This window comes from Drosophila bipectinata, chromosome 4 (assembly GCF_030179905.1).
Source record: "Drosophila bipectinata strain 14024-0381.07 chromosome 4, DbipHiC1v2, whole genome shotgun sequence".
In the NCBI taxonomy this organism is placed as follows: Eukaryota; Metazoa; Arthropoda; class Insecta; order Diptera; family Drosophilidae; genus Drosophila; species Drosophila bipectinata.
Window position 1 is genome coordinate 17,346,924 of NC_091740.1, and position 144,179 is coordinate 17,491,102.

A 144,179-nucleotide genomic window follows, 5' to 3' on the forward strand; every position below is an offset into this window, starting at 1 on the left:
CTCCTCAGAGGAAGGAAGTAGTCCGAAACAAATACTACAAATCCAATCAGCAAATCGAACAACTTGTGCGAGAAAAAAGGCGCACTTGTCGTGATTGACAAAACATAAGATCAGCAGATTAAGGAAGCAACCCGATCACTCGACCAGGCTCTTGCACAGAAACTCTTCGGGATGCTGTGCAGCGACGAAGAAAGGCAAACCCTGCCTCGAATTTATTCCTCCTGGAACTAATTCAGCTAGACGCTACCCCTCTGCAAACCACACCTTTATTCCGGCCAAACGAAATTGAAAAAGTCATAAAAGGGCTAAAACCAAAAACGGCGCCCGGAGATGACTTACTGACGCCAAAGATGTTCATTGAATTCCAAAATGCGCTATAGAGGTAGTTTGTAAACTATTTAATAGGATGATTAATCTTGGATGGCGTTTAAGTCCAGTGGGAAATTTTCTTGGTGGGTTTCCGCATTCTTGACTCGAACAAAGTGCGCTATGAACGGCGCGCAGCTAATCCCAAAAGTCATTTGGGATCATTTGGAATCTGTCGCATAGCTCTTTCATATTGACTATCTGTCTCGGTAATGCTAGGTTCTGAACAGTCTGGACGTTTTTCAACCAGTAAACCTTGTCGGAGTTCATTCAACTCTCGAATCGAGTTTGGCCTTTGGAATACGGAGGCGTCTGCTAAGGTCACGAATGATCCTTCATTTAGAAAGGCGTAGATTTCGGTCTGCCTGCTGCCGTAATGCAGCTTGACTGGAATGATGCGAAAGAACTGACTTCCGTTGTTGACGTCTCGATGCGTACTCACGTGACTTTGTGGTCTGTCTTGGACGATTGCTATTAATTCCACAGTTCCCGGTTCGGCATCTGTTCCGGTGTAACTTGAGGTAGCAGAAACAGGCTTTACCCGCTCTGAGTGCCTCCCCCTGAGCTCCGCGTCAAGGTTCAAGAATACCTGGCGTTGAGCTGGTCTGTGACTCGTGTCGCCGCAAGCTACGCACCTCAATTGAACTTGCTGTTTGCTCGTGTTTGTCCTCATGATGGTCCAGGCTCATCTGCCTCTCCCTTGTCCGGGCGGCGACTGTTGTGGGAGTTAACTCGCCCGTTTGGGGCAGCCAATCACTGAATGCTTTGACTGCCACCCTATCGTCGCGGAGATGCATTGCCAAGTTTAGCTTGTGTTCTTAAAAGCTTATCAACCAGCTCCTTGACCAGCATTGGATTGTTGAGATGGGCCTTCAGATTGCACGCCTCCATCCGAACTGCAAGCGCGTACTCTATTAACGCGTCAAACTGACTTTGTGTGGTGCCAGTGGTGCAGCCTGTCGAAGAACATCTTCAAAGTGCTGATGACTTCTGGCACTAGGTTAGGAAGTAGGAGTTTACCTCAAACCAGGTTTCCCTTTAAGCGACTTTTGCAGACGTAGCATATTTTCCATGTTTTTATATCCCGCTGCTGTCGTGCTGCATATTTTCAACAAATTTCAACTTCTGTAGAGGAAAACTTTATGAAGGTCGCCTCGGCCCGCAAATAGCGTATATTTGTGGTAAACTATGTATAAATTATCCATGTTCAGCTGCCCCAACGTACCCCTGTTAAATTTAACGATATTTTCAGCAATAATGTCTGCCTGTAAACAAGCACTTTCAGCAGTATGGCATGGGGAAGCAGATGCCACAAAGAAGAGTTGCATTGTTTGATCACATTTTTAGTTGATAAATCCAAATGTTCCGAGACGGACTTGACATCTATAGAATGTACCATTAAAAATTTATGCAAAACTCTTTCTAAAAGAAGGACAAAATAGAATAGATGTAAGGTGCGTTTCATGAGGAAGAACTCGGGCTAACCGAACATTTGGTTCCTTTGGATGAGCATGGCGTATTATAGATATATATATAAAAAGTACCACTTCCGATCGGAATGATGTCAGAAGAAGCCTTAGAAGCCAAAACAAAGATTTAAGAAATTTTCGCTTAAGCCATACGCGTAAAAACACTCGCCAAAATACAATGGAGGATCTTTTGCATTTATTCTTAGAATCGTCAGATCCATTAACTACAAGCTTTTCCAAAAGTTCGGCCAATAACTCTAGCAAGGCAGTTTCCTTTGAGATTGAAGGTCAGAATCTTCTGGACTACAATGCTCAAAACGAAGATTCGGATTCTGACTCAGAAAAAAATTTAGATTCAGACTAGAACAACTAAAACTAGTTTATTTTGTAAAACTGCATTTAAAAAAAAATAATTTAAAAAATGTTTATTTAAAAAAATAAATAATAATAAATGTTACCTAATTAAAATTACTAAACTTTCATTTCTTATTGGGTTAACATTCTATAAAAATTTCAAACTTTTTAAAATTATCATTATTTTTAAAGATGTTCAACTTCTCTGAAGCTAAATTATCCAAATCGGCCACTGTGCGTTGATCGGGATCGGTGACAACTTTCATGTTGTCCCGCTTATCAAAGGGTACATCCATGAAAGTAAGATGCAAACAAAGACTGAAGAGCACTTCCGAATCAAGGTCGAGCTCGAGCCAAAAAGCAGGCCGCTGAAGAAGGACAAGTTGACAAGTTGAAATATCTTTTGCATCGGAGAGTCACTGTGGAAGAGCCATATAAACGAAACAGTCCAGTGCAATGCACTAATTGATAAAAGTATGGACAAACTAGGTCATACTGAACCTTTTGGGCCGATGGTGTAGTCTGCGAGGACGCAGACGCAGAGGATGTATGGTGTACATGGATTTGAAAAGTAGCATGCGACAAGCGACTGCAACGCGCAATCAAAATCCATAGAATTCGTACATTGCAGTTTCACATATTGACCAACATCCCCTTGCAACCTCCCAGACATTATTGATTTTGCGGTGACAAAAAACATACCTGGCAATCTAATAAGTGACAAAGAAGTCTCGGACTTTTCATCAGATTACTCGCCTGTGCTTTTAACGCTTCTTCAAAGTCCAGATATAACCAAACACCCCTTCAGCCTGACGTCGCCAAAAACGAACTGGCTTAAATACAAAAACTACGCCCACATCGAACTCGCCGTAATATCGAAGCGTAATATGGAAGCGTAATATGGAATCGGACATCGACCACACAACGAGCGTCCTGGAAGAAGTACTCGTTGCGGCAGCTAAAATCACTACTCCTCAAAGGAAGGAAGTAGTCCGAAACAAATACTACAAATCCAATCAGCAAATCGAACAACTTGTGCGAGAAAAAAGGCGCACTTGTCGTGATTGACAAAACATAAGATCAGCAGATTAAGGAAGCAACCCGATCACTCGACCAGGCTCTTGCACAGAAACTCTTCGGGATGCTGTGCAGCGACGAAGAAAGGCAAACCCTGCCTCGAATTTATTCCTCCTGGAACTAATTCAGCTAGACGCTACCCCTCTGCAAACCACACCTTTATTCCGGCCAAACGAAATTGAAAAAGTCATAAAAGGGCTAAAACCAAAAACGGCGCCCGGAGATGACTTACTGACGCCAAAGATGTTCATTGAATTCCAAAATGCGCTATAGAGGTAGTTTGTAAACTATTTAATAGGATGATTAATCTTGGATGGCGTTTAAGTCCAGTGGGAAATTTTCTTGGTGGGTTTCCGCATTCTTGACTCGAACAAAGTGCGCTATGAACGGCGCGCAGCTAATCCCAAAAGTCATTTGGGATCATTTGGAATCTGTCGCATAGCTCTTTCATATTGACTATCTGTCTCGGTAATGCTAGGTTCTGAACAGTCTGGACGTTTTTCAACCAGTAAACCTTGTCGGAGTTCATTCAACTCTCGAATCGAGTTTGGCCTTTGGAATACGGATGCGTCTGCTAAGGTCACGAATGATCCTTCATTTAGAAAGGCGTAGATTTCGGTCTGCCTGCTGCCGTAATGCAGCTTGACTGGAATGATGCGAAAGAACTGACTTCCGTTGTTGACGTCTCGATGCGTACTCACGTGACTTTGTGGTCTGTCTTGGACGATTGCTATTAATTCCACAGTTCCCGGTTCGGCATCTGTTCCGGTGTAACTTGAGGTAGCAGAAACAGGCTTTACCCGCTCTGAGTGCCTTCCCCTGAGCTCCGCGTCAAGGTTCAAGAATACCTGGCATAGAGTTGGGCTGTGACTCGTGTCGCCGCAAGCTACGCACCTCAAATGAACTTGCTGCTGAGCTGCTTCAGTATGAATCGCGTTCGATCGTGTTTGTCCTCATGATGGTCCAGGCTCATCTGCCTCTCCCTTGTCCGGGCGGCGACTGTTGTGGGAGTTAACTCGCCCGTTTTGGCGCTGGCGCCACCACTAATAACGCAGCCTCTGCGATTTTATTCAGCCAATCACTGAATGCTTTGACTGCCACCCTATCGTCGCGGAGATGCATTGCCAAGTTTAACTTGTGTTCTTAAAAGCTTATCAACCAGCTCCTTGACCAGCATTGGATTGTTGAGATGGGCCTTCAGATTGCACGCCTCCATCCGAACTGCAAGCGCGTACTCTATTAACGCGTCGAACTGACTTTGTGTGGTGCCAGTGGTGCAGCCTGTCGAAGAACATCTTCAAAGTGCTGATGACTTCTGGCACTAGGTTAGGAAGTAGGAGTTTACCTCAAACCAGGTTTCCCTTTAAGCGACTTTTGCAGACGTAGCATATTTTCCATGTTTTTATATCCCGCTGCTGTCGTGCTGCATATTTTCAACAAATTTCAACTTCTGTAGAGGAAAACTTTATGAAGGTCGCCTCGGCCCGCAAATAGCGTATATTTGTGGTAAACTATGCTTCGTTTAGTGTATAAATTATCCATGTTCAGCTGCCCCAACGTACCCCTGTTAAATTTAACGATATTTTCAGCAATAATGTCTGCCTGTAAACAAGCACTTTCAGCAGTATGGCATGGGGAAGCAGATGCCACAAAGAAGAGTTGCATTGTTTGATCACATTTTTAGCGGTAAAGTTGATAAATCCAAATGTTCCGAGACGGACTTGACATCTATAGAATGTACCATTACAAATTTTTGCAAAACTCTTTCTAAACGAAGGAAAAAATAGAATAGATGTAAGGTGCGTTTCATGAGGAAGAACTCGGGCTAACCGAACATTTGGTTCCTTTGGATGAGCATGGCGTATTATAGATATATATATAAAAAGTACCACTTCCGATCGGAACGATGTCAGAAGAAGCCTTAGAAGCCAAAACAAAGATTTAAGAAATTTTCGCTTAAGCCATACGCGTAAAAACACTCGCCAAAATACAATGGAGGATCTTTTGCATTTATTCTTAGAATCGTCAGATCCATTAACTACAAGCTTTTCCAAAAGTTCGGCCAATAACTCTAGCAAGGCAGTTTCCTTTGAGATTGAAGGTCAGAATCTTCTGGACTACAATGCTCAAAACGAAGATTCGGATTCTGACTCAGAAAAAAATTTAGATTCAGACTAGAACAACTAAAACTAGTTTATTTTGTAAAACTGCATTTAAAAAAAAAATAATTTAAAAAAAGTTTATTTAAAAAAAATAAATAATAAAAAATGTTACCTAATTAAAATTACTAAATTTTCATTTCTTATTGGGTTAACATTCCATAAAAATTTCAAACTTTTTAAAATTATCATTATTTTTAAAGATATTCAACTTCTCTGAAGCTAAATTATCCAAATCGGCCACTGTGCGTTGATCGGGATCGGTGACAACTTTTATGTTGTCCCGCTTATCAAAGGGTACATCCATGAAAGTAAGATGCAAACAAAGACTGAAGAGCACTTCCGAATCAAGGTCGAGCTCGAGCCAAAAAGCAGGCCGCTGAAGAAGGACAAGTTGACAAGTTGAAATATCTTTTGCATCGGAGAGTCACTGTGGAAGAGCCATATAAACGAAACAGTCCAGTGCAATGCACTAATTGATAAGAGTATGGACAAACTAGGTCATACTGAACCTTTTGGGCCGATGGTGTAGTCTGCGAGGACGCAGACGCAGAGGATGTATGGTGTACATGGATTTGAAAAGTAGCATGCGACAAGCGACTGCAACGCGCAATCAAAATCCATAGAATTCGTACATTGCAGTTTCACATATTGACCAACATCCCCTTGCAACCTCCCAGACATTATTGATTTTGCGGTGACAAAAAACATACCTGGCAATCTAATAAGTGACAAAGAAGTCTCGGACTTTTCATCAGATTACTCGCCTGTGCTTTTAACGCTTCTTCAAAGTCCAGATATAACCGAACACCCCTTCAGCCTGACGTCGCCAAAAACGAACTGGCTTAAATACAAAAACTACGCCCACATCGAACTCGCCGTAATATCGAAGCGTAATATGGAAGCGTAATATGGAATCGGACATCGACCACACAACGAGCGTCCTGGAAGAAGTACTCGTTGCGGCAGCTAAAATCACTACTCCTCAAAGGAAGGAAGTAGTCCGAAACAAATACTACAAATCCAATCAGCAAATCGAACAACTTGTGCGAGAAAAAAGGCGCACTTGTCGTGATTGACAAAACATAAGATCAGCAGATTAAGGAAGCAACCCGATCACTCGACCAGGCTCTTGCACAGAAACTCTTCGGGATGCTGTGCAGCGACGAAGAAAGGCAAACCCTGCCTCGAATTTATTCCTCCTGGAACTAATTCAGCTAGACGCTACCCCTCTGCAAACCACACCTTTATTCCGGCCAAACGAAATTGAAAAAGTCATAAAAGGGCTAAAACCAAAAACGGCGCCCGGAGATGACTTACTGACGCCAAAGATGTTCATTGAATTCCAAAATGCGCTATAGAGGTAGTTTGTAAACTATTTAATAGGATGATTAATCTTGGATGGCGTTTAAGTCCAGTGGGAAATTTTCTTGGTGGGTTTCCGCATTCTTGACTCGAACAAAGTGCGCTATGAACGGCGCGCAGCTAATCCCAAAAGTCATTTGGGATCATTTGGAATCTGTCGCATAGCTCTTTCATATTGACTATCTGTCTCGGTAATGCTAGGTTCTGAACAGTCTGGACGTTTTTCAACCAGTAAACCTTGTCGGAGTTCATTCAACTCTCGAATCGAGTTTGGCCTTTGGAATACGGATGCGTCTGCTAAGGTCACGAATGATCCTTCATTTAGAAAGGCGTAGATTTCGGTCTGCCTGCTGCCGTAATGCAGCTTGACTGGAATGATGCGAAAGAACTGACTTCCGTTGTTGACGTCTCGATGCGTACTCACGTGACTTTGTGGTCTGTCTTGGACGATTGCTATTAATTCCACAGTTCCCGGTTCGGCATCTGTTCCGGTGTAACTTGAGGTAGCAGAAACAGGCTTTACTCGCTCTGAGTGCCTCCCCCTGAGCTCCGCGTCAAGGTTCAAGAATACCTGGCGTTGAGCTGGTCTGTGACTCGTGTCGCCGCAAGCTACGCACCTCAATTGAACTTGCTGTTTGCTCGTGTTTGTCCTCATGATGGTCCAGGCTCATCTGCCTCTCCCTTGTCCGGGCGGCGACTGTTGTGGGAGTTAACTCGCCCGTTTGGGGCAGCCAATCACTGAATGCTTTGACTGCCACCCTATCGTCGCGGAGATGCATTGCCAAGTTTAACTTGTGTTCTTAAAAGCTTATCAACCAGCTCCTTGACCAGCATTGGATTGTTGAGATGGGCCTTCAGATTGCACGCCTCCATCCGAACTGCAAGCGCGTACTCTATTAACGCGTCAAACTGACTTTGTGTGGTGCCAGTGGTGCAGCCTGTCGAAGAACATCTTCAAAGTGCTGATGACTTCTGGCACTAGGTTAGGAAGTAGGAGTTTACCTCAAACCAGGTCACGAGTTTTCCCTTTAAGCGACTTTTGCAGACGTAGCATATTTTCCATGTTTTTATATCCCGCTGCTGTCGTGCTGCATATTTTCAACAAATTTCAACTTCTGTAGAGGAAAACTTTATGAAGGTCGCCTCGGCCCGCAAATAGCGTATATTTGTGGTAAACTATGCTTCGTTTAGTGTATAAATTATCCATGTTCAGCTGCCCCAACGTACCCCTGTTAAATTTAACGATATTTTCAGCAATAATGTCTGCCTGTAAACAAGCACTTTCAGCAGTATGGCATGGGGAAGCAGATGCCACAAAGAAGAGTTGCATTGTTTGATCACATTTTTAGTTGATAAATCCAAATGTTCCGAGACGGACTTGACATCTATAGAATGTACCATTAAAAATTTATGCAAAACTCTTTCTAAAAGAAGGACAAAATAGAATAGATGTAAGGTGCGTTTCATGAGGAAGAACTCGGGCTAACCGAACATTTGGTTCCTTTGGATGAGCATGGCGTATTATAGATATATATATAAAAAGTACCACTTCCGATCGGAATGATGTCAGAAGAAGCCTTAGAAGCCAAAACAAAGATTTAAGAAATTTTCGCTTAAGCCATACGCGTAAAAACACTCGCCAAAATACAATGGAGGATCTTTTGCATTTATTCTTAGAATCGTCAGATCCATTAACTACAAGCTTTTCCAAAAGTTCGGCCAATAACTCTAGCAAGGCAGTTTCCTTTGAGATTGAAGGTCAGAATCTTCTGGACTACAATGCTCAAAACGAAGATTCGGATTCTGACTCAGAAAAAAATTTAGATTCAGACTAGAACAACTAAAACTAGTTTATTTTGTAAAACTGCATTTAAAAAAAAATAATTTAAAAAATGTTTATTTAAAAAAATAAATAATAATAAATGTTACCTAATTAAAATTACTAAACTTTCATTTCTTATTGGGTTAACATTCTATAAAAATTTCAAACTTTTTAAAATTATCATTATTTTTAAAGATGTTCAACTTCTCTGAAGCTAAATTATCCAAATCGGCCACTGTGCGTTGATCGGGATCGGTGACAACTTTCATGTTGTCCCGCTTATCAAAGGGTACATCCATGAAAGTAAGATGCAAACAAAGACTGAAGAGCACTTCCGAATCAAGGTCGAGCTCGAGCCAAAAAGCAGGCCGCTGAAGAAGGACAAGTTGACAAGTTGAAATATCTTTTTTGCCGTCTGTGTAGTGTGCGAGGACGCAGACGCAGAGGATGTATGGTGTACATGGATTTGAAAAGTAGCATGCGACAAGCGACTGCAACGCGCAATCAAAATCCATAGAATTCGTACATTGCAGTTTCACATATTGACCAACATCCCCTTGCAACCTCCCAGACATTATTGATTTTGCGGTGACAAAAAACATACCTGGCAATCTAATAAGTGACAAAGAAGTCTCGAACTTTTCATCAGATTACTCGCCTGTGCTTTTAACGCTTCTTCAAAGTCCAGATATAACCGAACACCCCTTCAGCCTGACGTCGCCAAAAACGAACTGGCTTAAATACAAAAACTACGCCCACATCGAACTCGCCGTAATATCGAAGCGTAATATGGAAGCGTAATATGGAATCGGACATCGACCACACAACGAGCGTCCTGGAAGAAGTACTCGTTGCGGCAGCTAAAATCACTACTCCTCAAAGGAAGGAAGTAGTACAAATCCGAAACAAATACTACAAATCCAATCAGCAAATCAAACAACTCGTGCGAGAAAAAAGGCGCACTTGTCGTGATTGACAAAACATAAGATCAGCAGATTAAGGAAGCAACCCGATCACTCGACCAGGCTCTTGCACAGAAACTCTTCGGGATGCTGTGCAGCGACGAAGAAAGGCAAACCCTGCCTCGAATTCATTCCTCCTGGAACTAATTCAGCTAGACGCTACCCCTCTGCAAACTACACCTTTATTCCGGCCAAACGAAATTGAAAAAGTCATATAAGGGATAAAACCAAAAAACGCTCCCGGAGATGACTTACTGACGCCAAAGATGTTTATTGAACTTCCAAAATGCGCTATAGAGATAGTTTGTAATCTGTTTAATAGGATGATTAATCTTGGATGGCGTTTAAGGCCAGTGGGAAATTTTCTTGGTGGGTTTCCGCATTCTTGACTCGAACAAAGTGCGCTATGAACGGCGCGCAGTTAATCCCAAAAGTCATTTGGGATCATTTGGAATCTGTCGCATAGCTCTTTCATATTGACTGTCTGTCTCGGTAATGCTAGGTTCTGAACAGTCTGGACGTTTTTCAACCAGTAAACCTTGTCGGAGTTCATTCAACTCTCGAATCGAGTTTGGCCTGGCCTTGTCTTTCCAGTCTTTGGAATACGGATGCGTCTGCTAAGGTCACGAATGATCCTTCATTTAGAAAGGCGTAGATTTCGGTCTGCCTGCTGCCGTAATGCAGCTTGACTGGAATGATGCGAAAGAACTGACTTCCGTTGTTGACGTCTCGATGCGTACTCACGTGACTTTGTGGTCTGTCTTGGACGATTGCTATTAATTCCACAGTTCCCGGTTCGGCATCTGTTCCGGTGTAACTTGAGGTAGCAGAAACAGGCTTTACCCGCTCTGAGTGCCTCCCCCTGAGCTCCGCGTCAAGGTTCAAGAATACCTGGCGTTGAGCTGGTCTGTGACTCGTGTCGCCGCAAGCTACGCACCTCAATTGAATTTGCTGTTTGCTCGTGTTTGTCCTCATGATGGTCCAGGCTCATCTGCCTCTCCCTTGTCCGGGCGGCGACTGTTGTGGGAGTTAACTCGCCCGTTTGGGGCAGCCAATCACTGAATGCTTTGACTGCCACCCTATCGTCGCGGAGATGCATTGCCAAGTTTAACTTGTGTTCTTAAAAGCTTATCAACCAGCTCCTTGACCAGCATTGGATTGTTGAGATGGGCCTTCAGATTGCACGCCTCCATCCGAACTGCAAGCGCGTACTCTATTAACGCGTCAAACTGACTTTGTGTGGTGCCAGTGGTGCAGCCTGTCGAAGAACATCTTCAAAGTGCTGATGACTTCTGGCACTAGGTTAGGAAGTAGGAGTTTACCTCAAACCAGGTCACGAGTTTTCCCTTTAAGCGACTTTTGCAGACGTAGCATATTTTCCATGCTTTTATATTCCATGCTTATTCCATGCTTCCATGCTTATAACGATCAGTCCTCAGGATCCTCGCTGAATGTTGGAAAATCTTTGGGTCCTGCTAGGGAAGCGACACATTCGCCTTTTTAAATTTTTCGCCTCCAGCCGGTCTAGCTGTGATTGCTAGCGACGCGACGCTGTTTCTCCGCTTTAATCAGCAGGTAACGAAGTTCTTGGAGGAAGTATTTTTTAGAAATGTTGGGATCGGGGCGAGGTTGCTACTCGATTTTTTAAACCAACATGGATTTGGTTAGTTTTTCGTTTATTCTTACTCAAATCAATGATGTGTGGCGCGCGCTAAAAAACTTCGTCCGTTTCCTACGCCGCGCTAGCTTCACCTAGCCATGGCAGACGCCTCGTTTTTCCATTTTACAAATATCGAATAGCTTAACATCTAGCATTTTTCAAAACTAATTCTGAACATTATTCAACACTAATTCTAACGTTTTTATTATTCAAATATAAACTTTAATCTATGAAGCGGTAAAAACACGGTTTTGTGCTATTCGGCCTGATAAACAATTAAACTCTTGCACTGTGTATTTATTTTTCGAATATAAACAAAAATCTAAAAGGGCCCCCTCCTAATAGTTAATGCATTGTAATTTTACAGTACAAGTTTTTAATATATTGTATTGTTTCTATGTCATCCGCTTTGTCAAAACTTGAACCCTCTGGGCGTTGCAACTTTTACATAAAATGTGATCATCCAAAGGATAGCATCCGCGACCTTCAGCTTCAGACGATAACAGAAGACCGCAATCCTATTAAAATATAAAAATTTATATTAAAATATAAAAATTTTAATTTAATAACATATTTTACCATTTATTGAATTTTTATTTTGTTTAAGATAATCCTTTATATTTACCTCACATTTATAGCATCCAAGGTGAAAACTACGATCAAGAGCTACAACTCTAACCGTTTCTTCCTGCCCCGACTCTGGCATTATTGGGTGTTTGCAGACACAACAACGGGGAGCAAATTTTCTTAAATTTTTGAAAATAAGCTCAATTTACATGAAAAATTAAATTTTTTACTTACTTGTGGAAGTCCGTAATGCAATAATTTTGATTAGTAGCGTCAACAGTAAACAATAACCCATCTAAACTTTTTCCACAAATAATGCAAGTGAAGCATTGGGGATGGTACGGCTTTCCTGTAGCTCTTAAAATCCTTTCAAGAATTGGTTCCATACAGACCGAACACTTTTCTAGCGTTTGCAAATAATCATATTCACAATATGGTTTGCCATCTAAAGCATAAAATGGCTTTCCTTGCAAGTTAATTTGGCAATCTGTACACGTGAAACAAGATACATGAAAGATTTGACTCATTGCCGTACAGCCACTCGTTTCTCCTAACACGCGCGAGTTGCATTTTACACAAATACCTGAAAATATAATTTTCTTAATTCTTACATTGTTTTATTTTTGTTTTTATCATTTGACGAACCATAATTATCTAGTTCATTTGTTCCATCAATTGTGTTTAATATATTAGGCGCACCGTCAAATTTTTCTCGATACACAGAGCTTTCTTCATTGTCCTTAGTAAACCCAGCCCCCTGGGTATAAAATAAAGCAGTCTCGCCAACCCGATTTGTTTTGTTCATAACACTACTAGTAGCATAAGGTAAGTAAAAATTTAAACTTTCTGGAGGTATCGCTTCACTAGATAGACGTGGATTTATGGGCTCATATGTAGAATCATAAGAATAATAAGACGCCTGAAAGAAAATAAAATAAGTATAAATCCAAGCACTGCACAGTGGTTAGTTCTATAGACTTTTGAATTTTTAGTTAAGAAAATTGGTTTTTCACCACGTTTGCGAAGAAAATTGTATAGAGAGCCAAAGCCAATCACGTAACGCGTCACGGTTCGAATCGTTCTGTCAAAGTTTTCAAAATATACAAAAAATTCAAAGCTCATATCTTCAAAAGTACAAAAGTCAGGTCATTTCCGATCGCTCAGTTATACTGCAGATATAGGACATAGGTAGCCGATCCTTAAAAAATTGGGTAGATCCAATCAGTTGTCCAAAAATAAAATATTTACGAAGTATTTTCTATCTTTCAAAATACCAATGATCAATTATACATGTTTCAGCAATCTGATAGAATCTGTACAAAGTTCTAACCTACTATATTTAAAAACACGACAGTTGTGACATTTATGATTGTTTAGTTATATGGCAGCTATAGGATGTAGTCGGCCGAGCCTTATGAAATTTCAATCAATCAGACGGACATGCTTATCTACTCATGAGGTTATCCTGATCAAGAATATATATACATTATAGAGTTGGAGATCTATCATGCATTGCATTGCACACTTTTGAACAAAATTATGAAGCCCTGTGGAAGGGTATAGAAATAGTTCGGGACCAAACACATAAATTTATATTGCTTCTTGGCTTGCATTGTGGGAAATTAAAATTTACTGTGGTAAATCGTATTCAAATCCAAATTGATACTTTAATCCGATTTAGATATCTTTTAAAAATGGTGTTTAGCAATTTACCTATCTCAGGTCTTCTTAATCGTCTAGTCCACACATGCTACATTCTCTATGGGTCTTAGATATATTAACCCATCTTAACGATCTGGGTGTTCTATTAGATTTGAAACTCAAATTTTCCGACCATTACATCGAATCTGTACAAAAAAAACTTCCTAATTTGTTCTCGCAGGACTAAATTGGGATGCAAATCTTCACATGTTTTCCTACCTTTCCTAGACTTTTATCAACTTGCCTTCCCCAAAAAAAAACCGTACCGCCGAACCAGTGTAGCTCGCAGTGTAAAACTCCCCTCCAATGCACAGTGGCCGGATTGACCGATTTTTTTGCAAAAAATCCAAAAATGACCCAACAGTGCTGTAACTTGGCGCAATTGATGATAAGATCACCACAGGATTATAGCCAAAATTTGAATTCGATCTGACCAAGCCCACACCTACCGCCCCCCATTCCATTAATTTGAACAAAACACATGTACTTATGTTATCCAACTCATAAATTGCCTCACCAAAAAGGCAATGTAAACATTATTTGCAAAACGCAGTAGCCCCTGCTGAATGCGTCATGCCGTTTCTTATCTTGTCTCCTAATTTCCCCTCACTCGTTTCTGATGATCCCCAAAAGATTATCCAGACAAAACATCAAGCTCCACTTGTAAACATTCCCACAAAATTTTCCATGGCCCAAGCCAGACATAAACATTAGAGCCGACTCGCCGTCACCAGCCCGAATTGGTTCGATCTTCCGATCTTATCACTCTTCACGAATGACTCAACTACTGCATCAGCAAATTGTCCCTTTCTCTTAGAATCTCTTAGGGCAATTGTTTATTCTCTCCAAGTACCCTTTTGGGTTATTTTTCTTAAGCCGAGGTTTGTTGGTTATCTGGCAATTAAAAATTGGCAGTCTTATTCCGGGAGCAAGCCTTTCACATACAATCGGTCTAGCCTAAGCGTTTAAATAAAGTTTGTGAACCAAATAAGAAATAATGAATAAAGTTTTTAAAAATAAAAAATTAAAAATTTTTTTTTATAAAAGTGAACTTCGGGATTAATTTAATTGGCGCCCAACGTGGGACCATGCAAATAAAGGTGATTCTAATAAATAATTAATTAAAATAAAAACAAATTAATTATAAGGAAAGCACCAGCGTGGCTCAAAAAAAAACTCATATAAATCCCAATTTAATCGCGTTTAACGGGCAAACCGAAGACTAGTGATTGGCAAAGACTCCGATAAAAAAATAAAAAAATATATACAAAACATTAAAAAACACATTAAAATTCAGTGTTCAAAATTAAAAAACCGTGGTCACTGAAAAATAAATTAACAAATCAGTGATTTGGAGCTTTTCAAGAGACCTGAATAAGCAAAAAAAACAATAAAGCAAAAACGTTTTATAAACAGAAAAGTTTAACAAAAAACTATATACAAAAAATAATACAAAAAAACAATATACAAAGAAATACAAAAGAAATAATTTTAAAAAAGGAACAAATACAAAAGAAATAAATAAATTCAATTATATACAAAAGCTGATTAACTGATCCAACGAAAGAAAGAAGGAAGAAATCCAACAGAACATCTAACCAAGGAGAAAAGGATACAGATAGCAGGAAGGAAGAAACCAAACAGGACATCTAACTAAGGAGGAAAGGATACAACATCATCGTGAGAAATTAAAGAAAAGCTTATCCTTAGTTACACATTACATTACATATAAAAAATACTAACAAAAAATTTTATAAAATTAAGTCAAATCTCTTGAAAAATTAAATACTTAACGATTAAACAATCTGGAAGATATAATAAATAATTTTCAAAAATTAAACATGGCAACCGATGGTGGATCAAGCACGTTAGGTAGTGGAATTGGAACCAGTTCTATTACAACAGAATCAATAAATAGATTGATAAACGTCCAGTTAAATGAATTGACTACAAAAATTAATGAATTATCGGCAAAAGTAGAAAGTAAGGAAAAAACGGTTGTAGATTATAAAATTCAGACAATTGATCCAAATATAAGTTGTGATACAACATTGGAAGTTATTAAAGCTCTGCCAAAATTTAACGGGGAGCAAGCTCAGTATGTAGGCTGGAGGAAGGCTGCAGAGACAGCAATGAGTTTATATAAAATAAACAGTGAGCAATATTTTATAGCGTTAACCATACTTCGTAACAAAATAATGGGAGCGGCCCTGACCAACCATGGAACAGTTCTTAATTTAAATACAATTTTGTCTAGATTGGATTTTATCTATAGTGATAGAAGACCAATCCACGCTCTAAAAGCTGAACTAAGTATTCTTAGACAGGGTAAATTGTCTATTACGGAGTTCTATAACGAGGTAAATAAAAAGATGACCCTACTGATCAATAAGACCATAATGACATATGGTAAAGAAACGGAGAGTAAAGAATCTAAACGGAGAAACGGCCAAAACCAAAGTTGGCCCCAACAGACTAATTTCGACCAGAATAAACCCCAGAACCAATGGAAGTCGATCCTTCCATACAGTTCGTAAGCCGACCAAGAGGGCAATCTAATAATTATCTTCAGGGATATACCCAAAGTTTAGCACAAACCAAAACCAAGATCGTCCGTATTCAGGTTGACCAAACTACTATCAACATAATTATAGCCGTCCTTCAGCTAGCCCAAGTCATTTTCCAGTAAAGCGAGAGCTTGAGAGTACAGAAAATCAACCACAAAATAAAACCATGAAAATTAATAATATTCAGGAGGACCATTTTTTAGGGGAAGAGCTAGAGTAAGATTACCTTACTTAATACGATTTGACAAAAAAGAAAATACAAATTTTAAAGTACTAATTGATACAGTCGCAACCACTTGTTACATTAAAAATATTTAAATAAAAATTTTTTTTTTTTTTTTTTTTTTTGTAATAGCAGGGTAATGTTTATTTAAAACTGTCCATTAGGGACAACCATTAAATTTTATCACGTAAACTTCACGTATAGATATTTTTAAATATTAATATGGTAGAGAAAAAAAAAAATTAGAGTAGTAAGGGGAGGTCCAGCGGGTGTGTCCTTTTAAGTCTTCTGGGTTGCTCGCTGCTGTCCAGCAGGGAGCTGGCCAACCGGTTCGGGTGATTATGAAGCCTCTGCATGTAACGTGCGCTGCTTCTTTGTATCTCGTCCTTGACCCAAGGGAAATTGAGAACCTCGTGGATAGTGCGATTGTCATGATAGACGTGGGCCCCAGTGGCGATTCGAAGGACTCTATTTTCAAAAGCTTGCATAGTTCGGACATTCGTCTTGCTCGCAGTTCCCCAGAGCTGTATGCCGTACGTCCAGATAGGGCGTATTATTGCCTTGTAAATGAGGAGTTTAGTGGAAGTTCTCAGCTTCGATCTCCTACCCATAAGCCAGTTGAAGGATCGAAGTCTTTGAATAGCCTGTTTCCTCTTCTTAATCAGATGGGGCTTCCAGGTGAGCCTCCTGTCTAGGGTGAATCCCAGGTACCTGGGATTGTCTACCTGTGGGATTGGAGAGCCGTTAAGGTTAACTGGAGGGCAGTTGCCTTTGCAGAGAGAAAATGTGGAGGCAGTGGACTTCTCGTTATTGACGGCAATGTTCCATCGCTTTTGCCAGTCGCTGAGCAAGTCAAGTTGCAATTGCATCGTATCGGCTGCCCCCAATGCGCTATCGGCGGTGGTAAGGAAGGCGGTGTCGTCTGCATAGGTTGCTGCGAGCAGGTCAGGCCTCTGAAGAACAGGGAGGTCGGCCGTGTAAGCATTGTACATCAACGGGCCAAGAACGCTGCCTTGGGGTACACCAGCGTGAGCTTCTCTAATACCGGAGATGGCCTCGCCACATCTAACAGCAAATTTACGGTCTTCCAAGAACGACTTTAGGAACTGGAAGTATGGTCGGGGTAGGCCAGTCTTTAATTTATATAGAAGACCGGGATGCCAGACTCGGTCAAACGCCTGCTTCACGTCCAGCATGACGGCCATGCAGTACTTCTTGGTTTCAAACGCGTCCAGGATGCACTGCACTACCCGATGGCACTGCTCTGGCGTACCGTGTCGCCGCCTGAAGCCAAACTGGTGGTCAGGGATCAGTCCAGCCTCGTCAAATACTGGCAGTGCTCTGCTTAAAAACACTCGTTCAAGTATTTTGGAGAGCGTTGGTAACAAACTTATTGGTCGGTAGGACGAAAGGTTTGCTTCGGGTTTCCCGGGCTTAGGTATCATAGTTACCTGGGCACGTTTCCATGTGGACGGGAAGTACCCTATCTCCAAGCATCTATTATAGATCCTCGTAATTAGCTGAATGCTTGGAGGTGGTAACATTTTTAATGCAATTGCATTGATACCATCATCGCCCGGGGCCTTGTTGTTGCTCATGATGGTTATAAGCTCAGCTGTTTCCTCCTCAGTCACTGGTGGTATTGGATCGGCGTCCCTAGAAGGCTCGGCTAGCAGACGGGCAGTTTCAGCAGCATCCTCCGGTGAGCAGCGATCGAAAGGCGTAAAGACACCTTCGAGGTGTTCGGCGAAAGCGTTGGCCCTGTCCATCTCCGATCTGCACCAGCTGCCGTCGGTTCTTTGTACAGGTGGGATCCTTTTCAGCGGCTGTCTGATAGATTTGGTGACTCGCCATAAGTTATGTTGAGGGTCGCCTGGCTCGAATTGTTCGACGAACCCGTCAAAGGTCTGCTTCCTTAGTCTTGCCAGAGTTTCTGTCAGACATTTGGTCGCTCTATTGAAGGCGGTTTTGTCCAAAGGATTCCTTGAGAGCATCCACACTCTTCGGAGTCGTCGCTTTTCAAGTTTGAGTTCTTCGACTTCTGGGCTCCAAAAATGGATGTCCCTGTCAGTGGCTCTTGGGCGGTTGGAGGGCCTTGGTGCTGCTTCAGAAGCTGCCGCCTGAATATGGGCTGTTAACTCTTCTACAACGGTGTCGATGTCAACCGGGGAGTCAAGTGTCGGGCTGGGGTCGGTAACGTTGTTCAGGTAGGATTGGTACTTGTCAACGTCTGTTATCTTGTAGATCAGCTTTTTGCGGGCTGACCTGAGCAAGGCTGGGGTGAAAAGTGACACGGCAAAGGCGCTGTGGTCCGAGAAGAGGTCTTCTACTTCTCTCGCTTGAATTCCGGCAGAATCCAGTCCTCCGGAGATGGCGAAGTCTAGCACATCAGGGATTTTGTGGGGATCCGTAGGCCAGTATGTGGGTGCACCGGTTGCGTGACAGCTCAAGATTCGGGACTGAATCTGCCTGTATAGGGCCGAGCCCTTTGGGTTTGTAATCCTGGAGCCCCACCAGGGGTGTTTAGCATTAAAGTCCCCTCCGATTATGAACTTGGGGCCGAGGCAATCCAGTAGCAAGCCGAATTCCTGTTCGTGGATGTTGTGCCTGGGGGGGCAATATGCTGCGGCGATTGTTATGTCACCGTTGGTAGTGGAGATTTTAATTTGGGCACATTGTACCCAGTCTTCGCACATGGCTGGAAGTGCCTCATACTTGATGCAGCTGCGAATAAGGATGGCCGCGCCCCCGCGACCTCTACCGTTCGGGTGGTTAGCGGCAATGAGGTCGTATCCTCTAATAGTCAAGTATGATCTGTTGGTAAAATGCGTTTCTGATATGAGGAGAACGTCTGCTTGGAGGGTCTTGCAATATAGCTCGACCTCTGGCCTTCTTTTTACCAGGCCGTTAGCATTCCATATGGTTATATTTAATTGCGTATGCACAAGGATTTGCAAACGGTGGCCATCATTTGGGCTATTTGGCTCAAGACCTTCTCCATCATGCGCTCAAACATAGATTCCATCCTAGCCGTTAGGGCGTCCATTGGATTACTTGAAAGACTGGGATCGGGATTGGGGTTGGAGTCAAACTGTGGTGCTCCGTTTTTGACTGCGCTAGCATAGCTGATGTTAGGGTTAATTTTGCTGAATTGAGGTTGCTGGCGTCTTGGGGCAGCCTGTTTGGGGGCGAACGTGCTCTTTGCCTTTTTGTAGGCTGGACAGCCCTTGTAAGAGGCCGCATGTGATCCGTCGCAGTGGAGGCAGACTGCTGGTTCACTGGCAATTTTGGTGCATTCGGACGATGGGTGCCTATCTCCACACTTTACGCATCTGTACTCCAGATGGCAGTACCGTTTCGTGTGACCGAAGCCCTGGCAGCGATGGCATTGGGGCACATCGTCGAATTTTTTTGGTGGCTCAACCGTAACCACCGTGCTGCATAGCCGCTTGACTTGAAAGGCCTCCTTGTTGTTTTTGGCTGGCTCGAGGTTAATAAAGAAAATGTTTAGTGGCTTCTTTGTACCTTTTTGCATAGGATTGTGTATATCCCTGACTTTGTGTCCATGGCTGCTGAAACCCACCTTAATATCCTCCGGGTCGGTGGAGAAGTGGAGGCCTTTAACGACGATCCGATAAGCGCGCTCGTCTCGGGGCTGGAATGTGTGGTATCGATGGTTATTTTCGCTCAGGAACTTTTTCAGAGTTGAGTAAGTATCCTTATCTGGAGTCATGACGCGAATTGTGTTGTTAGTGCTTGCTTTGTAGGTCACTTCAACATCCCCGCCTAAGAGGTGGGAAATGTCTTTGGAAAGGCCCTTGATGCTGGATACGTCCGGGATAAAAATTGGGGGCGGTTTGATGATTTTCGCCGTTTTTACCGCAGATTGCTTGGTTTTCTTATCATCTTTTTTCTTCATAACGTCAACCTCCATGTCGCTGACACGATCTTCATCGTCTAAATCAGAAAGAATTGCATAATAATTTTTTTCAATATTAGCTTTAAGTGCAGCTCTGGCTGCTTCGCTGGTGGTAGGTTCGTCTTCCATAATGGGTTTTTTAGCAGACTTCCGCTTCATTTCTCCATGCTCGGAGTCGCTGGAATCGACATCTTGAAAATTAGAATAGGCTTTCTTTTTCGAAGGCGGCTTGATTTTGATGGAACTGGGAGGGTTTTGCCAGCCCATTAAGTTGGTTTTGCCCGAGAATGGCCGCAAGATTAGGTAAATAAGAGTGGTTTTATATTTTTTTGGTGGTTGGAAAAAAAAAAAATTTAAATTTTTCTTTTTATTTTTTTAACAAACAATAAAACGATGCTTTCAGTTCAAAGCCTACCTCTCGAATAGGAAAGGAAAGAAGGGCAAAGTTTCAAGTGGATAGCTTTAAAACTGAGAGACTAGTTCGCGTAGAAACAGACAGACAGACGGACATGCTCATATCAACTCAGGAGGTGATCTTGATCAAGAATATATATACTTCATTGGGTCGGAGATGTCTCCTTCACTGCGTTGCACACTTTTGGACAAAATTATAATACCCTCTGCAAGGGTATAAAAATAGATGCGATACTTATTACGCAACAGCTATTTCTCATAATGATGGAAAATTACTGTTATGTAATCAGGTAGCAAAATGCGACAACATTTATTATGAAATAAATAATTTCAAAAAAAAACTATTTAATAATTATTGTGTTCTTAGCACAGAAAAATCATGTTTCACTCGCTTATTGAACGGTGAAAAATCAATATGTAATAAAATAAGAGAAAAAAATAAACAAGTAGATATAATTCAGGAAGGTGCTATTTTAGTAAATGGAAATAATATTGTAAATGACTCTTGCCTAATAGGGTCTTATTTAATAACATTCAATGGCACCACAATAATTAATAATATATCATATTCAAACGTAGATAATAAAATATTAGAATACATTACAGCCCACAATTATAATAATTTTGAAATATCCGAATATATATTATCCAACAATTCGGAACTATCATTTGATAACATAAATACCCTATATCCTTTTATTCAAATTAAACAAACCAGAATACCACTAACATTAATTGTAATCACATTAATTTCAACATATATAATTTGGTTATGTATTTATAATTTAAGAAAATATTGTAAAACCATTAAACTACGGCTTAGCAATATTTTAAAAACAAATATGGTAATTTGTCCGATCAAGAAATCCCGCATGAAGAAATAATAGAATTTACAGAAATTATTCTGTTTATTCGTAGCAGAATTAACAGCTCAAATAAACTCCATGGCTGCACCATCGTTTGAATCGGGACGCTTCAATTTAGAAGGGGGTGTGTCTACCAACTCATAAATTTCCTCACCAAAAAGGCAATGTAAACGTTATTTGCAAAACGCAGTAGCCCCTGCTGAATGCGTCATGCCATTTCTTATCTTGTCTCCTTATTTCCCCTCACTCGTTTGTGATGATCCCCAAAAGATTATCCAGACTAAACATCAATCTCCACATGTAAACATTCCCACAAAATTTTCGTCATGCCATTTCTTATCTTGTCTCCTCATTTCCCCCCACTCGTTTCTGATGATCCCCAAAAGATTATCCAGACTAAACATCAAGCTCCACTTGTAAACATTCCCACAAAATTTTCCATGGCCCAAGCCAGACATAAACATTAGAGCCGACTCGCCGTCACCAGTCCGAATCACTCTTCACGAATGACTCAACTGCTGCATCAGCAAATTGTCCCTTTCTCTTATAATCTCTTAGGCCAATTTTTTATTCTCTCCAAGTACCCTTTTGGGTTATTTCTCTTAAGCCGAGGTTTGTTGGTTATCTGGCAATTAAAAATTGGCAGTCTTATTCCGGGAGCAAGCCTTTCACATACAATCCGTCTAGCCTAAGCGTTTAAATAAAGTTTGTGAACCAAATAAGAAATAATAAATAAAGTTTTTTAAAAATAAAAAATTAAAAATTATTTTTTTAAAAAGTGAACTTCGGGATTAATTTAATTGGCGCCCAACGTGGGGCCATGCAAATAAAGGTGATTCTCAAAAATAATTAATTAAAACAAGAAGGGAAAGCTAACTTCGGACGGAGCCGAAGTTTATGTACCCTTGCAGTTAAATCCGGATATATATCACAAACATCGGATATAGTTGGCCGATCCTTATGATTACATCATAATAAAACCAATTAACTAAAATACAAAATCTAAAAAAAGTCCCAAACTTCTATCTTCAAAAATAAGAAAGTTGATATTTCTACCAAATACCATTTCCGATCGTTCAGTTATATGGCAGCTATAGGATATAGTCGGCCGATCCTAATGAAATTTGGTAGGTTGGATCAACTGACCAAAAATAGAATCTGTATTTCAGCTTTCTATCTTCAAAAACACGAAAGTTGGGTCATTTCCGATCGTTCAGTTATATGGCAGCTATAGGATATAGTCGGCCGATCCTTATGAAATTTGGCATGTCGTATTATTTTGCCAAAAATAGCTCTCATGTCAAATCTCATGTCAAATCTCTAACTCTAGAAACACCAAAGTTATACCTTTTCCGATCAATCAGTTATATGGCAGCTATAGGATATAGTCTGCCGATCCGGGCCGTTCCGACTTATATACTGCGTGCAAAGGAAAGAAGGGTGTGTGCAAAGTTTCAAGACGATAGCTTTAAAACTGAGAGACTAGTTTGCGTAGAAACAGACAGACGGACAGACAGACGGACAGACGGACAGACGGACATGCTCATATCAACTCAGGAGGTGATCCTGATCAAGAATATATATACTTTATAGGGTCGGATATGTCTCCTTCACTGCGTTGCACACTTTTGACCAAAATTATAATACCCTCTGCAAGGGTATAAAAAAATAAGTAAATTCAATTAAATACAAAAGCTGATTAATTAATCCAATGAAAGAAAGAAGGAAGAAATCCAACAGAACATCTTACCAAGGAGAAAAGGATACAGATAGCAGGAAGGAAGAAACCAAACAGGACATCTAACTAAGGAGGAAAGGATACAACATCATCGTGAGAAATTAAAGAAAAGCTTATCGTTAGTTACACATTAAATTTACATTACATTTAAAAAATACTAACAAAAAATTTTATAAAATTAAGTCAAATCTTTAAAAAAATTAATTACTTAACGATTAAACAATCTGGAAGATATAATAAATAATTTTCAAAAATTAAACATGGCAACCGGTGGTGGACCAAACATGTTAGGTAGTGGAATTGGATACAGTTCAATTACAACAGAATTAATAAATAGATTCATAAACGTCCAGATAAATGAATTGACTACAAAAATTAATGAATTATCGGCAAAAGTAGAAAGTAAGGAAAAAACGGTAGAAGATTATAAAGTTCAGACAATTAATCCAAATATAAGTTGTGATACAACATTAGAAGTGATTAAAGCTCTGCCAAAATTTAATGGGGAGCAAACTCAGTATGTATGCTGGAGGGAGGCTGCAGAGACAGCAATGAGTTTATATAAAATAAACAGTGAGCAATATTTTATAGCGTTAACCATACTTCGTAACAAAATCATGGGAGCGGCACATGATGCCCTGACCAACCATGGAACAGTTCTTAATTTCAATGCTATTTTGTCTAGATTGGATTTTATCTATAATGATAGAAGACCAATCCACGTTCTAGAAGCTAAACTAAGTATTCTTAGACAAGGTAAATTGTCTATTACGGAGTTCTATAATGAGGTAAATAAAAAGATGACCCTACTGATCAATAAGACCATAATGACATAAGGTAAAGAAAGCGAAATTACAAAAGAAACTAATAAAGTAATTAGGAGCAATGCTCTAAGAATCTTTATTTCTGGTCTAAACGGATCAATATCAGAGACACTTTTCTCGCTAAATCCACCCGACCTTCCAAACGCCTTAGCAAAAGTGCAAGAACTAGAATCAAATAATTTTAGAGCCCAATTCGCCAATAGATATTATGGCTTTCAAAATGAAAACCGAAGGCAAAATAATTACCTAAGGTTTAACTCGGTCCAACCAAAACAAAATTTTAATAAACGAAAATGGGGAAACAGCCAAAACCAAAGTTGGCCCCAACAGACTTATTTCGACTAGAACAACGTTCAGGGACAAACCCCAGAACCAATGGAAGTCGATCCTTCCATACAGTTCGTAAACCGACCAAAAGGGCAATCTAATAATTATCGTCAGGGATTTACCCAAAATTTTGGCACAAACCAAAACCAAGATCGTCCGTATTCAAATCGACCACACTATTATCAACATAATTATAGCCGTCCTTCTATTAATAATCCACAAAACTTTGCAAATCAAGCAGCTGGCCCAAGTCATTTTCCAGTAAAGCGAGAGCTTGAGAGTACAGTAAATCAACCACAAAATAAAACAATGAAAATTAATAATATTCAGGAGGACCATTTTTTAGGGGAAGGGCAAGAGTAAGACTACCTTACTTAATACGATTTGACAGAAAAGAAAATACAAATTTTAAAGTACTAATTGATACAGGCGCAACCGCTTGTTACATTAAAATAAAATAATATAATTAAATAAAAATGAACTCCCTATTTATAAAAGGGTCAACAGTTAACGGATATTCGATAATAGAATATTATCACATGATAAAAATTTTCAATATTAAACATATCTTTTGTGAAATCGAGGATTTAGAAACTGACTTGTTAGTCGTTGGTGCTATAATCGACACCAAAAAGGGAGTTATACAATATCACGGGAAAGAGGAAAAATTACTTTTTCACAATAAAGTGTGTAAAGAAAATCTATGCCACACCGAGGAAAAATGTAATCACCCTCTGAACAAATTCTTAATAAACAAATGTTTTAAGCAGTTAAAACAAGTTAAATCAAATTAATCCTGTGTCGAAACAAGCGACTAGGACTACAGCTCCGAATCAGAGCATTCAAAGGATTTTAGTTCAATAAAATCCTTCCAATCCAAAAATGAGGATCTAAGGTCAATAACCTCACAATCTACTTCAGGAAACTAAAAAAGTAAAAAACATTGCCTAAACAACATAAAATTGAAATCAGAAAATGATATGGAAGAATTAAGAAATATCATAATAAACCATATCAAAGATGATCACTCTAAAATAAATATGCAAATTCCTTTCCGCACTGATATTATATATGGAGACCCATATTTGGAAAATAATACCCATATGCCCAATCCGTAGCAAAATTTGTTAATAAAGAAATTAAAAGAATGTTGTCCGAAAAAATCATACAACCTAGCAGGAGTCCGTATAATTCTCCAGTTCTTGTAGTTCCGAAAAAAGGATACAATGAAGATGGCAGTCCAAAACTAAGACTTGTCATTGATTTTAAAAAATTAAATGAAAACACAATTCCCGATAGATACCTTATGCAGGATCCATCTGTTATATTAGCTAATCTGGGAAAAGCAAAATCTACAAATCTAGCAAAATTTTCTACAATTGACTTGGAATCCGGTTTTCATCAAATATTAATGAGTGAATCCGACATTCAAAAAACATCTTTTTCTATAAATAACGGTAAATACGAATTTTTGAGAACGCCTTTTGGCTTGACAAACGCTCCAAGAATCTTCCAACGAGCAATGGATGACATTTTACGAGATCAAGTTGGAAAAACTTGCCACGTCTATATGGACGATATAATAATTTTCTTAAATTCAGTAGAGGAACATTTTAATGATTTAATTAGAATAATAAATATCCTTTTAGAAGAAAATATAAAAATTTCTTTAGAAAAATCCAAATTCTTTTCGCAAGAAACCAACATGCTTGGATACGTAATCTCTTATAATGCAATCAAAACAGACCCAGTTAAAATCGAAGCCATACAAAATGAGCACTGCCAGTATTTGACGAAGCCGGACTGATCCCTGACCACCAGTTTGGCTTCGCCACCTGAAGGTACCACACGGTACGCCAGAGCAGTGCCATCGGGTAGTGCAGTGCATCCTGGACGCGTTTGAAACCAAGAAGTACTGCATGGCCGTCATGCTGGACGTGAAGCAGGCGTTTGACCGAGTCTGGCATCCCGGTCTTCTATATAAATTAAAGACTGGCCTACCCCGACCATACTTCCAGATCCTAAAGTCGTTCTTGGAAAACCGTAAATTTGCTATTAGATGTGGCGATGTCCGAGCTCCGGGAAAACTGCACCATACAGCTAATCAAAAAAAACAAGAAAGGAAAGCTAACTTCGGGCGGAGCCGAAGTGTATATACCCTTGCAGCTAAAACCGGATATGTATCGCAAACATCGGATATAGTTGGCCGCTCCTTATGGGAATATGAATATATAATCCAACTTATTACAATACAAACTCTAAAAAAAACTCCCAAACTTCTATCTTCAAACATACCAAAGTTGGTATTTCTACCAAAAACCATTTCCAATCGTTCAGTTATATGACAGCTATAGGATATAGTCGGCCGATCCTTACGAAATTTGGCATGTTGTATTGTATTATTTTGCCAAAAATAGCGCTCATGTAAAATTTGAACTCTCTAACTCTAAAAACACCGAAGTTATACCATTTCCGATCAATCAGTTATATGGCAGCTATAGGATATAGTCGGCCGATCCGGGCCGTTCCGACATATATACTGCGTGCAAAGGAAAGAAGGGTGTGTGCAAAGTTTCAAGTCGATAGCTTTAAAACTGAGAGACTAGTTTGCGTAGAAACAGACAGACGGACAGACAGACAGACGGACAGACGGACATGCTCATATCAACTCAGGAGGTGATCCTGACTAAGAATATATATACTTTATAGGGTCGGAGATGTCTCCTTCACTGCGTTGCACACTTTTGACCAAAATTATAATACCCTCTGCAAGGGTATAAAAACTGGGATAACCCAATATAAGCGAAAAGACGCTGAACTACAATTTACTAAAAGCGACAGACAAGCTTTTTATAACAGTTGCGATGTGCTAAACCAAAACTAGCGCATTGTTCAAAAAAAAATAAGAGCCACGCAATGAGCTCATTGAGCAACGATCAAAAGAACGAGCGTAGAAGTTCAGTGAACCAAAGAAACGGCTTCTACTCTTACTTTTCAACCCGCGATACCGAAGTGGAAAAATCGGCGATTATAAGCAACCCGGCTTTACTGACCGTTGAAACCCAAAGGGCACGGTCTTGCTCACCCGCACTGCTCACTCCGACTCCCGCGTCATGGAGTTCGCAGTGTAAAACCCCCCCTCCAATATCGGAAACAAATTTCGCACCAACAACTAGCAGCGCTACAACTTCTGCAACAACAGAGAAAACCTCTGCAACTCAAAGTACCGCGACGTCAACGACTACAGCGAGTACAAAAACAACAACCTCGGAAAGTGCCAAAGCGGTAACGGCCACACAGACTGGAATGGATCGCTACATCCAAATTAAGCGCAAGCTTAGCCCGCAGAGTAATCCGGCAGGCAACAAAACAAAAATTAACCGTGTCCTGAATATCGATAAAGAACCGGACAGATCCACTACTAACAGATTTGCCCTACTGGCGGAGCCTGAGGAAAACCAACCAGCCCAAGACACCGCAAAAAAACCCAAGCCCCCTCCAATCTATATTATGGGAAAAAGCTCGAGTGCCCTGGTCAACAAAATTGCGTCGTTGATCGGGAACGGTGACAACTTCATGTTGTTCCGCTTATCAAAGGGAACATCCATGAAACAAAGGTGCAAACAAAGACTGAAGAGCACTTCCGAATCGTGTCGAAATATCTGGACACTGTACAGAAAAACTATTACACGTACCAGCTGAAAAGCAGTAAGGGCCTACAAGTGGTAGTAAAGGGAATAGAACCTGATGTTACCGCGGCGAAAATAAAAACCGCCCTTAAAGAAAAGGGCTTCGCCGCCAAGAATGTTATTAACATTCTAAACAAAGATAAAAAGCCACAACCCCTCTTAAAGGTCGAGCTCGAGCCAGATAGCAGGTCGCTGAAGAAGAACGAAGTCCACCCAATTTACAACCTGCAATATCTTTTGCATCGGAAAATCACTATTGAAGAGCCACATAAACGCAACGGTCCAGTGCAATGCACTAACTGTCAAGAGTATGGACACACAAGGTCTTACTGCACACTTCGGGCTGTTTGTGTAGTCTTCGGGGACGCCCACAAGTCCGCTTGCTGCACTACAAACAAGGACAGAACCGTGAAGAAATGTGGAAACTGCGGAGGCAGCCATACAGCAAACTATAAAGGATATATGGTGTATAAGGAGTTAAAGAGTCGCATGCGTCAAGCGACCGCAACGCGCAACCAAAATCCACAGAATGCGAACATTGCGTCAAAAACTACGCCAGACGTCTTCTTCGCCAAAGCTGCGAGATCCTCATTTGGTCCACTAAACACCACCAACGGCTTCTCCTATGCCGATGCTCTACGATCTGGAAGGGAAATTCCAATTAAGCCTAACTCTCAAAGCGCTCAACAGGCCCCAGAACAGCCACACAGCAATATGGAAACTATGATGCTTACCCTCCAACAAAGTATGATGGAGCTTATGTCATTCATGAAAACAACCATGCAAACGCTTGTTCAAAACCAGAACATGGTGATACAGCTGCTCGTAGCACAACAGTCTAAATAATCTATGCAGGCTTTACGAATATCAATGTGGAACGCCAATGGTGTCTCATGGCATAAACTAGAATTATCACAATTCTTAACCGAAAACCATATTGACGTTATGCTACTGGTGGAAACGCATCTTACAAGCAAATACAACTTTCTTATAAGAGGCTACACAATCTACCGCACAGATCATCCAGATGGGAAAGCCCACGGCGGAACTGGAGTTCTAATCAGAGAACGCATTAAACACCAATTTCACAAAAGGTTTGCAACAAACTTCTTGCAGGCCACATCCATACAAATTCAGTCAAGCAACGGAATCCTTTCAATCGCTGCCGTTTACTGCCCTCCTCGTTTCTCAATCTCGGAAGGACAATTTATGGACTTCTACAATTCACTTGGGGACCGATTTATAGCCGCAGGAGACTACAACGCCAAACATACGCACTGGGGATCACGTCTAGTGACTCCCAAAGGAAGACAATTGTACAATGCAATTATAAATGTGAAAAATAAACTGGACTACGTTTCCCCTGGAAGTCCCGCAAACTGGCCAACAGACTCACGAAAGCTACCAGACCTTATTGATTTTGCAGTGACAAAAAACATACCTCGCAATCTAATAAGTGCCAAAGCAGTCTCGGACTTATCATCAGACCACTCGCCTGTGCTTCTAACGCTTCTTCAAAGCCCAGAAATAACCGAATACCCCTTCAGCCTGACGACGCCAAAAACGAACTTGCTAAAATACAAAAAGTACGTGAGTGCCCACATAGAACTCGCCCCGGAATTTAACATGGAATCGGACATCGACTACACTACGAGCGCCCTGGAAGAAGTACTCGTTGCGGCAGCTAAAATCTCTACTCCTCATAGAAAAGATGTAGACCGAAACAAACACTTCAAATCTAATCAGCAAATCGAACAGCTCGTGCGAGAAAAGAGGCGCACGCGTCGTGATTGGCAAAACAGCAGATCACCAGCTTCAAAACAACGCCTTAAGGAAGCAACCCGATCACTCGACCAGGCTCTTCACCAACAGGAAGAAAACGCACAGCTAAGGTACATCCAGAATCTCTCGCCAACAAGCACAAAGTACCCCCTGTGGAGGGCCCATCCAAATCTTAGCGCCCCAATTGAAACGACCACCCCAATAAGAAACTCTTCGGGATGCTGGGCTCGCAGCGACGAAGACCGAGCTGAAACATTCGCCACACATCTCCAAAGTGTCTTCCAGCCAAACCCAGCCTCAAATTCATTCCTCCTGCCAGAAATTCAGCCAGAGTCCTCCCCTCAGCCAGCCGCACCTTCATTCCGGCCGAACAAAATCAAAAAAGTCATAAGAGGGCTAAAACCAAAAAAGGCTCCCTATTGACCCCCCTATTGGTGACCTATTGACCCCAAAGATGCTGATCAAACTTCCAAAATGCGCTATAGAGGTCGTCTGCATACTATTTAATGGAATCATTAATCTTGGCTATTTCCCAAAAAAGTGGAAGAAATCCATCATTATAATGATACCGAAGCCAGTAAAAGACCACACAATTCCGTCATCATACAGACCAATAAGCCTTCTATCTTGTTTGTCTAAATTGTTTGAAAAATGCTTGTTAACTCGCATAATACCACATCTGGAAGCTTGCAATATTATCCCGGCACACCAATTTGGCTTTCGAAGAAACCATGGAACCATCGAACAACCATCCGAAATACGCTCAGCCTTCGAACAGCGAGAATACTGCAGCGCTATTTTCCTCGACGTATCTCAAGCTTTCGACCGAGTTTGGCTCATCGGACTCATGCACAAAATTAAGACGTATTTACCAACATACACCCACAAGCTACTGGAATCATACCTCTACAATAGGGTATTCTCAGTGAGATGCAACGCAGCTACTTCGGGCGACTACACCATCGACACGTCGCTCCAGATGCCCAACAGATCCCTCAAGCTAACGACGTAACGTACCTTGGCGTTCACCTTGATAGACGACTTACCTGGCGCAAGCACATCGAATGCAAAAAGATGCACCTAAAACTGAAAGCCAGCAGCCTCCACTGGATCATAAACTCACGATCGCCACTGTGCCTGGACTACAAGTTACTACTGTACAATTCAGTCCTAAAGACAATCTGGACGTATGGCTCCCAGCTGTGGGGTACGCGAGCAGCAGCAACATAGACATCATAGAGCGCGCACAATCAAAAATCTTGAGAACTATCACAGGGGCACCTTGGTATGTTCGCAACGAAAACATCCACCGGGATCAGGGCATCCTCGCAGTGAAAGACGAAATCCAGAAGCAAAAAGAGTCATACGAAGAAAAACTGTCTTCGCACCCAAATTTTCTCGCTCGGGGATTGACTCGGGTTTCTAGCGTATCCCGCCTTAGACGCAACGACCTCCCAACCCAGCCATCGATTTTTAGGGCCGTCTTACCCCGTATCAGTCAATATGACTGTTAGTTAAGTTAAAAATATAAGATTTGATACACCTCTTGCTAGTCTCGCAAAGAGAAGATTCAAGAAATAAAAGCAACGTTGAAAACAAAAAAAAAAAAAAAAAAAGATATGGCGAGGCCATCTCCGGTATTAGAGAAGCTCACGCTGGTGTACCCCAAGGCAGCGTTCTTGGCCCTTTGATGTACAATGCTTACACGGCCGACCTCCCTGTTCATCAGAGGCCTGACCTGCTCGCAGCAACCTATGCAGACGACACCGCCTTCCTTACCACCGCCGATAGCGCATTGGGGGCAGCCGAAACGATGCAATTGCAGCTTGACTTGCTCAGCGACTGGCAAAAGCGATGGAACATTGCCGTCAATAACGAGAAGTCCACTGCCTCTACATTTTCTCTCTGCAAAGGCAACTGCCCTCCAGTTAACCTTAATGGCTCTCCAATCCCACAGGTAGACAATCCCAAGTACCTGGGATTCACCCTAGACAGGAGGCTCACCTGGAAGCCCCATCTGATTAAGAAGAGGAAACAGGCTAATCAAAGACTTCGATCCTTCTACTGGCTTATGGGTAGGAGATCGAAGCTGAGAACTTCCACTAAACTCCTCATTTACAAGGCAATAATACGCACAATCTGGACGTACGGCATACAGCTCTGCAGCAGTGCGAGCAAGACGAATGTTCGAACTATACAAGCTTTCGAAAATAGAGCCCTTCGAATCGCCGTTGGGGCCCACGTCTATCATGACAATCGCACCATCCACGAGGTTCTCAATTTCCCTTGGGTCAAGGACGAGATACAAAGGAGCAGCGCACGTTACATGCAGAGGCTTCATAATCACCCGAACCGGTTGGCCAGCTCCCTGCTCGACAACAGCGAGCAGCCCAGAAGACTAAAAAGGACACACCCGCTGGACCTCCCCTTACTACCCTAATTTATTTCTACCATTTTAATATTTAAAATTATCTATATTATCTTATCTAAAATTATCTTTAATTATCTATATCTATATTATAATGGTTGTCCCTAATGGACAGTTTTAAATAAACGTTACCCTGCTATTACAAAAAAAAAAAAAAATGTCAAATTGGAACTCTCTTACTCTAAAAATACCAAAGTTATACCATTTCCATGTATAGTCGTCCGATCCCGGTCGTTCCGACTTATATACTGCGGGCAAAGGAAAGAAGGGCAAAGTTTCAAGTGGATAGCTTTAAAACTGAGAGACTAGTTCGCGTAGAAACAGACAGACAGACGGACATGCTCATATCAACTCAGGAGGTGATCTTGATCAAGAATATATATACTTCATTGGGTCGGAGATGTCTCCTTCACTGCGTTGCACACTTTTGGACAAAATTATAATACCCTCTGCAAGGGTATAAAAATAGATGCGATACTTATTACGCAACAGCTATTTCTCATAATGATGGAAAATTACTGTTATGTAATCAGGTAGCAAAATGCGACAACATTTATTATGAAATAAATAATTTCAAAAAAAAACTATTTAATAATTATTGTGTTCTTAGCACAGAAAAATCATGTTTCACTCGCTTATTGAACGGTGAAAAATCAATATGTAATAAAATAAGAGAAAAAAATAAACAAGTAGATATAATTCAGGAAGGTGCTATTTTAGTAAATGGAAATAATATTGTAAATGACTCTTGCCTAATAGGGTCTTATTTAATAACATTCAATGGCACCACAATAATTAATAATATATCATATTCAAACGTAGATAATAAAATATTAGAATACATTACAGCCCACAATTATAATAATTTTGAAATATCCGAATATATATTATCCAACAATTCGGAACTATCATTTGATAACATAAATACCCTATATCCTTTTATTCAAATTAAACAAACCAGAATACCACTAACATTAATTGTAATCACATTAATTTCAACATATATAATTTGGTTATGTATTTATAATTTAAGAAAATATTGTAAAACCATTAAACTACGGCTTAGCAATATTTTAAAAACAAATATGGTAATTTGTCCGATCAAGAAATCCCGCATGAAGAAATAATAGAATTTACAGAAATTATTCTGTTTATTCGTAGCAGAATTAACAGCTCAAATAAACTCCATGGCTGCACCATCGTTTGAATCGGGACGCTTCAATTTAGAAGGGGGTGTGTCTACCAACTCATAAATTTCCTCACCAAAAAGGCAATGTAAACATTATTTGCAAAACGCAGTAGCCCCTGCTGAATGCGTCATGCCATTTCTTATCTTGTCTCCTTATTTCCCCTCACTCGTTTGTGATGATCCCCAAAAGATTATCCAGACTAAACATCAATCTCCACATGTAAACATTCCCACAAAATTTTCGTCATGCCATTTCTTATCTTGTCTCCTCATTTCCCCCCACTCGTTTCTGATGATCCCCAAAAGATTATCCAGACTAAACATCAAGCTCCACTTGTAAACATTCCCACAAAATTTTCCATGGCCCAAGCCAGACATAAACATTAGAGCCGACTCGCCGTCACCAGTCCGAATCACTCTTCACGAATGACTCAACTGCTGCATCAGCAAATTGTCCCTTTCTCTTATAATCTCTTAGGCCAATTTTTTATTCTCTCCAAGTACCCTTTTGGGTTATTTCTCTTAAGCCGAGGTTTGTTGGTTATCTGGCAATTAAAAATTGGCAGTCTTATTCCGGGAGCAAGCCTTTCACATACAATCCGTCTAGCCTAAGCGTTTAAATAAAGTTTGTGAACCAAATAAGAAATAATAAATAAAGTTTTTTAAAAATAAAAAATTAAAAATTATTTTTTTAAAAAGTGAACTTCGGGATTAATTTAATTGGCGCCCAACGTGGGGCCATGCAAATAAAGGTGATTCTCAAAAATAATTAATTAAAACAAGAAGGGAAAGCTAACTTCGGACGGAGCCGAAGTTTATGTACCCTTGCAGTTAAATCCGGATATATATCACAAACATCGGATATAGTTGGCCGATCCTTATGATTACATCATAATAAAACCAATTAACTAAAATACAAAATCTAAAAAAAGTCCCAAACTTCTATCTTCAAAAATAAGAAAGTTGATATTTCTACCAAATACCATTTCCGATCGTTCAGTTATATGGCAGCTATAGGATATAGTCGGCCGATCCTAATGAAATTTGGTAGGTTGGATCAACTGACCAAAAATAGAATCTGTATTTCAGCTTTCTATCTTCAAAAACACGAAAGTTGGGTCATTTCCGATCGTTCAGTTATATGGCAGCTATAGGATATAGTCGGCCGATCCTTATGAAATTTGGCATGTCGTATTATTTTGCCAAAAATAGCTCTCATGTCAAATCTCATGTCAAATCTCTAACTCTAGAAACACCAAAGTTATACCTTTTCCGATCAATCAGTTATATGGCAGCTATAGGATATAGTCTGCCGATCCGGGCCGTTCCGACTTATATACTGCGTGCAAAGGAAAGAAGGGTGTGTGCAAAGTTTCAAGACGATAGCTTTAAAACTGAGAGACTAGTTTGCGTAGAAACAGACAGACGGACAGACAGACGGACAGACAGACGGACAGACGGACAGACGGACATGCTCATATCAACTCAGGAGGTGATCCTGATCAAGAATATATATACTTTATAGGGTCGGATATGTCTCCTTCACTGCGTTGCACACTTTTGACCAAAATTATAATACCCTCTGCAAGGGTATAAAAAAATAAGTAAATTCAATTAAATACAAAAGCTGATTAATTAATCCAATGAAAGAAAGAAGGAAGAAATCCAACAGAACATCTTACCAAGGAGAAAAGGATACAGATAGCAGGAAGGAAGAAACCAAACAGGACATCTAACTAAGGAGGAAAGGATACAACATCATCGTGAGAAATTAAAGAAAAGCTTATCGTTAGTTACACATTAAATTTACATTACATTTAAAAAATACTAACAAAAAATTTTATAAAATTAAGTCAAATCTTTAAAAAAATTAATTACTTAACGATTAAACAATCTGGAAGATATAATAAATAATTTTCAAAAATTAAACATGGCAACCGGTGGTGGACCAAACATGTTAGGTAGTGGAATTGGATACAGTTCAATTACAACAGAATTAATAAATAGATTCATAAACGTCCAGATAAATGAATTGACTACAAAAATTAATGAATTATCGGCAAAAGTAGAAAGTAAGGAAAAAACGGTAGAAGATTATAAAGTTCAGACAATTAATCCAAATATAAGTTGTGATACAACATTAGAAGTGATTAAAGCTCTGCCAAAATTTAATGGGGAGCAAACTCAGTATGTATGCTGGAGGGAGGCTGCAGAGACAGCAATGAGTTTATATAAAATAAACAGTGAGCAATATTTTATAGCGTTAACCATACTTCGTAACAAAATCATGGGAGCGGCACATGATGCCCTGACCAACCATGGAACAGTTCTTAATTTCAATGCTATTTTGTCTAGATTGGATTTTATCTATAATGATAGAAGACCAATCCACGTTCTAGAAGCTAAACTAAGTATTCTTAGACAAGGTAAATTGTCTATTACGGAGTTCTATAATGAGGTAAATAAAAAGATGACCCTACTGATCAATAAGACCATAATGACATAAGGTAAAGAAAGCGAAAATACAAAAGAAACTAATAAAGTAATTAGGAGCAATGCTCTAAGAATCTTTATTTCTGGTCTAAACGGATCAATATCAGAGACACTTTTCTCGCTAAATCCACCCGACCTTCCAAACGCCTTAGCAAAAGTGCAAGAACTAGAATCAAATAATTTTAGAGCCCAATTCGCCAATAGATATTATGGCTTTCAAAATGAAAACCGAAGGCAAAATAATTACCTAAGGTTTAACTCGGTCCAACCAAAACAAAATTTTAATAAACGAAAATGGGGAAACAGCCAAAACCAAAGTTGGCCCCAACAGACTTATTTCGACTAGAACAACGTTCAGGGACAAACCCCAGAACCAATGGAAGTCGATCCTTCCATACAGTTCGTAAACCGACCAAAAGGGCAATCTAATAATTATCGTCAGGGATTTACCCAAAATTTTGGCACAAACCAAAACCAAGATCGTCCGTATTCAAATCGACCACACTATTATCAACATAATTATAGCCGTCCTTCTATTAATAATCCACAAAACTTTGCAAATCAAGCAGCTGGCCCAAGTCATTTTCCAGTAAAGCGAGAGCTTGAGAGTACAGTAAATCAACCACAAAATAAAACAATGAAAATTAATAATATTCAGGAGGACCATTTTTTAGGGGAAGGGCAAGAGTAAGACTACCTTACTTAATACGATTTGACAGAAAAGAAAATACAAATTTTAAAGTACTAATTGATACAGGCGCAACCGCTTGTTACATTAAAATAAAATAATATAATTAAATAAAAATGAACTCCCTATTTATAAAAGGGTCAACAGTTAACGGATATTCGATAATAAAATATTTTCACATGATAACAATTTTCAATATTAAACATATCTTTTATGAAATCGAGGGTTTAGAAACTGACTTGTTAGTCGGATATAATCTACTTAAAAAAAAATTGGTGCTATAATCGACATCAAAAAGGGAGTTATACAATATCATGGGAAAGAGGAAAGATTACTTTTTCACAATGTAATGTAATGAAAATCTATGCCACACCGAGGAAAAATGTAATCACCCTCTGAACAAATTCTTAATAAACAAATATTTTAACCAGATAAAACAAGTTAAATCATATTCAGTCTGCGTCGAAACAAGCGACTATGACTACAGCTCCGGATCAGAGCGCTCAGAAGATCTTTGTTCAATAAAGTCCTACCAATCAAAAAATGAAGGTCTAAGGTCAATAAACTCACAATCCACTTCAGGCAAAAAAAAAATAAAATAAAAAACATTGCCTAAACAACATAAAATTGAAACCAGAAAATGATGTGGAAGAATTAAGAAATATAATAACAAACCATATCAAAAATGAGCACTCTAAAATAATTATGCAAATCCCTTTCCGCACTGATATTAGAGGGGAAATAAACTTAGAACATGATAGACCCATATATGGTAAACAATACCCATATGCCCAATCTGTAGCAGAATTTGTTAATAAAGAAATTAAAAGAATGTTGTCCGAAAAAATCATACAACCTAGCAGGAGTCCGTATAATTCTCCAGTTCTTGTAGTTCCGAAAAAAGGATACAATGAAGATGGCAGTCCAAAACTAAGACTTGTCATTGATTTTTAAAAATTAAATGAAAACACAATTCCCGATAGATACCCTATGCAGGATCCATCTGTTATATTAGCTAATCTGGGAAAAGCGAAATTTTTTTCCACAATTGACCTGGAATCAGGTTTTCATCAAATATTAATGAGAGAATCCGACATTCAAAAAACGTCTCTTCTATAAATAACGGTAAATACGAATTTTTAAGAATGCCTTTTGGCTTGACAAACGGTCCAAGAATCTTCCAACGAGCAATGGATGACATTTTAAGAGATCAAGTTAGAAAAACTTGCCACGTCTATATGGACGATATAATAATTTTCTCAAATTCAGTAGAGGAACATTTTAATGTTAAATATCCTTTTAGAAGCAAATATGAAAATATCTTTAGAAAAATCCAAATTCTTTTTGCAAGAAACCAATTTTCTTGGATACGTAGTCTCTTATAATGCAATCAAAACAGACCCAGTCAAAGTCGCAGCAATACAAAATTACCCAATTCCAAAAAATATCAGAGAGCTTAGAAGCTTTCTTGGCCTAACAGGTTATTATAATTATGCTTACATAGCAAAACCACTCAACTCATATTTAGGAGGCCATAATGGTAAAATATCTAAAACATTGTCGAAAAAAATGTCGGTACAGTTGGACGAACCAGCTGTAAAAGCATTCAATTAACTTAAGCAAAACCTTACTAATCAACTTGAATTAGTGCAACCAGATTATAGTAAAAAATTCGTTCTTACAATAGACGCTTCAAATATAGCATTAGGAGCGGTTACCCACAAGAGGGTAAACCTATAACCTTTATATCAAAAACCCTCAATAAAACAGAACGAGCATACGCCACAAACAAAAAAGAATTATTAGCAATTGTTTGGGCATTAAAAAACCTAAGAAACTATTTATATGGCGTGGTTGGAATGGAAATTCACACCGATCATCAGTCATTATTGTATTCAATATCTGACAAAAACCCAAATATTTACATGAAAAGTTGGTATTCATTCATACAAAGTTTTACACCAAAAATTCATTACAAACCAGGTACAACTAATGTTGTAGCGGATGCCTTATCCAGAGTCCAAATAAACAATTTGTCAGACGCAGATATATCAGAGGTTAGCTCTGATGAAAATACAATTCATTCTGCAGAAAGCAGCTTTGAAAATGTAATCCAAGAAACTAATAAACCACTTAATCAATTAAAAATTCAAATCCTAATCACTACTGGCAGATTAACAGTCCACGAATCAATAAATGTCTTCAATAATGTTAGACATATTATTGAGTATGATTCTCCAGAGAATTTAATAACGTTACTAAAAGAATATTGTTTGGTCGTCGAGCGTTTTCGATGCCGTAAATAAAAAATCAGAATTTACTTAATTTCAACGTTATGAACTTTATTCAGGCCGCATATGAAATTAGGATTTATGAACAATATTTGAAATCCAATTTAGGATGCGAGCGCAGTCAGAAGACGAACGAGAGTGGCGCCAACCTTCCAGAATAGGCTGAGCGGATGCCGCCAACTTTAAACGTTGAATTAGCAAAGCCGAGCGGCCGAAAGAGAGTCGGCTTGCGACCAACAAAACATCAGTTACTGATTAATTATTATGTTTAAATTAGTTGCTTGCTGCTTGACCCGACAAATATATTTCACCAAATATAACCATAGGCCTGCACTGTACCCTAGAAGACCTTTACTTATTGCAAAAACCACTAAAAGAAAATTTCGGAAACAAATTCCTTTTTACAACAATTTTTGTACAAGACGTAGAAAATGAGGAAGATAAGGCAATTATTATTGAAGAGACTCATTGTCGTGCCCATAGAGGATTAGACGAAAATTACAAACAAATATCTAGACTTTATTATTGGCCAAAATTATTTATAAAATTAAAAGAATATATAAAAAATTGCGTCATTTGTAACCAAAATAAATATTGCAGACATCCAGTAGAAATTCCGATAGGTGAAGCACCAATTCCAACTAGCGAAGGTGAAAATCTTCATATTGATATATTTTACGCAGATAAAAAAATTTTTTTAACATGTATTGACGCTTATTCAAAATTCTTAACAGTCCAAGCAATAGAAAATAAGCTAAATATTGAAAACAAAGTACTAGAAATTTTACAACATTATCCACTAGCCAAAACCGTCATGACGGACAACGAACCAAGTTTCACATCTGCGCAATTTCGTTCATTTATAAGTAGAAGTGGACTCACAATACACTTTGCAGATCCAAGATATAGCACTTCCAATGGTCAAATTGAAAGGGCACATTCAACACTCACAGAGATCGCTAGATGTATCAAAGATGAATACAATCTAACAGATTACTCTGATATAATCATAAGGGCAGCTCAAAAATATAATCAGAGTATTTACTCAGTTACCAATGAAAAGCCATTGGACATATTATACAACAAAATAAACCATGAGAAAATACCTAACATTCTCCAACAAGCTCAAACAGTTATGCTAGCAACGCATAACAAAGACAAGAAACATAATAATCTAGGAGAAATAATTTATGAAAAGAAATATGAGGAAAGAAACAAACTAAAACCGAGATATAAAAAACGGGTAGTTAAGGAAAACCAGGATAATAAAGTAATAATAAACAATAGGAATAGAATAGTTCACAAAGATAATATTTAGTCTTAAAATTTTTTTTGTTTTCTAACTTACAGATAACAATGCATTCCGCAATACTTCTATTTCTGATCATAGTCACAACAACATCCGAAATAATTAATTATTCGAATCATGACTTCTTTCTTTATAAAGACAATAAGGACGTTCTGACCTAAGACTCATATGCTGAGCTATTTCATGTTACCAACATTAGTTTCTATAAAGAAATTATGGACTCAGAGCTTAACTACATAAAGAATACTAATAATGATAGATTGAACTGGGAAATTTCATATAATTTAAGAACTTTAAATTTAATTCTATCACAATTATTGCCAACAAGATCTAAGAGAGGTATTAATGAATTAGGAACGGTTTTAAAATGGTTAGCTGGTACCCCGGACCATGATGACGTAATAACAATTCAAAATAAAATTAATGAACTAATTGACAACAACAACAAGCAACAAATAATAAATTCCAAATTGTTTGATGAAATCAAAATACTGTCCACAAATTTAAAATCGGTTTTTACAAGCCAAGAGTTACCTCTAAGAAAACATCGTCTACATTTAATAACTTATGATCTACAAAATTTTATTGATACAATTACATTGGCTAAAATGGACATTTTTAACACGAAAATTTTAAAATATAGATGATATTCAAGAAATATATAAACACGAATCAAAACGGATTAGTAATCACGGATTTATTGGACATTTCTGAATTCAAAATTGCTTTACATAAAGAATTATTTGTAATCTATTTAAAATATCCCATTATAAAAAATAGATGCGATACTTATTACGCAACAGCTATTTCTCATAATGATGGAAAATTACTGTTAAGCAATCAGGTAGCAAAATGCGACAACATTTATTATGAAATAAATAAATTCAAAAAAGAACTATTTAATAATTATTGTGTTCTTAGCACAGAAAAATCATGTTTCACTCGATTATTGAACGGTGAAAAATCAATATGTAATAAAATAAGAGAACAAAATAAACAAATAGATATAATTCAGGAAGGTGCTATTTTAGTAAATGGAAATAATATTGTAAATGACTCTTGCCTAATAGGGTCTTATTTAATAACATTCAATGGCACCACAATAATTAATAATATATCATATTCAAACGTAGATAATAAAATATTAGAATACATTACAGCCCACAATTATAATAATTTTGAAATATCCGAATATATATTATCCAACAATTCGGAACTATCATTTGATAACATAAATACCCTATATCCTTTTATTCAAATTAAACAAACCAGAATACCACTAACATTAATTGTAATCACATTAATTTCAACATATATAACACAGTGCGACAAAAAAAGAAACGTTGGAGGAACTTTTGAAGAGACCTAGTAGGAATTGTTCATTAGGTCGAGTATAGTATAAAACCATGTTTGAAATTTTTCATACACCCTCAAATCTTGATTTATTTCGAAAAAAAACGGTTTTTCGAAAGTGTTTTGCTCTTAAAAATTCCTGAACACGTAATTTTAGGCCGATTTTTTTACGTTTTTCAATAGTTAAATGTTGTAGCTTTTGAAAAAAAAATACATCTTTAATTTATTTAAACAGAAAGGATACAAATTTTACAAAAGAAACTGACATTTTTGAATTTTTGTCATGTTTTTCAAACTTTGACGCCATTTTTTCGGTACAACTTCCAAGAAATGGTATCATTTTTGACACACATTAATATTGTCTTGTTAATTCTAAATAAAAAGAGACCAACTTCATTAGGAAATTATGAAAATTGTTGAAGTTATAACGCTTTTCCCAAAACAAGTCAGTCCAATCTTCATAGCTTTCCGGAGCAATAGTGTGCTTTCCGGAGCAATAGTGTGCCATTCCATTCCGCCCATTCCTTTCTTTCACACACTTTTACTCCGGAGCGCTAGTAAACTTGTTTTGGGAAAATAAGAATAATCTTAAATCTTTTTAATATATCAAAATCAATCTTTAAAATATCTGCCAATAATTGTACATTATTAAACGCCATTCTAGCCGTGTTTCCGTCATTAGTGTTCCCTCTACCGTTTTGTTTTGGCTTATCAACATTTAGCCCCATTTCTTTTCGCATTCTGTCTTGAATATTCTTTTTTGTTGCCGCCATAATTAATTTATCGCTGTTATCTCGAATTTGCCTTTTAAAAATATTAATTCTGTAAGCTATGTTCAACACAAACTCAAAATATTCAATCCATGCATGCAGTGGGCTCACACCATATTGAAGGCTTTCTGGTTTTGGCTTTAAAGTTGTTGAATGTATGTCATCGGTCTCGAAAAATTGTTTTGGACCGCTGCCGCATACAGGACATTTTTGACAAGAATTTGTGTTTGTTAAAACATTAAGCACTTTACCATCTATCAAAGTCATATGAAGATCAAACGATACAGTTACTGGTTTTTCTTTAGTAATATTATGTACTAAAGGAGACAAATTTTTTATTTGCCTATCCAAATCATTTTTTTCTGTAAGAATATGTTCTGAAGTTTCTTTTTATACCCTTGCAGAGGGTATTATAATTTTGGTCAAAAGTGTGCAACGCAGTGAAGGAGACATCTCCGACCCTATAAAGTATATATATTCTTGATCAGGATCACTTCCTGAGTTGATATGAGCATGTCCGTCTGTCTGTCTGTTTCTACGCGAACTAGTCTCTCAGTTTTAAAGCTATCGACTTGAAACTTTGCACACACCCTTCTTTCCTTTGCACGCAGTATATAAGTCGGAACGGCCCGGATCGGCCGACTATATCCTATAGCTGCCATATAACTGATTGATCGGAAATGGTATAACTTCGGTGTTTTTTGAGTTAAAAAATTTAAATTTTACATGACCGCTATTTTTGGCAAAATAATACGACATGCCAAATTTCGTAAGGATCGGCCGACTATATCCTATAGCTGCCATATAACTGAACGATCGGAAATGACCCAACTTTCGTATTTTTGAAGATAGAAAGCTGGAACTTGGTACAGATTATACTTTTGGTCAGTTGATCCGACCTACCAAATTTCATAACGATCGGCCGACTATAGCTGCCATATAACTGAACGATCGGAAATGGTATTTGGTAGAAATATCAACTTTCGTATTTTTGAAAATAGAAGTTTGGGACTTTTTTTAGATTTTTTATTGTAATAAATTGGATTATATATTCATATTCCCATAAGGATCGGCCAACTATATCCGATGTTTGCGACACATATCCGGTTTTAACTGCAAGGGTATATCAACTTCGTCTCCGCCCGAAGTTAGCTTTCCTTTCTTGTTTAAATTCTAATTTTAACGGTCTGCATAACCTTACAGACTGTGGTGTTCGATTTATCCACAATACTGTACCAATAGTATCCTCTAATTTAAGTGGAATTATGGTTGTTACAAATAAAGAGTGGTCGCTGGAGGTTGGTTCATCATCTTTATATCTTTGTTTGTAGATGCTTGGCCCTGTAGATCCGTCAAACCCATAGCTCACGATTAAAATCAAATATTTGATCGTTTTAAATAAACTGAATACATCTTCCTGCATTTGTAGTATTCTGGTTTCGGTGTGGTTGAGCAAGTCTTGCAGGGTAACTTTACATGAAACTTCGGTAACTACTACTTATATCCTTACGCCGGCACTCCAGCTTCGCTCTTACGACCTTGTTATATGGTGGATATATAGCAGAAAAATGAGTGCTATTACTTAATGAATTTTCGAGGACAAATGCCAAAGCTTCGTCTGGAGTTAAGGGTACTGGCTCGGGTACAAGTAATTTTCGTTTTGCCTCTTTAGCTCCATTTTCTGATAGCACCGAATTCTTTAAAACACATACGGGGTCTTTATGGTTTGCTTTCTTTGCTAAAAGTGTTGCTGCATTTTTTTTTTTGTTTTTTTTTTTTTTGTAATTGCAGGATAACGTTTTTTTAAAACTGTCCTTTAGAAACAACCATTAAATGTTATCACATAAACTTCACTTATAGATAATTTTAAATATTAATATGGTAGAAATAAATTAGAGTAGTAAGGGGAGGTCCAGCGGGTGTCTTCTGGGCTGCTAGCTGTTGTCCAGCAGGGAGCTGGCCAACCGGTTCGGGTGATTATGAAGCCTCTGCATGTGACGTGCGATGCTTCTTTGTATCTCGTCCTTGACCCAAGGGAAATTGAGAACCTCGTGGATGGTGCGATTGTCATGAAAAACGTGGGCCCCAGTGGCGATTCGAAGGGCTCTATTTTCGAAAGCTTGTATTGTTCGGACATTCGTCTTGCTCGCAGTGCCCCAGAACTGTATGCCGTACGTCCAGATTGGGCGTATTATTTGGGATAAAGGTGTGCTTTTTATATTGAATTCAATGCCCATGCTTGAATTAAACCAGTCAGTCTTATTTTTTTTAAAGCGAGCTATATTTCTATTTTATTTAGCTACATTTTGGCTAACATATACCTCAGTAAAATTGGTATATGTGCAAGATTTGTTTTCTATATTTCTCCTATTTTATTAGCTCTAGAGTTTTGAGTACACACGATTTTTCTCCGATGTCCCTCAATTACACATCATTTATTAGTTTCTTATCTGTCCCCATCCTATTGCACCGTTACCCCAAAGAATAACGAAAGGAGGGGAATTTAATAGAAAGTTGATATATGTGCAAAAAGCTTCATTCACGTTTGGAGTGGGTTCCGGCAAGGTCCTAGTAAAACAAAGATAACAAATTTGACTGTTTACATTTTAAAATTTAATTAAAAATTATCTTGAGCTATAAAAAAAAGGTTTGCGTTAAATAAATTGTATTAAATATCAAAAATGCCACGAGCAACCGAATTATCTAAAGAAGAGCAGATCCATATAAGAACTATGGCTGACTGTGGCGTCAAAGTTGGTGCTATTGGTAAAACAATAAATCGAAACACTGTAGGAAACTTTTTAAAGTCACCCCAAAAATATGCCGAAAACAATCGCAAAGGTGCAATTCCAAAGATTGATAACCGCACTAAGCGGCACATTAGAGCTTTGGCATCTGCCAAAAATTTGAGCTGTGCCAAAATTAAGGCACAATTGAAGTTACCAATATGTAGGCAACGGGTGTAACAAATTTGCCGAAAAGATTTGCATCTCACATACGAAGCAAAGGTCCCGAAACCTAAGCTATTGCGGCGGCATAAAATGGCTCGACTAGCCTATTAGGAGAAATTTAAATTTTGGACCACCGAATTCCAAAATGTCATCTTCGTGATGAAAAAAAATTTAATTTAGATGGCCAAGATGGAAATCAAAAGTATTGGCGAGACCCCAGGCATCCCAGACAAACTTGCAACAGACGCAACCATGGTGGTGGTTCCTTTATGGTATGGGCTGCCTTTAGTTACTTCGAGAAATCGCCTATATGCTTTGTGCCATGTCGCATGAACGCGGAAACGTATACTAATCTCTTGGAAAGTGAGCTAGTACCATTTTCCGAAGAGTTTCATCCCGGAAATTTTTTCTTTCAACAGGATAACGCTCCTATACACGTAGCGCGGTGTACGAAGACGTTTCTGGAAAGTAAATCTATCGATTTGATGCAGTGGCCAGCTTTAAGTCCGGACTTAAATCCGATCGAGGATCTTTGGGGCATCCTGTCAGTAAAAGTTTTCAGAGGTGGAACGAAATTTAAGACCCTTAAGGAATTAAAGGCGGCCATTGTTAATGAATGGGCATCCATTGATATAGCTGTCCTCCAAAACTTGGCAAATTCAATGCCGAAGCGATTGAAATTATTAGATTAGCAAAAAGGAGACACGATACTATATTAATTAAAAAGTTAACTTATATTACAAATTTATATAATATTTTTTTTGTCACTTAAATAGTTTTGCACATATATCAATTTTCTATGAATAATAGTTTTAAGTTCCTATATAAATATCAAACAATGATCTATTAAATATATGTTAAGTTCATTCAATTTGTACATTTACTACCTACATATATAAAATGAATAAAAAAATCTAACATGAAGGAGTTAGAAAAAAATCAAGAAAAACACGTTGCACATTTATCAATTTTACTGAGGTATGTCGAAACTCTTGACTTTTTTCAAAATGTTGCTTTTAGCTTCCGAGTCAAGATTTTTTATGCTCAGTTTTTCCAAAATGTAATCAGATACAGCGTCTTTGTTTTTGTTGCTGCGCAGCCAAACCTCAAAAAGTGTGCAGTGTCTGAATTCGACCTTGTCTTTATCGACAACGGTAGGAAATGGAGCAAAAGTTTTTAATAAGTTTATCAAGAACAAATATACATTAATACTTCTGCAAACTCAGATGGTGACAGAAAATTAGTTATACTCCATAATGCACAGACACATCTAATACAAATTAACTACTTCAAGACATCACGAAAACAATTCACAGAAAAAACATGTAACACTGATAACAAATTGGTTTCATTAAATTATATTTTACATACCACAATTAACATTTTCCATTTTGTTTCGTTAAAATTGGTGCCCGTATTACAAATTGCGGAAAGTTCAAAGTTTGTGTGCAGCGTCCCGCCTTTTTGTTTGCGATAACCTGCTGATCTGTTAATGAACTTTACAGCCCTGGTAGAAGCTCAGGGATGCAGATATTTAAATAAAACTAATGGTTTATATCTAGTTGGAGAAGCTACTTTAAGAATCCATTCACCATATACGTTTCTTTTGTCATGAATTTTTGGATTTTATGCAAAAAAATCGGTCAATCCGGCCACTCTGCAATGGTGGAAACAAATTTAGCATCACCAACAAGCAGTGCAATTTCTGCAACCACAACGAAAATCACTGGAATTCAAAAAACCGCGACGTCAACGACTACAGCGAGTACAAAAATAACAATTTCGGAATGTGCCAAAAGCGACCCCGGCCACACAGACTGGAGTGGATTGCTACATTCAAATAAAGCGCAAGCTTAGCCCGCAGAGTAATCCGCAGGAAATAAAAAAAAATTAGCCGCGTTCAGAAGATCGACGAAGAACCAGTCAGATCCAGTAGCAACAGATTAGCCTGCTGGCGGACGGTTAAGGAAAACCAACCAGCTCAAGACACCGCAAAAAAACCCCCCCAATCTATATCAGGGAGAAAAGCTCGAGTGCACTGGTCAACCAAATTCCGGCGTTGCACAGTGGCCGATTTGGCTATTCTAGCGTCAGATTAAGCAAATTTTCAACTGTTAAAATTCATTAAAATTTTGTTTCCTACCGATAGTCAAATAATTGAATATCGTTAAAAAAATACCAAAACCTATAAACTTGATCAACTAGATCAGCTGTAAGCTCTAAAAGCTAACATATGGTACTTTACAATTTTCAGGTGTTGAATTTGGCTTGATCGACGACTTTTTATATTTGCGACACTTTTTTTGATTTTGTGTGTTTCAAATCAGTTTTAGCATTTTCTCAAAGTTTAAGGTATGTAGTAAACGAAAATAAAGGGTTTGTGACCTGTGAGTGGATGTTGCATTCATAATTTATGTTTTAAACCAGCAATGTTTGTAGTAGCCTTCTTTTTATAACAAATTTCAACTTCTGTAGAGGAAAACTTTATGAAGGTCGCCTCGGCCCGCAAATAGCGTATATTTGTGGTTAAACTAGGCTTCGTTTAGTGTATAAATTATCCATGTTCAGCTGCGCCAACGTGCCCCTGTTAAATTTAGCGATATTTTCAGTAATCATGTCCGCCTTTTTGAAGTATGGCATGGGAAAGCAGATGCCACAAAGAAGAGTTCTGCAGTGTTTGATCACATTTTCAGCGATATAGTTGATAAATCCAAATGTTCCGAGACGGACTTGACATCTATAGAATATACCATTACAAATTTTTGCAAAACTGTTTCTAACAAAAAAGAAAAAATCGAATAGATGTAAGGTGCGTTTCGAGATTAAGAACTCGGGTTGGTTAACGGAAAATTTGGTTCTTTTAGATGAGCATGGCGTATTATAGATATTAGATTATAGATTCACGGGGCGGATATTATAGAAAAAGTACCACTTCCGATAGGAATGATGTCAGAAGAAGCCTTAGAAGCCCAAAACAAAGATTTAAGAAATTTGCGATTAAGCCATACGCGTAAAAACTATCGCCAAAACACAATGGAGTATCTTTTGCATTTAGTGTTAGTATCGTCAGATCCATTAATTACAAGCTTTTCCAAAAGTGCGGCCAATAACTCTAGCAAGGCAGTTTCCTTTGAGATTGAAGAATCTACTTCTGGACTACAATGCTCAAAACGAAATAGCGGATTCTGACTCAGAGAAAAAATTTAGATTCAGACTAGGACAACTAAAACTAGTTTATTTTATAAAACTGCATTTAAAAAAAAAATAATTTAAAAAAGTTTATTTAAAAAAATAAATAATAAAAAATGTTACCTAATTAAAATTACTAAACTTTGATTTCTTTTTGGGTAAACATTCCCAATAAGATTCATAAAATTTCGAACTTTTTAAAATTATCATTATTTTTAAAGATATTCCACATATGACGCTAAATTACCCAAATCGGCCACTGTGCGTTGATCGGAATCGGTGACAACTTTCATGTTGTCCCGCTTATCAAAGGGTACATCCATGAAAGTAAGATGCAAACAAAGACTGAAGAGCACTTCCGAATCAAGGTCGAGCTCGAGCCAAAAAGCAGGCCGCTGAAGAAGGACAAGTTGACAAGTTGAAATATCTTTTGCATCGGAGAGTCACTGTGGAAAATCCATATAAACGCAACGGTCCGGTGCAATGCACTAATTGATAAGAGTATGGACAAACTAGGTCATACTGATCCTTTCGAGACGTCTGTGTAGTCTGCGAGGACGCCAAAGATGTTGATTGAACTTGATCTATTTAATAGGATAATTAAACTTGGCTATTTCCCAAAAATGTGGAAGAAATCCATTATCATAATGATACCGAAGCCTGGGAAAGACCACACTATTCCGACATCGGGTAGACCAATAAGCTTTCTTTTTTGTTTGTCTAAATTGTTTCAAAAGTTTTTGTTAACTCGCATAATGAAATATCTGGATGTTTGCAATATTATCCCGGCACACCAATTTGGCTTCCGAAGAAACCACGGAATCGTCGACCAAGTGAACAGATTAACATCCCAAATACGCTCAGCCTTCGAACAGCGCGAATACTGTAACGCTATTTTTCTCGACGTATCTCAAGATTTTGACCGAGTGTGACTTAATGGACTCATGCACAAAATTAAAACCCACTTGCCAAAATACACCCTCAAGCACTTGTGTCGTACCTCTACAATAGGGTATTCTCAGTGAGATGTAACGCAGCTACTTCGGCCGACTGCATCATCGAAGATGGAGTTCCACAAGGAAACGCACTCGGCTCTCGGGGAACGAACAACGTCAACGTTCGCTGAAACTAAAATCCAGCAACCTCCACTGGATCATAAAATCACGATCGCCACAGTGTCTGGACTACAAGTTACTACTCTACAATTCAGTCCTAAAGCCAATATGTACTTATGGCTCCCAGCTGTGGGGAAACGCAAGCAGCAGCAACATAGGCATCATGCAGCGCGCACAATCAAAAATCTTGAGAACTATCACTGGGGCACCTTGGTATGTTCGCAAAGAAAACATCCACCGGGATCTGGACATCCTCGCAGGGAAAGACGAAATCCAGAACCAAAAAGAGTCCTACAAAGAAAAAATTTCTTCACACCCAAATTTCCTCTGTCGGGGATTGGCTCGGGTTTCCAGCGGATCCCGCCAGTGACAAAACGACCTCCCAACCCAGGACAAGATTTTTAGGGCCGACTAACTCTGTATCAGTCAATATGACTGTTAGTTAAATTAAAACAAGAAAGGAAAGCTATCTTCGGGCGGAACCGAAGTTAATATACCCTTGCAGTTAAAACTGGATGTATATCGCAAACATCGGATATAGTTGGTCGATTCTTATGATTACATCATAATAAAACCATCGCCCACTATGTCCTACAGCTGCCACAAAACTGAACGATCGGCAATGACCCAGCTTTCGTGTTTTGAAAATAGAAAGTTTGAACTTCGTACAGATTCTATTTTTGGTCAATTGATCCGACCTACCAAATTTTCATATAACTGGAATAATAATTGGAAATTTTATTTGGTAGAAATATAAACTTTGGTATTTTTGAAGATAGAAGCCTGGGACAGTTTTTTAAATTTTGTTTTCTACGAAATTGGTTTTGTAAAGAAATTCCCATAAGGATAGGCCAACTGTATCCGATACATGCGATATATATCCGACCTTAACTGCAAGAGTATAGCAACTTCAGATCTACCCGAAGTTGGCTACCCTTTCTGGTTTCTTCTACTAATGAGACCGTTTTTCTTCAATCGACCTTCAAACGCTCCAATAACCCGATAAAATTAAACAGATTCAAACACTGCTCGGAACCATCAACATGTTGTTGTTTTTGATTGGTTGTAATCCTGCGCGACACACATTTACACAGATTTGCATTTTTGAGAGGAACAACCCTTTAGTGGTCACCCGACCATGGTTGAAATCGGCAAACCAACAAAAAATTTTTGTTTTAAATGAAGCTGAGTCCCAATAACATTTGTCAAGCCAATTTTCGGCTTGCCAACCCAACCAAGAACACACGGAATTTATTAACACGCGGAATTTGTCTTTTTCCATTTTTCTAGGAATTATAAAAGATGCTTCACTCAAACGCATATAACTTAGGAATGGATCGTTTCTTTTTTTTTTTTGTGTATGTTTCTTGTAAAAGTATGTACCGAATAGGAAGATTATCGAAACAAATTTTGTAGCGCCACTGATATACTGATTCCATAAGACTTTTTTGACCACCTTATATATGTATCAGTCCCTGGACTTATCAGGCGAACGTTTGACAGTAACAAGAAAGGAAAGCTAGCTTTGGGCGGAGCCGAAGTTGATATACCCTTGCAGTTAGGATCGGATATATATCGCAATATCGGATATATATCTGACGATCCTTATGAGAATTTCCTAATAAAAACAAGTTTAAGGAATAAAATTTTAAAAAAGTTTCAAGCTTCTATCTACAAAAATACCAAAGTTGGTAGTTTTACCAAATACCATTTCCGATCGTTCAGTTATATGGCAGCTGTAGGATATACACGGCCGATCCTTATGAGTATCTGAATTGAGTATCTGATTTTATTTTGGCAAAAGTAGAATCGATCAAAAATTCTCTAAAAAATTTATCGAAAACTCTCAAGCTCTAAAAAAACACCAAATGTATAGTAATTACGATCAATCAGTTATATCACGGCGGTTATATGGCGGCCGATCCGTTTGTTTCGACTTATATACTGCGCGCAAAGGAAAGAAGGGTGTGTGCAAAGTTTCTAGTCGATAACTTTAAAACAGACACTAACACTAAAAACTAGAGGTGGGCACGGGCCGGGTTTTTTTCGTGGCCCGCGGGCTTACACAGGCCCGGAACGGTCTCGGGCCTTAAAATGAAAATTCGTGCGGGCTTTGTGCGGGTCCGGGCCTTAGCAAAAAGGCCCGGCCCGTAAAAACCCTAAATAGGCCCGTAAAAGCCCGAAATAGACCTGAAAACAATTTTGATTTGATCGCGCGATTTTTTTTTTATTCTCGAATTACAACCAGTCAGGTTTCTTTCGGCAATCGCTCATTTGGTTGGACTTTTCTTAAACCCTTCTGATAGAGAGATGAATTTCCTCTCAGAGGAAAAAAAGGAAAATGTGATAGCTACGGTAAAAGCAATGCTCTCCGTATTTATAGAAGATCATGAAAAAAGTAGTTTTGATAACGTAAATAATAACATAGGCTCAAATAATTCCGAAAATGGAAAGTTTTTAGAATTTTTATGTAAAAACAAGAAAGGAAAGCTAACTTCGGGCGGAGCCGAAGTTTATATACCCTTGCAGTTAAAACCGGATATATATCGCAAACATCGGATATAGTTGGCCGATCCTTATGAACACATCATAATAAAACCAATTAACTAAAATAAAAAATCTAAAACAAGTCCCAAGCTTCTATCTTCAAAAATACGAAAGTTGATATTTCTACCAAATACCATTTCCGATCGTTCATTTATATGGCAGCTATAGGATATAGTTGGCCGATCCTAATGAAATTTCCTAGGTCGGATTAACTGACCAAAAATATAATCTGTTCCAAATTCCAGCTTTCCATCTTCAAAAACACGAATCTTCAGTTGGGTCATTTCCGATCGTTCAGTTATATGGCAGCTATATGATATAGTCGGCCGATCCTTATAAAATTTGGCATGTCGTAATTTGTTGCCAAAAATAGCTCTCATGTCAAATTTGAAGTCTCTAACTCTACAAACACCAAAGTTATACCATTTCCGATCAATCAGCTATATGGCAGCTATAGGATATAGTCGGCCGATCCCGGCCGTTCCGACTTATATACTGCGTGCAAAGGAAAGAAGGCTGTGTGCAAAGTTTCAAGACGATAGCTTCAAAATTGAGAGACTAGTTCGCGTAGAAACGGACAGACAGACAGACGGACAGACGGACAGACGGACATGCTCATATACACTCAGGAGGTGATCCTGATCAAGAATATATATACTTTATAGGGTCGGAGATGTCTCCTTCACTGCGTTGCACACTTTTGGACAAAATTATAATACCCTTTGCAAGGGTATAAAAAAGTTATGTAAAAAAAAAGAAAAGTTGAGAAAAACGATATCGACATGGAGCTTGAAAAATATTTGGCCTATCCAGTAGCTCTAGGTACACATATTTTAGAATTTTGGAGAAATGCAAGGGACCTACAATACCTTCTCAAATTAGCTCGAACCATTCTGACTTTTCCAGCCAGTTCGTCTACGAGCGAAAAGCTTTTTTCTACATCGGCCCATGTGTTACATGAAAAACGCACTAGGCTAAAAAGCAAAAATTTAGGAAAAAATTAATTTTAATTAAAAACATGACTTAGTTAGGTTTAATATATATGAAATTATATATATGTATACATAAATAAGATGTCTTTTAAATTTCCTAATATGTGTAAATAAGTTGCGTGCCGGGCCGGTCCCGGGCCTTGGTGAAAAAGTTTCGTGTGCGGCCGATTTTTGTTTTCGTGCGGGCCCGGGCCTCAAAATACAGGCCCGCGCCCACCTCTACTAAAAACAGACAGACTGGCGGCCAGACAGACGGACATGCTTATATCAACGCAGGAGATTATTCTGATGAAGAATACATATACTTTATAGGGTCAGAGATGTCAGCTTCATCACGTTGCTCACTGTTGACCAAAATTATATTACGCTTATAATTATAATTAAATAAATTATAATAAAGCAAAAAATAATCGAATTAAAGAAATAACTTTCGATTCTTATATTATTCATGTAGATCGAACACACCCAGAAAATTGTTTGTTAACGAACAACGCACGCTAAAGTTTACGCTTGTGTACTTCCGTCAGTGATTTAAAACGTGGCCCTTGGCAACCGTATATAACTTTCTTTTAGGTTTTCGTAAAGTTTCGAACTGGTCACTGAAAGATCGATTTCCTCGATCTTCCTTCCTTCCTTTAATTTCACCACTTGTCACTTTAAATGCGTAGGAATGTGGCGTTTTATAGGCTATATTTGAAGGTTTGTTCACTAAGTGGACAGCGGCCAGTAAATATCAATTAATGAATTAAATTTTTTTGTACCTTTTGTAAAGACCTTGAATCGTCCATGTTTTGCAAACTATTTTTTGGCTTGATGGCCCGACGAAGTTCACTATAAGATGAACTCACTGCACTGACAGGACTTGGGGGAGGTGGTAAATCTTCATCGTTGTTATAGCCTGTAAATACATTTTTGCAAACATAAAAGAATATACAAATTATTTTTATAAAATATGATAAACAAAATTTTAAATGTCTGGTAATTATATCTTACCTGAAGAACTGACGTTTGAATAAAACTGTTTTGTGTTGTATCCTGTTGTCATTGAATTACATAAAGAAGGTTCAAAGTTGTTTTTTACTTTCCTAAATATTTCTGAATTTTTGCTGCTATATATATTGGAGTTTCTCAATGAACTTGACGACAACTTTGGAACTGTTTTAGATTTCTGAGACGATTTTATTTGAAGTCCTAATAGACCATTTTTTTCCATTTGTAGTTTTCGGTAAGCTAGTGATTCAAGTTGCTGCTCAAGTATTGCTGGGTTATCCAAAGTGGTTTGACTTTTATTTGAATTTTCATAACTCTCCCGGTGCAAATTTGAAGGTTTCCCGGGGGACATAGAACATATATTTTTCTCTACTCCCATCAATGGCTGTGAATACAAAGGTTCACGTGAAACAGTTACCTCACGGCTGGATGGAACCTAAAAGTTTTTATATATATTTATTAAATAATATATAAATAAGCTGTATGAGTTCTGCGTAGATTTTTTTTGTCCAAAAGTATACCCTTGCAACACGTATTATAATTTTTATGAAAACTACACAACGCAACGAAGAAGATATCTTCGATTCTATAAAGTTATTGGTAATTACTCATTTTCATATACTCCTAAGTTTCTCTCTAGATTCTTTATTTTTTTTCTGAATGTACACCAACTCCAAACTATTGTGTTAATTTTGGTAATTTTAGATCTCTACTAAATTCCTGAGATAACGATGTCGACATTTTATTTTTATTTATTTATTATTTGTTTTTTTTTTTTATTTATTTATTTTAAAGCAACAAATATCTCGACGTTTTGGGCTAAAATCGGGGTTTTCGACTTTCAAGTGCCTTAAAACTTCAAAGGCATTAACCTATTATTTAGGTCATGGGTTCGATTTCCATCAGAGGAAGCTAATTTTTGAGATTAATTTTTATTTTTTTAACCGCAGTCTCAAAGTAAAATAATGTATGCAAGAATTTTTTAATGGAAATTTAGAGATTAATAACAATAAGATTGTTTCATAAGTGAAAAATTTTTAGAAACATATCGTTGTCCGTCCGAAAAAAACGATAAATTTCTACCCCGCGCAAAGTATATTTAAACATTTTTTAATGGATTCTGGGCCATTAATGGGGACTGATTTATCCTATTTTTCTGTCCTGATTCAGCATACTTTTTCTGGCCTGATTTAGCATTCGTGTTTAGGTCATAAACTTTTATGATCAAGTGGGCGGAAATAAAGTAGTTGATTTTTGATGATACATCATTTATAAGTCCAAATAATTTAGAAAACAACGTTTAAATGATTAAGCATTGAGTGGAAAGTGTTTGGTCGTATCTTCCCTATGATTAAACCCTTCACAGACTAGCATAATTGCTTAAGGGGTTATATACCTTCTTTGTCGAAGAAAAAGAGCAAAGTTCGGATTTTTTTTTAGGTATGTAGCAATAATTTGATTACATGGATGTTTTAATTTTTTGATAGTACACTTTATTAACAATGTTTTTGCAAAATTTGGTGGAAAAATATTAAATAGTTTTTAAGGGGTGGCTGTTTCCCTTAGAGCCTTTTTTTTTAGAGCCTTGCGGTGACAGTTTCCCAGGTCAAACAGGTCAACTTAAACCATAAAAGTAAAAAAATTTCATTAGTTTAGTGTATTTCCTTGTGCTTGAACGATCGATTTTAAAATTTTTTTTTTTATTCATACGGGAACGTTTTATGCTAAAGCATAGTACTGAGTTGACGAAAATCCGCTGTCCAACGAGTGACAGCTGTCAAACTCCATATAAAAAAAACGGTGTAAAAAAGGAAAGAAGAAGAAATTTTTGCCTTCTAGATTTTGCGGGTACTGAGTTGACGAAATTTTTTGTTATCGATTTTAATGGTGTTGCCGGATCAAAAAAAATAAACAGCTGCTCTCGGGGTGTTAAAATAAATATTTCAATTTATTTTTATAGGTGTGACATGGAGGGTCAATTGACCAAACAAAAAAATAGTCGGCCCGAAACATTTTCGACGCGCCAGGACAAATTAAAATTAATTTCTGCGGTCAAGACGAAGCCCATAATATGGGATTTGACCCACAAGGGGCATTTTAATGCCATAAAATGGCATTGAAATGATTTGTGATTGATTTTGATTTTGATTTTGACCCAGTTTTCTATTTCTTAATCAGCTCCTTAGCGGCGAAATACATAAACAAAACACCAACATCCAATCCTTTTGAATTCATTTTTGTTTATTTGTTTTTTGTTTACAAACAACAGCTGTTCAGTATAACCTTATTTCTTCATTGTTTTGGTCACACTACCTCGGAAGCCGAATAAAGTGCAAAATCGCTATCAGAATTTCAACAGCGGATTTTCGTCAACTCAATACTATGCTTTAAAATAAACTTTTTGGTCTCTAGAAATTTCACTAAAAAATTCATTTCGGCGAAAAAAAAGTTTGTGCGTGAAAAGTCGATCGTTCAAGCACAGAAGAATTTCATTACGAACATTTAAAAAAAAATTTGAAGTAAGTCGGTTTAGTAGTTTTCCGCCAATCCATGTCACCGCAGTCATTTTTCAAGAAACACCATTTCGAGATATTCGCGTTTAAAGTTTCAAGTTCAGTTCAAGGCCGCACCGAGCGCGCGGTTAGGAGCGCTGTAACTTTTTTTCTACTGCTCCAATCTCTATGAAAATTTCTATGAAAACACACTCTATGAAAATAGGAGTTTTTCTTCAAGATAAAGCAATACAACAATTTTCGATTTTTTGAAAATAAAAAAGGTATATAACCCCTTAAATATCTTTAAGACATCTACAACACATTTTCCTTGAGGTCCTTGAGGCAAATTCTGTGTTAAAGTCACAGAAAATATTTAGTCCGAAGTCAAGGTTTTTTCTGTTTGAGTGTGTGCGTAGGCAGCAAAAAACAATGAGAGCAGAGCATTCACTGAGCGAAAAAAATTTATTTTATTTTATTTTTCGTTAAAGCTTTTATAGCAGTGGTCGGCTCCCCAATACATTGATATGATTTTACCGCATTAGTGTTAGTAACGAATAGCAGAAAGTAGGCTGTGAGCATGACGTTTCACACATTTATGCTGTTTGTGTGTGGCATAGCTCGGGCAGAGAAATTTCCTATGCCCCCGAGATAGGGCCGTGCCGACCTCTGTTTTATAGCAACAGTTCTTAAGGGGGGACATCTGAGTAGAGTTTTGAAAAAATCGAAAATTTTTTTTTTCGCTTAAAAAATTCTTTAGGGTCTTAAAAATAACATATCAAAAGATACGTCCGACCAAAGTGTCGAAGTGTCGAAATTTTCTATTCTATTTATTTTGTACTTTAAATATAGTATGATAAAACCCCATTTACAAATTTTCGATTGGCTTTATCATTTAGCCAAAAAAAAATTCCAGAAAATCTGCTTTTTTCGCCTTTTATGCCATATACTATTAATCATTTTGAGAACTTTAAAATTTTCGATAAAAATAACCGTAGTACATTGACAAGACATTTTTAAAAATAACGGTCGCACTACTAAACATTACCCCTTTAAGAACCGAATTTAAATGGGAAGTATTTATTAATTTAAAGACGTTACGAAGAATAATACATAACTAACATTCATTTAGAACAATTGCACCGAGGATATCTTGTTTTGCACGGACTTTGAATGTTGTATGCGTAGGGCTGATCTGTCATTTTAGGCGGAGAGTAAGTTGGTTAAAAAAATTTTGCGAATACATCGGCAATGGCCTGATCAAAGGTCGCAGATGAATTTTTTAAACGTATGCACAGGAGGAAAAGATACATGTTTACGCTTAGTGTTTACAAAGTTATGAAACTCTTTCGGATCCTAAGTAAATTGAATCCTGCAGAGGCGAATATAATTTCTATGTACTGAAAAATTTGATAGACAACCCATTTCATACAACGAAAATTGACACAAAAATTTCTTGCGACAATCGATTGAATTGAATCGATTCGATTGAAACCTCAAGCGTAGGGTGATATGGATCTCCTGGTGTTGAAAGGGGCAAGGCTCTGTAAAAAATGGTACCATCAAGATCAAATACAAAACATAGGTTTAGCCAACCTTCCGAATTTCTAAAATGGTAAATTGACCAAGGGAAATGTCAAACATACTCACGGTGATGTCGTGGTGCGTGATAAAGATGGTGCGTTATCAACATTGGACCACTTAAGTTCTGGGATATTAAAGTCACTATATATTAAATTATAATTTAATAATTAATATTAAATTTTTGTTTAAGTCCTTTTTTAAAAAAAATCACAGAAAGTTCCGTTTGTGTCCATCTTAAAAATGAAAATTGAACCAAAACAATTAACCAAACAAATCCAATAAAGTGATAATAAAATATTTGTTTAGCCTTTAATGAGAAAAATTTTGATTTATTTATTATTAACAATGATCTGTACTTCTAGATTATAATAATTAAAACTAGAGATAAATTAAACTAAAAGAGATTAAAGAAGAAAGGAAAGCTAACTTCGGGCGGAGCGGAAGTTGATATACTCTTGCAGTTAAAACCGGATATATATCGCAAACATCGGATATAGTTGGTCGATTCTTATGAGAATATAATAATAAAACCAATTAATTACAATAAAATATCTAAAACAAAGTCCCAAACTTCTATCTTCAAACATACCAAAGTTGGTATTTCTACCAAAAACCATTTCCGTTTGTTCAGTTATATGGCAGCTATAAGTTATAGTCGGTCGATCGTTATGAAATTTGGTAGGTCGGATTAACTGACCAAAAACATAATCTGAACTAAATTCCAGCTTTATCTTCAAAAAAACGAAAGATGGGTCATTTCCCATCGTTCAGTTATATGGCAGCTATAGGATATAGTCGGCCGATCCTTATGAAATTTGGCATGTCGTAATATTTTGTCAAGCTCTTGTGTAAAATTTGAACCCTCTTACTCTACCAGATCTTTGCATATGAAACTGCGTTTTACTTCATTGTTAATTACACAGTGCGACAAAAAAAGAAAATTTGGAGGAACTTTTGAAGAGACCTAATTGGAATTGTGTATTAGGTCGAATATAGTATAAAATCGTATTTAAAATTTTTCTAACACCCTCAAAATCTTGATTTATTTAGAAAAAACGGGTTTTCGGGACTTTTTTGCTCTTAAAAATTCCTAAGCACGTAATTTTAAACCAATTTAAAATTTTTTTACGTTGTTTAATAGATAAATAGGCCGTCAGCCAACGGGTACAACAGGGGGACCTACGCGCAAGCAATTGCGTGCCGTAACTGTGTACACCGCTGGTAGTGCGACTATACTCTCCACGTGAGGGCGGCTGGTAACAGGTCCCGGTAAGGTCATGTCTCTGCTGAGGATGCTGGCTAATGGTAGTCGGTACAGAACCCACTTTCATAGTCAAGAACAGAAGGGAAGTACTTGACGTCTTGGGTCAAGAAAGCTTTCTCAGCAATTTTCAGGATAGGCATCGTACCCGCAATGTGGTTGCGGACGAAAGTCGTATTTATACCCAAGGCGGGAAAACCATCTCACTGCACCCCCAAGGACTTCAGACCAATAAGCCTGTCGTCCTTCCTTCTCAAGACAATGGAGAGACTAATCAGCCTCCATATTAATCTTACTATCAACCCAGATGATATCTCGGGATCACAGCATGCGTATAGGAAGGGCCGATCCACGGAAACGGCACTCCACGAAATCACTACTTTTATCGAAAAGGCACTTAGTGACAAGGAATACGCACTCATTGCTTTTCTAGACATAGAAGGTGCGTTCAACAACATCCTACCAAGCTCGATAATCAATGCGCTGACAGTACTAGGAATAGACGATCAATCCGTACGCTTTATAAAGCAGATCTTGGTAAACAGGACTGTTGAGGCGCCACCAGGGGAATCTTTTCAAAGATACGTCAGACGAGGCACTCCGCAATGAGGTGTACTCTCACCCCTACTGTGGAACGTGGCGGTTATCGTACTTCGATCCCTAGAAGGTGGTGATTGCAAGGCTATCGCTTATGCGGATAATGTCCCAATTTCGTTCTCTGGAAAACGCCCTAGGACGCCCTAGACTTCATACTTGACCTTTTACCTGTAGAGATAGTGTGGGCCAAGATAGCCACGATATCCGCAATTAGGCTACGAGAAACGGGTCTAGGGAAAAGGACCGACTATGGACATGCCAAGTTGGACCTGCATCACTGCACGCCAACGGGGGCTACAGACTAATGTATACCTGTTGATCATCCCACCTTAAAATACAAGGTCTACATTCCAACAAGGGAGGAATGGGCCACACAAATCCCGGGACCAGCCGGTTCCCTCCATATCTACACAGACGGTTCAAAATTGAATGGCCAGGTGGGAGGCGGTTTCCATTGCGAACAGCTGTGTTTAAATGAGTCTTTCAGACTCCCCGACCACTGTAGTGTTTTCCAAGCAGAAGTAATAGCTATCGGAGAAGCACTCAGATCCCCAGCACTGATTGGAAATCAGGACACAATCTGTATCTTCTCAGACAGTCAAGCGGCACTCAAAGCCCTTGACGGTCTTTCATCCAACTCCAGGACAGTGAATGACTGTCGCAGATCTCTTAACGAGATGGCAGAGCAGCATGACATACACCACATATGGGTGCCCGGGCATAGGGACCACGAGGGTAATTGCGCCGCCGACGAACTAGCAAGAGCAGGTACTACCAATCCTCTCCTACCGGAGAAGGAACCAGTAGGTATTCCCTTAGCTACGTGTAGGCTAAAATGTAGTTATCACATTGACCGCGCATCACTGAGGAAATGGAGAAATCTCCAAAACTGCAGGAACTCCCGCATGATATGGCCCATCCGATCTAGGAAGAGGTCAATGATGCTTATCGCCCTAAATAGGCAGGACTGTAGTCTGGCGATCAAGGCCATTACGGGACAGTGGTTAATAGGAGCACACGCGGCTAGACTAGCGGTGCCACATTATGACTACTGCAGGAACTGTGGAGACGAAGAAGAGGAAGAGACAGTTGCACACCTCCTGTGTCAATGCCCTGCGCTGGGGCGCATCCGACTCAAATTCTTGGGCGCAGCAATACTTACAGACCTTACAGACCTCGCGGAGGTCGCTCCACACAGACTCGTAGCTTTCATCCGTAAATCTGGATGGGACCGCGAGCCGTTTCATGAAGGATAGAGCACCCTTGGGCACATAAGTAGTGGGAAGGGAGAGGTCCTTTTGTAGGATCCTTGCCTGTGCGGTATCACAAGGAGCCCTAGCGGCTCAAGTGGATGGGGGTCAGAACCGGCCCCTCATCGCCGCCTCAACCTAACCTAACCTAATAGATAAATGTTTTGAAACATTTGAAAAAAAAATAGATTTTTAATTTATTTTATCAAAAAAGATACAATTTTTACATAAGTAAATGACATTTTCGAATTTTAGTCGTGTTTTTCGGAATTTGACGCCATTTTTTCGGTACAACTTCCAAGAAATGGTATCATTTTTGACACATATCAATATTGTCTCGTTAATTTTGAATACAACGAGACAAATTTCATTGGGAAATTATGAAAATTGTTGAAGTTATAACGCTTTTCCCAAAACAAGTCAGTGCAATTTTAATACCGCTCCGGAGTAAAAGTGTGTAAAAGAAAGGAATAAGTGAAATGGAAGGGCACACTACTACTCCGGAACACTAGTAAAATTGCACTGACTTGTTTTGGAAAATGCGTTATAACTTCAACAATTCTCTTGGAAATTCTCGTTTTTGCATTGCATTTTCACTGGAAATGAAAATTGGATCTATTTTCAAAACCCCAAATGAAAAAAATCCTATGTTAGCCCAATCTCGGCCAAACCGTTTCGGCCGCAAAGCCATGCTGAGCGTTTTCCGGGATCAGGCCGGAATCATTGGTATGAGCTCCTAAAACCGGGTGAAACCGTGGATGGCGATCGCTACCAGCAACAAATGGAAGAATTGAAAGAATCTCTGCTCCAAAAACGCCCAGAATAGGCAAAAATGTCCAGAATACGCAGCTCAAAATCATTCTTCTGGACGACAACGCGCTATCACACCGGGCAAGAGGCACCAAGGAATTGGTAGCCACGTTTGGCTGGGAGTCCTTACCCCATGCGGCTTATTCACCAGACTTGGCTCCATCAAATTACCATTTGTTCGCCAGTTTGGGACACGGATTAGCCAACCAGAGCTTCGATTCCTATGGAGACCTTCAGAATTGGGTAGAAGACTGGTTTGGGTCCAAGGAAAAGGAATTCTTCTGGCGACGAATTCATAACTTGGCCGAAAGATGGGCAAAATGTGTGGCTTCTGAAGAGGCATACTTTGAAGATTGAAATTATCACCATTTTTTTTAAATAAATTTCCAAAGTTGTAAATAAACGCAGTTTCATATGTGTTTTTCATACCTGATAAAAACACCAAAGTTATACCATTTCCGATCAATCAGTTTTATGGCAGCTATAGGATATAGTCGGTGGATCCCGGTCGTTCCGACTTACATACTGCGTGCACAGCAAAGAAGGGTGTGTGCAAAGTTTCAAGTCGATAGCTTTAAAACTGAGAGACTAGTTCGCGTAGAAACACTGCTTTGCACACTTTTGGACAAAATTATGCAAGGGTATAATAATTGCAGATTTAATTCAGTGATCGGCACTCAATACATGGATATTATTTTAACGCATTCGTATTTGTAACGAAAAGCAGAAAGTAGGCATGAAGTTTCACACACTTATACTGAGTGTGTATGCCAGAGCTCGGGTAGAGAAATATCCTATGCCCCCGGGTTAGGGCCATGTCGACCACTGGTTTAATTACATCTAGAGATAGTTCAGGGTATAATGAATAGGAAAATTAGTTATAATTTTAACAAATATCATGAAACGGATCGTGTTCGGTAAAATAGTATCTAAAATTGATAACCAAAGGGGTCGGAAAAACCTAGTTACCCTATCAAATATTGTACCCTATTACCATATCGGCTATTCCGGCGGATGGTCAACCAGGACCGAAAAAATAAATGTTCATATTCCTCGATTTTTTTTTTTGTATTGTCATAAATAAATATCCAAGTTTTCATAATCTATTGGATTCAAAGCATATGTCAGCTTTTTTCTTAAAAAAAAAAAAGCCAGAAAAGTAAAAAAATGCAATTTTCACCTTTTTATACCCTTGCAGAGAGTACTATAATTTTGTCCAAAAGTGTGCAACGCAGTGAAGGAGACATCTCCGACCCTATAAAGTATATATATTCTTGATCAGGATCACCTCCTGAGTTGATATGAGCATGTCCGTCTGTCCGTCTGTCTGTCTGTCTGTTTCTACGCGAACTAGTCTCTTAGTTTTAAAGCTATCGAAACTTTGCACACACCCTTCTTTCTTTTGCACGCAGTATATAAGTCGGAATGACCGGGATCGGCCGACTATATCCTATAGCTGCCATATAACTGAACGATCGGAAATGACCCAACTTTCGTGTTTTTGAAGATAGAAAGCTGGAATTTAGTACAGATTCTATTTTTGGTCAGTTGATCCAACCTACCAAATTTCATTAGGATCGGCCGACTATATCCTATAGCTGCCATATAACTGAACGATCGGAAATGACCCAACTTTTGTGTTTTTGAAGATAGAAAGCTGGAACTTGGTACAGATTATATGTTTGGTCAGTTGGTCCAACCTACCAAATTTCATAAGGATCGGCCAACTATATCCGATGTTTGCGATACATATCCGGTTTTAACTGCAAGGGTATATCAACTTCGGCTCCGCCCGAAGTTAGCTTTCCTTTCTTGTTTTTACTTTTAAAGACATTTTAGACAGTTCACTTTCGACAGTCTTACCGATCGGTCGTGTTCTTCCGCGAGACGTCTACGTAGCGCAGCTTCAAAACAACAACACAAGCACAAAGCAAACGAAATAACGAAATCTTCTTATCTCTACTCCAACTGGAGCGAAGGACAATTTTGGCAAAATTTTAGGTGACCTTAAAGTTTGTTGACCCCACAATGCTGGACCCTCCAGACATCTGGAGATAGCACCCTCCAGACGGTAAATATTTGGTTGCAAACAGAACGGACGAAGATTCCCAGCCCCTGGCTGCAATCTTTATTAATCTGCAATCTGCATTATTTAGAAGACAATCGACAATACTATTCAAGGTGAAGTTTCAAGTTGTAAGAAAACCAAAGACGGCAATTTACTGATTAAGACTAAAAACTTATTACAAGCCGAAAAACTTAAGAAACTCGTCAGTATGCCTCCAACACTCCATATGTCGATGTCCCCATTAAAATATCTGAACACCGAAGTCTTAACTCGAGTATTGGAATAATATATTCGAACGAATTGCGAGGGATTGATGAAAAAGTCCTCTTGGACAACCTAAAGTCGCAAAAAGTTGAAAGAGTCGAGAAAATATATAAATATATTCCCAACCAGGTTCTCATTAAAACTGAACAAAACGAAACGGGTCTAATAAAAATCTCATTTAAGCTAACCCATCTGCCAGACTTTATCTATATTGGCTATGAGAGAGTTGAAGTGCGTACATTTATACCGCGTCCTATGCGTTGCAACAACTGCTTTAGGTTTGGTCATACCGGAAAGTTCTGCAAAAACACACCAACTTGCGCCAACTGTGGTCTCGATGCACACGTTAACTATGAGAACTCAGAAATTTGCCAAAACAAGCCGAATTGTATAAATTGCTCCCTTAAAAAACTCCCAACATCTGACCACCATGCCCGCAATAAGGACTGTCCTGTCTTCCTGTCGAACAAGGAAGTCCAGGCCATTAAGACCCTACAAAAAGTTGACAATAGGACAGCCTGGTCCATATACAACAGAAGACACCACGATGGATCTCTCTACTCCTCAGCAGCCAAATCCAATCTAGCCAACTCAAACCAAACGTCAACAAGGAAAACAATAAGCTATGCCCCAAATGAATTTGAAACACCAACATCCAGGAACCTCGACCCAGACCCAGACGAACCTATGTCATCCAGCTCGGAAACTCCCTGCACTTCCCACACTGCTAAAAAACCGGCAAAAATCCTTCCGCTTAACACAACAAATATAACCAAAAGGCTTTTTAAAAATGATCAGAGCGCAATTATCACCAGATCTAAACTTAAATCCCTTGCCTCAATTGAAACTAAAACAACACAGTAACAATCATAATGACCTTAAAACTTCTACAATGGAACATGAATGGATACCTGAACAATTACAACGAACTGCAAGTCCTGATTAAACACTTTACTCCCAAAATCATTTCACTTCAAGAAACCCACATAACGTACACCCAACCAATCCCTATTCCAGTTAACTACAATATTTACTACACAGCCTCGCACAGTCCGGATGGCGGCGCGGCAATTTTAATTCACAAATCTATACAGCACAAATCCATCCCTCTTCAGAGCACAGTTGACTCCATTGCATTGGAAATTCAGTCTGTAAAAAAATGTAATATAATAGCATCCTATATACCTCCTAACAAGAAATTCAACCAAATAGATCTCCATTCAATTTTACCACCAGGAAACTCCCCAAACCTAATTACAGGAGACTTCAACAGCTGGAATACCAGCTGGGGATCCCCAAAAATTAATCTGAGGGGAAGAATATTAGGAAAATTCATTCTGGATAACAACTTCATTATCCTTAACAACGGACAACCCACGCATTTCTCAATCCATAGGACCTTTACACATATTGACTTGGCATTCTGTTCACCTGAACCTAAAGTATATTGCGAGTCAAAACTTTGTACAACGATTCGTTACTAGCAGAGCTGATTGGGAAAAATTCGAGATGATAACTGAAGACCTGAACAATAAAATACCAATATCACTAAACATTAATCAGGAAGCAGGCAATATCAAGAAAATTATTTTGCAAAGTGCACACAAGAGCATTCCACACACGAGACCACCTAAGACCCACCACAATGTTCCTTGGTGGAACAAAAAACTGGTCTGAATAAGGAAAAATTTAAAGCCTAGAGAACATTCAATAGAGATATGTCCAACGACAACCTCATCCATTATAAAAAAATGAACGCAAAATTCAGAAGGGAATTAAAATGAGTAAAGCAAATAGCCTATTTAAATTGACTTCGACAATCTCTCCTCAGTCCAAACCGGAAGCAATTTGAAGTAATATAAAAAAGCTCTGTGGTCTTCACAAAGCTACACAAATACACGCTATCAAGGACAACAGCAGTAGCGATTTGCTCACCAGCTCCGAAGATATTTCTGAAGCCTTCGCAAGCTATTGGTCACTCCGTTCAGAAAACTCCCAATTCTCCAACCTTTTCATTGAAGAAAAAAATAATCTAAATACGCTAAACTTCTTATCTCCCCCACACAAAACTGCAGCGTTCATGGAACAGGATATAAACTTCCTAGAGTTCTCATCGGCACTAAATAGCTTAAAGGGTCACACCCCAGGTCAAGATAAGATTAACTATGACATGATACGACACGTCGCTGAATCACTGAAAATGAGAATTATCCGCTTTTTCAACAACATTTTAAAATCTTATATTCCTCAATCGTACAAAATCAGCACAATTATACCTATCCACAAACAAGGTGCAGACAAAACCATGACGGAATCATATAGACCTATCTCCCTCAACCCATGTTTATCTAAAACCCTTGACAAAATAATATCAAAACGGCTATGGTGGTTTGCTACAACCAACAAGCTACTGAACAGCCGTCAACTCGGATTTAAAAAAGGGAAATCTGCAATGGATTGTCTACTTTACACAGACCATCTAATAAACAGAGCCCTCTCTGAAAAAAGACACATATCCATTATATCTCTTGACTTCGCAAAAGCATTTGAAAAAATAGGTTTGCATACCATCACAAATCAACTATCAGTATGGGGCTGCGGCCCATTAATTATCAAATATGTGATGAACTTCATGTCAAAAAGGAAAATAAGAGTTCGTGCCAATGATAACACCTCAAGGACACACCCACTCCACAATGGCATTCCGCAGGGATCTCCCCTCTCGGTAGTACTTTTTCTCATTGCGTTCAACAGTCTCTCAGATATAATCGACAAGCACAAGGAACTTCAACACACAGCTTATGCGGCCGATTTTAACATCTTAATACCATTGAAAAAAGAAAAAAACATTTCAACCAAAAAACATGCAAACACATCTACATTTGCCGGAAAAAACAATGTTCATGCCAGATCTCTACACAATCCGCAATTATAAACTAAATCAAATCGCAAAATTCCGCAAAATTATGTTCAAATCGTCAAAAGCCTTTGCATTTCCAAAATTGTTTACGCTTTACCGATATACGGTAACTCCTCTAAGTCACTTATAAAACCAATTAAAACGTTAATTAACTCAATCTTGCGAACATCTCTGGGAGCCTTCTGCTCTAGACCCACTTTCAATCTATACTTGGAATCTAACATCGAACCATTAGAAACCAGAATCGAACACTTACAAATAAAAACAAGAAAGGAAAGCTAACTTCGGGCGGAGCCGAAGTTGATATACCCTTGCAGTTAAAACCGTATATATAACGCAAACATCGGATATAGTTGGCCGATCCTTATGAGAATATGATAATATAACCCAATTTATTATAATACAAAATTTAAAACAAGTCCCAAACTTCTATCTTTAACAATACCAAAGTTGGTGTTTCTGCCAAAAACCATTTCCGAGCGTTCAGTTATATGGCAGCTATAGGATATAGTCGGCCGATCCTAATGAAATTTGGTAGGTTGGATCAACTGACCAAAAATAGTATCTGTACTAAATTCCAGCTTTCTATCTTCTAAAACACGATCAAAATAGCAGTCAAGATTAGAGGGAAATTCTGCATCTGCTCAGATTCCCTATCCACATTGGAAGCAATAGCCAACATTAACATAGCCGATGCAGCAGCGAAAGGAGCGACCATCGCTCCACTATTTTCTACAATAAATGTTAACCGTGGAGACATCAACAAACAATTAAAATCAGAGTCCCTCAAAAAAAAACCTATAATCTTGCAAAAATCATCGCAGTGGTACCAACAAATTAACCCTGAAGCAATAAGCATAGCCGACTACAGTAAAACTGCACAGACCTCAAACCTCCCAAGAAGAGAGATTACCAAAATAATCCGGCTTCGACTTGGCCACACCAGACTCACCCACGAACATCGCTTCTCACAGACACCAAACTATCAATGCCAGTTCTGCACCACGGACTCCATATCAATCTCCCATATCCTTGACGACTGCCCCGCCCAACAAACACGTAGAACAAATTTTCCAAATTTTAAACTCACGGAACTATTAATTGACCCTCATCCTGCAAACCTCCAGCTAATTCTAAACTTCCTTAAATCAGCTAACCTTTTGCATCTCATATAACTTATATTTTATTAAATTTATAAATAATTTAAGTGTAAATAACTTGTTACCACACGTGTAAATAATCATTATTTGTTATAAGTTTAATTTATAAGCAAATATGTAACACCTTCCGGCCGAAAGCCACCGAAGCTATGGCCGATCCCCGCCTGTACCTAAAGTTTGCAATTTTTGAGTGCAGAGTACAATAAATAAATAAAATAAATTAAAATAAAATTAAAACGAAATTTTTTATTAAAAAAAAAATGTTGTGAAACATGATTTTTTAAGAAAATATAAATTTATTTATAAAAACAAAGAGGTAAACAAAAAAAAAAAAAAGTTTTATATGTGGAAAAATCGTACGTTTGCGACCCGTACTTAATTTAGTTAAAACAAGAAAGGAATGCTAACTTCGGGCGGAGCCGAAGTTTATATACCCTTGCAGTTAAAACCGGATATATATCGCAAACATCGGATATAGTTGGCCGATCCTTATGGGAATAGGAATATATAATCCAATTTATTACAATACAAAATCTAAAAAAAGTCCCAAACTTCTATCTTCAAAAATACGAAAGTTGATATTTCTACCAAATACCATTTCCGATCGTTCAGTTATATGGCAGCTATAGGATATAGTCGGCCGATCCTAATGAAATTTGGTAGGTCGGATCAACTGACCAAATATATAATCTGTACCAAGTTCCAGCTTTCTATCTTCAAAAACACGAAAGTTGGGTCATTTCCGATCGTTCAGTTATATGGCAGCTATAGGATATAGTCGGCCGATCCTTACGAAATTTGGCATGTCGTAATTTGTTGCCAAAAATAGCTCTCATGTCAAATTTGAACTCTCTAACTCTAAAAACACCAAAGTTATACCATTTCCGATCAATCAGTTATATGGCAGCTATATGATATAGTCGGCCGATCCGGGCCGTTCCGACTTATATACTGCGTGCAAAGGAAAGAAGGGTGTGTGCAAAGTTTCAAGTCGATAGCTTTAAAACTGAGAGACTAGTTTGCGTAGAAACAGACAGACGGACAGACGGACATGCTTATATCAACTCAGGAGGTGATCCTGATCAAGAATATATATACTTTATAGGGTCGGAGATGTCTCCTTCACTGCGTTGCACACTTTTGACCAAAATTATAATACCCTCTGCAAGGGTATAAAAAAAACTAATGGAGATATTTAATTGGGAATAGACTCGAAAGAAAGCTACATGCCTCTATTTTAAAAGTAAAGTTATTGCATTAAAATATTCCATTCCAATTCGCAGCTTTATTGATTTTGCTCGAGCAAGCCAAAACCGACTTCCAAAACGCACTTCCAAAATTGTTAAACAAATGAAAAACTACGCTTCTTTATCTATATGTTCTACGGAAAAAACGTGTTTCGTCCCATTTTCAGAAAAAATTTTTTTCAGTGGAGAAATTTTGATTTTTAAGTTTCGGGTCAAATGAGTCAAAGTGAGAGCAAATAAGAGAGAGCTTCTAAACAAAATTTGGAAATGCTCACACTGTGTGCCGGCAGCCCTGGAGAATTTCCACCCTATGCACGCGATCTATGTATGTATGTATGTAAAATGAGAGTTTGGCCCCCACTGCATTACGGACATCTATGTATGTACATATGTATATTTGTAAATATTATACGTATTTTAACCCTGCATGAAATACAAGTTATGAAATTTTCAATTGTTCATTTTAATGCACTTGGGTATGTATGTATGTAGTTAAAGGATGTCGTGACAGATTTTTTGCCTAAGTGCATATGTACATATTTATTCTGCTTGAAAATAAAAAAAAAATTTCCAGTTTGGCAACTTGTTAAATAAGGAAATGTTTATATTGACTTCCTGGTCACATAAAAATTCATTAAAATTTGATGTCTTCTCTACAGCGTTGAACCTTTAAAAATTCGAATACCTTCTGCAAGGCTGTACAATTAGATTTATTGTAGAAAGTATCTACATATGTATGTACCTGGGGTAATTCATTTCGATTCTTTAGCGGTTTCGGTGGAATGGATGGCGCCTCTTTTTTACAATTCATATATGGATTCCTGGTCAAGTTTTGTATCACCTTACCAACTTTTCCATGACTAAAACAATTGGAAGATGAGTCTAATGTTACTTTTTTCAGGCCTTCCTCCAAGGTATCCATTTAAAATTGTGAGATTAAATTATAAATTCTGACAAAATGTAACAAGAGTGTCTACATCTACTAGAGCCTTGTCAATACACTGACGACCCGGAAAAAAACTAAACATTGATACAATGTATTCACCAGCAATCTCAATATCGAAGTATCGATGTTTTTGACTCAATATCGTTTACTTACTCTCTAAGAACACAATAATAGGATGAAAAAGGGACCCAGTTCAACGTTTAATTTGCAATTAAATATAACTGTTTTAATTTTTCATTTATTTATAAATTGTGAAGGAGGTGCCTTAATGGATATATTTTCAGCTAGCGTTTACTTTATGGCCGTTAAAAGTTGCAGTTAAAACCGGATATATAATACATCGCAAAAATCGGATGTAGTTGGCCGATATAATATAATATTATAACCAATTTATTACAATACATAAAAAAGCCCCAAGCTTCTATATTTAAAAATACAAAAGTTGGTATGTTTACTAAAAAGTTTTTAGTAAAAACCAAATGCCATTTCCGATCGTTGAGTTATAGCACTAACCATACAGCATATAGACAACCCATTTCATACAACGAAAATGGACGCGAAAATTTCTTGCGACAGGCCCCAGCAGGCCCCAGAGCGGATTTCTTACGCTCTCTTACGCTCATCGTTCGTTCATCTTACGCTCATTCTCGCATTAAATGTTTTCTGTTTCTCAGTCTCTAAACGGAGCGCGATGAAGAAGGTTGGCCTGCGCTTCGGTTGATCTTTGTATGTATGCGTGTCACACATTCACATACACGGGTGTATGTGTGCGTGCGATTTCGTTTCGAAGCCAGCGCACAAAATTTTGATTTTTCTTACTTTTCAGGCTTGCTACCCTAACCAAATTCGGGTATTCGTTATTTGATGAAATGACAAAAGAAATTATATTATTTTTTATATTATATTTTTTATTATTTCAGCATAGGTTTTTAATTTATTTAGGAATAAGATTAAGTGTTAGTAGTAAAATGTTTTCTGTATATATATTTTTACGAATCATTAAAAATCAATATACTGAGAAAGTGTCAGAGTATATTTCAGTCGGAGTCACTTAAAATGCCGATTGCTTTTAAGTTTTTGTTGTTCTGCAAGAGGCTTGTGCATGCCTACTCTAACGATCAGCTAAAACAGCTGATGGAATTGTTTACCTTATTTGCTTACAATTTTCCAGGCACTTGTTATTAATTTGGGTTATTGTGATATATACATATATTTATATATTTACATTGGTTTTCTGATACCTCTTGTAGAAACGAAATCGCACGCACACATACACCCGTGTATGTGAATGTGTGACACGCATACATACAAAGATCAACCGAAGCGCAGGCCAACCTTCTTCATCGCGCTCCGTTTAGAGACTGAGAAACAGAAAACATTTAATGCGAGAATGAGCGTAAGATGAACGAACGATGAGCGTAAGAGAGCGTAAGAAATCCGCTCTGGGGCCTGCTGGGGCCTGTCGCAAGAAATTTTCGCGTCCATTTTCGTTGTATGAAATGGGTTGTCTATATGCTGTATGGTTAGTGGTTATAGGCAGCTTTAAAATATAGTCGGCCAATCGATGAAATTTGGTATGTTGAATCAACTAACTAAAAATATAATCTGTACTAAGTTTCAGCTTTCTATCTTCAAAAACACGAAATTTGGGTCATTTCCGACCATTCAGTTATATGGCAGCTATAGAATATAGTCGGCCGATCCCTATGAAATTTGGCATGTCGTAATTTTTTGCAAAGCCCTCATGTAAAATTTGAACTCTCTAACTCTAAAAACATTAAAGTTATACCATTTTCGATCAATCAGTTATATGGCATCCATTGGATATAGTCGGCCGATCCCAGTCGTTCCGACTTACATACTGCGTGCAAAGGAAAGAAGGGTGTGTGAAAAGTTGTAAGTCGATAAATTTAAAACTGAGAGAATAGTTCGCGTAGAAACAGACAGGCAGACGGACATTCTCATATCAACTCTGGAGGGGATCCTGATCAAGAATATATATTCTTTGAAGGGTCGGAGATGTCTCCTCCACTGCGTGGACAAAATTATAAAACGGATATAAAAATGTGGGCGAACAAAAAAAATATTTTTCAACCATTCCAAGGTAACAACAAAATTTTTTTGAAAATTATTTCTTCATATCTTAGTATTTAACGTATTCAGAAATAAAATAGTTTTGGTCCTATAGTGTGTTTGGATCAAGTGTTCGATAGATTCCTTGATAATCTCTCTATAACAGACACTGCCAAAATAAACTCTCTTATTTTTTGGTTATTTATATATATACTTTAACTTTTAAAATATTCAAAAGATTTTGAAACAGATTGAAATCAGGTCTACTGCCTAATGTCGAATGTTGATATTCCATTTTTCTGCAAATAATTATTTATAAATATAAAATAAAAATTAAATTAAAATTAAAAAATTATAATTTATAACCTATATTTAAAAATAAATTTTTACTAGAAACTAGAAAACTAGAAATTTTACACAATAATTATCGTTTAAACAAATCTCAATTTGGATACATGTTATTTACATTTTGGATATTCAAATTTTACTATATCCGTTAAGTGAGCGTCGCTCAGTAAGCGTATAAATAAACTATAGTTTTTTCTTACCTTGAGCGGGTTTCACACTCTTTAAGTAGCTTAAAAACGGGTTTGAAAAATTGCCCCCGTACTGTTTCGAGCATTATATCAGAAACAAGAGGATGCGCCAATAAGCGCATAAGCGAATAAGAAAATTTTATTAAAATCGCTCCCTACATTTTGGAGCGCATCGAATAAAAGTGGACTAACCCGGCTAACAGCCCATACAAAAATTATCCAAAAAATAGTTTTTTAAATTGTGGCGCCCGCAGAGGATGCGCCCATATGCACAGTAGTGGAATCGATTTAGGACCTTTGCAAGCATGTATAGAGCAAAAATCATACAAATCGCTCACACAGATTTTGAGAAAATCGAATTACAGTTACCCATATAATTTGACTGACAAGAGGAGCGCCAACTAGTGAACCGGAACCAATCCACAAAAAGTTCATTGAATGAGCTTAAAAATACTATATGGCTTCTATTAGGCTTATGAATCCTTCACATAGGATGCCCCAAATTGCACGGTATACCGTTAAAAAGCTTACTTTATACAGAAAATTATAAGACTACTTTTATTTAAATCGCTCCCACAGATTTAAAGAAATCAAGTCCCGAAAATTTCAGATCCTGATTCACCAATACTGGCCATTAACAGCATCACATATTTCTGCGCTGCCTAACACTTCAGCCGCCATTATGGAATTGAAATGGCCACCTTAGCTTTTTTAAAGAGGATGCGCCATTATGGTTTGCCACGAGAAAGCTAATTTTTATCCCATTCGAATGGTCCCATCAAAATCGCTCCCACAGATTTTGAGCAATCAAGTCCCGAAAATTTTGGACCCTGATTCGCCAATACTGGCCATTATTAAATTCACGTGTTGCACGTTGCCCAACAAGGCTACCGCCGTGTATGATTTTGTATGATTTTTGCTTCCTCCTAAACGTAGGGAGCGATTTTAATAAAATTTTCAGGGCATATTCTTATATTAATGGGCTATAAGCTGGTGTATCGTGCTTATTGGCGCATCCTCTTATTTCTGAGATAATGCTCAATACAGTGAAGGGGCAATTTTTCAAACCCATTTTTAAGCTTTTTAAAGAGAACCCGCTCAAAGTAAGAAAAAACTATAGTTTATTCAATTCTTAACAATTCTAGTCTTTATTTCAGTGGTGGGCACGAAATCTAACGGTCGGAGCCGCAGCTCGGCCAAACAACAAATTACAACAACCACCACCCTCGCGATGGTTGTCGTTGGGTTGTGCGCAAACGGACCCTTAATAATTGTTGTTGCAAACTCGGGACCGCGGGGTCGGGCCCGCTACCTGCATCGGAATTTGTGTAGCATTGTTTTTGTAAATCTTCGTCTGGCCCGATTTGCTGGCGCCAAAAATTACAAATAACGGGGGGAGCCTTGAAAGCCTGAGGAGCCATGGGCTTGCCCACCCCTGCTTTATTTGATTAAATTTAGTGGCTAAATACGGAAATAATTAAAAAACAAAAAGTTCGTTGATGTGTTTCAATTCCACCATTCCACTTCGACGCTAACTGAGCGACGCTATTTTGACGGACATAATTTAATGAGTTAATAATTTAATGAAAATACCAACGATTAAAGCACTAAACATGCTGCATATTAGAGCTGGGGAAAAATCGATTCTCGCTGCTTCGATTCTTTTCGATTTTTTAGAAAAAAAAAACATCGATTAAATCGAAAAAAAACAAACTTTTATTTTTATTTCATTGAGGTCTTCATTTTTATTTCATTGAGATCTTATAAATTATGAAAAATAAACTGAACTTAAAAAGCTAAAAAACAAAAATAAGAACAAATAGAAAAGTAAATAAAAATAATGGTTTTCAAAATTCAGTGAGATCAAATCTTATAAATTATGAAAAGTAAACAAAACTATGAACTTAAAAAGCTAAAAATTAAAATAAGAACTAGAACTAGAAAAAATGTAAATAAAAATATGGTTTTCGAAATAAGGAAAGCATTTAAATTTCAGTTAGCCATTGGTTTTTGCTTGCAAAAATTAGCTTATCAACCGTTTTTGGTTTGAGAGAGGCGCGTCTATCACTCACTATGCATCCAGCCCCACTGAATATGCGCTCGGACTCAGTTGAGCACGCAGGTATGCATAGGTAGCGCTGGGCACAGGTTTTCCATTTCAGTGGCGTTAATCTGACAAAAAAGTAAATTTTATAACAATTTCTTCAAATTATAAAAAATGTGCAAACCTTCCAAAATTCCAGCGGATTTATATCTGGAGTTGCGTGCGGTTTCTCCAAATATTGTCGGAGTATAAAAATGGCATCAGATTTCGGTGTCTTCACTTTATTTTCCAATTTGGTTTTCTTAAATGAAAATATAGGTGATTTTCCCTGGGACTCGTGTGTTGGTGGATCGTTTTGTGAATCGTAGTATGGGTTCAAATTTGTTGGATGGTTGGAAATTTCGTTCTTCAGAGCTTCAATTGCGGAATCAGCAGAGACGGTGCTTCGAAAGCCCTCCTTTTTAAAACGGGGATCTAATATGGTTGCCATTTTGGACACAGTCCTGCTTTCGTACGGAAACAGCCGAGTGTTTATCTTTTGCAATATGTAATTGCACGTTTCGACACCATCCAAAGTCTTAAAAGATGGAATCATGTTGCTAAGACGATGGTGGAGATCAGCCGATAACGGTATTATTAGCGATATTGTCACATATGTAACTGCTTCCTGAGACCCTGTTGGTAGCAGTATCAAACGGCTCAAACAATAGCTCAAGGTCGTATAGAACAGAAACTTCTTCTGCTGTTAGCGGTGGAGGATCTTTTTTTGTGTCCAATAACACACGAAAAATGGAGTCTTTTATTTTCAGAATCCTGCTCACCATTTTGTAGCAGCTATTCCACCTAGTCGGGACTTCTTGTGTAAGACCGTAAGAGGTATGACTTTCCTGGACAGACTTTAATTTCGCGTAAGCATTTGAGCTGCTCTTAAAAAAAGCTACGATACGCTTACATTTGGCAATAATAGGCTTTATCTTTTCCAGCTGTAAGGTATCCTGCATGATAAGATTCAAGGTATGGGCAAAGCAAGGCATGTGACGTTTTCCTAAAATTGAGCAGGCCTTGATCATGGAGGATGCATTATCTGTCACAATGGCAGATATGTTGCTGGCCACACCCCACTCTGAGAAAACTTTATGAAGGGAGATAGCAATGTTTTCGCTCGTTTGATCCAAATCGTTAAGAAGTTTGCTTGTGGACAAGACTGCGCTTTTGATTTCAAAATCATCCATAAAAAAATAGCACGTGACCGTTAAATAATGGTCATTGGCCCTTGATGTCCATCCATCTGTGGTCACAGCGCAGTGCCTTACCTTACTAAGAATGTCCTTAAGTTTTTTGGTCATATCATCATACATGTTTGACAATAAGACATCATTTAATGTCCTCCTGCTGGGTAAAGTGTATTGCGGGTCGAGACAGTAGACAAAATTGCGGAATCCTCCGTCCTCCACAATCCTGAAAGGCTGTAGGTCTGTAGCGATCATCGAAATAAGAGCCTTGTCCAGCGAAGATTTCCGGGATGAGCCATGCATTAGTGTCGAAAAAGTCCGCAATCGTTGCTCCGACTTTTGGAACGATGAGCACAGTCGGATGAGCCCGCTTCAAATGATTGAATAGGTTTGTAGTGTTTCCACAGGATTTGTAAACATGCCCACAGGTGAGGCATTTGGCTGATCCACTTTCTAATCGTTTGAAATAATTCCAAACAATGGACTTTACACATTTGCGCTTGGGCTCATTCCGTTCTGGTGAAACTTTCTGGACCTCCGATTCCTTATCAATTTCTAAAAAATTAATAATGTATCAATATAATAATGCATCAATGTATAATGAATAATAATGTATAAAATATATACATAATAAGTAAATGAATTTCCAAGTACTCGCATCGCCATGCACGTGCTTTAAATTGAATTTTGAATATTTACCTGAGACTCCTAAAAACTTGTCCATTACTCCAATTTTCCGATCCACCAACACACAACAATCCTAGAGATTCGTAAAAACTATTATTTAGATATATTGAATCATTTTAAATCGTATTTTTAATTAACTTACCCTTATTTGATAGTTTTCCTCCTTTTCTTATTCACAGTGATGGCATTTTTTTTCTTAGGCTTCCGATACATCGATTCCCTGAAAACCGAATCGATGCATCGGCCTAAAAATAAGAATCGATATAATCAATGTTGACATCGATTTTTTCCCAGCTCTACTGCATATCAGTGCACTATATCGACATGAAAATTCTAGAGGTGCAGAAACATCGATGTTTGCAGACATCGATGTTTTTCGATGTTTTTAAAAAAACATCGATGAAACATCGATGTTTTCAAAAATAATTTTATATTAAAAAATATAATTAAAAAGTCTTTATAAAATTTGTATTTAAACGAAAAAAAAATAACAAATTTATTCAAGTAACATATTTAGAGAAATTAATAAAATAAAAACAAAAATGCAGTCCATAGAGATCGGATAAGTCACTTATTAAAGATATAGTAATTCCTATTAATAAACATTAGCTGGTCAACAACTTCGGACTTCAACCGGGTACGGCGATCCGAAATTATTTGGCCTGCTTTGCTAAAGGCTCTCTCTGATTCACACGACGTGGCTGGAATACAAAAGAATTTTTTTTTTAGCTCCTTGAAGGGCTGCATGTTGTTTGAACACAGCTAGAATTAGAATAATTTATTTTAAAATAATCATAATACACAATTTCTATATTTACCATCCAAAAATTTAAGGGATCGCAAGTTTCTGGCTCGTTCCCGCTTTCTACGTGTTGCCTGAGCAATATAATTGCGTCAGAACGCGTAGTCGTTTTTCTTGAACTTATTTTGAGTTGAAGATTGGTAAAAAAACTCGAAGTTGGATTGGGTGGTGTAGGCGCTATCGACGCTGATGTGGATGGTTCTTGAGTCAAATTTTTAAAAACATTGTGAAGCTCGTCTTCTAATGCTCGATATGCTTGATCGGCATTATTTGTTCGTTGGAAGCCCTGTTTTTTAAACCTGGGGTCAATTAATGTTGCCATCCTAGGAACGGTGCGCGTTTCATAGTGCCCAAAACGATCATTATAGCGTTCACTTAAAAAGTTGAATGCCAGAATGGCTTCTGGGCTTTTAAAGCTATCTTTATAAGAAAACACTTGTGATTGCATTTCGCAGACAATTGGAATTACGAGGAACATAGTGGGGTACTTCCCGCCCGATATTAATTTTGTGGCTTTCTCGAACGGACGAAGCAATGAACAAAGTTCCTCCAGGACACCAATTTCCTCGGCAGAGAAAGGTGCCGGAGCCTTTGCAGTTCCTAACAATGCGATTGAGAGTGCCTCATTAGTCTGCAAAATTCGTTCCATCATTTGGAAGGCACTGTTCCACCTAGTTGGTACCTCTTGAATTAATCCAAGGGGGGGTGTCACCATTTGAGCGTCCTTAAATTTCGCCATGGCAGTCGAACTTCGCTTCATAAATGCGACAACAGTCTTGCACTTGGTAAGAATGGGCCGAATAATCTCCAATTTGAGAATTTCTTTAACTAGCAAATTTATCGTTTGCGCAAAACATGGAAAATGTTTAATTTGCAAATGTTCGCATGCCTTCTTCATTGTAGCGTCGTTATCTGTAACTATAGTTACAACTTTATGTAGAAGTTTCCACTCATTTAGTACTTGCCGAATCGTGTCAGCGATATTCATTGCTGAGTGATTTGTGGGCGTCAAAAGACTCGCCGTGGACAAGACCGCTGTAATTAGCTGAAACTGTTTGTTTACATAGTGGCACGTAACCGTTATGTAAGCTTCATTAGCACGGGAAGTCCATCCATCCGTGGTAATTGCAACGTACTGGACACCTTCGAGCTCACATTCCAGATCCTTTCTTAAATCTTTATATATCTTAGGTAGCATTACTTCTCTGAAAAAGGTTCTGCTCGGCATTTTATATTTAGGGTCCATTTGCTGCATTAAATTACGGAATCCATCGTCCTCAACCATGGAAAACGGTTGAACGTCCCGTGCTATCATGAGCATTACATATTTGTCCATTGTTTTTTTCTTTTGGGACTCTGGCGGATACTCTATATTTCGTTGCATGAAACTATCTAGACTTAGGGACTGACCATCTATTTCTAAAACACTATAGTTTGAATGTATACGTTTGAGGTGGTCCATTAAGTTAGTTGTGTTTCCTGCCGTTTTTAACGTTTTCCCACAGTGAATGCAGGTGGCCTTAGTCTTGTCCTCGGTTTTCTTAAAGTGCTGCCACACACATGATGTTTCTCGCTTTCTTTTAGGCGACAATATTTCAATATTTTCCTTCGTTGTACCTATATTATAAAAAATGAACAGATGAGAATTGGCCGCCACACGTGGGACATATGTACGCAATCAACTACATTGCTTGTAGTTCGCCATGTACTGCGCAGTTTTTAATTTACTTACGGTTCAAGAACTTATCAATTGTTGAAACTGAATCAGCGTCGCGCCTACACCACCAATATCACTTTCTATAAGTATAAGTAAATAATTAAACATTATTATTAACAAAATAAGTAAAATGTTACAAAATACGAACCTTAAGCGTGCTTTTCTTCTTCGAATTTTTTGAAATAGTGATGGTTCTCAAAACATCGATGGTCAAAAAAAACAATCGATGTTTTTTAGAAATTTAAAAACATCGATGTTTCTGCACCTCTAGAAACTTCACGAATCGTTGTTATTTGATCCTAGGCACGTCCTATAGCTCCCATAGGAAGGATTTGGTAAAAGTAAAGATAAATTAATGAAATTTAAGGAGCTGATATTTGTTGCTATTCTAATACGATAAAGCAATTTTGAACCAAATCGGATAACGCTTTCCCTGGGAACTATCAGTTTAAAATACCGGATTTCAGTGTTCTTCCATACAAATGCATCTAAAAGTTCAAAAAGAAAAATTCCTTCATACAGTAGTATTAATCTTATTATTCATTTATTTCATTTTCTATAATATATCAATATTATCTAAAAAAAACAAGCTGGAATCGTTAAATTCGTCATCTTCGAGACAAACATTATTTTCGTATTCGTACGAAAGCATCTCAATTACCTCAATTGGAAGTAAAAGACTCTTTAGTTTTTTATGCATCTCGATAAATTAAGGACGAAATAATTGGATCTGATGCATCCATAGCTCTGTTAAACACATCAGCGAAGGAATGTAATCGGTTGTGCTTTCTTGAATGGTGACGCCTGTCTGATTTATATAGCTTGTTTCAAGCAGACCAAATCGTCTTTATAGAAAGTGAGGTTATCTAAGAAAAATTCAAATTGCACCAATAGTGGGGAAAAGTGCGTAATAAGACTAACAGCCTTTGCTCAGTATTAACAACGCTACAATATACACTTGGACGCATTGACAATTTTTTATTTCTTCTATTTCAAAACTCTTCCCAAAGTTGAAATTTGTTTCCCAAAATTCAGGCTAAGGTGCATTTTAAAATGACAAAATTTTAGTATAGACACAATTTAAACAGTTAATAAATTTAACATGTAGTACAAACCTGTGAAATCAGTGTCCATTACTATTTTTCTTTTTAAATGGAGTTTTAAACAAATAATCTAATTTCACAGATCACTATGTGAAAATTGCAAACGTAACGCACGTACTTTCGGATGCAACAGCTGACTTTGCAGCTGTTATGCTAACATATGCTGTTAAGAATTAACATTTTGAGTATGAGGCATTAATTTTTTTTAAATCAGAGAACTTTCAAAAAATGATTAAATGCCACATAAAGTGGTCAAAAACCCCATAGTGCAGTGGTAGGCACCCCAATACATTGATATGATTTTAACGCATCAGTATTAGTAACGAATAGCAGAAAGTAGGCTGTGAGCATGACTTTTTATACATTTATACTGTGTGTGTATGGCAGAGCTCGGGAAGAGAAATTTCCTATGCCCTCGGTATAGGGCCGTGCCGACCACTGCTGCATATAGACAACCCATTTCATACAACGAATATGGACGCAAAAATTTCTTGCGACTGGCCCCAGCAGGTCCCAGAGCGAAATCTTACTCTCTTTTTTACGCTCACCGTTCGTTCATCTTGCGCTGATATTCTCATTGAATGCTTTCTGTTTCTCAGTCGCTGAATGGAGCGCGAGGAAGAAGTGTCACATGTATGCGTGTCACACATTCACATACACGGGAGCATGAGCTAATAATATTAATAATATTGATTAATAATATTATCATAATACGAGGTATTGGCGACGCTGGCATTTCTAGTCAGCTACAAAAACTATCTAAATGTATTATTAATGGAAATCTTGAAGAAATACTGTTTCACGTCATAGCAGATAAGCATCTCACAAATGATATTGTAATTGGTAGGGAAATCCTTAGTCTTGGATAGGAAATCATCTTGACACCTGATAAATTCAAATTGGTTAAGTCTAAATCTGTAAACGTCTGTAAAGTATCTGAGCCATCTGCCTTGTTACTTAATGTTGATAATGAAATGATTGGTAATGACAAAGAAAACTTAATTAAATTACTTAAAGAAAGCTGCATTTATTAATGGAATCCCTGGCACAAAGGTTAATACGGGTGAAATGGCTATTAGATTAATTGATGCAAACAAAACCGTGCAGCGGCGTCCATATCGTTCTCTCTATGCTAGCCATATACTCTTGGTTAAAAAGAAGAACGGATCCGATCGACTCTATGTTGATTATCGTGACTGAACAGCAATACTGTTTCTGACAGATATCCCTTACCACTAATCAACGATCAGATTGCTAGACTTGCGGGTGCAAAATATTTTACTTGTCTGGATATGACTAGTGGATACCATCAGATACCCATTCATCCCGATTCTGTTGAATATACTGCTTTTGTTACACCTGATGGGCACTATGAGTATTTGACAATGCCATTTGGCCCCGTCTGTTTTCCAGCGAGCCATTATAAACGCATTGGGAAATCTTGCATATTCATAAGTGATAGTCTATATGGACGATTGGTGGTGGTGTCATCTACCATAGAATCAGGTATGGAAAAGTTGAGGATTGTTTTGGATGTATTGACTGCAGCGAGATTCTCTTTTAACATAGCAAAATGTGGATTTTTAAAAACTACTGTACAATACTTGGGTTATGAGGTACGAGCTGGAGAGTTAAGGCCTAATCCCCGAAAAATTATTGCCTTGAATTCCTTGCCACCACCGCAAACAGTTCGTAGCGCAAGACAGTTTATTGGATTGGCGTCTTATTTTGGAAAATTCGAAACCGAAATGAAACCAATATATTCCTTAACTTTGAGAAAAAGTGTGTTTAATTGGAATAACGAGTTGGAAGATATTAGAAAAAATATTATTGATATTTTTGTAAATGAGCCTGTACTTGTTATTTTTGATCCACAACATCGAATACAGTTACACACAGATGCAAGCTCTTACGGTTATGGAGCAATATTAATGGATCGAACCAATGGTAGTCCCCATGCAATAGAGTAGTTTAGTAAAACTACTTCCCCTGCAGAGTCTAGATACCATTCATACGAATTAGAAACAGTTCCGTCATTATTTAGTTGGTCGTACGTTTGTAGTGTATACTGATTGCAATTCTCTTAAATCATCGCGGGCAAAGATAGATCTAACACCAAGAGTGCATCGTTGGTATTTTTAGCCGTTTGAATTTAAAATAGAATATAGAGAAGGAAAGCGCATGGCGTATGTGGATTTTTTATCGAGAAATCATATTCAGGAAGCCAGCAAAGTTGAAAAGTCTTTAATCCCTGAAAAGCGTGTAAACTTGGCAGAAATCTCAAGTGACTGGCTTGCTACTGAACAGCACCAGGATTCTGAAATTACTGATATCATTAACAAACTTAACTCTAAAAAGTTGACAGATGCTGTTGCACAGACTTATGAGTTGATAAAATGTGTCTTGCTTCGTAAAGTTCAGAGAAATGGAAAAACCTGTTGTTTGTCAGTAGTACCCCATGCATTTCGATGGTCACGAGTCCATCATGCATTTGGGATGGAAAAATAATATTGACAAGAATTATCAATACTATTGTTTTGCTAAGATGAATAAATATGTTAGGAAGTTTGTCGATAGTTGCATTACATCTAAAACTGTTAAGGGTTCATCTGGGAAGGTACAAGCCGAGTTACATCCAATTCCATAAGTGAATTCGCCATGGCACACGGTGCATACCGACATAACTGGAAAATTAAGTGGGAAGAATGATCTTAAGGAGTACGTGATAGTACAAATTGATGCCTTAACAAAATTTGTTTATTTATTGAAGTATTGAAGTCTTAAAGTATGACTAGATTCTGACAGTTGTATTCAGGCAATGAAATTATCTATTTCTTTGTTTGGAATTAATTATTATTAATTATATTATTATAATCGCTGATCAGGGTAAATGTTTTACTAGTGGGAAGTTTTTAGAATTTTTTTATCACATCACAGAAGATTAATCTTCATCTAATAGCTACACGTGTTACTCATCATCATTAAGGCAGGATGTTTTAGGTGAGATACAACTTTACTTCAATTGCACAGTTAATAGTGCAACAAAAGCAAGTACCCTAGAGTTACTTGTCGGCAAGGCGGCTCGTCCTTTGGGTTTAATTCCACCGTATGATACAGAGATGGAGGTAGATAAAGTTAATGCTAGAGATAGGGCAATTGAAAATATGAAAAATCAAGCTAGTTACGACAAAATAAGGTTCGATAAAAGTAAAGCAGCAGTTGAACGACATAAAGTTGGAGATTTTGTGCTACTGAAAAATGAAGAACGACATCAAACTAAATTGGATGTAAAGTTTAAAGGGCCATTTTTGGTTAGTGAAGTTCTAGAAAGAGATAGATATATTCTGAAGTCATTGCATAATAAGAGAACTTATAAATATTGTCATGAAGATTTGAGAAAGATGCCAGATGATTATGTTCCGAGTGAATTGGACTTGCCCGCCTGAGACTTGTTGAAATTGTTATGATATATCCGTGTGAGAGGATATGTTATATGAAAATCAAATGTCCATATAGAGTATGGAATGATTGAAATGAAGTTGCAATAGACTTCGATAAGAAATGTTTGTGAATGGCGGATGTGTTTGAGAATTCAAATGGAAATAACCTGGCTGATGTAAAGTTTATGCATGGTTTATGAACCATGACAATATTTGATTGAAATGTATGAGTTAAAGATATGGTTTTGAGATTTGAGCTATCTGCGTCATTGGGCAAGCACAAGTGAAAGACGAAAGTTGGAACATGGCGTGTGGCGCTCTTGACGGGACTATGCTCTTAATCAAAAGGAAATCATAGTGACAATAACTAGAGTCGAATTTTGAATTGCTGAGAAGCAAATGGAATAAATTAAACGTTAAAATGAATTTAATTATATAACGAGAATAAGAATTAAAATTTGTTTAGAATGTTGTGTAGAATGTAAAATAATAAAAGATTATGAAGTAAGTAAAAATGTTTAGCATAAGGAAATATATCGAATAAATAAATGATCATAAATAAATGAATGATAAATAAAGGCACGATCAAGTGTATTCGGCGTATACAATCTGTTAAAAATATGGAAAGTCATAACCGTAACCCGACATATGCATAAAAAACCGCCATTTGAGCTATGCGAGTCAAAGTTTTTATTTTTTTCCTATAGACAATCCTCATTAAAGCCATAAAAACTATAATTTTTATATCATAACTACGATCTGAAAAAGTACTTTAGATATCCTTTTATACCTTTTATACTTGCAGTGGGTCTTAAATTTTAGCAAAACATGACGTAGAAAACTGGAGTATTTTTCGTTTTTATTAAATCATTACCTGTTGTTATTATAAAAATAAAATTCTTTTTTTATTCCTATAATACCCACCGAAAAACCTGCGTTTTTATTTTTCCAATAACTTCTTTGATTGAAAGATTACATTCACCTCAAATTTTTTTTACAAGGTGGGTCAAATATGCTGTTTGCCACTGTACTTACATGTAAGAGAGTGGAAGATGTAACCGCAGCAGTATAACAGTATTTAAATCAGCAGTATGGCAGCAGTGTGAATATCAGCAGGTATGGAAGCCGTATGAACGTCAGGAGGGCAGCATCGAGGAAGCAGCATCAGCAAAAAGGAACGACGGAAAGCAGCAGCAGACATTATCCTAATTTTAAAATATATGGAATCAGAACTTGTAACATTTGATACACATAACTATCTCCAATAAAAGTGAGTGGAGTTAAAAACTCTCCTCACATTTGGGGGCTCGTCTTAACCAGAAAAGTACAAAGTGACGCCGTCCCGAAGAGTCTTACAAAGTGACGCCGTCCCGAAAAGTTTTAAAAAGTGAAGGAGTTGGATCACAAAAGGGAATGAGAGCAAATGAGTGAAAAGTCCAGACAGAGGAAACTTCTAGAATACCAATTGCGAAAGGAAAACAGCCGTACTACACAAGGTCAGTTGCCGCAGCAGATAAAAATCGAAAAATGAGTGAGCCGGAGAGAAACGTTGAAGCAAGTGAGGAAAAAAATATGAGTGAGACAAAGAGCTACGTGCAGAGTCTCGTCTAAGCAAATGTGAATGAAACACAGAGCAAGGTACAGAATCGCGTGGAATCGAGTGGAGGAACAAATGTCGCAGCTGAGGCAATTGCAAGCTGTTCGATCGCCGAGAACACAAAAACGCTGCAGGATCTTGTTCAGCTTATGGCATTAAAAATGGAAGCAGATGAACAAAATAGCCGTTGCTCAGTTACAGCGGAAAGTTTTGCAAAAATAATTCCGGAGTTTGACGGAGAATCAATGCCGGTCAAGAATTGGTTTGACAATTTCGAGCTGAATGCTGAAGCTTACGATTTGCACTTAAAGCAGTACAACACGTTACAAAATGACAAAATCAGCTAAATTGTTTTTGGATTCGACTTACGTTCACCAATACACAGAGATGCGGATGTTACTGCAGAGTTTAGTCGTCAAGACGTATGCAGTGCGGATCTTCAGGAGCAGCTTCGTGATCGCAAGAAACGCAAGCAGGAATCATTTCAGGTATATATTCTACAGATGAGGAAGATTACAGCACTTGGCAGCATCGATGCAAGTTCTGTAATCCGCTACATAGTAGACGGCCTGAACTTGAGGAGTGACTTCAAATACACCCTGTACAATTATACAAGTATTTCAAAGAGCTGCAGGAGCAATATAACGTATTTGAACGCGTCAACGAAAAGAGCTTCAAACCGTTCCAGCTGAACGATCCAAAATGGACGCCGAATCAGAAAAAACAGTACGAGTTCAACGGCCGAAAGAGCTACTGTTTTAATTGTGGATCAGCTGATCATCTTCGCAAGGATTGCAAAGCTGCCACGAAATTCTTCAGTTGCAACAAAGAAGGACACATGTCTAGAGATTGCCCTAGGTCAGCTGCTGATCTCCAAGTTGTGCGCAGCGGAAGACGGATGAAGAAGGTCATCATCAACGACGTCGAAGTGGAGTGCCTAGTGGATACTGGAGCCGATGTATCTATATTGAGAAAGTTCATCTTTAACAAAATCCCGAATGTCCTCTTGGAGAGATGTAAATCGACGCTCCGTGGACTAGGAAAGAAGATCACGTACCCAGAGGGATGCTTTTTGGCTGAGGTTGCAGTAGATCACGAGATAACCCAACACAAGTTCGTTGTTGTAGAGAATGAAAATATGGAGTATGACGTATTGCTTGGATTCGATTTTGTTTCAAAGTTTAATCTTTCGTTGTCGCCAGAGGGATACAAGTTTTCTTCCCCGATGTTCGATGTTCCTACGCAGTATAAAAAGGAAGTATCGATGCTAATCAAGAACTACAAGGCGGTGGATTCAGTAGCAGAGGTTCCAGTCAAGCTGCGAATTAGTCAAGCTAAACAAAAAGGATGGCACACGCCGTGTTTGCGTTGAATTTCGTAAGCTGAACTCTATGGTTTTGAGAGATTGCTTCCCCGCCCCCGTTATAGAGGAAGTACTTGAAAAGCTGCAAAAAGCGCGATACTTTACCGTGATGGACTTGGAGAATGGTTTCTTCCACGTTGCCATTGTGGAAGAGAGCAAGAAATTTACAGCGTTCATAACCAAATCCGGATTGTACGAATTCAATAGAACACCGTTTGGATTTCGGAATTCGCCAGCTGTATTCATTCGCTACGTTAATTACGTATTTCAGGAGCTGATGAACAAGGACATACTCGATTTATATATGGATGATATAATAATTCACGCCGAGACTGCAGAGCAATGTTTGCAAAAGATGGCACTCGTCTTCAAAAGAGCTGGGGCGTTTGGCCTGAAGATCAAGTGGCGAAAATGTCACTTCTTGCAGAAAAGAATTTACTTCTTGCGCCACAACATTGAAGACGGAAACCTGTGGCCTGGAAAAGAGAAGACTGCAGCGGTCAGCAAATTTTCGGTGCCGAAAAACGTCAGAGCAGTCCAAGCTTTTCTGGGGCTGACGGGATTTTTCAGAAAATTTATTCTGAATTATTTGCAAATTGCTCGCCCGTTAACTGACCTGCTGACCACAGTTATATCCTGGAAGCCAAAGCTGTATATCTAGCGGTACAAAAATTCAGACATTATCTGCTGGGATCGCCGTTTTTGGAGTTATTGGACATCGCTGTTTTAATGTTTTAAAACATCAATGTTCGCAAAATTCAATATTTATTAGAGGGTATTATAATTTTGGTCAAAAGTGTGCAACGCAGTGAAGGAGACATCTCCGACTGACCCAACTTTCGTGTTTTTGAAGATAGAAAGCTGGAAAGCTGGTACAGACCAAATTTCATAACGATCAACCGACTATATTGTATAGCTCTCATATAACTGAACGATCGGAAATGGTTTTTGGTAGAAATACCAACTTTGGAATGTTTGAAGATAGAAGTTTGGGACTTTTTTTAGATTTTATATTGTAATAAATTGGATTATATATTCATATTCCCATAAGGATCGGCCAACTGTATCCGATGTTTGCGATACATATCCGGTTTTAACTGCAAGGGTATATAAACTTCGGCTTCGCCCGAAGTTAGCTTTCCTTTCTTGTTTTTTTTTTTTGTATTTAGTTACTTTGTAGCTCAAACATCCCATGATACAATTATACTAGGTAGTCTTGTCACCTGCCAAAGTTATTCAGTGCGTATAAGTTAATCGTAAGATAAGGTTGCGGACGAATTTTTCCCTAAAGTAACTTTTTTAAAAGGTGCCACGAAGGGCGTAAAATTTATCGACGTCAGACATGTTTAGAAAAACGAATTTCTAAATTCAGAATTTCACAAAACAAAAAAACAAAATTCATAATTTGCAATCGGTTAATGTTTCATGTTTTTGAAGACAGAGAGTTTAAACTTCGTACAGATTCTATTTTTGCTTAGTTGATCCACCTACCAAGTTTAATAACGTTCGGCCGACTATATCTTATAGCTGCCATATAACTGAACTATCGGAAATGGTATTTGGTAAAAATACTAACTTATGATACCTATGGTATTCTTACAGTTAGAAGTTTGGGACTTTTTTTAGATTTTGTATTGTAATAAATTGGTTATATTATGATATTCTCATAAGGATCGGCCAACTATTATATATCCGATTGTAGCGATATATATCCGGTTTAAGTTGCAAGGGTATATCAAGTTCGGCTCTGCCCGAAGTTAGCTTTCCTTTATTGTTTTAATTTAATTTAAATTTTTATGCACGGCGATGCCGTGCCGTGATTCATGTTTTGGGTCTGAAATCGTAATTAATTTTCGTGTGTTGCCGAATTCACGAAATGTCGTTTATGCAGACACGAATCGGCTGAAATCGTAAAATAAAAGAGTGAATTCAGCGTCGCATAAACACAGTATTTGCCGAGTAAAAACGTTTACTCTTTCAAGTGTGAACGAATATTTTCAAGTTACGCACTTCGGCCCCTCCTAAAATGGATTTGAATTCGAACCTTCCCTAATTTAATTAGATCGATAATTTTCAGCGCATCGCATTCAACAATTTGACTTTGGCAAGCATTCACATTGGTTTTCTACATTATCAAAACTTAAAAAAGGGTCCGAAAATGTTTTGCATTTCTGACCCTGTGAAACCGGGATTAAATATTAAAAATTTAAATCTTATTGCTAGGGACCTGTAAAAAATTCTTTGGCGCGTTTTGGCATCCCCATGTTAATTTGTGGTATTTTTTATACCCTTGCAGAGGGTGTTATAATTGTGGTCAAAAATGTGCAACGCACTGAAGGAGACATCTCCGACCCTATAAAGTATATATGTATATTCTTGATCAGAATCACCTCCTGAGTTGATATAAGCATTTCCTTCTATCTGTCCGTCTGTATGTCTTTTTCTACGCGAGCTTTTAGTCTCTTAGTTTTTAAGCTATCGTTTTGAAACTTTGCACACTTATGCGACATATAAAATTTCATAAAGATCGGCCGACTATATCCTATAGCTGCCATATAACTGATTGATCGAAAATTCTACAACTTTTAGAGTTAAAGAGTTCGAATTTTGTACGAATGTTTGACAAAATAATAAGATATACCAAATTTCAAAAGGATCGGCCGATTACATGTTATATCCGACTATATCCTATAGCTGTCATATAACTGAAAAATCGGAAATGAAGGAACTTTCGTGTTTTGAAGACAGAGATTAGAAACTTCGTACAGAATTACCCAACTTTCTTGTTTTTGAATATAGAAAATTGAAACTACAGATTCTATTTTTGGTCAATCGATTTGACCTATCAAAATTTCTTAAGGATCGGTAGGCTATGTCCGATAGCTGCCATATAACTGATTAATCGGAAATGTCATAACTTTGGTGTCTTAAAGTTAGGAAATTTGGATTTTCTACGGAAAGAAAACAGAAAACAGTTGATCAGAATTGCCACACCTTTCGTTTATTAAAAAATTTAAAAAGCGATCGGCTGACTATACCTTATCACTTCTATCAAAGATCATAAAGTACATACAAGATGGGACATCAGGGCCCAAAACGGTCAACTTTTTGCGTCGAGCTTGTTGGTGAGGGGGGAAACGCACATGCATACGATTCTATTTTTAGAACTCTTTACATGTACCCGTCAACAAAAATGTGAACCTATGTGTGTATGTGTGACTGCTCGCACGACGGAGTAAAAATGTTTTGGCTTCCAAATTTCAATTTCAATTTCTCGTTTCTGTTTTCGATGCGCCGATGTGGTAGTTGGTAGAACAAATAGTATTTTTGATCGCCGCAGATCGAGACAGGATGGTAGAGTAATGCATAGAGTAGTTACTCTATGTGTAATTTTTCTGTGTTCAAATCCTCGTAAGGACTTTGAACTTTTTCTTTCTTTTATAATAATTATTTTTTTTTTATTTTTCTTTAATTGTAATATTTTTATTTAATTTTACAATTGTAAAAATTTTTTAATCTTCATTGTGTCCCGCTAATAACATGCTAATAAAATTTCAAGGGAGTCCTTCCGGCATTTTGTCACCCGACACGTGCGTCACTTATTTTTACAGTAATTGTAATAGAATGCAATTAAAAATAATAATAATAACGTAAAAATTAAAAGTAAAAAAATAAAATAAAAAAAAATAAAAGTAAATATGTATAAAAAGAATCATAATACCAAAACTTTATCAAAATTGTAACAACCACCCGCTGATGTAATCGAACCCAGGACCCCACGAATAAGGACCGAGCACTATCCATCTAGGCTACCCTCGAAGTTGATTTTATGATACTTAAAATTGGTGTTAAAGGAGGCGCTAGAATCTATACCAAAACAGAGCTGACGAGTAAGGATAGTAAAAGATATTTCTGATCTCTTTACTCTTACATTGGTTCGATTACAACGTTTCAAACTTTCATCGTTCCAAAGATGTTACGATCTAAAAATAGAATTCTCTCTTTCCCTCTCTCATCAGCAAGCCGTTTGTCATGGAACCCGCTCTCAAATGTTTTCATTATTACAGCGGGTTCCACGACGGAAAAAATGAAAACATTTGAGAGCGGGTTCCACGACGCGGCCTGCCACTATGCCGTAGAACCCGCACTTATAGACATTTTTACAGCGGGTTCCACTACGAACTGAGACGATGTTAAGGTGATTTTACAATATTGTATTTTTTTTATTGGATTATAAATTTAGGAAAACATATTAAAATAATAAAAAAATAATATAAATAGATTTAAAATTAAAAAAAAATGGACTTCCCGAGCCTGGTTTGAACTCATTTTACTTTGCACACCAGCCAAGCACTCTACCACTCGGCTATTCCTCATTCGTTGTCGCGCGAAAAATTTCTCAAACTTAACTTGTCGCGCAATGGAACCCGCTCGTTCCAGCGGGTTCCACTGCTGGAACCCGCCATAGAAAATTTTTCTTTGTATGAGATGTCCCATCTATGTACTTTATAATCTTTGCTTCTATACATCTAATTAATTTATTATTTTTATTGAGAACTGGTACATATAGGAACATTTTTATTTACTATATTCAATCATAGCTATCATCAATAAATCAGATCAGGGGTGCCCAAGCTCTGCATAAGGGAGAGCAAACTCCCATACCAATGCAAAAAATCACCAATACATTGGTCTGAGAATTTTTATCCCATCCATGTGGGTGCACTGAAAAATAAAATTATTATAACATTCGCAAGAAGTTTAAAAAAATCAATATAATAAAAAATAGATTTTATTACATTTAAAAAAAGGCCATACATTTTTTACAACAGCTTATTAATATACTATGATAAATAATGCAGAGCTTCTTTCTTAACAAAAATGTTCTGCGAAGAAGAAATTTATCGCTTCAGGTCGACCATTTTAGCAGAAACAAAAACAAGAATGAATGTCTTGCAGTGAAAACTTTTCGGGACTCCAACAACAAAATGCATTCGGATTAGCACGATTGAGGAGAATAGGGAAATCACGAAAATTTGTTATTGTACCGGCTTTTGTAATTTGTTACCGGCTGTGCAGACTGGTATGGAGAGCTACATCCAAATCAAAAGGAAGCTGAGCCCCCTAAACTCTCAACGCAAAATATCCCGTGGCAATGCTAACATAGCTGCAATAGAAACGCCCATGAACTCAAACCGTTTAAAAATCTTGGCAGACTATGAGGATGACGCCGAATCTACAGAAGACGAAGAAAAGAACCCTAAGCCCCCGCCAATTTACATACGAGAAAAAAGTTCCAACGTTCTTGTCAACAAAATTATAGAGCTTATTGGCAAGGACAACTTCCACATAATACCATTCGTAAAGGACAACATTCAGGAAACAAAAGTTCAAACGAAGTCTGAAGATAATTACAGAGTATTATCGAAATAACTCACCGACAAAAACTAGAACTTTTACACGTATCAGCTAAAAAGCAGCAAGGGCCTGAAGTCGTACTTAAGGGCAAAGAGTCCGAAGTATCAATATAATCCGAAAAATCAATATAATAAAAAATACATTTTATTACACGCAAGCCCTTTATCGCCTGCAGAAATAAAAAGGCGCTACTAGAGAAGGGATTTAGCGCTAAGACAGTCTTCAATATCCTTAACAGGGATAGAAGGCTTCAGACACCCCTTAGGGCTGAGCTCGTACCTGAAATTAAGCCCCTAAAGAAATACGAAGTGCACCCTATATACAATCTTCAGTTCTGCTGTACCGCAGAATTACAGTTGAGGAGCCGCACAAACGCAATGGCCCGGTACAATGTGCGAACTGCCAAGAATATGGCCATATAAGGTCTTACTGTAAACTCCGCCCGGTATGTGTAGTTTGTGGTGAGCTTCATGACTCCGCACACTGCCCAGCGAGCAAAGATGACCACAACTTGAAAAAGTGCGGCAAATGCGGTGGAAATCACACTGCTAACTATAGAGGTTACCTATAATAGAGGTTAGTTTATAAGGAGCTGAAAAGTGGCATCCACCAGAGGGGAATTACTGCCCGCACCCAAAATAAACAGTTAATAGCTTTATTTTAATAGGTCAAACCCTGAAGTCTTCTTCTCGACTGCAGCCAGATCCTCACTAAGACCCATAAACCCTGCCAAAAATGTAACATGCGCAAGCCCTTTAAAATCAGCACTGGCTACCCCAGCCTCAAAAAGCTCACTGCCGCAATCAGCACACCAGGAACCGAACACGATTCAGGAGCATCAACCGCCGGAGCAGCCAAAAAGTAACTTTGAAGCTATAATATGTAGTCTACAACAAAGACTTACGGAGTTTATGTCGTTTATGCGTACAACCCTACGAATATCTACGTGGAACGCTAACGGCGTTTCGCAGCATAAACTCGAGTTAGCGCATTTCCTACTAGACAATCAAATCGAAGTAATGCTGCTTGCATAAACACATCTTACAAACAGATACAATTTCCAACTACGAGGATATTCATTCTATGGAAAAAATCATCAATATGGTAAAGCACACGGCGGGACTGGAATTTTAATCAGAAGCCGTATTAAGCACCACTATCATACGAAATTTGCTAAAAACTACCCACAGGCCACATCCATAAATATACACCTTAATACTGGCAAGCAATTAACTCTAGCCACCGTATACTGCCCCCCACGCTTCACCATAGCCGGAGATGAGTTTATGCAGATTTTTAACTCACTAGGATACCATTTCAGCAGGAGTCTACAATGCCAAGCACACACACTGGGGATCTCGTCTCGTGACCCCAAAAGGAAAGCAGCTCTATAATGCAATTATAGCTAAGAAAAAAAGTAAAAACAAGCTAGACTATGTTTCTTCTGGCACACCAACATACTGGCCAGCAGACCCAAGGAAAGTTCCCGATTTAATAGACTTTGCGATTAGCTAACTTCGGGCGAAGACGAAGTTGATATACCCTTGCAGTTAAAACCGGATATATATCGCAAACATCGTATATAGTTGGCCGATCCTTATGAGAATATAAAAATATATCCCAATTTATTATAATATAAAGTCTAAAAAAAGTCCCAAACTTCTATCTTCAAAAATACCAAAGTTGGTATTTTTACCAAATACTATTTCCGATCGTTCAGTTATATGGCAGCTGTAAGATATAGTCGGCCGATCGTTATAAAATTTGGTAGGCCGGATTAACTGACCAAAAATATAATCTGTACCAAGTTCCAGCTTTCTATCTTCAAAAACACGAAAGTTGGGTCATTTCCGATCATTCAGTTATATGGCAGCTATAGGATATAGTCAGCCGATCCTTATGAAATTTGGCATGTCATAATGTTTTGCCAAAAATAGCTGTCATGTCATTTGAACTCTCTAACTCTAAAAACACCAAAGTTATACCAATTCCGATCAATCAGTTATATGGTAGCTATAGGATATAGTCGGCCGATCCCGGTCGTTCCGACTTATATACTGCGTGCAAAGGAAAGAAGGGTGTGTGCTTAAAACTGTGCTTGAAAAGACGATAGCTTTAAAACTGAGAGACTAGTTTGCGTAGAAACAGACAGACGGACAGACGGACATGCTCATATCAACTCAGGAGGTGATCCTGATCAGGAATATATATACTTTATAGGGTCGGAGATGTCTCCTTCACTGCGTTGCACACTTTTGGACAAAATTATAATACCCTCTGCAAGGGTATAAAAATCTGATAAGCGCCGAATGCCTTTCGGATCTTTCATCTGATCACTTGCCTGTCCTTTTTACTCTACTCCAACACCCAGGAACATGAGATCACTCATCAAAACTGACCTCACATAAAACCAATTGGGTTAAGTAAAGGAAGTAAATCACCTCACATATTGAGCTCAGTCCTCACCTCAGCGACGGGGCCAACGTAGACAGTTTTGTTAATTCACTGGAGTCTGTACTCGTCTCTGCAGCTTGAGTTTCAACACCTCAAACTATAAACACACAATGCCTTCAAAAGAAGACAAATCTACAAATTGAACAGCTCGTCATCGAAAAGCGACGCTTACGTCGAGAATGGCAATTTCACAGAGGAATGGCAATTTCGCCATCTGCTAAACTTAAAACTTGCCTCACCTCAACTTGATCAAGCTCTACAGCAAGAAGAAACGTATGTCCACCGCCGCTACATAGAGCAATTGCCAACTAACAGTACAAAACACTAACTATGTGCTCATCCAACTCTGGGCTCACCAAAAGAAACCATGATGCCTATTAGAAATTCCACAGGTGGGTGGGCGCACAGCGACGCTGACAGAGCCAGCACGTTTGCTAAACTTCTTAAAAATGTCTTCCAACCAAATCCTGCCACCGTTAAAGCGTTATCCGTTAAACTGAATCCGAAAAATCCCCAGGCTGCGACCTCATAACTCCCAAAATGATCATCGAGCTCCCATACTGCGCCAGCTCTTTAGTGCCATCGCAAAACTTGGCCACTTTCCAGTGAGATGGAAAAAGTCAAATAGCTAAGCCGGACCACACTATCCCCACGTCGTATAGACCTATAAGCCTACTCTCTTGCCTATCTTAACTCTTTGAAAAATGCCTAAGGACTCGGATAAACAAATACCTGAGAATCCAGGAAGGAATCCCGTCACACCAATTTGGGTTTCGTGAAAAGCATGGAACAATTGAGCAGGTCAACCGGACAACATCAGAAATTCGGAACGCTTTCGAAAAACGAGAGTTTTCGAAGGTGCAACACTGCTGATTACACTGATTACACTGTTGGAGTTGAAGTTCCTCAAAGTAGCGTGCTAGGGCTAATATTAAATGTCCTCTGCACAGGAGACATCCCGACAAGCACACGACTAACAAATTCTACGTTTGAAGATGACACAGCTATTGTCAGTCGCTCAAAATGCCCGATTCAAGTAACTGCGCAGCTAGCTCTTCATATGGTCGATGTTGAAAAATGGCTATCAGATTGGCGAATTAAAGTGAACGAACTAAAATGCAAGCATGTTACGTTCACTCTGAACAGGCAAAAGTGCCCGCCAATTACATTAAACAACACTCTACTTCCACAAGCAAACGACATACCTAGGAGTACATCTCGACAGAAGAATCACACGGCGCCGGCCCATTGAAGCCAAAAAAACACACCCAAAACTAAAAGCCAGCAGCCTTCATTGGCTTATCAACGCTCGGTCACCTCTTAGCCTTGAATATAAAGTTCTGCTGTACAACTCGGTAGTAAAACCTATATGGATGTACGGCTCCCAGTTATGGGGGAACGCCAGCAATAGCAACATTGACATAGTTCAGAGAGTTCAGTCAAAGATCTTGAGAACAATCACCGGGGCACCGTGGTACGTTCGCAACGAAAACATACACCACGACTTAAACATTCTACCAGTCAAATAAGTGATCGCAGATCAGAAAGTAAAGTACTTAACGAAGCTATCGGTGCACCCTAACCACCTGGCGAAAGGTCTAACAAGGTTGAGCAACCAATCCCGCCTTCATAGCAATGACGTACCCACCCTGCGACCGACCTGAGGGACGCGCAACCAGAATGCAGTCCTAATATACTGTTAGTTAAATGTTAAAATTCGTCAACTTATTGTTAGTCTCAAAATGAAGAGTATATTCGATAAATAAAAGCAAAGCTATAAAAAAAAAGAAATTGTGTTATAGGAAAAGCAGGGTTCCAATAAACAACAATAAAAGATGTATCGAGATATTTGAATGCAATTCATTGGTATGTACTGTTGAGCTTAAATACTTATTTGTCTCAAAAAAGAAAACTACATTTTCGGCAATATTTTGCTTGGCATAAATTATAATTCCATTTTTGCTAATATCATTCAAAATTGGCAGAACAAATAACGGGGTCATTAAAAATATCTTCGCGACAGCTTCGAAGTAACTCAGCTTCAGGTAATATAGAGAGAATTCTTCATTACGGCTGACCAAAATTTTATAATGAGTAGTCATGAACTTTTCCTCTTTTTTGAACTTTTTTGAAGTTCGTCTTGGACATTTGGGGATCCAAATCTTGTTGGAGGAACAAAGTCGCCTAGAAGGAAAAGTCCTGATGCGCTAGTGGCCCTGCTGCATCCAACATATAGCGAAGCTCGCTTGATGCCTTTTTTAAGAAGCACGGCGACTTTGCTATATGTTGCTCCTTGGATCTCCTTGGATTTTGTGGATGGTAATAGCCCCAGCATCTTCCACATTGAGAGAGGCTTTTAATATTGGAGTGCATTCGGCATCGGGAGTGTTCCGATCTGGCGATAGCCCCAGCCGTGAGTTCAAAAAATGTAATCCAAAGTCGCGTCACTAAATTTGAGCCATTCACTAAGCAATAGTCAATTTGCATTAGTTGACCAGTTGCTTTATTTTCAAGTCCGTCACTTGTGTCAATAGCACTATATTGATCAACAGCAGTGGAAACCAACTCTTCCGTCCCAATTTGCGGAAGTTTTATGGAATTGTAATTGTTATCTTCCTCGTTAGAAGAAAGTAAATGAATGGCATCATCAGGAACTTCGCTGGAGCAATTGTCATGCAAGCCTCAGATAAATGATTCAGGGCTCGGTCATGGTCAATTCATGGTCGCCATTATTTCATTATTTCTGTGAGCTCAAAATACTTAAAGTTGCTCCATAAGGTATTTCCTGCCAAAAAGCTATATGGATTAATTGTCCTTTCCGAAAATATCCAACTGTCTCCAACTGGGGAAAGCTGTTTTAGATCTCCAAAAACTATATTTGATTTTCGACCAAAACTTAAGTCAAGGCTTCGGACAATTTGGCGAACCCTTTGATTCAAAAATGAAAGCATTTTAGAACCAACCATAGAAATTGCATCAATTATAATTAATTGGAGATCAATCAACATGCAATGAAGTGTATTTAAACTATCATTGCTTAAAGGTCTTAAGAGAGCTGAAGCTTGATTAATTGGAAGAGAAACCACTGAATAAATAAATTCCAAAAGCAACTTTTCCAGTTGGAGTACATAATAAAACCTTTGCCGAATCCGTAGCACCAGGAAGTTTATTTGCTCCCCAAGCAACAGACTGATAGATGGTAGACATATCTACCATCATTGGTACCACCAACATATTCGTGAAAAATATTTTTACGAACAACATATAATATTGTCTTTGCTTGTAGTTGAGGACCCGAGTTAGCGAGCAAAGGTCATCATTGGAAACTAACCGGGGGAGTCTAATTAATTGAAGTTCGCCGTCTTTTTTAGGGTTGTTTACCGCATTGTCATCCAGAAGAATATTTAAGTTCTGCTCTGTTCAAGCATTGAACACAATTTTAGATAAAAATTCTAAAGATAGAGTTTCAAGGGATCGGACCTATGAAAATAAGAGATAAACAGCATGGTCTAAAACCGATCCCCTGCAGCCTAACAAAAATAGTGCGCTTATCGTACTCAAGAAAGTGGTGCGCTTATCGTACTCAAGAAAGGGTCGCATAGCATGTCGCATAGCGTGCAGCGCTTTGATAAGTAGTTTTAAATAGATTTAAGATTTTCATGTATATTTCTTATGAGAGAATTGTACAAAATTAAAACAGTTTACAAAAGAAACTCATTGGAGTAAGACCTTTATTTGGTGCTCCTCTTAACATTTGGTCCTTCGAGCCGGATCCTCTGGTGTTTCCCCCCAAGTGGTACAGGACACAGAAAAAGAGTTTCCAAAAGGAGCTCATTGGACTAACACCTATTTATTTAGGGCTCCTCTTAACAAGTATGTCCAAATTGGCCGAATAATTGCCTTGTAGATAAGGGTTTTCGAAGAGGACCTCAGCTTCGAACTCCTACCCATCAGCCAATAGTACGCCTTTAATCTTATTTCACACTGCTTTCGCTTTTTGACTATGTTTGGCTTCCAAGTAAGCCTCCTGTCTAGCGTGAAGCCCAGGTAGCTTGGGTTTTCTACTTGCGGGATGGGGGAGCTGTTGAGGTGGACCGGTGGGCGATTTTCTCGACGGAGAGAAAATGTGGAGGCGGTGGATTTATCGTTATTCACTTGAATATTCCACCATCTCTGCCAATTGCAGAGAAAATCTAGTTGCTCCTGCATGACAGCAGCTGCCTCTGGGAAATGGGTGGAATAAATTGCTTGTAGAGCAGGATTTTACTTTCGGCTGGGAGACTACATTTAGCCAGGATTAGCTCAAGGTATCAATGTTTAGGTTCATTCTTTATTAGTATACCATTTATCTTAGGTAATTTGGGCCCAACAGAGGTGGAAGTAGACCGTTTTGTAAATAAAACATAAGCCGTTTTACCAGAGAGTAATGCAACAGTCAGAAGTCCAATAAGTAACATGTCTTAGGAAGAATTCATTTCCATGAATGTCTTAATGAGCTTTTTTCCTAGTACAGATGATAATAATATACATCCATCCGTTTTAATTAGTATTTGTCGTTGGAGACAAGTGAGTAAAAACAAATTTGTCGCAGCACGGTGAATTTTGTTATTGATAATAAGAAACTTTTATTTGTATTTGAATAACTAGTATCAGGGACCGTAAATAATGCAACACAGTGCGACAAAAACAAATTGGAGGATCTTTTGAAGAGACCTAGAGGAATTGTTTATTACGTCGAATATAGTACAAACCAGTGTTTGAAATATTTCAAACACTCTCAAAATCTTGATTTATTTAGAAAAAACGATTTTTTGGTAACTTTTTGCTCTTCAAAATTCTTAAACGCGTAATTTTAAGCCGATTTTAAAATTCCCGGCGTTTTTTTTTATAATTAAATGTTAAATGCTTTTGGAAAAAATAAAAGATCTTCAATAAATAAAAAAAAAAAAAGGATAAAAAAGAGTTTTTGTCGTGTTTTTCGGACTTTGACGCCATGTTTTCGGTACAACTTTGTAACGAACAGTCAAACTCAAGAGGTGGCATCTCTGGACCATCGGGTGATAAAGTGGGTTGCACGCGGTTGCCAGCTAGGTCTCGTCGGCCAATGGGTGGGTCTCATCGGGCCCCCTCTCTCTCTTTCTGATGCTTACCTCAAAGATCATAAATTATATCATTAATAGAATGCGTGCACGGCCTCTCAAACTGCGAAGGCCTAACATATGGTAGTCCCCTCAAAACAGATTTTATCGGGATCCTCAAGATCCCCGAGAACGCCAAAGTTTCGGGGTGTTTCAGCGGCAAGGCGGCGGCGAATTAAGCGAGGCGATTTATTTTTCTTCTACTTCATTACAAAATTAATGTTTATTAGACTAAAGTATTCTTAAATGTCTACTACATCCCCATCCCTACTTCCCCTTAATTCGCTAAAAATTCAGTTTTTTCTCTCGACTTATGTATCTACTAATTAGGTGCTGGGTTAAAAAAATGAAAATGAGAAACTTAAGATAGGAGCGCGGGCGCGAGAAACTCCAATGTCTTAAAGCTAGCTTAACTTAGGGAGTTATTGAATATTATTTCATTTCATATATCTCTTTCTTTGCTCTTCAAATAAAAACTAAAAATTACACCCTTAGCTCTTTTAAACCGCTCCGTGGTGAAAGACTATCTGCGCCTGGCGCACACGGTATCGCCTTGTAACTGCGCGATTTTTTACAATAAACTCGGTTTGGCGATGCCCTTTTTTCATTTCCGGATCAGATTTCCGGATCACTTGGTGGACCTCCTTCGGCCGGGAATCGGACGATGCGGTAGATCAATGACCGGAATATTCCGTGTGGTTTCAATTGGCTTTGTACAAAACTACTAGGACTCACTTACCCCTTTCATCCGCGACGAGCTGGTTGAACATTTCTCCGCGAAATTGGTTTGTTTGAAGCTCCTACGGAAAATCTCTTGTCCTTCTCGATACGTCACCTCTCTGGACCGTGCGTTGTACCGCCTTTCATTCTTCTCCGTTTGCTTCGCTAAAGCCTTCTGAGCCTGGGCCCGTACCAAATCCAACGAATCCTCCCGGGATAACCGAATCTCTCTATCCTCTATAAGCCCTAGCTCTCTCATGAGCTTGTACGATCCTCCTGATCCCACAAACTGTTGCCCGAACACTAAATAATACGGGCTGTGCCCGTACCGGAATGGACTGAAGTTCTTAATGCGCAGCAGATCTCACTGATGTGTTCATCCCAATTCCTTTGGTCTTCTCTCACGTAGGATCTTATGGCTGCGATGATGGACCTATTCACCCTTTCGGATCCATTAGCCTGCGGCGAATGAACCGCCGTAAAAATCTGCGTCACCCGATTCTTTCGCATTAGCGTTCTAAACAGTTCACCCTTGAATTGTGTCCCATTGTCCGAGAACACTGTCTCCGGAACTCCAAATGTGTGGAACAATTCCTGCCTCATGTACTTTACTACTACATCGGCCGATAACTTTTTAACCGCCTTGAGGAAAACGAATTTAGTGTAGTGGTCTAGTGCGATAAATATCCCAATGCTAGCACTCTTGGATCTCGGATACGGCCCTAAAAAGTCCACATAAATTCTCTGGAAGAATCTCTGCGTCTCTGCTGGCCTCGTTATTTGGTTGGGTACCTGGCACGCTGTGCAAGCCTCACAGTTTCTCTACGTAGTCCTTTACGTCACTAACCAATTTTGGCCAGTAGTACATCCGTCGAATCCTTTCCAGCGTTTTATGAATCCCTTCATGGGCTGCTGCGGGACTATCGTGTGGCTCCTTCATTACCTCCGGAATCATCTCCTTTGTCACCCATAACTTCCACGCGAAACTCTCACCTAACCCTACTACCTGATCTTGTTTCGCCCGCCGGAAAACCTTCCCTTCCATGACTTTCAAGTCTGGCACCGTTTCCTTGTTAGCTTCGATCGTGTTTCTTAGCGTCTTATACTCATCCGTCTCGAAAAATGGAGATTCATCATAGTCCATTTCTAAGCCGGCGACTACCTCCTCCTCTGCTTCTCTTTCATACGCCCTAGACAACGCGTCAGGAACGACATGATGTTTGCCTTTTCGATGTTCTATTTGAAATTTATACGCCTGTAGCTGCGACGCCCATCGTTCCAGCCGAGAACTTAAGTCTGGTTTTGCCATGAGCCACCATAACGATCCGTGATCTGTAACCACCTTAAATCTGTGTCCCTCTACGTAAGGTCTGAACCGCTTAATACAATCAATAGCGGCCAGGCATTCCTGTTCCGTGACGGAATAGTTCCGTTGGGCCTTGCTCAATTTCTTCGAAACGAAGGCAATTGGGTACTCGTCTCCTTTCTCTCCTTCAGTCTTTTGAACCAATACTCCACCGATCCCATAACTGCTTGCGTCGCAGTGGATGTAAAACGGTTTCCCAAAATCCGGACTATGCAAAACCGGAGCCTGACACATTGCGTTCTTAAGTTTTGAGAACGCCTCCAAGCCCGCCTGCGTCATCGTAAAACGGCATTTGGGTCTCACCAAATCGGTTAGAGGTGCTGCTTTGTCCGCGTAGTTACTAATAAACTTGCTATACCATCCGGTCATGCCTAGAAAACTGCGTAACGCCTTCAACGTCCGCGGAACCGGGTAATCTACCATGGCAGATATCTTCTCGGGATCTGTCCTTATGACGCCTTCCCCGATCACATGACCTAGATACTTAACTGTTCTCATGTAGAAATGGCTCTTTTCAATATTCAGCGTTAGCCCTGCCTGCTTCGCAACCGTCGTCAAGACCGCTAGATGTGATTTGAAAGTATCGGATACGATGAGCAGGTCGTCCAAATACACGAATACCTCGTTCCGTAGCGCGGCCGGAATAACTTTGTCCATGAGTCGCGTCATGGTTTAAGAAGCATTCATGAGCCCGAAAGGCATGACGCTAAACTGGTATAGAGGCTTCCCTGGGATGGTAAACGCGGTCTTATCGCGTGAATCTGGTTTCAGCGGGATCTGCCAGTAAGCGTCCTTTATATCCAGACTCGAGATAAACATAGCTTTAGGAAGTCTGCTTAAGATTGAGTCGATCTGTGGTAGTGGATAGGCATCGCCTTGGGTGAAGCTATTCACTTTCCTACAATCCAAACATAAACGGACTTTGCCCGGCTTCTGTACCAGCACAACCGGCGACGACCAAGCACTTTGCGATTCTTCGATCACCCCTAGCTTTATCATCCTCTCGACCTCTCCGTAGAGCAGCTTCTCTACTGCCGGAGACACTAGATAATGCCTCTGCTTCACCGCTTTCGTCTCTCCGGCGTCGATACTATGGCTAATCAAATGGGTCTTGCCCAAGCCTATCTTGACGAAGGATGGAAATAGCTCTATCACCGCCTGTAAACTCGTTTGCTTGGTTTCGGACAGCTCCTGCCTAACCGAAATCTCGTCGACCCGGAACTCCGAGGGCAAAAGTTCGAAACTCTTTTAAAAATCAATACCTAGATACAGATCTTGGCTTAATGTGGGAACCAGGTAAAAGGTATGAGTCTTACTTAGGCCTTTGAACTCCACATCTGTCGTCAGCTGTCCCACAACCTGTTGTCGTTGAACATCAGCCGCGCTCACCGTCGTTCCTTTCCGTTTGAAGTCTGCCTTGCTCTTTATGAACCTTTCTGCGAAACTCCCTCCAAAACAACTGACTGCTGCCCCAGTGTCAAGAAGACCCAGGACTACTTTTCCTAACAAACTAGCTTCTGCAAATGGACGCTTGTCCGAAGTCTTATACCTTATTGCTTCTATTTTTCTTAACGAATCCCAATACTGCCTTAACCTGTTAGTGTTTCTAGACCTAATCTTATCGTCTACCTTAGCCTTACTATGCTCTCCTTCGCGATGCTCGGTGTCACTCTCTTCCTTCTCCCCTACTTGTCCTTGTTTGAGCCTGACGGAAGTCGTTATACCTGTGACCCTCCTTCCTGCGATTCCAGCAGATGAGAGCCACAGCCTCCACTTCGTCTGCTTCTTCGTCCGTGAACTCTTCGGCATCTTCTTATTCCAGATCACTGCCTAATTCCGCCACAGCTTTGCCGGACGCATAGCCCCTATGCGAGCCTTTGTCTTCTCGTCTCTGGGTTTCCCCATAGGCCTTCTTTATCCAACCTGGCTTTGACGCGCTGCAAACTCGACGCACCTCCTCTAAGAATTGTTCACGACGCCTGAAAACTTCTCGTAAGTGGCCTATCGAACGTATTGATACATTCAGCAACTCGTGTTAGATCTCGGACCTGAGATTTCTTCTAACCATTTTTACTAGGGTGGCTTTATTTAAGGGAATACTCAACCCATCCTGAAATGATTTCTAAGCGCGTCGCACAACTCGCCCCATCTCATCCCTCTATTCAACTTATGGAAACGCCAGTAAAATTCTCCCGCTTTACTGTCGAATAGCAAGCTCGCATTCCCGCATAGAGCTGAGAAATTACTATCCAGTGTTTGGTGGGTCAATGCTTATATCCGATAGATGAAATTATCGACAGTCATCCCCTCCCTCATCCCTTTCTGAACGTTCCCTTTGATGAAATAGTCTGTCCACCTGTGCCAGCAGCTGTTCCAGTAATGTCGCCTGCATGGCGCTCACTGATTGGGACACAATTGAATGCAGCTCCGCTGTGCTTCCTAAAGATTCTGCCTAAGAGCCTGCTTGGCTAGTCCCGCAGGGTGAGTCTGGCCGGCGAGTCTGCTGGCTCGTTCTCGCAGCGGTCGTGTCACTTGCGCTTGGACTTTATCAAAGCACCTTGCTCGTCGGGCATGACGACTTCGACCTGGCATGTGTTGTTATGCATGTCTTGTGGAACTCGTGTCCGCACTTGGTCCTGGCATTTCTTTGTTACATATTATGCAGATAGGCATTTTCCTGGGTGTCTGAAGATACACTAACAAATGCTCTCTCTCTTTGACTACCACAACTCTGATTACTATTAATATGAAACCAAACTTCGCCATCGTTTAATTTGCTTACCGCCAATACACGCTGCCTTTTGTTTTTCTTCTTTCTGCTTTGCTCCTCATTCTGATCTAATCGGAAGGTAGCTCGAGCAACTCCCCTCTACAGCTCTTCGTCGCCCGCCCCTCATATTCCCAGTCACCGCGAGACTACAACTATATCTCTTAAGACGTGATCATTCGTATCTCCTACGACTGAATCGTCCATCCAATCGTCCATCTTCTCTACTAGGAGACGACGGGTCCTAACTGCCAATCTCCAGGCGTGGTCAGACTTCAGTTGGCTGACTGATCCTGCTCTCCATGCGACTGTAGCGCCAGTTTTCCTGTCCTTTTGCTCTTGTGAACAACTCACCAGTCATAACTCGTGGTTAGGTTGGTCCCTTCTCTCCTGAAATCCTACGCGAGATACTGAACTGCTAAGCTCTACTCCAAACTATTGCTTTTATTTTTATTTTAAAAAACTTTTTTATTATTTCTTATTTGTTTCACAAACTTTATTTAAACGCTTAAGGCTAGACCGTGAAAGGCTTGCTCCCGGAATAAGACTGCCAATTTTTTAATTTCCAGATAAACAACAAACCTCGGCTAAAGAGAAATAACCCAAAAGGGTACTTGGAGAGAACAAACAATTGCCCTAAGAGAAAGGGAAAATTTGCTGATGCAGTAGTTGAGTTATTGGTGAAGAGTGATAAGATCGGAAGATCGATCCAATTCGGACTGGTGACGGCGAGTCGGCTCTAATGTTTATGTCTGGCTTGGGCCATGAAAAATTTAATGGGAATGTTTACAAGTGGAGCTTGATGTTTAGTCTGGATAATCTTTTGGGGATCATCAGAAACGAGTGAGGGGAAATAAGGAGACAAGATAAGAAATGGCATGACGCATTCATCAGGGGCTACTGCGTTTTGCAAATAATGTTTACATTGCCTATTTAGTGAGACAATTTATGAGTTGGATAACATGCACGGCCTCTCAAAATGCCTAACATAGTCCCCTAAAAACAGATTTTATCTGGATCCTCAAGATCCTCGAGAACGCCAAAGTTGGGGGTGGTTCAGCGGCAAGGCGGCGGCGAATTAAGCGAGGCGAATTATTTTTTTTCTGCGTCATTATAAAATTCATGTTTATTAGACTAAAGTGTTCTTAAATGTCTACTAAATTCCCATCCCTACTTCCCCTTACTTCGCTAAAAATTTAGTTTTCTCTCTCGACTTATGTATCTACTAATTAGATGCTAGGTTAAACAAATGAAAATGAGAAACTTAAGATAGTAGTAAGAATAAGAAGTAAGATAGAATAGAAGTAGATAGTTAGAAACTTAAGACTCTTTTCGGCTCTCGCCTCTCCGCCGACTGCTCCGGCCAGGCTCTATTGCAGGAACCCTATCCTCTCGGCGATCCCTCTCGGCCGAGCCTCGTGGGCGGTTTCGCGCCGCGCACCGTCTCGATTTGCGCCGTAGATTGAACCGCTGGGAACCTCACTCGAACTTCTCTCTTTACGAACGACCTGTACTCCTTGTATCTGATCTAAAGAGCCAAAATAATATATCAGACCCGATCGACCCTGACCTCACCGCCACTACGATTCGCGACCTGCCTCACTTTAGCGCCGACCCTTTGGCGCGTCTGCCAACAAGCTGCGGCTTGGTTTCGCTGTTGTTCCCTGTCGCTGAAACCTGGTGATCTCCGAATGGGCTTGTTTTCCACCTTGCTTGTGCGCTTTTCACGTAAATCTTTCTGCTTCTTTATTGGATTAACTTCCTTGGACCGCGCCAGAAATGCAAAGAAAATGCTATTTCCACGCGGATTCCTAAAACTAGTTTCCAGCTTCCAATAACTGTTTTACACCGATTACCAGACCCCCGGTCATTGGCAACGCCTAGCTACGGTTCTACTACGGCAAAAGGCTCCCAGATAAGTTGCCATTTCCCCTCCCCGGGGTTTCCACCTTCGCCTATTTTTCGTCATTTCACCCAAAAACGAATACCCGAATTTTCTTTTCAAGCCTGAAAAATTAGAAAAATGAAAATTTGTGTGCACTGGCTTCAAAACAAAATCGCACGGACACATGCACCCGTGTATGTGAATGTATGACACGCATACATACAAAGATCAATCGAAGCACAGACCAACCTTCTTCATCGATAGGCAGGACTGCGGTCTGGCGGTCAAGGCCATCTCGTTAATAGTGGTCAAGGCACTGGTTAATAGGAGCACACGCGGCAAGATTTGCGGTGCCACACTATAATAACTGTAGGAGCTGTGGGGAGATAGAAGAGGAAGAGACAGTCGCACACGTCCTGTGCCATTGTCCTGCGCTGGGGCGCATCCGACTAAAATTCTTGGGTACAGCAGCACTCACGGACCTAACAGAACTCGCGTAGATCGCTCCACACAGACTCCTTGCTTTCATCCGTAAAGCTGGATGGGACCGCGAGCCGCCGCACGAAAGAAAGCACACTCTTGAGCACATTTGTAGGTAGGAGGGGGGTGGTCCCCTTGCCTGTGCGGTATCACAAGGAGCCCCAGCTGCTCAAGTGGACTGGCCTCGCATCGCTGCCTCAACCTAACCTAACCTAACATACAGTGTGTATTCCTCCTTCTCAGGGATCTGCGCTGTGTATCAGCATCTTGCTCCCTCTGCCTAAGTCTACGATTATATTTTCTTTTATAGAAACGTCTCTATCCCAACTACTTCGATGGCCCTACGCACCCTCGGATCTTCAGAATTAGCATTCTTTTCGGTGTCTGCGCAATCATGATTTTCGGTATTCGACCTACTTTTAAATCTCTACCTGATTGCTGACAACAGAAAACCTATTTAAACGAAGAATTGAATTAATAATTATAATACATAATTATAATTAAAAAAAGGTAAAAAACAAAAAAATCATAAATAACGTAAAAAAAAATTTGTAAAAAAAGGGTTTTTTTTTCATATATACCTTTTTTCTCATGGGACCAATCAATATTATTTAAAAAAAAAAAAAAAAACAAAGTAACAATATTTTTCTATGAAATTTACTTTTTTTTATGTATGTACATATCTATGTATTACATAACAAAAAAAAAATAAATATAATTAATCCATAGGTTCTTACTTGCAATAATTAGTTTACCTACTGTTTTAGGTTTGAAGCGGCGCGTCTCTCGGAAACTATATCGTGGCGTAACTGCTTCCTGAGACCCTGTTGGTAGCTGCATCAAAAGGTTCAAGCAGCACCTCAAGATCGTTGAGGACGAAAACCTCTTCTGCTGTTAGCGGTGGGGGAGCCCTTTTCAAATCTAATAGATTACGAGAAATGGCGTCTTTTATTTTTAAAATTCGTCTTACCTTTTTGAAGCATCTGTTTTACTTGGTCGGCACTTCTTGGGTGAGCCCGTAAGCGGTATTATCCTGAGCCGATTATAATTTTGCGTATGCAATCGAGCTACTTTTAAAGAATGACACGATACGCTAGCACTTCAAGATAATTGGCTTTATATTGTCCAATTGACGGGTGTCCTGCATGATAAGGTTTAGAGTGCATATGAAGTGCATAAGAAGGCATGTGACTTTTCCCCAGAGTAGTGCAGGCGCTGATCATTGAGGCTGAGTTATCTGTCACAATTGCAGTTACCTTGTTTGCCAAACTCCATTCGAACAGAACCTTCTGAAGAAAGCTTGCGATGTTTACACTGCTCTTATGTCAATCGTTTTGCAATTTAGCTGATGACAAAACAGCGCTCTTTAACTTAAAATTATCATAGTGGTCGTTGGCCCTTGATGTCCATCATTCGGTAGTTACAGCGCAGTATCTTACCCTTCTGAAAAACGCTGTTAGCTGTGGCATCTTCGTACATGTTTGTTAAAAGTACATCATTTTGTGTCCTTCTGCAGGGTTAATTGTATTGTGGGTCCAAGCAGTGCACAAATTTGCGAAAACCTGCGCCTTTCACAATTCTAATAGGCTGTAAATTAGTAGCGATCATCTCAATAAGAGCCTTGTCAAGTGAGTTGTTGTTGTGTCTTTAGTGTAAAAAAAATCTCCTATTTTTTTAACAGCTGTTGGATTGTTAACCGCTGTCGGATGAGCTCGATTTTATTAGTTGAATAAATTTGTAGTATTTCCACATGTTTTGTAAACTTCAATGACTTCGATTCAATGTACACAATCTGCATTACAGAAAGACGCTAATCTATCAAAGTAGATACCTGAGACTCCCAAGAATTTGTCAATTTTTGCTCCAGTTCGTTGATGACAATCCGCTCAAAAAAAAAAGACGAATTAAATAATTGTACGATAATGGATGAATGATTAAAGTTTTGATAGACCAGATAGACCAGTGACTTAGTGTAATGAAAAGAGAGTGCGATCCGACTTGACATTGCAAAGCTAGAGCTCTCGATAGCGGAGAGTACGGCCCGACATAGACATTTCTAAAGTTATCGCAAGATAGACCCGTTTAAGTCGAGCGGCGGAGAAAAAATGTTATATTTAAGTTTGATAAATAAATTAGACATTAATTCAGCGGATTATATGACATGATTATATTTCGATTAAATATATTTATTATATATAATATATTTGAATATTAAATGAATATGTTAATATTGGTATAATAATATACGAGGGTGGGCTGATAAAAAGTCGACCTAACAAAGAAAACAATTTTTCAAAAATTCGTAAATATTTTGTTCGATTAATGTAAAAGTTTCATGCGGTTTTATCAGCACTACTAATTTTGGCGAGACTTTTAGCGTATTCCTTTTTGCATTTTCGTCAACATTAATAAAATCGAATATCGTGCTGACATAAGATTTCTGTTTTCAAAAGATAAATCCAACAACGATATTAAAATGGAGTTTGACAAAGTTTATAAGGATAAAAATGATCTAAACATTTCTCGGGAACGCGTTGGAAACATTTTACACGAATTTACACATATGAGCAAGCTTTCGTTAAGATGGGTGCCGCGATTGCTCACATTGGAAAATAAACGCAACCGCTTGCACATTGCGAAGGATAGTTTGGCATTGCTTAACGCAAACAAAAACGAATTTTCTCGTCGTTTTGTGAATGTTGACGGAACCTGGATTCAGCACCATACACCAGAGAGTATGGAACAGTCAAAGCAATGGATTTCAACTGGAGAAACGGCACCGAAAAAGGAAAAGATCGGTTTGTCGCCAACAAGGTGATGGCAACGGTTTTCTGGGATGCCCGAAGTGTAATTCATGTGGATTATCTGGAAAAAGGCAGAACATTTACGGGAGAATACTATTTCAATCTCTTGGGACGATTTGATTCGGAGCTGAAGAAAAAAAGACCGCACATGACTAAGAAAAAAGTTTTGTTTCACCAGGACAATGCTCCCGCTCACAAGAGCGTCGTCGCCATGTCGAAATTATGTGAATTGCACTACGAAATGCTACCCCATCCACCCTATTCTCCAGATTTAGCACCCATTGACTATTATTTATTTCCAAACTTAAAAAAGAAATTTGGGGGTAAGAAATTTCAGTCAAATGAACAGGTAATCTGTGAAACAAACGCCTATTTTGAGGACCTGGACAAATCCTATTTTATGGAAGGTATTGGAAAACTGGAGAATCGGCGGTCCAAGTGCATACGTCTAAAAGGAGATTATGTTGAGAAATAAAAAGGCAAAATTAAAAAAAAAACGTATTTTATTTGTAAGGCCGACTTTTTATCAGCCTACCCTCGTATATTATATGTAATATATTATATTATATATATTAATATTTATTATATATATTATTTTGTTTTATAACCTTTATATTTAGATAAGCCCCTATTTGACCAAGAGTGTCAACAGATTCGCCGGATTGCTTAGATTTTTGAATTTATTTAAATTGGATTTATATTGAATTTTTTATCCTTAGCTAAGTAGTTTTCGCTACTTTCGCATAAGATACTTTAAGGCGGAGCGGGAGCGAAAGCTCATATTCGCACTTGTCCGAATAGATTAGCGCTTCGCCGCAATAGATTAGTGAGGCTGAATAACAGTTGGGGTCAGATGAGGCTATTGATATAATTAGCTACACTAGGTCATATAGATGGGTGGTGGCGTGTCAAAAATTTGAAACAAACTTGAACAGCGTGGGCATTATAGGAGTCTTCATGCCCAATCCTATTACTGTATCTAAAATAGTCTCTGAAATCCACGCGTCAGTGCTGTCATTTTTTTCTAAAGCCTAGTACTGACGAAAATCCGATGTCGCACGAGTGACAGCTGTCAAACTCCATATAAAAGAAAACGGTGTAAAAAAGGAAGAAAGGTAAAAAAGGCGAAATTTTAATTTTTAGCAAAATTAATTTTATTTTCTTGCCCAAAGCCCTCCATAGCACTGCTGTGCTTTTTTGTAGCAGCATGTGCACGCAGGTCGCTTAATTTTGCAGTTATGCTGCACTTGCAATAGCTGCAAAACATCCGCGTTAGGTCTGTTGGGGTTAGGTCTGTTGTCATTGCTCATCCACTTATTTAACTCTGTGCTCTGCAACGAGACATCTCGGATTTTTTGTTTGTATGCTACCTTTGGCATCGTCTGGCAGTGATGGAAAAAATCCGAATCTGACGGGAAAAAGCGGAAATGATAGCACTGCCACGCGTTCATACGGACAGACGAACGGACGGGCATCGATATATTCCTTCCGGAGATGATTTCTTCTCTGTGTTAGAAACATTCACACGACTACAATATAACCTTGTACTTTGCGTGTTTAGTGTATAAAAAGGTAAAATTAAGCTCTAAGTTCTAGTCTTCCATTTTTTTTTGCATAAGTTTTTCTATTTACAAGTCAATGATTTCGAGTAATTTAAAAATATGTTACTTATAGTTAAAAAATCTGAAGTGGAATCGTTTATCAAGATTATTTTATCTCTCACAAATGAAATAAAAAGTAATTGGTGGCTGCTTAATATTTAACGCAAAACGAAAGGTGCTGCCTCTTCAACGTAATATGTTTTATATATGTTAATTGAATATAATTGTTTACCATCTTAAGCCTATCGAATTCGCATAAGAGAGAGTATGTTTCTTCGCTCCCGCTCCGCCCTTAGCTATCATACTAGATAAGAGAAATCTACAGAACTAGAGATAACTAATCTTCTATATAAATAAAAGAAAGTCGTGTTATGTTACACCACTTATAAATCAGTAGTAGAGTTCGAAGATCAGGCGAACAAATCGAAGAAAATGATAAAAATGCGAAGAAATAAAAAAATGTTAGAATTGACTAACAACGCCAACAAGTTCATCGAAGAGTTACATCAGAGCCATTTCTTCGACTTGCATTCCAGAACGAACCTGATGTTAAATATTCTGCTTATTTCAAAGTGATTATTGGTCTTTGGAAAAAGAATGACTGTATTGTCATGCACTTAAATTTAAAAAATAAATCCCAGTTAGGATGTGTTGGTCATCAGGTGTTCAAGCATTGAACACGATTATATATACAAATTTTAAAAAAAGAGTTTCAATGGATCGGACCCATGGCAATACGAGACAAACACTCTGGTTTAAAACCGATCCCCTGCAGCCTAACACAAATATATAAGTGGTGCGCTTATTGCACACAAGAAAGGGTCACATAGCATGTCAGCGTGCAGCGCGTTGATAAGTAGTTTTAAATAGATTTAAGATTTTCGTATATTTCTTATAAGAGAATTGTACAAAATAAAAACAGTTTACAAAAGGAGCTCATTGGAGTAATACCTTTATTTGGGGCTTCTCCAAACCAGTGCACAAATTTGCGAAAACCTGCGCCTTTCACAATTCTAATAGGCTGTAAATCAGTAGCGATCATCTCAATAAGAGCCTTGTCAAGTGAGTTGTTGTTGTGTCTTTAGTGTAAAAAAAATCTCCTATTTTTTTAACAGCTGTTGGATTGTTAACCGCTGTCGGATGAGCTCGATTTTATTAGTTGAATAAATTTGTAGTGTTTCCACATGTTTTGTAAACTTCAATGACTTCGATTCAATGTACACAATCTGCATTACAGAAAGACGCAAATCTATCAAAATAGATACCTGAGACTCCCAAGAATTTGTCAATTTTTGCTCCAGTTCGTTGATGACAATCCGCTCAAAAAAAAAGACGAATTAAATAATTGTACGATGAATGATTAAAGTTTTGATAGACCAGATAGACCAGTGACTTAGTGTAATGAAAAGAGAGTGCGATCCGACTTGACATTGCAAAGCTAGAGCTCTCGATAGCGGAGAGTACGGCCCGACATAGACATTTCTAAAGTTATCGTAAGATAGACCCGTTTAAGTCGAGCGGCGGAGAAAAAATGTTATATTTAAGTTTGATAAATAAATTAGACATTAATTCAGCGGATTATATGACATGATTATATTTCGATTAAATATATTTATTATATATAATATATTTGAATATTAAATGAATATGTTAATATTGGTATAATAATATACGAGGGTGGGCTGATAAAAAGTCGACCTAACAAAGAAAACAATTTTTCAAAAATTCGTAAATATTTTGTTCGATTAGTGTAAAAGTTTCATGCGGTTTTATCAGTACTACTAATTTTGGCGAGACTTTTAGCGTATTCCTTTTTGCATTTTCGTCAACATGAATAAAATCGAATATCGTGCTGACATAAGATTTCTGTTTTCAAAAGATAAATCCAACAACGATATTAAAATGGAGTTTGACAAAGTTTATAAGGATAAAAATGATCTAAACATTTCTCGGGAACGCGTTGGAAACATTTTACACGAATTTTTACATATGAGCAAGCTTTCGTTAAGATGGGTGCCGCGATTGCTCACATTGGAAAATAAACGCAACCGCTTGCACATTGCGAAGGAGAGTTTGGCATTGCTTAACGCAAACAAAAACGAATTTTCTCGTCGTTTTGTGAATGTTGACGGAACCTGGATTCAGCACCATACACCAGAGAGTATGGAACAGTCAAAGCAATGGATTTCAACTGGAGAAACGGCACCGAAAAAGGAAAAGATCGGTTTGTCGCCAACAAGGTGATGGCAACGGTTTTCTGGGATGCCCGAGGTGTAATTCATGTGGATTATCTGGAAAAAGGCAGAACATTTACGGGAGAATACTATTTCTATCTCTTGGGACGATTTGATTCGGAGCTGAAGAAAAAAAGACCGCACATGACTAAGAAAAAAGTTTTGTTTCACCAGGACAATGCTCCCGCTCACAAGAGCGTCGTCGCCATGTCGAAATTATGTGAATTGCACTACGAAATGCTACCCCATCCACCCTATTCTCCAGATTTAGCACCCATTGACTATTATTTATTTCCAAACTTAAAAAAGAAATTTGGGGGTAAGAAATTTCAGTCAAATGAACAGGTAATCTGTGAAACAAACGCCTATGTTGAGGACCTGGACAAATCCTATTTTATGGAAGGTATTGGAAAACTGGAGAATCGGCGGTCCAAGTGCATACGTCTAAAAGGAGATTATGTTGAGAAATAAAAAGGCAAAATTAAAAAAAAAACGTATTTTATTTGTAAGGCCGACTTTTTATCAGCCTACCCTCGTATATTATATGTAATATATTATATTATATATATTAATATTTATTATATATATTATTTTGTTTTATAACCTTTACATTTAGATAAGCCCCTATTTGACCAAGAGTGTCAACAGATTCGCCGGATTGCTTAGATTTTTGAATTTATTTAAATTGGATTTATATTGAATTTTTTATCCTTAGCTAAGTAGTTTTCGCTACTTTCGCATAAGATACTTTAAGGCGGAGCGGGAGCGAAAGCTCATATTCGCACTTGTCCGAATAGATTAGCGCTTCGCCGCAATAGATTAGTGAGGCTGAATAACAGTTGGGGTCAGATGAGGCTATTGATATAATTAGCTACACTGGGTCATATGGATGGGTGGTGGCGTGTCAAAAATTTGAAACAAACTTGAACAGCGTGGGCATTATAGGAGTCTTCATGCCCAATCCTATTACTGTATCTAAAATAGTCTCTGAAATCCACGCGTCAGTGCTGTCATTTTTTTCTAAAGCCTAGTACTGAGTTGACGAAAATCCGATGTCGCACGAGTGACAGCTGTCAAACTCCATATAAAAGAAAACGGTGTAAAAAAGGAAGAAAGGTAAAAAAGGCGAAATTTTAATTTTTAGCAAAATTAATTTTATTTTCTTGCCCAAAGCCCTCCATAGCACTGCTGTGCTTTTTTGTAGCAGCATGTGCACGCAGGTCGCTTAATTTTGCAGTTATGCTGCACTTGCAATAGCTGCAAAACATCCGCGTTAGGTCTGTTGGGGTTAGGTCTGTTGTATCATTGCTCATCCACTTATTTAACTCTGTGCTCTGCAACGAGACATCTCGGATTTTTTGTTTGTATGCTACCTTTGGCATCGTCTGGCAGTGATGGAAAAAATCCGAATCTGACGGGAAAAAGCGGAAATGATAGCACTGCCACGCGTTCATACGGACAGACGAACGGACGGGCATCGATATATTCCTTCCGGAGATGATTTCTTCTCTGTGTTAGAAACATTCACACGACTACAATATAACCTTGTACTTTGCGTGTTTAGTGTATAAAAAGGTAAAATTAAGCTCTAAGTTCTAGTCTTCCATTTTTTTTTGCATAAGTTTTTCTATTTACAAGTCAATGATTTCGAGTAATTTAAAAATATGTTACTTATAGTTAAAAAATCTGAAGTGGAATCGTTTATCAAGATTATTTTATCTCTCACAAATGAAATAAAAAGTAATTGGTGGCTGCTTAATATTTAACGCAAAACGAAAGGTGCTGCCTCTTCAACGTAATATGTTTTATATATGTTAATTGAATATAATTGTTTACCATCTTAAGCCTATCGAATTCGCATAAGAGAGAGTATGTTTCTTCGCTCCCGCTCCGCCCTTAGCTATCATACTAGATAAGAGAAATCTACAGAACTAGAGATAACTAATCTTCTATATAAATAAAAGAAAGTCGTGTTATGTTACACCACTTATAAATCAGTAGTAGAGTTCGAAGATCAGGCGAACAAATCGAAGAAAATGATAAAAATGCGAAGAAATAAAAAAATGTTAGAATTGACTAACAACGCCAACAAGTTCATCGAAGAGTTACATCAGAGCCATTTCTTCGACTTGCATTCCAGAACGAACCTGATGTTAAATATTCTGCTTATTTCAAAGTGATTATTGGTCTTTGGAAAAAGAATGACTGTATTGTCATGCACTTAAATTTAAAAAATAAATCCCAGTTAGGATGTGTTGGTCATCAGGTGTTCAAGCATTGAACACGATTATATATACAAATTCTAAAAAAGAGTTGTTGTGTCTTTAGTGTAAAAAAAATCTCCTATTTTTTTAACAGCTGTTGGATTGTTAACCGCTGTCGGATGAGCTCGATTTTATTAGTTGAATAAATTTGTAGTGTTTCCACATGTTTTGTAAACTTCAAAGACTTCGATTCAATGTACACAATCTGCATTACAGAAAGACGCAAATCTATCAAAATAGATACCTGAGACTCCCAAGAATTTGTCAATTTTTGCTCCAGTTCGTTGATGACAATCCGCTCAAAAAAAAAGACGAATTAAATAATTGTACGATGAATGATTAAAGTTTTGATAGACCAGATAGACCAGTGACTTAGTGTAATGAAAAGAGAGTGCGATCCGACTTGACATTGCAAAGCTAGAGCTCTCGATAGCGGAGAGTACGGCCCGACATAGACATTTCTAAAGTTATCGCAAGATAGACCCGTTTAAGTCGAGCGGCGGAGAAAAAATGTTATATTTAAGTTTGATAAATAAATTAGACATTAATTCAGCGGATTATATGACATGATTATATTTCGATTAAATATATTTATTATATATAATATATTTGAATATTAAATGAATATGTTAATATTGGTATAATAATATACGAGGGTGGGCTGATAAAAAGTCGACCTAACAAAGAAAACAATTTTTCAAAAATTCGTAAATATTTTGTTCGATTAATGTAAAAGTTTCATGCGGTTTTATCAGCACTACTAATTTTGGCGAGACTTTTAGCGTATTCCTTTTTGCATTTTCGTCAACATTAATAAAATCGAATATCGTGCTGACATAAGATTTCTGTTTTCAAAAGATAAATCCAACAACGATATTAAAATGGAGTTTGACAAAGTTTATAAGGATAAAAATGATCTAAACATTTCTCGGGAACGCGTTGGAAACATTTTACACGAATTTACACATATGAGCAAGCTTTCGTTAAGATGGGTGCCGCGATTGCTCACATTGGAAAATAAACGCAACCGCTTGCACATTGCGAAGGATAGTTTGGCATTGCTTAACGCAAACAAAAACGAATTTTCTCGTCGTTTTGTGAATGTTGACGGAACCTGGATTCAGCACCATACACCAGAGAGTATGGAACAGTCAAAGCAATGGATTTCAACTGGAGAAACGGCACCGAAAAAGGAAAAGATCGGTTTGTCGCCAACAAGGTGATGGCAACGGTTTTCTGGGATGCCCGAAGTGTAATTCATGTGGATTATCTGGAAAAAGGCAGAACATTTACGGGAGAATACTATTTCAATCTCTTGGGACGATTTGATTCGGAGCTGAAGAAAAAAAGACCGCACATGACTAAGAAAAAAGTTTTGTTTCACCAGGACAATGCTCCCGCTCACAAGAGCGTCGTCGCCATGTCGAAATTATGTGAATTGCACTACGAAATGCTACCCCATCCACCCTATTCTCCAGATTTAGCACCCATTGACTATTATTTATTTCCAAACTTAAAAAAGAAATTTGGGGGTAAGAAATTTCAGTCAAATGAACAGGTAATCTGTGAAACAAACGCCTATGTTGAGGACCTGGACAAATCCTATTTTATGGAAGGTATTGGAAAACTGGAGAATCGGCGGTCCAAGTGCATACGTCTAAAAGGAGATTATGTTGAGAAATAAAAAGGCAAAATTAAAAAAAAAACGTATTTTATTTGTAAGGCCGACTTTTTATCAGCCTACCCTCGTATATTATATGTAATATATTATATTATATATATTAATATTTATTATATATATTATTTTGTTTTATAACCTTTACATTTAGATAAGCCCCTATTTGACCAAGAGTGTCAACAGATTCGCCGGATTGCTTAGATTTTTGAATTTATTTAAATTGGATTTATATTGAATTTTTTATCCTTAGCTAAGTAGTTTTCGCTACTTTCGCATAAGATACTTTAAGGCGGAGCGGGAGCGAAAGCTCATATTCGCACTTGTCCGAATAGATTAGCGCTTCGCCGCAATAGATTAGTGAGGCTGAATAACAGTTGGGGTCAGATGAGGCTATTGATATAATTAGCTACACTGGGTCATATGGATGGGTGGTGGCGTGTCAAAAATTTGAAACAAACTTGAACAGCGTGGGCATTATAGGAGTCTTCATGCCCAATCCTATTACTGTATCTAAAATAGTCTCTGAAATCCACGCGTCAGTGCTGTCATTTTTTTCTAAAGCCTAGTACTGAGTTGACGAAAATCCGATGTCGCACGAGTGACAGCTGTCAAACTCCATATAAAAGAAAACGGTGTAAAAAAGGAAGAAAGGTAAAAAAGGCGAAATTTTAATTTTTAGCAAAATTAATTTTATTTTCTTGCCCAAAGCCCTCCATAGCACTGCTGTGCTTTTTTGTAGCAGCATGTGCACGCAGGTCGCTTAATTTTGCAGTTATGCTGCACTTGCAATAGCTGCAAAACATCCGCGTTAGGTCTGTTGGGGTTAGGTCTGTTGTATCATTGCTCATCCACTTATTTAACTCTGTGCTCTGCAACGAGACATCTCGGATTTTTTGTTTGTATGCTACCTTTGGCATCGTCTGGCAGTGATGGAAAAAATCCGAATCTGACGGGAAAAAGCGGAAATGATAGCACTGCCACGCGTTCATACGGACAGACGAACGGACGGGCATCGATATATTCCTTCCGGAGATGATTTCTTCTCTGTGTTAGAAACATTCACACGACTACAATATAACCTTGTACTTTGCGTGTTTAGTGTATAAAAAGGTAAAATTAAGCTCTAAGTTCTAGTCTTCCATTTTTTTTTGCATAAGTTTTTCTATTTACAAGTCAATGATTTCGAGTAATTTAAAAATATGTTACTTATAGTTAAAAAATCTGAAGTGGAATCGTTTATCAAGATTATTTTATCTCTCACAAATGAAATAAAAAGTAATTGGTGGCTGCTTAATATTTAACGCAAAACGAAAGGTGCTGCCTCTTCAACGTAATATGTTTTATATATGTTAATTGAATATAATTGTTTACCATCTTAAGCCTATCGAATTCGCATAAGAGAGAGTATGTTTCTTCGCTCCCGCTCCGCCCTTAGCTATCATACTAGATAAGAGAAATCTACAGAACTAGAGATAACTAATCTTCTATATAAATAAAAGAAAGTCGTGTTATGTTACACCACTTATAAATCAGTAGTAGAGTTCGAAGATCAGGCGAACAAATCGAAGAAAATGATAAAAATGCGAAGAAATAAAAAAATGTTAGAATTGACTAACAACGCCAACAAGTTCATCGAAGAGTTACATCAGAGCCATTTCTTCGACTTGCATTCCAGAACGAACCTGATGTTAAATATTCTGCTTATTTCAAAGTGATTATTGGTCTTTGGAAAAAGAATGACTGTATTGTCATGCACTTAAATTTAAAAAATAAATCCCAGTTAGGATGTGTTGGTCATCAGGTGTTCAAGCATTGAACACGATTATATATACAAATTCTAAAAAAGAGTTGTTGTGTCTTTAGTGTAAAAAAAATCTCCTATTTTTTTAACAGCTGTTGGATTGTTAACCGCTGTCGGATGAGCTCGATTTTATTAGTTGAATAAATTTGTAGTGTTTCCACATGTTTTGTAAACTTCAAAGACTTCGATTCAATGTACACAATCTGCATTACAGAAAGACGCAAATCTATCAAAATAGATACCTGAGACTCCCAAGAATTTGTCAATTTTTGCTCCAGTTCGTTGATGACAATCCGCTCAAAAAAAAAAGACGAATTAAATAATTGTACGATAATGGATGAATGATTAAAGTTTTGATAGACCAGATAGACCAGTGACTTAGTGTAATGAAAAGAGAGTGCGATCCGACTTGACATTGCAAAGCTAGAGCTCTCGATAGCGGAGAGTACGGCCCGACATAGACATTTCTAAAGTTATCGTAAGATAGACCCGTTTAAGTCGAGCGGCGGAGAAAAAATGTTATATTTAAGTTTGATAAATAAATTAGACATTAATTCAGCGGATTATATGACATGATTATATTTCGATTAAATATATTTATTATATATAATATATTTGAATATTAAATGAATATGTTAATATTGGTATAATAATATACGAGGGTGGGCTGATAAAAAGTCGACCTAACAAAGAAAACAATTTTTCAAAAATTCGTAAATATTTTGTTCGATTAGTGTAAAAGTTTCATGCGGTTTTATCAGCACTACTAATTTTGGCGAGACTTTTAGCGTATTCCTTTTTGCATTTTCGTCAACATGAATAAAATCGAATATCGTGCTGACATAAGATTTCTGTTTTCAAAAGATAAATCCAACAACGATATTAAAATGGAGTTTGACAAAGTTTATAAGGATAAAAATGATCTAAACATTTCTCGGGAACGCGTTGGAAACATTTTACACGAATTTTTACATATGAGCAAGCTTTCGTTAAGATGGGTGCCGCGATTGCTCACATTGGAAAATAAACGCAACCGCTTGCACATTGCGAAGGAGAGTTTGGCATTGCTTAACGCAAACAAAAACGAATTTTCTCGTCATTTTGTGAATGTTGACGGAACCTGGATTCAGCACCATACACCAGAGAGTATGGAACAGTCAAAGCAATGGATTTCAACTGGAGAAACGGCACCGAAAAAGGAAAAGATCGGTTTGTCGCAAACAAGGTGATGGCAACGGTTTTCTGGGATGCCCGAGGTGTAATTCATGTGGATTATCTGGAAAAAGGCAGAACATTTACGGGAGAATACTATTTCTATCTCTTGGGACGATTTGATTCGGAGCTGAAGAAAAAAAGATCGCACATGACTAAGAAAAAAGTTTTGTTTCACCAGGACAATGCTCCCGCTCACAAGAGCGTCGTCGCCATATCGAAATTATGTGAATTGCACTACGAAATGCTACCCCATCCACCCTATTCTCCAGATTTAGCACCCATTGACTATTATTTATTTCCAAACTTAAAAAAGAAATTTGGGGGTAAGAAATTTCAGTCAAATGAACAGGTAATCTGTGAAACAAACGCCTATGTTGAGGACCTGGACAAATCCTATTTTATGGAAGGTATTGGAAAACTGGAGAATCGGCGGTCCAAGTGCATACGTCTAAAAGGAGATTATGTTGAGAAATAAAAAGGCAAAATTAAAAAATAAACGTATTTTATTTGTAAGGCCGACTTTTTATCAGCCTACCCTCGTATATTATATGTAATATATTATATTATATATATTAATATTTATTATATATATTATTTTGTTTTATAACCTTTACATTTAGATAAGCCCCTATTTGACCAAGAGTGTCAACAGATTCGCCGGATTGCTTAGATTTTTGAATTTATTTAAATTGGATTTATATTGAATTTTTTATCCTTAGCTAAGTAGTTTTCGCTACTTTCGCATAAGATACTTTAAGGCGGAGCGGGAGCGAAAGCTCATATTCGCACTTGTCCGAATAGATTAGCGCTTCGCCGCAATAGATTAGTGAGGCTGAATAACAGTTGGGGTCAGATGAGGCTATTGATATAATTAGCTACACTGGGTCATATGGATGGGTGGTGGCTTGTCAAAAATTTGAAACAAACTTGAACAGCGTGGGCATTATAGGAGTCTTCATGCCCAATCCTATTACTGTATCTAAAATAGTCTCTGAAATCCACGCGTCAGTGCTGTCATTTTTTTCTAAAGCCTAGTACTGAGTTGACGAAAATCCGATGTCGCACGAGTGACAGCTGTCAAACTCCATATAAAAGAAAACGGTGTAAAAAAGGAAGAAGAAGAAATTTTTGTCTCCTAGATTTTTCCGGTACTCTGACGACGAAAATTTTTGTTATCGAATTGAATGGCGTTGCCGGATCAAAAAAAATAAACTGCTGATTTTGGGGTGTTGAAAGAATTAATTTTATTTATTTCGATAGCTGAAACATGGAGGGAAAATTAATGAAAGGAAAAAATAGTCGGGTCGAAAAAATTTTCGGCGCGCGAGGATAAATTGAAATTAATTAGTGCGGTCAGGGCGAAGCCCATAATATAATATAGGATGCCATAAAATGGCACTGAAATGATTTGTGATTGATTTTGATTTTAATTTTAACCCAGTTTTCTTTTTTCTTAATCAGCTTCTTAGCGGCGAAATACATAAAGAAAACACCAACATCCAAGCGTTTTGAATTCATTTTTGCTTATTTGTTTTTTGTTTACAAACAACAGCTGTTCAGTATTACCCTTTTCCTTAATTTTTTTGGCCACACCAGCTCAAAGCTGAATAAAGTGCGATTTCGCTAGCGGATTTTCGACAGCGGATTTTCGTCAACTCAGTACTAGGCTTAAGCAAAAAAATCTTGACCAAAAAGTTAAATAAAGCGGAAAACCACAGAAAAAAACTTTAAACAAAAAAGCTGATTTTTATAAAGCAATGTTGCTGTATGTTTTTAATTAATAAACCCTTACTTAGATAACTTAAAATATACATTAATGTATAAAAATTAATAGGAAAGAAATTACAGGATATTTAAGACATTGTCAATATTATCGGCAAATAGGCAAAGCGCTACTCCCTGCTCAATTATTTTTGTTGGCGTTTTAGCAAAATTAATTTTATTTTCTTGCCCAAAGCCCTCCATAGCACTGCTGTGCTTTTTTGTAGCAGCATGTGCAGGCAGGTCGCTTAATTTTGCAGTTATGCTGCACTTGCAATAGCTGCAAAACATCCGCGTTAGGTCTGTTGGGGTTAGGTCTGTTGTATCATTGCTCATCCACTTATTTAACTCTGTGCTCTGCAACGAGACATCTCGGATTTTTTGTTTGTATGCTACCTTTGGCATCGTCTGGCAGTGATGGAAAAAATCCGAATCTGACGGGAAAAAGCGGAAATGATAGCACTGCCACGCGTTCATACGGACAGACGAACGGACGGGCATCGATATATTCCTTCCGGAGATGATTTCTTCTCTGTGTTAGAAACATTCACACGACTACAATATAACCTTGTACTTTGCGTGTTTAGTGTATAAAAAGGTAAAATTAAGCTCTAAGTTCTAGTCTTCCATTTTTTTTGCATAAGTTTTTCTATTTACAAGTCAATGATTTCGAGTAATTTAAAAATATGTTACTTATAGTTAAAAAATCTGAAGTGGAATCGTTTATCATGATTATTTTATCTCTCACAAATGAAATAAAAAGTAATTGGTGGCTGCTTAATATTTAACGCAAAACGAAAGGTGCTGCCTCTTCAACGTAATATGTTTTATATATGTTAATTGAATATAATTGTTTACCATCTTAAGCCTATCGAATTCGCATAAGAGAGAGTATGTTTCTTCGCTCCCGCTCCGCCCTTAGCTATCATACTAGATAAGAGAAATCTACAGAACTAGAGATAACTAATCTTCTATATAAATAAAAGAAAGTCGTGTTATGTTACACCACTTATAAATCAGTAGTAGAGTTCGAAGATCAGGCGAACAAATCAAAGAAAATGATAAAAATGCGAAGAAATAAAAAAATGTTAGAATTGACTAACAACGCCAACAAGTTCATCGAAGAGTTACATCAGAGCCATTTCTTCGACTTGCATTCCAGAACGAACCTGATGTTAAATATTCTGCTTATTTCAAAGTGATTATTGGTCTTTGGAAAAAGAATGACTGTATTGTCATGCACTTAAATTAAAAAAATAAATCCCAGTTAGGATGTGTTGGTCATCAGGTGTTCAAGCATTGAACACGATTATATATACAAATTCTAAAAAAAGAGTTTCAATGGATCGGACCCATGGCAATACGAGACAAACACTCTGGTTTAAAACCGATCCCCTGCAGCCTAACACAAATACATAAGTGGTGCGCTTATTGCACACAAGAAAGGGTCACATAGCATGTCAGCGTGCAGCGCATTGATAAGTAGTTTTAAATAGATTTAAGATTTTCGTATATTTCTTATAAGAGAATTGTACAAAATAAAAACAGTTTACAAAAGGAGCTCATTGGAGTAATACCTTTATTTGGGGCTTCTCTTACTTGCTCTATCTCTGTAAGTTAAAGTAAAGTCACTTAATGTCCAAATATTAGCTGAAAATATGGAGAAGACATCGCGTTTTGTTTTGACGGTTCCAGAAAAAACTTCTAGAATAACTCGCTCAGGTAAAAACCCAAATACCTTTCCGGTAATTAGAGAACAACTCAAATCATTTTCCGAACAACAACCTACAACCTAGACTTAGGACACGACTCAAATCTTTTCCCATTGACCCCGACTGTAAGCACCTCTAACAAATCCTTGCCAACCACATAAAAGCCCAAAGACTTTATGATCTTCGTAGAACATTTGCCCATCTTCGACGGTACCCCTAGGCAATTAAATAGGTTTATCACAAGTTTCGAAGATATCATTACGTTCATAAGGAACAAGATAATATCTAGGGCGGTCGAAGCTTTGGAGTTGGCCAATACTCCTTGAATTGGAATGATATCAAGGCTAACCTCATTGGGCTTTATTCAAGCAAGAAGAGTGAAGCTAGTCTTCTGAGCGAACTCAGAGCATTCTCGGGCAATCAATCCCTAGGACAGCTTTTCCTGGGCATATAGAAGATTAAGAGCAAACTCTATTCAATTTTAAGATTTAGCGAACAGGAGATCTTGATGTAGAAGCCAAAAAAAATTGTATATAATGAGGTCTGCTTGAACGCTTTTATAACTGGATTGAGGGAGCCACTAAAAACCCTCATTAGACAAAAAGTCCCAACCACCATCGAACAAGCGTATGAACAGTGTCAAATCGAACAATCAATGTATCATTCCAACAAACCCTACTATAACACGGACAATAGAGCAAATCGAGGACCCAACGAACGGAGAGAGAACGGTAATAACCGCAACTATCGAAATGATAGGAGCAACCGCCACAGCCACAACGACAGAAACTATCGCAATCATAACAAACGTAATCAGGGGCGGATACAGGTATCTGCCTGGGGGAGGGCGATCATAATTATACCCTAGCAGAGAGTATTATAATTTTGATCAAAAGTGTGCAACGCAGTGAAGGAGACATCTCAGACTATAAAGTATGTATATGCTTGATCAGAATCACCTCCTGAGTTGATATGAGCATGTCCGTCTGTCCGTTTCTCCGTCTGTCTGTCGGTTTCTACGCGAACTAGTCTCTCAATTTTAAAGCTATCGACATGAAACTTTGCACACATCCTTCTTTCCTTTGCACGCAGTAGTAAAATATAAGTCGGAACGACTGGAAACGGCCAACTATATCCTATAGCTGCCATATAACTGATTTATCGGAAATGGTATAACTTTGGTGTTTTTAGAGTTAGAGAGTTCAAACTTTACAGAAGAACTATTCTTGAAAAAATATTACGACATGCCAAATTTCACCGGCCGACTATATCCTTTAGATTCCATATAACTGAACGATCGGAAATGAGCCAACTTTCGTGTTTTTGAAGATAGAAAGATGGAACTTAGTACAGATTATATTTTTGGTTAGATAACCCGACGTACCAACGATCGGTCGACTATATCTTATAGCTGTCATATACCTGATTGATCCGCAATTATATTTGGTCGATATACAAACTTTTTTTTTTTTGAAGATAGAAGCTTAAGACTTTTTATAACCTTGCAGAGGGTATTATAATTTTGGTCAAAAGTGTGCAACGCTGTGAATGATGTCTCCATCTCAGACCCTATAAAGTATATATATTCTTGATCAGGATCACCTCCTGAGTTGATATGAGCATGTCCGTCTGTCCGTCTGTCTGTCTGTCTGTCTGTTTCTACGCAAACTAGTCTCTCAGTTTTAAAGCTATCGTCTTGAAACTTTGCACACACCCTTCTTTCCTTTGCACGCAGTATATAAGTCGAAACGGCCCGGATCGGCCGACTATATCCTATAGCTGCCATATAACTGATTAATCGGAAACGGTATACCTTTGGTGTTTTTAAATATAGAGAGTTCAAATTTTAGGTGAGAGCTTTTTTTGGCAAAATAATACGACATGCCAAATTTCGTAAGGATCGGCCGACTATATATATATCCTATAGCTGCCATATAACTGAACGATCGGAAATGACCCAACTTTTGTGTTTTTGAAGATAGAAAGCTGGAACTTGGTACAGATTATATTTTTGGTCAGTTGATTCGACCTACCAAATTTCATTAGGCCGACTATATCCTATAGCTGCCATATAACTGAACGATCGGAAATGGTATTTGGTAGAAATATCAACTTTCGTATTTTTGAAAATAGAAGTTTGGGACTTTTTTTAGATTTTGTATTGTAATAAATTGGATTATATATTTCTTTTCCCATAAGGATCGGCCAACTATATCCGATGTTTGCGATATATATCCGGTTTTAACTGCAAGGGTATATAAACTTCGGCTACGCCCGAAGTTAGCTTTCCTTTCTTGTTTTTAGATATTTTATTGTAATGAAATGGTAATTATGATATTTTTATAAGGATCGGTCAACTATATCCGATGTTTGTCCGGTATATATCCGGTTTTAACTCCAAGGGTATATAAACTTTGGCTCCGCCCGAAGTTATCTTTCCTTTCTTGTTGGCAAATAGTAGCAGGTGGATAGTAGCAATAGTTAAAAATTATACGCAGTTTCAAAAAATAAAGTGATTCTATAGTTTTATTCAAAACACACTGTACATTGCACATAAGTGTTTTGTTTTATTCAGTGTCTTAGTATTCATAACCTCATTCGATATCTAAGGAACATATATATAACTAAAATTCTAACGCTATTCATAAATGCAAATTTGTATTAATGTGATGTACAGTCGTGAAATCGTTTAAGCCACGACACATTAGAAAATATACTTCTTGTTCGCCTAAACTCAACACACTTAGATAATGCGATCGACAACTTGAGTTTATTTGAAGACGACTATTAAATATTTACTAAATAAATTTAGAATAGCTTAATTTTTTAATTTTGATTTAATTAGGAGTTATTAATATTTATTTGTTGTTTCTGAATGAACTAAATTTTAAATATTATTATTTATTAATATTTGTTATTACCTACAAATCATTCTTACAAGGGTAAAGAAATTGGGCAAGGAAGAAAGGAGGTAAAGAAAGTGGTCACACAGTGACGGTGCATAAAAAACAAAAACTACGATAGAGCAGTAGCACATACAAAAATATTTTTTGCACTGCTCTGCTCTCGCTTTAGATTTTTGGCTACGGCTACGAGGAGCACAGAATATTTTTTTCTGGCTCTTAAAGCTTGGAGCAGAGCAAAGCAGACAATTTTCATTTTTCTGCTACGGCTCCGCTCCCGCTCTCGGAAAAGTGACAGCGGTAGCAATAGCAGAGCAATATTTCTATGCATCTCGCTGCTACGGAGTAGTAAATGCAAACCCTGGTGCCAGTCACGACATCTTCATTTCAAAGTAGCAATTTGTTTTAGCTATCATCTCTGGTCAATTCAACTTGGAAACCAACGTTGAAGCGACTCGATTCTCAGAGTTAATTTGTCTGCTGAGAGTCAATTTTGTTTGCGTACAAGTTCAATTATTGTGAAATTATGTATTTGAAACATTAATAAATCGTTAAAAGATACTTTATTATCATTTTATTATTGCAGATGGTAAATTTGAAATAATAAGCCATTTGCAATATGCGCGTTGTTCCTTGGTTAATCAATCAACCTTGGTTAGTAACTTCGTTTCGACGTGACTCAAAAGTTGGAGCATCTTGAACTTAGCAACGTGTACATGTCACGTTGAACGCCCTTCTTTTTCCCCCAGTGTTTGCCCTGCTTGTTCCTTGCCAATCACGCGGGCGAAGAGATAGGAGAAGGGATAGACAAGGAAAAAAGTGAGGCAAGAAAGGACTGGCGACTCGCTGTAACACGCAGGTTTCCGAAGATCACGCCAGTTCACTCCGTTCACGCGCTTCCTGAGGAGTCGGACGCATTTAAGTGAAGCAACTTTTTTCAGTAGCTGAGGGGGGGCGATCGCCCCTATTATCCGCCACTGAACGTAATTGCTATCCATATCCCTACTCAAATCAATCCAGACCCTTAAATTTTTACTATAGTACAGCAAACTCGGGGAACAATTCTAATTATAATCGCGACAACAAAAGACATAGCAACAGGAATAACCATTTTAACTCTGCTCAGCCACAATCCAATAACCAATCAAATAACACAACATAAAAGAAGAACGACAAACATCGAACCAAAATTTTCGAATACCTTCCTCGGAAACTCAACAGGATACATAAGTCCTTCAACACATAGTTCTTCTCTCCCAATCATAGATCGAATCTTCTCAATCGAATCTCTTCACACTACCCCAATTCTTAATCGACACTGGATCCACGAATTCTCTCATCGACCCGTCTGTTTTGCCAGCAGAACCTTATCCAACACAGAAGTAAATTACTCTACTATTGAAAAAGAGATGTTGGCCATAGTATGGGCAATCCAATACTTCGGACCATATCATTTCCGTAATAAATTCACAATAATTACAGATCATAAACCATTGCGTATACGCATGCATTACAGATCAGAAACCATTGATGCGTATACGTACTACCGAACTGAGCGGACGTGCTTTGTCCGAGCTCCGGGAAAACTGCACCATAATACAGCTAATCAAAAAACTGGGGTAACCCAATATAAGCTAAAAGACGCTGAACTACAATGTACTAAAAGCGATAGACAAGCTTTTTATAACAGTTGTGATGTGCTAAACCAAAACTAGTGCATTGTTCAAAAAAAAAAGTAAGAGCCACGCAATGAGCTCATTGAGCATCGATGAAAAGGACGAGCGTAGAAGTTCAGTGAACCAAAGAAACGGCTTCTACTCTTACTTTTCAACCCGCGATACCGAAGTGGAAAAATCGGCGATTATAAGCAACCCGGCTTTACTGACCGTTGAAACCCAAAGGGCACGGTCTTGCTCACCCGCTCTGCTCACTCCGACTCCCGCGCCATGGAGTTCGCAGTGTAAAACCCCCCCTCCAATATCGGAAACAAATTTCGCACCAACAACTGGCAGCGCTACAACTTCTGCAACAACAGCGAAAACCTCTGCAACTCAAAGTACCGCGACGTCAACGACTACAGCGAGTACAAAAACAACAACCTCGGAAAGTGCCAAAGCGGCCACACAGACTGGAATGGATCGCAAGCTTAGCCCACAGAGTAATCCGGCAGGCAACAAAACAAAAATTAACCGTGTCCTAAATATCGATAAAAAACCAGACAGATCCACTACTACTATCAGATTTGCCCTACTGGCGGAGGCTGAGAAAAACCAACCAGCCCAAGACACCGCAAAAAAACCCAAGCCCCCTCCAATCTATATTAGAGAAAAAAGCTCGAGTGCCCTGGTCAACAAAATTGCGTCGTTGATCGGGAACGGTGAATCGTGTCCAAATATCTAGACACTGTACAAAAAAACTATTACACGTACCAGCTGAAAAGCCGTAAAGGCCTACAAGTGGTAGTAAAGGGAATAGAACCTGATGTTACCGCCGAGGAAATAAAAACCGCCCTTAAAGAAAAGGGCTTCGCGGCCAAGAATGTTATTAACATTCTAAATAAAAATAAAATGTCACAACCCCTTGAAGGGTCGAGCTCGAGCCAGAAAGCAGGTCGCTGAAGAAGAACGAAGTCCACCCAATCTACAACCTGCAATATCTTTTGCATCGGAAAATCACTGTTGAAGAGCCACATAAACGCAACGGTTCAGTGCAATGCACTAACTGTCAAGAGTATGGACACACAAGGTCTTACTGCACACTTCGGGCTGTCTGTGTAGTCTGCGGGGACGCCCACAAGTCCGCTTGTTGCACTACAAACAAGGACAGTACCATGAAGAAATGTGGAAACTGCGGAGGCAGCCATACAGCAAACTATAAAGGATATATGGTGTATAAGGAGTTAAAGAGTCGCATGCGTCAAGCGACCGCAACGCGCAACCAAAATCCACAGAATGCGTACATTGCGTCAAAAACTACGCCAGACGTCTTCTTCGCCAAAGCTGCGAGATCCTCATTCGGTCCACTAAACACCACCAACGGCTTCTCCTACGCCGATGCTCTACGATCTGGAAGGGAAATTCCAATTCAGCCTAACTCTCAAAGCGCTCAACAGGCCCCAGAACAGCCATACAGCAAAATGGAAACTATGATGCTTACTCTCCAACAAAGTATGATGGAGCTTATGTCATTCATGAAAACGACCATGCAAACGCTTGTTCAAAACCAGAACATGGTGATACAGCTGCTCGTAGCACAACAGTCTAAATAATCTATGCAGGCGCTACGAATATCAATGTGGAACGCCAATGGTGTCTCACGGCATAAACTACTGGTGGAAACGCATCTTACAAGCAAATACAACTTTCATATAAGAGGCTACACAATCTACCGCACAGATCATCCAGATGGGAAAGCCCACGGCGGAACTGGAGTTCTAATCAGAGAACGCACTTTCACAAAAGGTTTGCAACAAACTTCTTGCAGGCCACATCGATACAAATTCAGTCAAGCAACGGAATCCTTTCAATCGCTGCCGTTTACTGCCCTCCTCGTTTATCAATCTCGGAAGGACAATTTATGGACTTCTACAATTCACTTGGGGATCGATTTATAGCCGCAGGAGACTACAACGCCAAACATACGCACTGGGGATCACGTCTAGTGACTCCCGAAGGAAGACAATTGTACAATGCAATTATAAATGTGAAAAATAAACTGGACTACATTTTCCCTGGAAGTCCCACATACTGGCCAACAGACTCACGAAAGCTCCCAGACCTTATTGATTTTGCAGTGACAAAAAACATACCTCGCAATCTAATAAGTGCCAAAGTAGTCTCGGACTTATCATCAGACCACTCGCTTGTGCTTCTAACGCTTCTTCAAAGCCCAGAAATAACCGAACACCCCTTCAGCCTGACGACGCCAAAAACGAACTGGCTAAAATACAAAAAGTACGTGAGTGCCCACATAGAACTCGCCCCGGAATTTAACATGGAATCGGACATCGACTACACTACGAGCGCCCTGGAAGAAGTACTCGTTGCGGCAGCTAAAATCTCTACTCCTCATAGGAAAGATGTAGACCGAAACAAATACTTCAAATCTAATCAGCAAATCGAACAGCTCGTGCGAGAAAAGAGGCGCACGCGTCGTGATTGGCAAAACAGCAGATCACCAGCTTCAAAACAACGCCTTAAGGATGCAACCCGATCACTCGACCAGGCTCTTCACCAACAGGAAGAAAATGCACATCTGAGGTACATCCAGAATCTCTCGCCAACAAGCACAAAGTACCCCCTGTGGAGGGCCCACCCAAATCTTAGCGCCCCAATTGAAACGACCACCCCGATACGAAACTCCTCGGGATGCTGGGCTCGCAGCGACGAAGACCGAGCTGAAACATTCGCCACACATCTCCAAAGTGTCTTCCAGCCAAACCCAGCCTCAAATTCCTCCTGCCAGAAATTCAGCCAGAGTCCTCCCCTCAGTCGGCCGCACCTTCATTCCGGCCGAACGAAATCGAAAAAGTCATAAGAGGGCTAAAACCAAAAAAGGCTCACGTCTGCAAACTATTTAATGGAATCATTAATCTTGGCTATTTCCCAAAAAAGTGGAAGAAATTCATCATTATAATGATACCGAAGCCTGGAAAAGACCACAGAATCATACAGACCAATAAGCCTTCTATCTTGTTTGTCTAAATTGTTTGAAAAATGCTTGCTAACTCGCATAATACCACATCTGGAAGCTTGCAATATTATCCCGGCACACCAATTTGGCTTTCGAAGAAACCATGGAACCATCGAACAAGTGAACAGATTAACATCCGAAATACGCTCAGCCTTCGAACAGCGAGAATACTGCAGCGCTATTTTCCTCGACGTGTCTCAAGCTTTCGACCGAGTTTAGCTCATCGGACTCATGCACAAAATTAAAACGTATTTGCCAACATACACCCACAAGCTACTGGAATCATACCTCTACAATAGGGTATTCTCAGTGAGATGCAACGCAGCTACTTCGGGCGACTACACCATTGAAGCTGGAGTTCCACAAGGAAGCGCACTCGGTCCGTGTCTATATGTTTTGTATACTGCGGATATTCCTACGAGCGCACAACTAACAACCTCAACGTTCGCCGAGGATACCGCTATCCTTAGTCGCTCCAGATGCCCAACGCCAAAAACATCCCAACTGGCTAATCATCTCACAATAATGGAATGGTGGCTGTCCGACTGGCGCATTAAAATAAACGAACAAAAGTGTAAACGTATAACGTTTACTCTTAATAGACAAACATGCCCTCCGCTTTTACTAAACGGTATGCAGATCCCTCAAACTAACGAAGTAACGTACCTTGGCGTTCACCTTGATAGACGACTTACCTGGCGCAAGCACATCGAATGCAAAAAGATGCACCTAAAACTGAAAGCCAGCAGCCTCCACTGGATCATAAACTCACGATCGCCACTGTGCCTGGACTACAAGTTACTACTGTACAATTCAGTCCTAAAGCCAATCTGGACGTATGGCTCCCAGCTGTGGGGGAACGCGAGCAGCAGAAACATAGACATCATACAGCGCGCACAATCAAAAATCTTGAGAACTATCACAGGGGCACCTTGGTATGTTCGCAACGAAAACATCCACCGGGATCTGGGCATCCTCGCAGTGAAAGACGAAATCCAGAAGCAAAAAGAGTCATACAAAAAAAAACTGTCTTCGCACCCAAATTTTCTCGCTCGGGGATTGACTCGGGTTTCTAGCGTATCCCGCCTTAGACGCAACGACCTCCCAACCCAAAAATTCGACCTCCCAAAAATATAAGATTTGATACACCTCTTATTAGTCTCGCAAATAGAAGATTCAAGAAATAAAAGCAAGGCTAAAAAAAAAAAAAAAAAAAAAAATAAACCATTTGCTTGGCTTATAAACTTTTTTTTGAAACACTCCAATTCAAAAATAATCCGCTGGAGGCTGCAATTGTTAGGGTATGACTTTGAAGTCGTATGTAGAAAAGGCTCACAGAACCTAATGGCTGACGCCCTCAGTCGAATAGATACTAAAATGGCTGTCTGTGTAGTCTGCGGGGACGCCCACAACTCCGCTTACTATACTACAAACAAGGACAGTACCGTGAAGAAATGTGGAAACTGCGGAGGCAACCATACGGCAAACTATAAAGGATGTATGGTGTAAAAGGAGTTAAAGAGTCGCATGCGTACATGACGTCAAAAACTATGCCAGACGTCTTTTTCGCCAAAGCTGCGAGGTCCTCATTCGGTCCACTAAATACCACCAACGGCTTCTCCTATGCCGATGCTCTACGATCTGGAAGGGAAATACCAATTCAGCCTAACTCTCAAAGCGCTCAACAGCCCCCAAAACAGCCAACAGCAAAACGGAAACTATGATGCTTACCCTCCAACAAAGTATGATGGAGCTTATGTCATTCATGAAAACAACCATTCAAACACTTGTTCATAACCAGAACATGGTGATACAGCTGCACGTAGCACACCAATCTTAATAATCTATGCAGGCTCTACGAATATCAATGTGGAACGCCAATAGTGTCTCCCGGCACAAACTAAAATTGTCACAATTCTTGACCGAAAACCATATTGACGTTATGCTACTGGTGGTCTTACAAGCAAATACAACTTTTAAATAAGAGGCTACACAATATACCGCACAGATCAACCAGATGGGAAAGACCACGGCGGAACTGGAATTCTAATCAGAGAATGCATTAAACACCATTTTCACAACACAACAAAACTTATTGCATGCCACATCGATACAATTGCAATACAAGACTAATATACAATAATACTGGACTATGTTTCCCCTGGATTCCCACGTACTGGCCAACAGACTCAAGCAAGCTCCCAGACCTTATAAATATAAAAAATAAACTGGACTATGTTTCCCCTGGAGTCCCACATACTGGCCAACAGACTCACGCAAGCTCCCAGACCTTATTGATTTTGTGGTGACAAAAATCATACCTTGCAATCTAATAAGTGCCAAAGCAGTCTCGGACTTTTCGTCAGACCTTTCGCCTGCGCTTCTAACGCTTTTTCAAAGCCCAGAAATAACCGAATACCCCTTCAGCCTGACGACGCCAAAAACGAACTGCCTTAAGTACAAAAAATGGAGTTTAACATGGAATCGGACGTCGATTTCACTACGAGCGCCCTGGAAGAAGTACTCGTTGCGGCAGCTAAAATCTCATGGGAAAGAAGTAGACCGAAACAAATATAAAATTTGGAGATTTTTTTATGAAAATAAAAACAAAAATCGTGGAATATGGACATTTATTTTTTCGGTCCTGGTTGACCATTCGCCGGAATAGCCGATATGCATTAGCTTGGCGCATTTTATTTTACCGGAACGCCAAGTGACGCGCTACCTTTTAATTGTTATCTTTAATTGACACCTTTTTCGGTGTCATTGGCAACCAACTATTTTTTTGGATACTCAGTGCCTCGACTATCAACATTATTCGACTATCAATTAATTAATTAATTACTTAATCTTTTTCGCCATAATAATTAATTATTTTTTCGTTTTCGCCAGATATTAAATTAAATATATTTTTTCGTTTGTTTTCGCTTTTGTATTTAATTTAAATAATTAAAATAAAAAAAAATATTTATATTATTAAAATTTGTATTTTTTTTTACTAATATATAAACTAAATGAAAAATTTTTTATTTAAATATAAAAACAATAAATTTTTAAATTTTTTATCGTTGTTGTCTGTTTATAAAAAAAATAAATAAAATCGGAAAAGTAATAAGTGGAAAGTAATAAACAGAAATTAAAATCCACGACTCTTGATGACTTAAGAAGAAGATTAAATGTCAGATTAAAAAGCATTCGCCGGTTAGAGGAACATTTGGAAGCTGGGTCAGTTTCCTTCATCCATCATTATCTATTATCCATAGGAGATGACACTAAAATGGCAAACTCAATGATCATTCACTTAGTTTTGAGTAGAGTAGATCCAGGGACCAGAGAAAAATAGGAAGAGTTACTGGAATATGAGGAATTGGCGCTGTGGTCCGATTTCGAAAAAATATTAAATCGTAGGTACCAGCACCTGTCCGCTGAAGAGACTGGCAAGCCAAAACAGGACAAAAGCAGCTGGGTTTGGGAAGCAGCACAATATGAGTTCGTACAAACAACAAACAAGCTTGCAGTTATTGCAGCGCACAAGACCATAGTCTTGCCCAGTGTAGTCCGTTCGCTCGCCTTGCTGTAATGCAACGGTTTGAGTTTGTCAAGTCAGCGTCATCAGAAGCCTCAGTCAGAAAGTCACTCTTGGTGACTTTAAATAGTCTGCAAAAAGGTCACACGGTTGCGAAGTGTAAATCGGCTAGGTGTCAAATTTGTGCAAGATCGTACCACAAACTTCTGCACTGATTTACTAACCGAAAATAACTTGGCGTTACCAAGATAGTTGTGAACTATCTCGGGTTATCACACTGACCAGTCAGTGAACGTGAAAAATTGGGACGTACCAAAGAACTGGCCGATAGTACCCCCATATTTCTATAAACCTCTGCGGATAGACATGTTGATTGGAGCTGATTTATTTTTTCCGTTGGCCAATGAAAACAAGGGCCAAACCATCCCATCCTCCAAAAAACTCTCCTTGGATAGATAGTATCGGGAACATATAGGGCAAATACCTCAACTCCTCTAGCCTGTATTTCCAAGAAAAATTACTCGAGTCGATAAATGACAATTTAAAAAAATTTTGGGGTAAGAAGCTTTTGTCACCTGAACAAAAGTTATGTGAGGAACATTATCAGAAAATACAGTTGTACTGCCTTCAGGTGGATTTGAAGTCAGGCTTCCATTTAAATCGGATCCAAGCGTTTTGGGAAACTCGTTCGAGGTAGCCAAACGCCGTTTTGTGTCGCTCGAGAGAAGATTATCTCAAGATCCGAATTTAAAGAAAATGTATGTGGAATTTATGGAAGAATACGAATCCTTAGGTCATGTGTCCCCTACAAGCAATGATGTTCTTGCTACTCCACACTACGTAATACCCCATCAGTGTGTCTTACGGCCTCAAAGCACATCGACCAAATTACGAAACGTCTTTGATGCGTCTTGTAAGACATCAACACATAAGTGCCTTAACGATCTGTTGATGGTTGATCCTACCATCCAGGAAGAGTTGTATTCAATTCTTCTTAGGTTCCGGCTGAACAGATACGCTCTGATAGCCGAATAGCTGGTTGCATTGAGGAGCTAAAGACAATTAAGTCTGAAGTAACTCAGGTTCTTCAAAACACTGGGTTTGAATTGAGCAAGTGGTTTTCGAACTCGCCTGAAGTTACTGCATCCGATAGCACGGCTAAGCCAATAACACTTTCGGACTCAGAACTGACTAAAGCATTAGAAATCGCTTGGGTTCCTAAAGAAGATGTATTTAAATTTGAAATTGATGCTTCAGTCATGGGTCAAAGGGCGACCAAGCGGAACATCCTTTCGGTGACATCGAAGCTGTTTGACCACCTTGGCTTATTAAGCCCTATACTTATAAAAGGAAAGATCCTTTGAAAGAAAAGAACTTTGGCTAAATAAGCTGGATTGGGATGAGTCAATTCCACTGCACTTAGAAACAGCGTTGAACAAAACACAAATTGCCTTGTCGCAATTAGAGGACATCTCAATTCCGAGATTCGTATTTACCGAGCCGATGTCCCCGATTCAAATACATACCTTTTCTAACGCATCAATGAGAGCCTATGGAGCCTGCGTCTACATAGGCCTATGGAGCCTATGGAGCCTGCGTCTACATTCGTTGCGAATTTGCAGAAGGTGTTAAAGTTTCATTGTTGACCGCAAAGTCCAAAGTAGCGCCGCTCAAGATAAAGACGCTCCCCCGTCTTGAGTTATGTGCCACTCACCTTCTCGCTGATCTCTGCCGCAAGATAAAGCCTCTCATAAAATTTCCGATCGAACGAAGTGTATTTTGGTCGGATTTAGAAGTAACTCTTCAATGGATTCGTTCCCATCCCCGCACGTGGCGGCATGTACCAACTAAACAGAACCCGGCAGATGTAGTGTTCAGAGGTAGAGACGTAAAGGAGACTGTAGAATCGATCTGGTTTACAAGTCCATCGTTTTTAAAGGATCCGGAAGATAAGTGGCCGACGAGCACCCGGTTTAATCTGTCACCAGAACATCTACAGATGGAAGCGAAAAAGAATGCGGTCGGAAAATTAGTAGTGAATTCTGATATTGTTCCCTCATTTGTCGAATATAATGAAGCCTTTAAGAAAATAGTCGAAACAGTCCAAGAGCACGAGTATCAAGATGAAATAGAAAAGATCCGGAAAAATTTTAGTGCTAGCCCTAGTCTACAAAAGCTAAATTCATTTCTACACGAATCATTAGAGGCTGGGCTTACCTTTTTGTTGTTGCGGGTTGGGGGTGACTAGCTTATGCTCCTATATCGTACGATGCCAAGTTTCCAGTATTGTTGACAAAACGCTCTCAATTTGTTCAGAGCTACGTCCAATACTTGCATGAGTCAATTTTCATGTGGATCCACGAGCACTTCTGAGACTTTTGCGATAGCGCGTATTGATCGTAAATGCGCAGGAAGTCTGCAGACAGTACGGTCATGCATTCGTTGCTTTAAATGCAAGCCTCGTCTGATGACTCAAATCATGGGAGATGTACCTTAGACAGAACTCTCCGCTCACTCTCCATATGTGGTGTTAATTTTTGTGGCCCTATTGATACGACATTGAAAATTCGTGGTAGGCCACCCTATAGGTCTTACATTGCCTTATTTGTTTGTTTTGCGTCCAAGGCAGTTCATTTAGAAGTAGTTTCCGACCTTTCAACTGATTTTTTTTGTTGGCTTTTCAAAGGTTCGTTGGGCAAAGAGGATGTCCGCAGATCGTGGACTGCGACAACGTGACGAACTTTGTCGGAGCGAGTCGCCACTTCGCAGGGCTTCGTCGGAGGATCGAGAACGAGGTCGACGCGGTCACGCAATACGCATAAAAAAAAGGGTATTTGCGTTCATACCGCCGAGGGCTCCGCACATGCAAAACACCAACTCCTACGAGCGGTAGGGAATGTCAAGCTGACCGCGGAGGAGCTGCAGACCGTCTTCGTTGGAGTCAAGGCCGTCCTGAACTCACGACCCCTGGGCCGCTCATCGCCTCACCAGCACCGCGGACCAGCAGGGTCTAACGTGCTTGCGGCGATGGCGGCTTGTCCGTCAATCAAGCAAATGTCGTGGCAGCGATGGTCCCGGGAGTACGTCTTGGGCCTACAGGCGCGGTCGAAGTGGCAGAACCAGGAGGACGACATCCGGACGGGCGAGCCGCCACAACAGTGTCTCACAGGAAGAGTAGGAGCAACGCACGCCGGCGCGGATGGAAGGGTCAGGGTCGCCGTCGTCAGGACTAGCTCTGGAGCGGAGTTTAGGATAGTTGGCGCGGTTGCCAGTGGGTTGAAGCCGGATGGAGGCCTTTAACGGGGCCGGTGTTAACGGATTCGTCACATATAATTAGATTTAAAATTATTTGAAGTTGTTTTAATTTGAATTGTATTTTGTAGTTGTTAGTCTCTAAATTTACTCTAAGATAGCTTAGGGCAGAGCGGGAGCGAAAGCTCATATTCGCTCTTATGCGAATTCGCCCGCTTCGCCGAAATAGATAAGTTAGGCTAAAGATTAGAGAAAAAAGAATTATAACGTTGAAGAGGACAGATAGTTTTTTCGTTTTCGTTTTTCGCCACTTTAAAATATTTAACAGCCACCCTTATTTATTATTTTTTTGGGGTGTGAGGTAAACTAATCTCATTAAACAAAGCTAAAACCAAAAAAGGCTCCCGGTGGTGACCTATTGACGCCAAAGATACAGAGGTCGTATAGATGTCGTCTGCAAACTATTTAATGGAATCAATAATCTTGGATATTTCCCAAGAAAGTGGAAGAAATCCATCATTATAATGATACCGAAGCCTGGAAAAGACCACATAATTCCGTCATCATACACACCAATAAGCCTTCTATCTTTATTATTATAACGAAATTGCCAGCAATTATAAAGTGCGGGTAATGTTTGTTTGTATTAAGCAATAGCTGCAAAGGCCTTCTGCTTAAAGTCTATGTGCCGTTTGATTTAAATATAGATGTATACGTGTACTTAATCTAGATTTGTATGTAAATTCGAATAAAATATAAATGTTATTATAGAGGTTAACGGATTTCAGAAATTGGATTGTTGTGGATATATTCATGGGGTCTACTATTTCTTCTAAAGATTGTTGGAGGAATTTATGTCTTTGCTCAATATATTTAGGGCATTCAAGGAATATGTGTGATAGGATAAGGTTTTGACTACATTGTTGGCATGTGGGGGGAGGTTTTTTGCCAAATAGGTGGCAGTGAGTCAGTTTAGTGTGTCCAATTCGGAGTCTCGTAAATTTAATGGTGACTAATCGGGAAGTACTTAGTTGGGTTTAAAAGATCTATATTGTTCTGTTTTTTTGTGTTGATTAGTTTGTAGTGAAAAGATGTGTTCTTCAAATTAGGTCGTTTTGGGCTTTCATGTGGTTACTAATGTATTTAAGAGTATCGTGTATGTTGTAATTTTGCTCTGATATTAGTGGCAGTGAGGTTTCTTTCTTAGCAGCTTGGTCTGCAAGCTCGTTGCCTATTATGCCGCAGTGTCCTGGGACCTACATATATCAGTGTGTATTTGAATTTTTAGTTTGACATTATTTTTCTAATTTCTGATATGTAGTACGTTGAGTTATGTACTGTAACCAGTGCTGTAAGGGCTAAGAGTGAGTCAGTGCAAATAGCAAATTTTCCTTTTTGCTTTTCCGCGTATCTGCATGCGTAGAGAATGGCTGCTACTTCAGCGGTGAAAATGGATGAAAAGGGAGGAAGTATTTTCTGAGTTATGACCTGTTGTGCGGAGGTTACGCTGTAGGCGACTCCCTTGTCAGATTTGGAACCGTCTGTGTATAAGAATGTGTGCTTTTAGAGAGTATATTTTATTTCTAGGAAGTTTTTATTGTAGACTATTGGTGGTGTGTTTGGCTTTAATAAGGTGTGTAAGGATTTGTTTTTTTCGAAAAATTGAAGGACCAAGTTAGCGTGGTTTCTTTTTTATTAGTTATGGGGACAGGGTGAAGTTGTAGTGCTTTGCAGTGGTCAATAGTGTCTTTTATTGTTGATGTTTATTGTTGATTTGTTCTAGGGGTGTTTTTTTTTGCGGTGGACATCATTTTAAAGTTTTTCAATGTAGCATGTTTAATTCTTTGTTCTATTGGTCTTATGTTAGATTCGTATAGTAGGTTGTTTATTGGTGAGGAGCGAAAGGCCCCGAAGGCTATTCTAATAGCTGAATGGTATATTGTTTTTATTTTGTTAAGTTTTGATTTGGGTGCTTTTCCGTATAGAAATAACCCATAATCAATTTTTGACATGATAATTGAGTGGATTATATAGATAAAAGTTTTAATGTGGCAGTTGAAACTAGTGCTAGATAGACATTTTATAATATTTAGTCTTTTAGAAATTTGTGTTGTTAGTCGATCTATGTGCGCATCCCATTTATAATTATTGGTTATGGTAACACCCAGTATTTTTAGAAACTTTACGTTTTTTATGTTAAAGGTATTAAGCAATTTAAAGTTGAATTTTTTTTTGCGACAAATGTGTAGAAATTTAGATTTGGGTATGGAAAGACTGGCTCCAGAGTAATTACACCATTCTTGAATGTCAGTAAGCAGTGGGTTTACGTTTATTGTTGTGTCTGTTCTTTTGTGCCTATTTATAATTATATAGTCATCAGCGTGTTCTGTAAATTTAAATGATTCGTGAAGACCTATGATTCTATTAACTTTATTGTAGGCAATAAAGTGGCAAGGGTTGAGATTGTATGTCTTGAATTTGAACGCTAATTTTTCGATTAGTTAGAAAGTTTATTATGTATTTCATAATTTTTGGTTCTAATTTCAAATATACGAGTTCTTCTAGGATTGCGTGATTTTTTTTTTGTCAAATGCTTTTGAGAAGTCTAGTGAAATCATCGAAAGGTGGCTTTTTCTAGAGAGGGTGGTGGAAGTCAGATAGTCTAGCGTTGCTAGAGAGTCAGATACCGATTTACCCTTTCTGAAACTTATTTGACAACTATCGAGTTGACTAGCCACCATAGTCGTTTAGATATTATTTTATCCATGACTTTAGATAGACAGCTATTTAGGGATATGGGTCTATAGGAAGATATTTCGGTTTTGTTTGAGTATGGTTTTAATATTGGTATTATGTTGCTTACTTTAAATTGCTGTGGAATATGTGCGTCGAGGATATTGTTATATAGTTTTAGTAGCCTTTGCATTACTGAATCTGGTAGAATTTTGATCATCGGGTAACTAATACGGTCTCTACCTGGGTTCTTGCCTTTTAATTGGTTTAAAGCGCTTTTTAATTCGATAATTGAAATATCGCATTCTAAGGATTGGGTTAGTGGAAGTGTACTGTGGGAGAAATTGTAGCTAATGTTTTCTTTGTGTGATATAAAAGTAGGATGGAAATTATTGTTAAGTGATGCATTTGACCAGAATTCGCAAAGGGCTTTGGAGAGTTCATATTTGCTTGTGTGAATGTCAGATGGGTTGTTAGGGTTAATAAGACAGTGTATCTGTGTGTTAGTTTTAAGGCCACAGAATCTGTTGATTTTTTTCCATATTGTTGGAATTGGGGTTTGTAAATTCGTACAGGGCTTTGCGTTTTTTCTGTTTTTATTGGGATGGGAATATGATTGGTAGAGTGAAGGTGAGTATCTTGAATGGAAATTATTTTAGGGTTGTTTTTTTTATTAGTATTTGTAGGTGATTATAATTATTGAGGTATCCATTTATATTTAATTGTAATACGTTAAGCATGTTAAGCGTATACTTTAAGGTTAACTAGAACTAAAATAATTTTCTTATCATTAAAATTAATATGTAACATATAATTTCATAGGTCAAAATCTTTATTCATGTTATCAGATATCTTACATTTCTTACTAGTTTTCTTTTCGGATTTAGTTTTTTGGTTGTTTTTGTCTTTTGATTTAAAAATAGTTCCTAACCTATTTGATTTGATTGTGAATATTTTTAATTTAGGGGGGACATCTGAGTAGAATATTGAAAAAATCGAAATTTTTTTTTTCGCTTAAAAAAATTCTTTAGGGTCTTAAAAATGACATATCACAAGATAGAGTCCGGCAAAAGTGTCTAAGTGTCGAAATTTTTCATTCTGCGGCGATGCCTCACAGGTATATCCCACAGTACTTAAAACTTTAAACGCGTTTTTCTCGAAACCGCTTTTTTTGAGTTGGCCGAACACATAACTCGAACAACTCTTAACCTATTGATCTAAAATTTTGACAGTACACTCAAAATACTTATGTCTATCGACACACGTATCGACATTTTCTTTTTATTTTGCTTACTTTTTTTTTTATCAACAATTTTGTGACGTTTTTTGTTCGTGAAAATTGAAACTTTTTGTCAATCACTTACTATTTTGCAAAAAATCAATATATCGAAACAATCCTACGTGTGTCGATAGCTGTTGAGATACAGAAACTAACCAAACTAGATTTTTTGTTCTAGATCAAAAATTAAGGACGTTAGGTGTTCGTCCATGGACCCCTTTTTAAAAAATATGGCCTACGAATAAGGGCTGCAGGGCCGCCATTTTGTTTTCGATTTATTAAAAAATTTAAAAAATTAAAAATTTTATTGTGTACTTTAAATATAATATAATAAAACCTCATTTACAAATTTTCGATTAGATGTTTTTATTTGGCCAAAAAAAATTTGAGAAAATCCGTTTTAAAGAAAAGGATTTGAGAAAATCCGGGGTTACGCCACCCTGAAATTTTCAAAAAATTTCAAATTTTTTTTTTACTTAATTTAAAAGACTATATTCTTACGCGTATTTTAAGACGTCCCCGAAGACAATATCTTGATAATTATGGAAGTTATGTTCATTTGAAGTCGGCACGGCAGGAGGGCACCTAAGACACTTCTTTTTCTTCTTTTGCGTTTTTCTCGAAACCACTTTTTTCAAGACGGTGGGCATGATAACTCAAAAACTGTTCAACCAATTGACTTGAAATTTGAAACACATCTTCTTACATAGATTTTCCACAGAGTGACGTAGGATTTTTTCGATCCAATGGATAGAAATTTTTTTATGCAATTTTTAGTACGAAATTTTTGGCCAAAAAAATTGAGTCAGTTTTTAAAGTGCTCTCATTTGCGTAAATTTTTTTTTTTTCTTAAACGGCTACGTCACTCTGTTCCAAATTTATCACTTTTTAAAAAAAAATTTTGTTCACTTGATTGGGATGAAAATTGACACGTAAATCATGCCCACCATCAAGGAGCACTCCGGAAAAACCGATGATCGCCGATGTTCATATCTCCGCCATTTTGCATTGAAAACAAGTTTTTTTTTAGAATTTATAAAGCTCATTAGTTGTATTGAATAGAAATAAAAGTGGAAAAATCCTATCTCAACTAGTTTAGTCACAAGAAATTCCTGAAAAACCGTCCCGTTTCCACGCGGTCAGGGTG

At 38.5% G+C, this 144,179-nt stretch overlaps 3 protein-coding genes and 1 long non-coding RNA gene across 11 annotated transcripts; 1 reads left to right on the forward strand and 3 right to left on the reverse strand.

The window, feature by feature from the left end:
• Positions 1 to 11,095: 11,095 nt before the first annotated feature.
• Zyx (lipoma-preferred partner zyxin) lies at positions 11,096 to 70,834 on the reverse strand. Of its 8 annotated transcripts, none has more exons than XM_070282555.1 (8): positions 70,552 to 70,832; positions 54,160 to 54,592; positions 53,928 to 54,064; positions 35,151 to 35,204; positions 12,447 to 12,720; positions 12,036 to 12,384; positions 11,814 to 11,980; positions 11,096 to 11,752 (listed from the first exon to the last, which is right to left on the reverse strand). In XM_070282555.1, exons 1-8 carry the CDS (start codon positions 70,729 to 70,731, stop codon positions 11,727 to 11,729), a joined length of 1,620 nt encoding a protein of 539 aa, XP_070138656.1. In that variant the 5' UTR covers positions 70,732 to 70,832; the 3' UTR covers positions 11,096 to 11,726. The 8 variants fall into 8 exon arrangements, 5 of the variants coding, with proteins under 5 accessions (XP_070138656.1, XP_070138658.1, XP_070138657.1 ...); XM_070282556.1 differs by having other exon boundaries at positions 11,101 to 11,752; positions 11,860 to 11,980; positions 54,160 to 54,541; XM_070282554.1 differs by having other exon boundaries at positions 11,101 to 11,752; positions 11,860 to 11,980; positions 70,552 to 70,831.
• Positions 70,835 to 75,128: 4,294 nt separating this feature from the next.
• Positions 75,129 to 77,560, reverse strand: LOC108131119 (uncharacterized). Its single transcript, XM_017249851.3, has 4 exons — positions 77,470 to 77,560; positions 77,340 to 77,400; positions 75,593 to 77,195; positions 75,129 to 75,536 (listed from the first exon to the last, which is right to left on the reverse strand). Exons 2-3 carry the CDS (start codon positions 77,362 to 77,364, stop codon positions 76,783 to 76,785), a joined length of 438 nt encoding a protein of 145 aa, XP_017105340.2. The 5' UTR covers positions 77,365 to 77,400; positions 77,470 to 77,560; the 3' UTR covers positions 75,129 to 75,536; positions 75,593 to 76,782.
• A 320-nt stretch (positions 77,561 to 77,880) lies between these two features.
• Positions 77,881 to 80,039, reverse strand: LOC108125470 (uncharacterized). The gene is made up of 4 exons (XR_011443504.1): positions 79,995 to 80,039; positions 79,862 to 79,926; positions 78,146 to 79,746; positions 77,881 to 78,089 (listed from the first exon to the last, which is right to left on the reverse strand). It is a non-coding gene; the product is annotated as an uncharacterized lncRNA (long non-coding RNA).
• Positions 80,040 to 86,231: 6,192 nt separating this feature from the next.
• On the forward strand, positions 86,232 to 92,782 carry LOC138926922 (uncharacterized). Its single transcript, XM_070282536.1, has 5 exons — positions 86,232 to 86,299; positions 86,372 to 86,526; positions 86,613 to 87,314; positions 87,415 to 87,875; positions 92,429 to 92,782. Exons 1-5 carry the CDS (start codon positions 86,232 to 86,234, stop codon positions 92,780 to 92,782), a joined length of 1,740 nt encoding a protein of 579 aa, XP_070138637.1.
• The last annotated feature ends 51,397 nt before the right edge of the window (positions 92,783 to 144,179 follow it).

What these genes read in the sequence shown, in the direction of transcription:
- Zyx (XM_070282554.1), bottom strand. Translation starts at nt 70,731, where the DNA reads ATGGATACCTTGGAGGAAGGCCTGAAAAAAGTAACATTAGACTCATCT. An exon ending in TGCATTACGGACTTCCACAA is followed by an intron (nt 11,981 to 12,035) that starts GTAAGTAAAAAA and finishes CAAAAATTTAAG; the next exon opens with AAAATTTGCTCCCCGTTGTT. An exon ending in TTGGATGCTATAAATGTGAG is followed by an intron (nt 11,753 to 11,859) that starts GTAAATATAAAG and finishes ATATTTTAATAG; the next exon opens with GATTGCGGTCTTCTGTTATC.
- LOC108131119 (XM_017249851.3), bottom strand. Translation starts at nt 77,364, where the DNA reads ATGGACAAGTTTTTAGGAGTCTCAG. An exon ending in CAAGTTTTTAGGAGTCTCAG is followed by an intron (nt 77,196 to 77,339) that starts GTAAATATTCAA and finishes TTAATTTTTTAG; the next exon opens with AAATTGATAAGGAATCGGAG.
- LOC138926922 (XM_070282536.1), top strand. Translation starts at nt 86,232, where the DNA reads ATGCCGGTCAAGAATTGGTTTGACAATTTCGAGCTGAATGCTGAAGCT. An exon ending in ACTTGGCAGCATCGATGCAA is followed by an intron (nt 86,527 to 86,612) that starts GTTCTGTAATCC and finishes AGTATTTCAAAG; the next exon opens with AGCTGCAGGAGCAATATAAC. An exon ending in AATTTTCGGTGCCGAAAAAC is followed by an intron (nt 87,876 to 92,428) that starts GTCAGAGCAGTC and finishes CCGGCTGTGCAG; the next exon opens with ACTGGTATGGAGAGCTACAT.